The sequence below is a fragment of the Cryptomeria japonica genome, chromosome 3, assembly GCF_030272615.1.
Source record: "Cryptomeria japonica chromosome 3, Sugi_1.0, whole genome shotgun sequence".
Classification (NCBI taxonomy): Eukaryota; Viridiplantae; Streptophyta; class Pinopsida; order Cupressales; family Cupressaceae; genus Cryptomeria; species Cryptomeria japonica.
Genome location: NC_081407.1, coordinates 418,108,362 through 418,252,540, shown reverse-complemented (window position 1 = coordinate 418,252,540; position 144,179 = coordinate 418,108,362). Strand labels below are relative to the sequence as shown.

The window sequence follows — 144,179 nt, the reverse complement described above, 5'->3', positions numbered from 1 at the left end:
AACTTTCCCTTTGTTGGGATGGTTAATGAGATTTCCAATAGCCCTTGGCCCAAAATGGTATCAGGTTGGGCTTCTTGGAACCAGTCTATTTCTTTATCTTGATCTTGAGATTTTGAGACAAGGTTGAAGTTATCTCCTTCCTCTTTATTATCTATGGGATGTTTATCTATTTTCTCTACCTCTGTCTTGTCCTCTTTTTGATCCTCTTGCTGAGTGTTGCCTTTTTCTTTGTGTACAACACCCTGTTCCAACATTTGAATCTTTGGTTCATTACCCACTTCACTAGTGATTTCTTCCTCCACACTTACTATCTGGGATCACTTCTCCTGATTAGGGTCATTGGAATCCCGAACTTTTAGTGGCTTGTCCACTTTTTTCCAAACCTTAGTTTGGGTATGGGGTTTATCCTCTTTAGAGGGACATTTTTTAGCCCAGTGTCCGACTTTTTTACAATGATAACAGGCGAAGGGGATTGTTTCATAAACAATGTTCTGTTTCCACTTCCCCAGTTTTGATTCTAATGACTTCATGTTGTTGCCCCAAAGTGAAACAATACCACCACTAATGATAAAGAGCTCTCGTTAAATGGGCTAATTATGCCATAAGGTGAAGAGCAACATGAAGGGAAAATAAGTGCTAAGGCACAATGTTTTTACCAAGAAATACAAATAGATCTTCTATGAGACAAATGTGTGCAAGATCATATTGTAGTTGAACAAATTTCTTAAATGCATAATATTTTCCAATAGAATGTGAATATAAATCATGAAAAATGAAATATTCAATACCTTTCACTTGCTTAAGATTTTTGTTTTTATTTTGAGGAGGAAAGGAAATGTTCTTGTCATATTTCAACCTCCAATAGATTCTTGTAGCTAATCTATCAGGATGGTAAACATCATCTTCCCATGAAGAAGAAGGCTTGTTAGAAGAAGGAGTTTCATTATCCACAATTCTAATTTTGCCACTTTCTATACCATCTTGAATAGATTTTTGAAAATTAGGGCAATCATCAGCATTATGGTCATGGGTTTGATGAAATGAACAAAAAGGATGCTTTGAGGAAAAAGCATTATTGCGGACTCTCTTGATTTGTTGTTTTTGAAGGTAATCTTTAAAGTTTTTAAGCCTAAGGAATTTGTCCATAGAAAGAGGGGTACCACTTCGTAGGCCTCTTGTAGTAGTTTGTGTAGGAGGGTTTATAGGGGCATGGATTCCATGCTCAAATTTCCTAATTCCTTGTCCTTTAAAACCTTATTTTGTAATTATATGAAAGGCACAACTATAAGAATGTTGCAATTGACTAGATGGAGGAACACGATCATGAATTTATTTGAAATATGATGTGTAAGGTGATAGAAAAGGATTTATAGATGAAGGAGGAGTATCATGTGGAATGAAAATATCTTTGCCTTTATCAAGCTTATCCTTTTTGGAAGATTGGGGAAGCACATATTCATCATCTAAAAGCTCATTTTTAGTGATTTCTATGCGAGGAGAAAGGTCATGAATAAAATGCATGACATCATCCTCCCTACATAGACTTTGATGTTGAAGATAGGTCTTGGGAGAATAAGGAGGATCTAAAGATGTAAGAATGTTGATGTTTTCATATTGTCACCCTTGCTCAAGGGTATGTGTAGAAGAAGAAGATGGATCCATATTAATTTCCAATGCTTGCTCTCTTGTAGAAAGATCATTGGGTAAAGCATTAGATCTTATTTCTTTCACACAAGATACCCTAGGAGAGGTACAAAGATTAGGATCTCTAGGTTTAGGATCTACAAAATCTTTAAGATGATTAACATATAAAATATATGTTGTTAACAACATCGCCATAATGCAACATAAATGATATATGAGAGCTTTGAGATCTAATAATTTGGAAATCCTAACAACACAATATGACCAAGTGCTATGAAGAAAGAGAAGCAACAGGAAATGGAAGAAACTCTTATCCGATACATGATAAATATATGCAAAAATTAATGTAATCACATGTGAAAGAGCAAGTAAATCCAATTTATTAATTGCCATCAAAAGTCTCTTAAGTGAAATCTGAATTTGTTGAAAAAACAGATCTAAAATTAGGACCTTTTTATGAAAATTAATTTTAAGATGTGAATTTGATGACATTTGAATTTGTGTTTAACCTTAGAGAGTGTTAAAATTGAGAAAGTACACTGATTTTCTGGATCTGAACAGAAAAATACAGTCAACTCCATCTCTTGAAATTTTGGGAAAAAAGTCGAGGACCGTGGTGGGAGTGCAAACACGCTCCAACCAACTTTTTTTCAAAAAATTTCAAGGATGATAGAGATTATGATTTTAATGCGGAATCCAAAAAAACAACTGATTTGGAGATGTCTAGATTGGTCAAAATTGTAGTCAAAGGTCGAAAATGAAAATATCTTAAAAATTAGGGTTTTATGATTTAACCACTGAATTTTCAGAATAAAGAGACAGATTTGAATTACAATTTTGAAATAAGAATTAGACCTGAAATAAGCAATTTAAAATTTTACACCTCACAAGCTTAATCTTCTCAAAATGAAAAAATTAACCTCTAAAATTTGCAAATAGATCAAACTTGAGAATGAAAATTTGAAATTCAAATTGCAATTAATCAGATCTAAAAATGAGAAATCAAAATTAATGTGTAAGACGTTGGGTTCACCAAAATGTAAAGTGGAAAATTGGATCCTAGTGACTCCCCACCTAGGAGAGAGAAAGGAAGCCACTAGGATGATTTTCACTTGGGATGAAATTTACATTCAAAAGAGGGGCTTGAATCTGCTAGATCCAAATCTGAGGGAAACAAGGATGTGAATTATGAGTGGATTGCAAGTGATTGAAGTGTGATTTACCCTCTTTTGTAAATGAGAAAGTTGACTTGTTGACTATATGGAAATGAGTGAAATGAGGAGCTACCAGTTCGGGATCGCGTTGTAACTTTGGATCTGAGCTAATTAGACTGATGCGGATTTGCCCTACAAATTTGGAGAAAAGTCATCAAGATCGTGGCGGGAATGTACATGGTCCACCACAAAATCCGTGAAACAAAAAGGGTTCTTCCATCTCTGCAAATGAAGCCCAAACCTGCAATTACAGCTGGAAACCTGCAACCTACACACAGAAAAGAGAGGGGGAATGGTTGTGGATAGGGGTTTGCCTCAGTCAAACCCCAGTTGAGGAATCAACCTTGAAAGAAAGTAATTGCAGATGCTTGAATGTAAACAATGGAAATGTATACCTTGTAGATCTGCAACTTGTTGATGATGATTGCTTTGCTTCTTGAATGTGACCACAAATGTTATATGAAATGGAATGTAACATGATAAAACCCTAACACACACACATGCTTGCAAATGAATGTTGTAATGTTGCTCTCATGGATGAATGAAGAAGACTTCAATGCTTGAATGCTTGATGATGACCTTGAAATATTGTATCTTCTCCTTGTGCCTATTATCCCCTATCATGTGTTTTTCATCTATCCTCCATCCATCCTTGAATGAGGGTATTGAATTCCTTTTTATACATGCCTCAAGGATTAATTTCCAACCATCAAAGGTCGACAAAGAGGAATTGCAAACCCCGAAGACAAATTGTGCATAGGATATTGGGCAAACCTGACATAGGGCCACCTTAATAGGTGGGAACAAGGGCGCCACACCACTGTACTAGGGGGGGCAGGGGCGCCACGCCCCTGTCCTACCTTTTTTGGGGCCCAGACATGGTCTAGAGCAGACATAGGTCATGAAGGAGAAAGAGTGAAGGGTTGGAAATGCAAAAATAGGTCTCGGTTAGGGAGGAGATGTCATCGCCAAGGCGAGGATCTCAAATATGGTTAAAATTCCAGGATGTGCAATTTTATGACACTACACTACCATGCTTGTTCAACATCAACATGCATACTCACTAACCGGTTCCTTCTTCCCAACATTGACATGTAAACCGATTACTCCAACTGGCTTACCTATTGGCTTCACTGTCCACACTACCGATTGATAACACTGACAACATATCAACTATCCTCCCATACCAGTTGTCCTGCTATACGGTAACATGCTATACTGATTGACATCAATGACAACACAATGCCAACAAGAATGACTAGTTGAAAGCAAGTCAACTTGAATCTATAATTAAAACTGAATTGAGAAATATAAAGATCAATCTTATGAACAATTTTGAATCAAACTTAGAACTGATATTTGAATGTTAGATCTAAATTGCTTAAAACAAAGAATCATAATCAAATATATACATTCTTATACCAACTCTTACACATTAAATTATTACAATAAAAATAACCCGTGCAAGATTGTATTGTGCTTATTAGTACTTGTCGTTAAGCAATACTATTGCACTAATTTTTTATTTATTGGTTAACTAGTTATTAAAAATATTTATTTCAACCAATTGCAAGGAAATGTTTTTTCTGTAATAAATTTATTTACTTATTGTAAAGATTAGATGCATATTTTTAACTTTATAATTTACAAAAAATAATTTTCTCCTCAGTGATTGGATAAAGCTTATTTGGCTCTTATAGACCCCTTTTTTTGGAAGCACTTTCTCATCCCTATTTTACTGCATGATGGATTCTCCATTTTGACACTTGCCATTCCTACTTTTTTCCTCGCCACTCCTTATTAGCTTGGTTGCCCAAAAAATTGATGCCGTCAGGGAAAGTCTATGCTAGAAAATCCGTTCATGTCGTTTGTCATCTATCAAATCGTCTCTGTTTTGCCTCGTCACTTCCTCCATTTTTTTGTGGTTGAAAACACATGTACGACATAAAAAGACAGTGTTGAACTTGTTAACTTATCTTTGGGTGATAGACCTAAGGCACATTTACATACACAAATTCACCTCCCATCAAACCCCAATGGAAAATGAATTTAAGTAAAAGTGCGTTTAACATTTCCAAGATTTTCTAAAGAGCTTACTCCATTTTAAAAAATAGTCAAATATTTTTATAAAACATATTATAGTATAATAAATGGTTATTTCTACAAATAATGGTAATAAAGAACAATATTTGATGTTATTTTTTTTTAAATAGAAAATATTTGAAGTAAATTTTGAAGTTGATTTTTATTATAAATGATATTTTAATTTAATATAATTTAAATTATTAAGCATATTAACAAAAATTAAAAAAATTAAATATGCATGTTTATTCAAATTTAATATAAATAAAATATATATATAAGATATATAATTAAAAATCAAGTGATATTAACACCAAAAAGTATATTGTTTAATATATAAGCTTTTTTTTCTTTGCAATCTTACTTTTTGTCATGGGTATTTATTCTTTTGATGTTTAAGATTTATATAATTATCAACAACAAATTCTTAATAATTAATTTATCATTAAAAATAATTTCTAAATTTTAATTTTTTAAAAAGAATTTTTTTATTATAAAAATAAAAATAAAATTAAAGGCAAAGGGCCAAGGCCCATAATATATATTAGATAGAGAAAATATAAGACTACAATAGGAATAATGCAATGTTGAAGGAGAGAAACCAATTCAACAACTGAACCCAAAAATAATTCCACCCTAGAATTCCATTAACTCAATCCCAAACCCAACATTAGCAATTCAAAATTCAACCTTTCCCTTAGATATAGATACATTACAATACTTTAACCCGAAAGGCACGAGAAAATAGAATGCCCCTATATATGTTAGCACTTACAAAATAGAACTCCTACATCCACTAGGAGTGTAGAGCCATGATTACAACAAAAAAGATGGTAGACGAGAAGCACAAAAAGAACCCAACACTAAAGCTGACAAAGTCAAAATGCAAGATGAGGAGGTTGGAACCCGAAACCTCTAGTATGAGGAAACTACTATCACAATTTGATGGCTACATACTGTCACAACATAAATTCGATCAACAGATATACTAAACATCCCCATGGCTGTCAAAAAGAGCTCGTGAATGGCTCGTACCGATTGCAATCTAAGTGAAGAGAATCCTCTAGGCCAGATCCAACTTGAGTAAACCACCGCCAAACAGATGAGAAAAATAGTTCAAATTCGCTTTTGATCCCCATGAATTCTTAATTTTTTTTCCAAGACAACATCCTCACCAACATGTTCTTTTTTGGCATAAAACATGCCTTTGGTTGTCACATTACATGTCTCACCGAAGTCTTAAGTCACATCAAAAACCAATAATTGTCACCAAGATCCCACAGAAGTCTCATCGACATGGTCTTCATCGGTAAAGGAATTCACTTCGGCAAGCCATATGAAATGTCTTGTCGAACAAGAATGTTATACCAAAAGCAACTTATCGCCAAGATGAGCCCCCTATCACATCAAAGCAAGCTAATCGACCAAAGGGCACAATATTAGTAGTCTCCTTGGCAAGTCTTGATGAACCTTGTTGTCACAACGAAATCACAACATGTCACCATGACACATCAAATGTCCCAACAAAATCTTATTATGTTGCAAAGACTTCACAAAAGTCTTGACGATATCGGGGAGAACCATCACATCGAATAACTGCTCATTTTGTCTCGCTAAAATCTGAAGTCATAGTGACAAGAGACACCTATCGAAAAGACTCCCAATTTATCACTATGAAATGAACACTTTTGCCAAGACCCTAGCATTATCCCACCGAAATCAAGCACATCATCAAGACAAAGTGACTTCGTCAACTGGCATGACGGGTCTTGTTGAACTACAAGGTCACGATGAAATGGTCTTTTTGCCAAGATCACACCAAAGAACCACTGAAAGAAACACCTTAATTTATGTGACAAACAAGATCGATGAGACAAAAAAGAGGCAACACAACAAGCGATGCACAATTCAATGATGCCCAAACAGGTCCATAATCTCATCAAACTGAAGTCGAACTCTGAAGTCACCCAAACAAATCCATATACACATCAAGTTGACCAGTTCAATGCCAAAATACAATCCTATGATGCACCAAGGATATGAGAGATAAAGGTGTGGCTTCACAGAAGTCACTTCTCTGGCCAATGTCACCGAGACATAATAGAATCACATTGATCTTCTCACCACAAAATCATATTAGATTTGAAGTGCTACCTCCCAGCAATAGATGCAAAGCCCAATGAACATTTCAACATGGAATTGCAAACACATCTTGCAGAGATAACAAGTGCGCAAATCCTTGGGGCCAAACATTATGAAAATGACCCTACAAAGAAATTCTAGTCACCATAACCACAAAAAGCTAGAGAAACCAAACTTGGAAAAGAAGCAATCCATTCCTCAGATATAAAGGCCTGTGGCACATGTGATTAATTTGCAATAAAACCAATTTTATCATCATTTGTGAGAGACTGCCATGAAGCACTCCAAGGAGGACCATAGAGAACCAAGTGTCCCATAATAGTACATGTGAACATCAAGAAAGACTGCACCGCACCAGAACATCAAACTTCAAAAGGGAGCCAACCAAGCAAAACACATGGGGAAGGTGGGTGGTACATTCAAGTGAGGTAATCTGAAATAGAGAAGATGAAACACTTGCACCTCCTATCCATAAACATGAAAAGACATGATCGCAAAGGACAAAGTGGCCCCTAATCCACAATTAATAAGATACTTGTGAAACATTTTAACATGATATACATATAAAAGGGCAAGGTCGCAAGTACTCCATATTCATCACAATCACTCAACATAATTCACCAAAGCTAGAAACATGTGTGAGATGGATTGATGTAGAGGAATGTGACCACACAAGATGAGGAAAAATATGAAAGACCTCTATACAAACACAAAGTTTGGAGTCGCCAAAGCAAGAGGCCAAGGGAGAATGCCACACTTAAAAAAATTCACACAAGTTAGAAAATAAAATATTGCTCACAACAATCAGAGGAAATGCTATGCATGATTCAGGATTCCAATTTTAATTTAGAGAGACCACTGAAACAAAGAAGGAGAAATCCAGACACTTTGTCAGATGGAAGATGAAACAACTTCAAATGACTCATCCTCTTGATTAGTTTATGAAGCTCAACATTCTATAACACATCCTCAGGTGACAATATTAGATTACCTTCTTGAAGGTTGCATCCAAGATTTGTAAGACAATCAACCACTCTATTAGCCTCTCTGTAGCAATGAGAGATTAGGAAATTTTGAATATTTTTCATTAAAAATATGAATTCTTGGATGGTATAATATGTCCTACATTTTGGAGAGTGATACCCTTTCATTGATGGGATGATATTCATGAAGTCTCCTTCAATAGCCAATTTTTGAATTTTTTCCTCCTTAGCAATTTCGATTCCAAAGAGGAGTGTATGTGCTTCGGCTATGTTATTAGTCCCATCTTGAATTCTAGCTTTACCAGCCTTGATGACATTGCCTTTGTGGTCTCTTAATACACATCCTATACTTGAGATACCAGGAATTCCTTTGGAAGTAGTGTCGACATTCCAATTTGCAAAAATTTGGTTGAGGAGATCTCCATATTATCTCCTTTATATTCAGTTTTTTGAGTGAGTTATGCAAAATATTTCCTTTGAAGGGAAGTTTTATAATTTTCCATTCATTTAGGATGTTATTATTCCAAGACATAAACTGAGAATCAAATCTCTTAATCATCATTGTATGATCATTAACCACTCCTGAGACATTAAATCGATTTTGTAAATTACCTCTTGAAGGTTGCTAGACTCCTTTCTGAATATACGTCTATTTCTTTCCCGCCATATATTTCATATAATAAGAGTTGGGATGACTTACCAGATCGATGAGAAGAAAGAGTCTCCAAATAGTTGTAGTCACAAATAAAAAAATACCCTCAATTTTGATTGTAATGGAGATTCCCATTTTAGTTTGTAAAGGGCCCAATTCCAACAGTCTTGTGTAAAAGGATAGTTGAGAAGGAGATGATCCACTATCTGTATTTTAGAGCTAACCAAGCAAATATTCCTACTTTGTGGAGACCAACCCCTGACCAACAGAAAGAAAAGCCCCTTTATTTTAACATCCAGATTTGTGTTGAGGATAGTTTTGTACCCCTGTTTAACTGTATCGGATATAGTACTGGAGGGTAGCCAAATAAGTTCATCCATAGAGTTATTAAAATGGATATCTCACTTGCACAATTCTTGCATTAAAATCTATTTTTGTGGACAGGGAGTAGCAATATCTAAGAAATCTTTCCATTTTACTAGCCAAGAACCATCTACCCAAGAGCACTGAAATTAGTCTGTGACCAAAATACTCCAAGAGGATTTCAAAGCAACTTTAAAGTCTTCTATACCTTGGAAATGTCCTAGAGGAGGGTGACCATTCCAAGAATCCTTCCAGAATCTTTAAGATTTGCCATCGTGAATCACCCAAGATAGATTTGGTAAGAAAATTTCCCCACATTTCAACATAAACTTCCACATTTGAGAGCCAAAGGGGGGGGGGTCTAAAATGGTGAAGATTCTTTCCGGTTCCTCAGAGTCCAAATACTTGGCTCTAATGATGGAGGCCCAAACCGAATGTGGCTCTTTGTATAGCTTACATGCTAACTTACTAGCCAAGGCTAATTTTCTTTCCTCAAAGTTGTGGATACCTGCACTACCAAAAATCTTAAAAGAACATACCCTATCCCAGGCTACAAGATGAACTTTATTTTTGGCTTTTTTGTTACCATTCCACATTATTTTTTAAAGTAACAATTCTAGATCTTCTTTAATCATCTTCGGCATGGGCAGAACATACATGACATAATTTGGAATTGACTCCAACACTGTTTTGATCAATAGAATTCTACCTGATAATGAGAGGCAAGTGTTTTTCCAAGAAGTTATCCTGCTCTTAATTGAAGATACTATGTCAGACCAAAAGAATCCTTTATTAGTACCTACAAAAAGAGGGATCCTTGGGTACTTACAAGGAAGTGAACTCGATTTGAAGCCAAGTAAAACAGATAATTTATTTGCCAAATTTGAGGAACAATTCATAATGAAGGCCTTTGATTTAGAAGCATTAATTTTCTGCCCAGAGATTGCACAATATAATTCCAAAGTTTTTTTAATATTTTTAGCCTCTCTAGTAGTCGCTTCCCCAAACAACATTATATCATCCGCAAACAGAGTATGAGTTGTCGACATTTGTGTTCGTGGAATCATCACCCCTTTCCAAATATGAAGGGAGTGCAATGTTGAGATTTTCCAGCTTAAGGCTTCAACCATAAGGATGAATAGCGAGGGAGATAGAGGATCTCCTTGACACACACCTTGGGATGAGGCAAAGAAGCTAGCCAGTTGCCCATTCACCATAACAGAGAATTTAGCCCTCGACAGACAAGAGATAATCCATTTACACCAACATTTGGAGAAGCCAAATCTGAGAAGAACTTGGTGCAAGAAGGACCAATTGACCCTATTATAAGCCTCCATCACGTCTAGTTTGATTATCATTGATTACATTCTATGAGAATATAGTGAATGGATCACTTCATGGGCTACTAGAGCACCTTTCATTGTCTCCTTCCCACAGCACAAAACCACCTTGCTGTTGAGAGACACTTTTTGAGATAAGCTTGGCTAGTTTCATGGAGATTGCTTTTGATACAATCTTATAGATGGTATTACATAGAGAAATTGGCATGAAGTCTACAAAAGTGGAAGGATTTGGCACTTTTAGAATTAAAGCAATGAGAGTGGTGTTGAATTGTTTTAACATATTGTCACTTTTCCTAGATTCTTCAACTAGTTTCCAAATGTTTGTACCCATAAAATCCCAACATTTTTGGAAGAAAATAACTGAGAAACCATCCAGTCTTGGAGCCTTATTAAGCTGCATATAAAATACTACACCTCTAATTTCATCAAGAGAAAAAGGTTTCATCAATTCCAAATTATCATGATTACTGACAAATGAAGGGATGTGATTTAATAAGTTTACATGATTGTTATCTACATTGTCATCATAACTAGTGTAGACACCTAAAAGTTGCACAATGAATTAAGTGAATTTTATTCACTTAGTTATCCTTAATTCTTCCAATTAATTAAATTAAGATTTAATTAATATCCCTGTTCTTCTAATTGACCTTTTAATAAAATTAAGATTCGATTAAATCTCCTTCTTCTAGCCTAACCTATTAATTAAACCAAGGTTTGATTAAGTACCCTTAGCCATTTGATTGAATAAATCTTATTTAAAATCCTTTTTCCCCCTTTTGATTAAATTCAAATTTAATTGAAAATTCTCTTTGCAGATAAATAAATCATTATTTATTTGTGAATAGTTCCCCCACTTGCAAAATCCTACAAATGCAAGTTGCATGCCTTTTGGCTAAATTAAATCATTTGAATTTGCTAAAATACCTATTTTCCTCACCCACTTGCAAAATCCTAAATTTTCCATTATTCCCCTAATCATCCTTCTAGAAACCTCATAATCCCATCCTAATCATGTCTAATCTCTTAATCATGTCCTTTCCCTAAATTTGGGGGAGTCACTTCTCCAAATTTGGAAGAAAGTATTCAAAATGCATTTATGACTTTGTCTATTTCAACAAGTTAACTTGTTGAGTTTTCCAAACATGTAAGGCTCTTATATAAACCACTAGTGGTTTTCTTCTTTAGGCAAGTTAGCCTCCAAAGTCTTCAAAGGGAATTTAATGCCTCTTACAAGCCCACACCCCTTAGCCATGATGGTTGTCCCTTTAACCATTTTCCCATGTTACACAAGAGTTTACCTCTTGGGTAATAGAATGCCTCCCTAGTTAATGACATTATCCAATGATGTCACTCCTTGTGGTTATCCCTAATTGCTTTCTTAGCATCTAATGCTTGTTTAGCATCCTCTCAAGCCCTCTCAAGGTGACCTTTGTCAACTTGGGATTTGATTGAATCTCTCCCATGGAATGATAACTTTCAATCCTAGCCCTTGTTGAGATTACTCAATCTCAACCATCCATTTCTCTATTTTGCCTGTAAATAGAGCTCATTTCTTCAATTCAAGGATCCCAATCTTGTGCATCCAAATTATAGTCATTTTGCAAGTTATCAAGGAGCTCATTTGTCATATTCAAACATCTAAGTCTTTTGGCATTAGCATCATAGCATTTAGCTTAATTGCATTATGTTTTAGATCATTTAGCCTAAATTGCATATCAATTACATACTTTTTCATCTTCATCTAGCTTAATTAGCTCATCATAATCTTCAATTTGTAATTAACTCAGCCTCATATCATCTCCACCATCTTGATCATAACTAGCTTTTCATCTTGCATCCTTAACTTTCATTCCTACCATCATCTTAGCATTCACTAGGATCATAGTTGCATTTATTTTGATCCTGGAATCATCATTTAAATCTCATTCTCTAGGTTGACATCAAAGAGATCAAGTGCTCTTCCAAGTGAGGGTCACCTTGAATCTTAAGGATCTTTAGGGATAGAAGAGCATGGAACAATTTTGAGAGTTTTTTTTTCACTAACATGTTTTTGTGATTACTAACTCTAATGTAATGTTTCATGTGTGTGTTGGAGGTGTTTTCTTCCATTTGCAGGATGATCCCACATTTCTAGAACACAACTAGTATTAGAGAATAATCAGGAGAAGAAGTTAACAACCTTAATGCTAATATCTTTGGAGTCAACAAGACTTATACCTGATCCATTATTAATTTGAGCAATACAATTGGAAGTTCTTATCATCAAAGCTGAAGAATGAAAGAACTTAGTATTTCTATCACCTGCTTGCAACCAAGTCTCCCTTGATTTCTATTTCCAATAGATTTCCTCTCTTTGTAGAACCTTTTCTAACTCAAGATTAAGATGTTTCAGCTGAGTATAAGAGTGACAATTAATACCATGAAGCAAGATCTCATTGTTAATATCAAAGATATTTGATTCAAGCTCCCCTTTAGTCTTGAAAATGTTTTTAAAAACTATTGAATTCCATTACTTTAGTTTTGTTTTTAACCAATTTAGATTTTTACGCAACTAAAACATCCTTGATCCATAGAGGAAGGGAGCATTTAACCACCACTCTTGCAGCAGAGGAAGAAAACTAGAGTCTCTGAGCCACATATGTTCAAATTTGAAGGAGTTTGTTGGTTGTTGCCTGATTGGGGAGAAGGGAAGATCTGCACCTATGGAAAAATGATTTGATCCTGTGAGGGATAATATTAGATACTAGTGTAGACACCTAAAAATGGTCAACGCTTGCAGAATCATACTTTAACATTGGCGCATTGCCTCATTTTAGAGTTTTTGCGTCGCATTAACATTTCTCCTATGTTACGCACTTGGTCTTTATCATTTGCGAGCATCGAGTCTTTCTTCTGCATTCTTCATTTGTCTCACTTTCAAATTTGGTCTTGTCGATAACAATCTTTAATCATGATTTTGGTCGATCTTGTCAATCTCTTATCAACTTGTCAATCTCGTCGTTTTACGATCGATTTGTCATTGATCCTTGTCCTCTTCAATCATGTCAATTTGGATCAATTTGTCATTGTTCCTCGGTGCATTTATCAATCAAATCATTTATCAATCCAAAATCATGATCGAATCGATATCAATTATCCTTTGTTAAGACCTAATTGTCGTCTTTGCATTTCTAATTCATCTTCCAAGGTTTTATGATTTATTCATTTAATCTTGTTTGGCATTTTCCCTCTAGGTTAAATAATTTATTTATTTATCCTAAGTCTTCTTGTCACAATTAAATGTTTATTTAATTGGCTAATTAATTCCTCCTATTTTTGTAAATTAATTAATTAATGAGAAATTATTAATTAATTTACCTAATTTGCATCAATTTTCTAATTTCCAAGTCATCATTTCCAACTTAATTTTCTAATTTCTCCTAAATTCCTAAATGTCTATTTCTATTCCAAAATCTTGTCATAAGTCCTTACATAGCAATTTGTCATAAATTTGCCATAACTTGTCATAAAATCCTTGCATAGCAATTTGTCATACACATGTCATAATTTTGCTATTCTTGATTTGAATTTTCATTCGAATCATTTTCATGCTAATCTTGTCTTTTCTCCAATTTATCTATAAATTGGAAAAATAAATCACATTATCTAATAATCACTTTGTCGAATCAATCACGCTTCGAGTATTCTTGAGCAATCGTCTTGTCTACTTGCTTTCATATCATGATCATGCACTAGTAGGTGAGATCCACAACAAAGTTATTTGAAGAAGAAAGAAGGACAATGGAGCCACATGAAGGAGACATTCAAATCTGCATTTGGTTTGCTTAATTTTCAAATCTTGAATGTTTTGTTTTCATGTCTTTTTTGAGTGTGTTAGGATTGATCATTGCATTTGAGCTTTTGTGATTGAGCTATGATTAATTTGATACTTGCTTTGATGATTTCCGATTTCCTAGCTACATTAATTGGTGAACCCGATGTGAACTAACCCCATAACCATGCTTTTGAGTGCTTTTGAGATGATTTGCAGGTCAAAAACCCAAGAAACAGGGTAATGCAGGGCTTTCTGGGAACTTTTGCGCCTGTGTCAAGCATTCTGCGCCTGTGTTAAGCATTCTGCACCTGTGTCAAGGACATTCTGCACCTGTGTCAAGCATTCTGTGCCTGTGTCATGCATTCTGCGCCTGTGTAAAGTCCAAAAACAGAGGTAAAAAAGCAGTGTTTTTACTTGAAAATTGTTTTGTTTTGCATTCTGTTTCTGCCTTTTGGTTTTTTGGTACTGATTCTCTGTACAGAACCTTGACATACACATGGCAAAGACAAACAAATGAAACTACTAACATGGTTTTGTGCAGGTTCGATAGTCAAAGACTAAACATATCAAACTTATGACTTGGGTTTTGCAGGTTGCCTTGGACTACAACTAAACTTTGTGTTTGCAATTAATATTTAGGCACCTAGTGATTTCTAAATAGGATGGAATGAATCTATGCTTGATTTCATTGTTGAGTTTGACATTGGAGTAGGAGAGTATGCTCTCATCCTTCTTAGGGTGATCAGAAATCCAGATCTTCAATACCATGCTCATGTCTTTGATTGTGTGTCACCTTTAGAGGGCTTGCCTTCCCGACCATTTGCTTTTGCAAGCAAGTGATAATCGTGAGAAGGGAATGACCCAAAGCGAGTACGGCTAGAATACCTTGGCATTCTAACTCACTATAAACAAATACCTGATGGGCGAAAGCTTTGAAGGAAGGGTTACGTGGGAATTGCAGTTACTTGGGAAGTGATGACCCTTGAACTCTTTCTCATATCAACATCTAAGTAGGACCTCACGGTCTAAATCGTGTTTGAGCGACTACATTTGTTTGGTATCTTGGTGGGCTTAATGTCTCAATCACGCTTGGGTGACACCAAGGAGTAACACTTAACATAAATCTTTATTAAACACCTTGTATTTAGAGGCCAAAAATCCTTCTAGTTGCTTGAGAAGGACAAGTTCGGATACTTGGAAGAGATACTAAGTTCGCCATGGGGAGATCTCCATGGGGACTGATGCTTGGCTGCCCTGAGAAGTGAGTGTCGTGGAGGGGAGCCCGTGGGGTCAAGCATCTATGTATTCTCCTTGAATCCCATAACAAGTCTACCTCTCAAGTACCCAATGTCCTTGCCTACCATAAGAAATGTGTGAATGAGCATGATTGTATTGATTCTAGGTTGAAATATCTTGTCTTCTTTGCTTGTCAAAAGTTGAATTGCATCTCATTTCAAAAGCAAGACAAATTGACTCAAAACAAGATTAAACATAAGAACATTTCATTCAACAAAGTTCAAAACACCTTCAAACATGGTTGTCAAACATTTTTCAAAATCTTGTCTCAACATTCATGTCACTTAGATTTAGGTTCATCCTAGGTTTGCATTTTGCAAAATCATTGTCAAGTACCAAGGTTAGGTTTCACCTAAGTCATACTCCTTTGTATATCAATAAGGGTCATCCATTTGCATGTGTCCTCTTGCATTAAAGTCATATCATTGTCATACATTCATATTTGCATACCCTAGGTCTCTTCATTAAGTGTAGGTCATTATCATATCATATTAGGGTTATTTGCATAGTAATTGTCCCTTTGCATATAGTGTCAAAAATTAGGTTTTGTCATACTTGAGTAATCCGAATCTTTGATAAACCCCAAGTCATTGTTAGGAGGTCTAGACCTTATCAAACCTTTTTCTCTTCTTGTCATCAATGTCATTTGGCCAAACCTAGCTTAGTATCCAAGCATATAGGGGAGACATTGTCATTTTGTCCTTTTGTCACTTGGTCCTTTTGTCCTTTGAGGCCTAGACATCATTTCAATTTCCTAAGGGTCTCATTTCTTAGAATTGCATTCATGAGTTTGTCAAAATCTTGAAAAGACAACCAAAAACATAGGTTGCATTCTTGCCATAGATTGCATTTTCATCTATTTAGTTTGCATTTAGTTGCATATCATATATTATCCTTGAAAAATCCCAAAAACATTGCATAGTGACATGTCTATTGAAACAAGGTTCCAAGCACCAATGATGCAACAAAGTTTGACGTATCAACCGATGATGTAATCGAATTTTAATCCGAGGCAATTACAATTCTATCCAACCCAACAACAAAGCAACATTGATCAAACTTTTTATGATGAAACAAATCTCCAAATACAAAAACTAGAGGAGAGGCTAGCTCAAGAAAATGAGATATTGGAACAAAGAGTGAAAAACATTGCGAAGAATAGATCACAAATGTCCAAAATGTTTCAAAAATTTCCAGGTCGAAATCCAAATATTGAGCCAATTGATGTAAGATCTCTTATCGAACGATCAGACATACCAGCTCTCCTTTCACAAATAGAGATGATGAAACAATTTCAAGAAAAGAGACAACAACATTATGTGCCTTCACATCAAGAACAAGAAGGTGTTTACTATCAATCAGATTTTCAACCATCACAACCAATTGTTCAACAGTTCAAACATTTCCAACAGACACAACCAATGGTCCAACATATACAACCAACACAACCAATGGTGGAATATCAACTAGTTCAATCAACATATCAATGTCAACAACCACAACCAAACATTCAAAAACAAAGGTTGCAGCACACACCAAGCCAAGTTTTAAACATGTTGGAACAATTGAACCAAGTCCAATATCAAAACATGACATCAAACCAAAAACAAGTTCAAAATACAAATACAACTATGTCAAAACCTAGAAAGAAAGGTGGCTTTATTGCAAGGATCTCAAGGAACCTACCAAGTGAGTTCTTTGAAGAAGATCAAGATAATACACTTATGTCTAGCAATGCCTCATCCCCCCACAAGCAAATTGACTCTCCAGTGGCATCTATCCCTACACCTCTAGAAGTTTCACAAGAACCTTCCATATTGTCCTCATCAAACAATACACCCAAGGATGCAATTATCCAAGGGCTATCCATAATTGATTGCCAAGATAATCCAATTCATGATGCACATCCTTGTCATATTTCAGAAATACAAGACCCAATGCCACCATGCACTTTATTACCATTACCTGTTTTAGAGGACCCCATTCAAAGTCCTTCTTCCTCATGTTCAAGCATTGATTCCTTGCCAGAATCCATCACAAATGTTCAAAATGCATTTCCTTCATGCCAAAACATTGATTCCTTGTCAGAATCCTCCATGCATATCCAAAGTCTAACCCCATGTCAAGAGGATAATTTAGAGCATGAAGAAACGTGCCTTGAAATAGATCAAGATCAAGATCCCGAAACCTTATCATCCCATCCAATTGTTGACCAAGATCTCATCTTCCTAGACACTCACGATGACTCCCCTATTCTTGTCCATCCTATCCAAAGTCCTATTGACACTCCATTCCCTGAGCAAGAACAAGATATCCCAGTCCATCCAATCCCCAACGATCCCCTTCCATTTCATGAAAAAAATGTCCTTTCAAATCCCATTGACATTCCACTTCCTAAGAAAGATCAAGATATCCCTTCCATCCTTTCCAATGATCCCATTAACCAGGATTTTCTGAGAGATTAACACATCCAATTCCACTGACTGAGCGTTGATGCTATAGAGATAAAGGCTAAATTGAAGAGGATTAGTAATGTGATCATCACACACTTTGATTTTTGAGCACGTTTCCCCTTGGCATGCATATGTAAAGTGACCAAGGTTTGAAATGAAACCAACCACAACCGCTAGTTCCAGAATCTTAACCTCTTGATTCCAAGACCCAAATTTGGAAGATACACTCAAATGATGCAGAAAGGGCTTGGACAAATCAATAAGAAGACAAACCCTAGGAGGAGGGAGGTTTGTTCAAATGGAACCAAATCATGTTTTAAGAAGATATCAATCTGATTGGCAACATTTGGATAAGCTCAATATCTCTGTATTCCAAGGGCATGGTAGGAAATTGAACCTAAAAGGGAGCAAATTTTGGCTCAAAATTTTTGGGAGCAAAGTTCGGAACCCAAGCATAGTAAACAAACCCGACCCTTCACCAAAGCAACCCTTATTTTTGTGAGCTTTATCCCTAGAGTCTTTCGAGGCGAACAATACTATAAAATATCCGTTACCATTATGTATATAAAATATTTCTTGTACACCAAACCAGTTCGCCCTAACCCAAGATTGTAAAGTACTAATTTCAAAAGAATGTTTCCAAACCTTACCAATGAGTGCCCTAGCACATAGATCTGATACTTGTGGCTCCAAAGATTCTTCTAGGAGAGATATTTTGTGCATATTGTGTGCATCTTCTTTGCCTGAATTCAAAGTGACCCCCTAAACTGGTATTTGGGAAGGCATTTTCTTATTCCAAACTTTGGAGACTCCCTTTTTCTACTGACCTTTTTAAGCAATCAACAGATCCTTTGGTTTTGAGGAAGCTCCCAGAGGAATATTGTTGGGGAAAGTAGGGAGGAAAAAATCTCTCTTATTGGGCAGAGCCTCCCGATCTTTTTTGTATTTCAATGAAATATTATTAGGAAAGGAAATAAAACCTTTACCCGAAGGAGGACTCACTGTTGCTTTTCTTGAGTGGAAGTGATCCAAGTACCCTGTTTTTTGACTAGCAGTGTCTTGATCATCTGCACAGATGTCAAACACTTCTTGTTTGTCTCTTTTGAATCTTCTCAATCCGCGAAAGGGAATCCAATAGGGCCTAAAGAGCTTGACCTGATCAAGTTTTGGGAGATGCCTGAGAGGTTTTCAAAAAGATTCATCATGCCATTTATTCTGCCATTGATCTCTAAAAGATACTTTGTTGCTTTACCACCGAGAATCCTACCTCTGTGTCAATTTTGCCTTTGTCGATTTGACCACTGTTGATTGCTAAGCTTTACTCTGTCTCCAATGGTGTTTTCAAAAAAATTCCCCGCCCAGGGCCATCCGCCAAACCCCATCCTAGTTTTCAAGTGAGAGTATTAGAAAAATATTATTTACTTACGCAATAAATTATTTTATTGAAAATATTAATTAATATTATATATATTAATATTCAAAAAACAAAATTCTAAATCCTATTCATTTTATTTAGAAAAAAAAATTAAAGACCTTTTAATTTCAATTATATTATATAATGATATATATAATATAATAAAAAATATTTTTTAAATTATTGAAATAACTCATATCACAACATTGATATATAATAATACTAATAATATTTATATACTTCAAATATATTCCATCTTTTCATATTTCTCAATGTTAGTTGCTTGCTTTTTTGGCAGCTTGGTTGATGTGATTCTACCACATTTGTAATAATAAAAATGACCATTCAAAATGACATGATTCACAATGATCATAGCTTTCACACATTTATGGTGACTATCATCTTTCAAATCTTTTATGTTCTAACTTCAATAAAAACAAGAGACCCATAGCGTCAAGTTCTTGCTGAAAGTGTACAGTGGTTAAAATGTGATGTTGATGCAAGTTGTATAATATTAGATTAGGTGGACTTGACAATTAACTACTATTGTGAATATTACGTGCAATTTTTTTTATTTGTGAATATCTATGTGATGTCTTTGTGTTTTTTGTTTTCTTTGGTTTAATGGTGTTTGTGAGTCATAAATACATTTAGATAGCCTCCCATATTAAGATACACACAATCCATGATGCTACGTGACAAGGAATTAATTCGTGTTGTTTGTAGTTTGCTTTAGAGACCCAAATGTCAAAGAAAGTTGGAGCTTGTGAATCCTGGAGGTAGCGTAATGGTTCATGAAAAAAATAAGTGTGAAAGATTCTCAAATGCTTAGAATGTAGCAACAATGAATACAGAAGGACAAAATTAACATATGTATCCGAGGACCCAAAACAAGTAATATTGAAGATATTAAATACAGAGGAAATGTAGGATTGGCCAGAAAAAGAAATGATTAAGGGGGATTTGAAGCATCTTGAAGATGTGATTAGAATCATCAAAGACAAGGGAGAAGCTGATAATGAAATTATTATCAACCGGATTACTAAAACTGAGAAGGCCTTGAAGAAATTTATGGAGCATAGCCTTGAGGTTTTGAAGGTTTCATCTCAAAACATGAACGCTCTGGTTGCTTGTTTGGAGCAGAACAAGCAGAACAAAGAGATGGTGATCATTGATGATGTGTCAGCCACCAATTCCGCTCCTCACTCCTCAAAACGAAGAACAAGGCAAACTACCAGTGATCTGGAGATAGAGACTAAAGACACCCATCAGATGCAGGATAACAAAGACCTGAAAGAAGCTGCCAATGCTATGATGATGCTGGTTAAGGAAGCGGAAGAGTCTAAAAAGTTTTTATCTGACATGTAATCTGGTCTTTTGTTGCCAGTCTCTCGCTAGCTTTTTGCTATTCTTTTCCTTAGCTATTGTTTTCTCTGCTGGTCTTTCGCAGCTTTTCTTACTATGTCCTTTTCTCTCTAGTTTCTTTTATGCTTATCTTCTCGTTATGTAAGCGGGTTTTGGGTCCCTTAAAACCAGATTTTCCTTAATCAAAAACAATTGTCATTGAGTTCAGTTCTCCATTGTGGGCTCTTGTTTCTCATCTATGAGCACTACAAAACCCTTGCCCTGCTAGAAAACAAGAGGTTATCCACCTCCCCGGGGAAGAGAAAGATGGAGGGAGGCAATTCTGGCAAGGAGAATGTGTCTTCTAGCAAAAAAAGAAAGAATGCCCCTGGGATGGAAACAGAGGAAATTGAAAAAGAAGGCAGCGAAATGGAGACGGACGATTCCGATGGTGATGACAGCTGGAAAGATGAGGAGGTGGGTATCGAGGAGGAAAGCAGTGATAATGAGTCTGACAATGAAAGCCCTATCCACAGTGAATGCCCTAGCAAGAACAACCATCCTATGGAGGATGTGGATTACAAGGATAACAAGGAAATAGATGTGAATTCTGAGAGAGAAAGGAACAAGGAACTTGAGAAGAATATGACTAAGGAAAGTTTAAGCGAGGACAAGGAAAACAACAGGTTATTCCTGGATAACCTCAAAAAACTTACCGAGGCAGGACTGGATTATGACAGATGGACCTATGAGCTCTTGAAGAACCTGGAAAAAAAGGGGAAAAATACAGATGAGAAGAAGGAGAATGATGATAGGGAGCAGATAAAATGGAAGCAGGATATAGAGGAGAAGGTTAAATCACTGGAAGAAGGGAGAGAGGCCATGAAAAAATTGATGGGTATTATCCCAAATATCCTGTCATTTGTCACTAAAAATTTGGAGGATATTTCTAAGGTCTTTGATCATACCAGCTCTCCTAAGCCGGTGGTGGAACTTGACATGGATGATGAGACTATCCAGATTGGTAGTGGTGAAGCTACTCCGGTTGGTGGTGCTGCCAAGAGGACTAGGGCGAGTGTTAAGAAAGTTGTGGCTGCTTCTGCTAAGGATCTCCCAAATCTTAGGGACAACATCAAAGAACTGCATGGGATTAGCAACACCCTGGATAATGCCTTGAAAAAAATCAATTAGTTTTTCTTCTTGGGTCTGGCCGGTTTTGCTGGCTTTGTGAGGCTTTAGCTGGTTTTCTTTGGTTTTCTGCTGGCTTTTCGTTGGCTTGTTCCTTTTTCTTTCTTGTTGCTTTTTCTGTTAAATCTTGAATTGTAAAGGGTTTTGGGGCCCCTTCAAAACCTATTTTTACCTTAATAAAAAACAATTGTCATTGAGTTCATGTTAATGTTGAAGTACAAGTAAATTTAAGAAATGTTGCAAAGTACATTATAACTTGATGAAAATATTTGAATCAGAGATCATAGAGCAGGTGTTGGAGCATGAAGGGCTTCTGATGTGTGCATAATTTTTTGTAAATAATGATGGTTGAGTTTCTATTAGCATGAATGGCTTATCAAACTGCAACAACTTACCTACATTAATAGAAATTATTATTATTCAAGATAGATTGTAGGAAACATGCGTACTTTGACTAATTTGTTTTTAAATATATGATGTTGTTTTGAAAGCAATGCAAGAGTACAACAGTGTAAAATGTCAATGCTTACCATTAGTGATTGTAATAACCATGACACTATGCATCTTGCCATATATTGTACTCTTTATGATAACTCCAAAAGAAAAAAAGACAATGAAAATGTAACATTTTATTAAAAATTTGTCAATGCTAAAAAAATGCTCGCTTAACATTCCAACAGCTAAGCATTGGCTTAAACAACGTTGGGGATCCTTAAGTAGTGATTATATGGTTTTGGAAAGGACCTCTAGCATACAAGGATGGAAATGGAATCCTATGGAAGGATTGCCTATTCCAATTGCTGAAATCAAACAACTTCTAGACCTTAATAAGAGAAAGAAATATTAATCCTAAAAGAGAGAAAGATACTCTACTATGGGCTTGTTCGAAAATAGGTCAATATAATGCTAAAGATGGCTACAGGGTTCTAGTTAACTTTGAGAATCAAGAGGAACAAGATATGCCAACTAGGCTCTTTTGGAGCAGTAAGATCATCCCAAAAGCAGGAATATTTGCATGGTTGGCCTTCAAAAAGAGGATTCTTATTACAGAAAGATTTACTAAAATGGGCTATGAAGGGGCCCTCGAGATTCCTTTTATGCAAAGCCCATGCAGAGATAGTTGACCACCTTCTCTCGAATTGCCCCTTTGCCTCAAAATGTTAGTGATGGCTTTGTGCAAAATTGGGGTGGATATCAACCCTTCTTAATGATATAGTCTCTCTTTTTCAATGTTGGCCTCTTCCTTTTAAGGAAAGCACTTTAAGCCAGATTTTGGAAATTTCTCCTTCCTACCTTGTTTGGGAAATTTGGAAAGAAAGGAATTGAAGACTTTTTGACAATAAGGCAAGGAGTTTTGAATCAGTTTTAATCTCAATTGAAACCTCAATTGTTGAGACAGTAAATTGCAAACTAGCTTTCTCGATAGATTCTTCCAAAATCTTTTCTTCTTGGGATGATAGTATAAGAAATAACTGGCAAGGAATCAAGATTCCTCCTTCATTTGGGAAAAAATATAATGCTCGAAAGGAAGCTATATGGTCCCCTCCCAAGCAGGGATGATTCAAACTAAACTTTGATGGAGCCTCCAAAGGTAACCCAGGTCCTTCAGGTATAGGATATGTGGTTAGAGATTATTCTGGGTCAATTATTGGAAAAATCACCAAGCCATTGCTACCGGATACCAATAATATAGCAGAATTCAAAGCTTTGCTTTTAGGCCTACTGGATTTCCTCAAACATGGGTTAAGAAACATCATAGTTGAGGAAGATTTAGAGATAGAAATCAACGCAATAAATTTAAAGATAACCCCAAACTGGCGGTTACAGGCAATTTTGGATAACATAATTGACAATTTGGCTATATTAGAGCAATACGAGGTTAAACATATCTACAGAGAAGTGAATACAGAGGAAGATACTCTCTCAAAATATGTAGCAGAAGGCATTTCTTTTCATTGGTGGGAGCATGGTGACAATTGCCAGGGCTAACCTACAAAGTATTTCCATTATTCACTAAAGAGACTATCAGAGGAAGTGCTTATTTAAATTTGTACCAGATGGCCTTCCATTGCTCTGGCAAGAGCAGGGCAGAAGTTCCCAAGGTCAACCTTCAGAGAATCAATCTATCTTGTCCAACAATGGTTTCTTGCTACTATTCCTCAGGCATCAACTCTTATGTCAAAGTTTGGTGAAATGACTACTTCTTTGAATTCAAGCTTTTTTGCCAACTTTAAGAATTGAAGCTGACACATCATCTCTGATGTCACCTAATCTTGGCCTTTCTATCAGCGAATTCTCTCACTCTCCTCTTGAAAAGACAGCCTGCGGTTCGCTGTCATTCTTAGTATGAGGCATTCTTAGCCGAGAGATATGGCATGATTTGAGACAAATATCCTTCGCCACCTTTGCAGGCGAATTCATTGCAAGGCATTCCTCATTAATGCATGTCGAAGAAAGTGCCTTCTAGTTTTTATTCAGCTTCCTCTACAAGATTATCAACTAGTTTATCTCTCATTCTACATACAAGAAGATCAAGCTGTTAAAAATTCTCAAAGCTATGTTTGGTGAGGAGCCGTTTGGATTCATTATGAGTGTCTATCCTAGACCATTCTCATGTTTTGGTATGAACACCCCCATCTCTCTCTCAACCTCCACCCGTCAAGTATCCTTCAACAAAATCACAAACCTAAGGCTGAAGAGGCTCCTCCTATTCCCCGAGCCAACGGTCATCTTGGCCATTAAGCTCATTCTCGACAGTGGGCATATTAGTAGGGAAGAATACCTCTGAGACAACACCAACATCTCATCTCGATTTGTCACCTCCCTCATGGACCTAAAGCTTGATAAACAAGCAGTCTGGACCCTCACCAAAAGACTATTTCCTAATGACATCTTGCTCGAACTGCAAGAGGTTCTGAATAAGGTGCGACATGATTTAGGGGCTCCTCAGCCGAGCGAGAGAATTCTCTTCAACGTCCCCGACGAGTTGATAAAATTCTACCAATTTCTGCAAGGAACTTGAAAAAAATAGATCTTTTGCAAGCATGGGCCTCAGATTCCTAAAATGGCATTTTCTGGGGGATAATTTGGAAGATTTGGGCAGGGAAGAGGAATTTTTAGAATTCGCTAGACTTAATGGTGTCTTGCCTCCTAAAATAGAAGAAGAAGAAGAGGACCCCCATGCAGTACATAGCATGTGAGGTGGTAGGAGAGGTTTTGGTCGCACTTTTGCCTGTGGAAGGGGTCGTCCTCCGTATAGAGGTTCTAGAAGAGGCCGAGCTTCAATATCGCCATCAATGCCAGAAGAGGAATCTTAACCAGATAGGTGTTTAGTTGGGGTTTTTTCCTTTTGAGGTCGTCTTAGAGCCCTTAGTTGATTTTTTTAAATTCTTTGCTAAAACAAAAACTTTTATAAAATTCTGCTATGCTTTCATTTTCGTAGCTTCAAACTTCAAATTTTATTTTTGAATGCTTTTCGAGGTTTGATAAGGATAAGTGTATGTAAGTAAAACTCTATTTCCACTCTAAGCCCAGAAATTTATGGGGGCTTTGGAGATGCTTTTCCTTTTCTGTGCATACTCGGGGACATAGTTTCATATTCTCTATCTTTAGGCTCTATGTGCTTTTTTGGAAATGTGGGATTTAATGCTGTAAACTTTCATTTGAATCAATATATTAATCTAGCAATGCCTTTTATCGATAAAAATAAATTAAAAATACCTGTCACGTCCTCCAAAAGTCACTAATTTTATGCCATCTAAAAAGTAAACAAATGTGTGATAAGTTCCTCACAAGAATACATTCAAGAGATGACATGTACATAATATGCTCAAAAACTTGCAAGTGTTGGGAGAAAATGTCAAAAAATCAATAAAGTGTGGGAAATGTACAAACCAAGCATTGTCCAAGTCGAGGAATCGTCTTTAGAAATTGAGAGGCACTAGATTGAGATTATGGGAAGAAGGGTGTGTGGTAAAATCTTGGACTTGGTATTGAGGAATGCATTTATGAATCAGGGAATGGAGGAGTGCAATAAGGGAATGGAGGACGAGTGCATCAATGCCTGCGAAAAGGTTCCATAAATTCAGGAGTTCTTCATTTATGTTTCGATCATATAAAGATCAACCTATATTGCAGACTTTAGAAGTGAGTAGTCATTCCAGTGCAAGTAATAAATAATGTTTCTTCGAAAACATTGCAGTTTATTCTACAATTATAAACACATTGAAGATTTTCTATCTAATACCTTTGCTCCATAAATGTTTCTTCACTATCATGGATTGCATCTTCATAATCCCTTCAAGAATTCGAATACCTTGTACAATGGAGCTCTCTTCTACAAGATCTTGAAAATATGTCAAGCCATTTGAAAGATGCAAAGAAAAAAAATATGTCAAGCCAGAATGGATAAAGAGGCAGGCCAAAGTAAATAGAAGGAAACTAATTAGCAACTTGTTGTTTTCATTTGACTACAGCCCAACCTACTAAGTATTCCAATTACAACCCCAAGTAAATATAAAGAAAGTAATTATCAACTTGTTACATACATTCTGGTTGTAACATAGCTTTCTATGTATTTGGATTCTTACTTACAATGGAGCCACAACCTAACCTGCTATATACTTGGGTTCCAACCAAAATAGAAAACTGATCACTAATTTTTTATTTTTTATTTCAAAAACATTTATAGTAGTAACAATGCTAAATTATCAAGATTTCACTGTAGTATGAAAATGAATATTCACTTACATTTTACTAAGATGGCTCCATTCGTAGGAATTAATGAATTCACAATACTGAGAAATTGTGTTTGATTACCCGATAAATAATTTCTTGAAACTTTTCCTGCTTTGGGTATACTATGATAGAGTTGCTTCCTCTCAATTTTTGTTTGCACTATTTTATTGAGTTGCTTGCTTATCTGGATTTCTTTTTTTCATTTTATTTTCCCAGTGAATCATATTGACCAAGCTAATTACATGGAAGATTTTGGACTACCCGCCATGTCGCATCATTAGAGTCCACGTTTTGTGGTAACTTCACAGGAAAAAAAGACACTACATCTGCCACATTTTATTAAAAATCTAACAATGCTAAAAAAATATTAAAGCAAAATATGTATTTGCCTATGAATATTAAAACAATTGGAGGATGGATAAAATACCTGGAACTTGTGTCCAGATGTTGGATAACTTCGAATTCCATTGCTCCCATTTCCCTCACTTAGAATACCAAAGTTGATTAAGTTTGAGCATTAAATTGAATGTTAAATTCAAGTGTTCAATGGAAGAAAGGATAAAATGATTGATAATATTAAAAACCACCAACGAGGTTAGAATAATAGTCGGAGCATATGACAAAGAACAATAGAAGGAATCCTAAATATTGGAAACCTTACCTTTTTATAAAAAACTTATTTTTTATTATTTGCAAGACGCTTTAGAAGAAGTTCTTTTGCTTTTTCTATTAATACAGACTATGGTGTCGAAGATCGACGACACTCTTGGCTACCTAGTGGGGATTGAAGCGGACTTCCTCGAAGGCCTTAAAGGGGATATAACAAACATTTATGCTAAGATTGATCTCATGAAAGGTTTTTACAGTGAATTAGAAATCATTTTGGAACTGGGTAGATGGAAACAGAAAGTGATAAGATTGGGTAACGGAGTTCTTGGTAAATGTTTGCTTAGGAACCAAATAGTTAATAACAGTTCTCTGGCAGCTTCCATGGGAGCCCTCAACCTTCCTCAATAACATTCAGTGCCAATCATTGCCAGCCCAGACATTCAGAAGAGGGCCTTGGATTGGGTAACCATTCTGAACCCAACTATTTTAGTCTCAGCCTAGGCAGTTAAGATGGTTCTTTGGCAGTCCCAAGTCAGAGCTTCAGTTTCTCCTCCTACCTCGACTGTTGATCCAGACTTTCAACTCCTTCACTCTCCTAGTTCAAGTTTGTGTCTGAGAGATAAATCAGTAGGCCTGAACCATTCAACTCCAACTTAGATTCCTCAGGGTTCCCTGTCCTCTCCTTTGAATCGATCCCCTCTCATTTTATCACCGATTGCTAAGCCTCAATCCCAAAAGGCCGTCAGGAGTTTGTTTGGGAAAAAAAAACTCCTTCCTTGAGCAGAGGGGCTTTCAATATATTTTCTCAACCTTCAGCTAAGGCTTCCAAAAGAAAGAGCAACTTTAAGCGTAAGAATCTTAGGGGATCCCTCCAGTCAACAAAACCCAATAAAAACAAAAATGTTCATCTATCAAAAATCTTACAGGAAGAGGAAGTTATTAAAGAAGATCTTAAAGCTGACCTGGAGGAGAATATTGAGTCACACTTATTAGAGGGAGAGATTTCCCCTTCTTCAGATCCTCCCCTTTCCAACCAACATTTTAACCTCTGGGCAGAAATCCCCTTTCCTTTTCTTTTCTCCTCGCCATTAGGGCCTAATAGTCTGGATTTGACTAGTGAACAGAATGCTCAAAATCTTCTGTAGAATCTCATGATAGGAGAGGAAGACCAAGACTCAATATTAGACACTCCTCTCGTAGTTCTTTACTCTCAGATTAAGGAAAAAACAAAACTAGGGCTTCACCAGATTCATGAGGGTCTGGAGAAGCCAGATTTTGGTTCTTCTCCTCCCAAGAAGGGCCGCAAATCATTCATAGAAGCTAGATCCCAGGATGGAGCAACGGAGAATCAATCTAAACTATCGGATCTATGGAAAGTAGGGAAGGGGAACCCCATTCCTGAACAAAAATGAAAATCCTATCATGGAATGTTAGGGGCCTCAATGCCCCTAAGAAACATAGGGTGATCAAAAGAAGGATTCTTTTGGTCAGTGTAGACTTAATCCTATTGCAAGAAACTAAACCGGAGGACAAACAAGCAGTAGCCTTTGGAAGTGGAATTAGCTCTCTGTTCCAAGATTCTCTTCAATTCACAGTAGCCTCAGAAGGAGCTTCTGGAGGATTAATGATAATCTGGAAGCCTTCTCAAATCAAAGCTGAAGGTATTGCATTTAGCAGGAATTGGCTTCTTGCCAAAATCACTCATCTTCAATCAAACACTTCTTTTCTTATTATTAATACCTATGGCCCAGTGTCCCCACACAAAAAGCGACTCACATGGTCTTCTTTAGATGGAGTCTTGTCCACTTTAGCTGAGAAACAAGTCTTCATTAGGGGAGATTTCAATGCTATCAGGAGTGCATTAGATAAAAGGGGAGGAATCACTCGCTTAGGTGGGTCTCAGCAGGACTTCAATGATTGGATTGAAAGGAATGGTCTTTTGGAAATAGATTCAAGAGACACCTTCACATGGACAAACAAAAGAAAAGGATTCAGTAATATAGCAGAAAAAATAGACATATTTTTCTAGCAAGGGGACTTGAGGCTCTTTCCTTTCACTCCCTCCTGTAATGTCCTTCCTTGTTCAGGCTCAGATCATTACCCCATTCTGCTCTCTTTGCAAGGCACCCAGGGATCTTCCAGGACTCCATTTAGGTTCAAAAATATATGGATGAAAGACCAAATTTTTCTTACACTGATAGAAAATTGGTGGAAGGAAGGATCTTTTGAGGGATCAAAACTCTTCTGCTTCATTGCAAAGCTAAAATTAGTTAAGTAGAAACTGCTCCAATGGAATTCTCAGCACTTCAAAACATATTCTCAACAAAAAGATCACTAGAAGAGAGATTAGCAACTCTTAATGACAGGATCATCTCGGTGGTAATGGATCAAGAATCTTTTCAACAGGAAAGGACCCTCCTCTTGGAGTATGAAGACATTCTTTCTAAGGAAGATATCTTCTAGAAGCAAAAGTCTAGAGAGAACTGGCTCAGAACGGGGGATAAAAACACGAAGTTCTTCCATAACGTAACAAAACTTAGAAGAAGCAAGAATTGGATATCAAAACTGAAAATTAAGCATAACCAAATCTCAGAGGATCCAGAGGAAATTAAGAAAGAGATTATCTCCTTTTATTCTAATCTTTTAAACAACAATGAAGGATCTCAAGTGCTGGAACAAAAAAGCTTATGGCAGGGATCCCCAAGATCATATCAGACGAACAAAATCAGATGCTAAATGAGAGAATAAAGTTGGAAGAAGTATTCCAATCTCTAAACCAACTCCCCTTTGGTAAGGCTCTTGGCCCGGATGGCTTTCCTGCGGACTTCTTCAAGAAATGTTGGCATGTCTTAGGTCAGGACTTTTCAGAAGCTCTAGAGTGCTCAAGAATATTAGGTAATTTTCTCAAAGAAGTAAACAACACCTTCATAGCGCTCATTCCAAATAAGGAGAAATCATAAAATCTTGGAGATTAAAGGCCCATTTCCTTATGCAACACAGTCTATAAAATTCTCTCAAAAGTGATGACCAACAAATTGAAGCCTCTCATGGACAACATCATTTTAGAAGAACAGACTGGATTTGTCCTTGGTCGCTCAATCCTTGATGGGGTGATTATAGCACAAGAAGCAATCCACACTCTTCAAAGCACAAACAGGCCAGGCATGATAATAAAATTAGACATAACAAAATCTTATGATAGTGTAGATTGACGCTTTCTCTGTAAAATCATGCAAGCATTTGGCTTTGATAATCAATGGATCAACTGGGCATTTGAATGCATATCAATGATTAAATTTTCAATTTTAATAAATGGAAAGCCAACGAGATTCTTTTCCTCTTCAAGGGGTATCAGACGAGGAGATCCTTTATCTCCTTTCCTCTACATCAGAATGGGGGAGGCCTTGGGAAGGGCAATCAAAGCTAGCTATACTAATAATCTGTTAGAGGGAATCAAAGTAACAAAATATTTTGTAGTCACACACCAGCAGTTTGCAGATGATAACCTTCTCTTGGGGGCAACAAATGTTAAGGAAGCCTCCCATCTTAATCAGATACTAGAAATGTATGGAAGGGCTTCAGGCCAATTTAGAAACAAGGATAAAACTAAAGTATTTTTTCACTACTTCGATCTTATTACAGACCAAAATTCTCAGAATTCTAAACTGCAGAGAAGGATGTCTCCCTTGTATTCACTTGGGCATTCCAATAGACCGAGGTCTAAGGAATTCTAAATTCTGGTATCCTTTAAAATTAAAAGTCGAACAAAATGCAAATTCCTGGAAGGGCAAGTGGCTCTCTTGGGCGGGAAGGCTAGTGATGATCCAAGCCGTGATTTTGACCCTTCCTATTTATCTCTTATCCATATTATCCTTAACATCTAGTGCTAATTCTTTCATAATTAAGAAGATGAGAAATTTCTTCTGGAAAATACTGAGGAGAAGCATAAAATTGTCTTAATAGCTTGGGACAAAATTATCAAGCCCAAATCAATGGGTGGCCTAGGCATCAAAGACCTTAAATTGCAAAACATAGCCCTAGGGGCTAAATTAGTTTGGAAGTTCATAAAAAACCCCAATGCAACATGGGTTAGAATGCTAGCAACAAAGTATCTACTAGACCAGGACCATCTCAACATCCTCAGATCAGGCAATATCCCCAAGGGGTCCAGAACTTGGAATTTTATCGTCTCCTGTAGAAATCTGGTTTCAGATTCGATTTCTTGGGATATTCATGATGGTTCATCTAGCCTATTATGGGAGGACTCTTGGGGTGGCTATCCACATATGGAAAACTCAATTAATATTCTTGTTGCAGAATACTGGTTTAAACAACATTGGGGTTCTCGAGTTAGAGACTACTTGGAAATGGTTGACATGTTGAATTCCCACAGTTGGAGATGGAAATCAATGGAGGGCCTGCCAATTCCAAGGGAAGATCTAGATCAACTCCTAGAACAACTAGAAGCAAGAAATATCAGTCCCAAAAGAGGGGTAGACTCTTTGATCTGGGCGCCATCCAAAACAGGACAATATAATTCAAAAGATGGATATAGAAATCTAGTCACGCTTGCAGACCAGACAAGCATGACATCCCTTTGAAGCTGTTTTGGAGCCCCAAAGCCATCCCAAAAGCGAGCATCTTTGCATGGCTAGCCTTTCAAAAAAAAATTCTAACTGCAGATAAGTTTACAAGAATGGGTTACGAAGGACCATCAAGATGTATTTTGTGTAAAGCTCAATCAGAGATAGTGGATCACCTCCTTTTGAATTTCCCCTTTGCTTCTAAATGCTGGAGATGGCTCTGTGCGAAGTTGGGTTTGTTTATAGCCCTACCGAATGACATCAAGTCTCTATTCCGAAGTTGGCCCCTTCCTCTTAAGGAGAGCTCCCTGAGTCAAATTATGGAAGTGTCCACATCATGCTTAGTCTGGGAAATCTGGAAAGAAATGAATTGTAGGCTATTTGAAGGCAAAGCTAGGAGGAAGGAATCAATTTTAAACTCAATTGAAGTGGCAATAGTGGACTCAGTCAATTGCAGAATAGAGTTTTCTTTGGATCAATCCAAAGTCTTCTCTTCATGGGATGAAAATATTAGGCTAAAGTGGCAAGGAATCATAATTCCTCCATCCTCTGGTCAAAAAATCAATGCTAGAAAAGATGCAACCTGGTCCTCCCAAAGCCTGATAGGGTAAAATTAAACTTTGATGGGACATCCAGAGGCAACCCAGGCCCCTTTGGAATAGGTTACATAATCAGAGATCAATCAGGAGCAATCATACGGAAAATGGCAAAGCCAATTCCACCAAACACCAATAATATAGCAGAATTCACAGCTCTGCAACTTGGTTTGATGGACTGCATCGACCATAGCTTAAGAAATGTTTCAGTGGAAGGAGACTTAGAGATAGCAATAAATGCAATAAGAAAGAAAAAAACTCCAAACTGGAGACTTCAAGCAATTTTAGAGAAAATATTAGAAAATTTGATCAGAATTGAGCATTATGAAGCTAAACATATCTACAGGGAAGCTAATGTAGTGGCAGATGCCTTATCAAAAATAACAGCTCAAGGAACTTTCATTCACTGGTGGGATCAGAGTTATCAACTCAGTGGTAAAGCAGATCAAATCATTCACCAGGTTTCGTCCATTTAGAGTTTTGGGAATGCTCTTTATCATCTTGATTGAGGCGTGCAGATTTTAGTTTTTGTATTGTTTTTTCTTGCACTCCTTTGGCGGGTTTGGGTCAACGACTATTTTTATTTTTGAATTCAAGTCTCCATTTGAACTTGGGGTTTATGGTGGGTCCAATTTATCTTCAACCAACCCTTCGCTTAAACCTATCTAAGCTCTCTTCTATCTGTGCTTCCCGAAGCTCCAGTTGGCTTCCGCCGTCATTTTGTACCCTACGCATGAGCTGTCTGCAGGTTTCTCTTTTTATCTGCGCCTAGGAGATTTGCCTTGCTCAGGACAATTATTCTCTGCCACCTTTGCTGGAGTTATTAATGCTCATCAGTTCCTCATTATTAGGTGTTGAGACGTGCACCCGATTATCTTGCCAAAGCGTTTTCTGCATGCTGCCTTCATTTCTTTCCTGCAAAAATCTTCATAATTCATTCTGGTTTCTTTTCTCTCTTGTCGGTTTTCCTTTGATCAACCATGTCAACTGAGGCACCATTTGGATTCATTATGAGTGTCTACCCAAGGCCCTCCCCATGCTTTGGTGCAGACACTCCAATTTCCCTCAATGCCTCCACTCATCAGGTCTCTTTTAGAAAGATCACAAACTTGAGACTGAAGCGTCTCCTCATTCACGCGGACCCTCTAGTTCTCCTAGCAGTAAAGATGATTATGGGTAGCGCCCATCTGAATAGGGAAGAGTACCTGCGAGACAACACCTGCATCTCTTCTAGATTTGTGGCTTCTCAGTTGGACCAAAAACTACCCAAGCAAGCTATATGGAGCCTCACCAAGGAGCTTTTTCCTGAGGAAATTCTTCAGGAATTCCAAGAAATATTAAATAAGGACCTCCACGACTCTGGGGCACCTTGGCCAAGTGACCGGATTCTCTTCAACACTCATGGATAGCTCATCAAATATTACCCTTTCCTACTGGATTTGAAAGGGAAAGATTTGGACAGCACAAAGTCTTTGTCGGAGTTGGTTTGAGCTACCTCAAATGGCGGTTTCTAGGAGAAAATTCGGAGGTTCAGGGAAAAGAGGAGGACCTCTTCCAATTTGCAAGACTCAATGGAATCCTGCCTATGAAAGCTGCAGATGTAGAGCTCCAAGCTGACCAGAAGTGCAAAGGTGGTTCAAGCAGAGGCCGTCGGGTCACTGGTCATGGCCGGGGTCGTCCAGCAGGCAGAGGCCGAGGAAGAGCAAGAATTGATTTTCCCCAACCCAATCCTCCCATTGCAAGCTAGGCTTTCTTTTTGATGCTGTGAAATTTTTTCTCCTCGAAACTTAATCCAAAATCGTATATAGCTTTTTTTGGTTTCTTATTATGTTTAAACTCTCTGTTGTTTAGGCAGTTGGGAATCTGCCATATAAATGTTCTAGTTCTATTATCTTAAGACTGCATAATTTTGATGGTTTGTTAAAAAAAGTGGATAAATCATAAGGATAATGGTTTCTTGCCTGTTTTGGAAACCATTTTTTGTTGGGATTGCCAAGAATAGTTTTTTTATGCTGTCTCTCAGCTAAGAAGCTACTGTAACTAATTCAAATTAATACAAATCTCAGCTCTGCCTTTACCGATAAAAAAATGGTTCTGAAAAGCAACAACACAAAAATCCATACTAGATACAAATACATGGAATAAGTATTATCTATCGTACACAATAGTTCGAGAATCATATTAACACCAAAACTTCACATAAAGCATCAACAAAAAATTGCAGGTTGAAAAGGCCTAAAATACTTATTTTCAAAATGCACAAAAGTATGTGAGCACAAAATCGTTTGTAGCAAAAGACAGAAAGAGTTAGATGGAAAAAATGCATGTGGTGAAAGGCCATAATTAGTATTCAGAGCCCTACGCAATGATTTAACACAATATTTCATTTTTTTGAAACTCTAAAGAGCTTTAATCAAATAGCAGAAAAGTATGTTAACATAAAATTGCATTGAGAGAAAACATAGAACAGTTAAATTGAAAACATGCATGTTATAAAACCCTGAAATACATATTGAGTATCCTACACTGTTATTTAACACGAAATTGCATTGAAGCATTAAACACAAAATTTGATATCATGAAAGCCAAAATATTTATGGAAGTATTCCAACACCAAATCATACAGAAGAGCATGAACACAAATGTGTAAGAAAGAGTATCAACTTAGGAGTAAATTGCACTAGAAAAATTTCAATATAGAATTGGAGAATATATTAATTTGAAATAGTTAATTTGCCCGAGCTTGTAATAGTTATAGAAATAATGTAGGATGAGTCTTTACAGAAGTAGCATCTAGGGTGACATTTGGCTAAGCATATAGTTTGCACATTTGGCTATGAAAACTTTTTTGAATGAATAAATAATAAAATAAAATAAATAAATTTATATACAATTTACAATTAAAGTAATTTCAATATTTGAAAATTATTTAAATATTTATTATATTTTATATTTTTGTTTACAATAATGAAGATTTTTTTTGGTTTATTTATTCTATAAATCTATAATTAAAATTACATAAATAATTAAGTAAATTATTATTATTTATTTGATTAATTTGTTTAATAAAAAATATATAGTAAATAATTATTCTAATTTATATTGTCATTGATTAATTTTAATACTTCTAATTAAGTAAATTATTATGATTTATTTGACACTTTTGTTTAATAAAAAATAGATAGTAAATATATTTTGATAAATAATTATTTTAATTTATCAATGGTTAAAATTAATAATTAAACGAGTAAATTTAATTATCATTATTTTTTTCATAAAAGAAAAAAAAATCAAATACTGAATTATTGAATTTTTTGGTTTTTTAGGTTTTACATAACCTTTATTCTTGTATTAAATTGATATTTTACAAATTATTGCAATGTTAGATAGACAAGTACTAATGACACTTGTTATTCTTATTATTTGAAAATTGAATAATAGATTAGCGTGGCCCTTAAATGTATCTTTAAAAATGCATCTTGGATTTGCAACAACTTTGTATTCCCGCGTCTTTCAAGAAAAGGAAAACCGAACGCAGAGAGTACGTTCTTAATCTATCTCTCTGTAATCTCGCCAAATCCCAGAGAAAACCGTTTCCTTTGTGCCCTGGAATGAGCAAAGGAGCAGAACTATATGTTTAGCGCTTTTTTACTTGATTTGGAAAATGTGGGTAACGTGCCTATAAGCCTGAGCTAGATGGGGGCGGACACGCCGCAATGCTGGAGGGAGGAGGTCGATTCAAAGCTAAAGAGGCTTCATTCGCTAAAGTTTGGCGCCGAGCGAGCTCTGGAAACAGGGGATGGCCAAACTGCCCTGGGGTTGGCACTACGCTTAATTGGCTTCCTGGAGTCCCAATGCGGTAACACTGATCACACCGACGAAATTTACATCAACCCAATCCGAAAGGATGCCTACGCTAAAGTTCGTGCAGCTCGCCAAATTCTGGAAGCTGACTCTGACAGGTTTCATTCTATTCTATTTAGTTACTCTTGCTACCTTTTAAATCTTTCGATGGGTAAATTGAGGGTCTAATGGCTTATCAGCACACGAGACGCAAACAGAACCTAGTCCCTGAGCACGCTGCATTAATGTCCAGGGGTAAGTGCAGCGGTTCGTCAGAGTATATGAATATTTGAATCCCGAATGTATCATTCTATACTTTTAAATTGAAGCTGCAGAAAAAAATTAGTTAGCAAATCCATGCAAAGGGGGCTTCTAAATTTTCTCTTTAGATGCTGCTCAGAGAATTTAAGAACTGTTTGAATCAAAGTGATCTCATTACAATTGAAAATCACTTAATAAAATGCTCTCTGATAATATTAGGAAAAATTAGGAAAATGATAATGCCAGTAAATGGTTGTACCTTTGCAGATTCTTGAAAAATATGGCCGCACATATTTTTCAGGTGAAAATTTTGAATTCGTTGGAAGTTTGAACCATCGAAGCAAAATCTTAGGGAATTTTTTTGAAAATCGAGATTTAAAGGAGTAGGGATCAGAATTTAAAAAAAAAATTGTAGAAAAAAAACTTCATGTTGTTGAAATTGAAAGGCATTTCAATAGCAATAGAGATATTTAAACACTTTGGTTGTATGATACTTGTGATCTACAATACAATGTCGAGGAAATGTCTATGTAGAACCCATACATTCTAAATGAGGAACTTGTGCAAAACCCATGCTTATATATCAGATTTTTAGAAACTTCTTGATGAAGTTTTGTACAAGTCCTAAAAGAAAATTGTGCAAACTATATGCTTAGCCAATTGTTGTGCATCATATTGTTGGGTTATGCAATTACAAAGATCTCCCTTAATTAAGATCTCACCTTGTAAAACAACCATTATCATGTTGAAAGTTTTTCTGATAAGGAGACTCTATTTTAGAAATATAAAGAATTTTTTTTAAACAAAAACATGTATGGACAAATTAGAAGTACAAACTACAATTTTTTAATGCAATATTACATCTCACTTATTGGAAATCTAACGGTCAATGGTAAAAAACAGACACGAAGATGAAGAACCTAAAAATGAACCCTTAAATTCACGTCGTTATATGTCGATGGCAAAATTCTTGTATAAAAGATGACAAAAAAATGTACAAATTCAAAAACAATAAACAGGCATGTTACTTGTTTGACAGAATACCTCAAACATATCTATTCTCCTAAATTGCAGCTAAGCTGCTGGTTTCGGTTGGGGCTCGAGTTTGTGTTAGAGATACGGGTTCAGCCAAATTTTTTTTTGGGTTTTGGGTTTGTTAGTACAAAAACATATAAAAATTAGAAATATATACATATATGCAATAGTAGTTAAGTTCAAAATACACCACTATGCTAATAGTCAAATAACATAGCAAAATACACCACCATATTAGTAGTCAAAACTCGATTGTCATGATGTATATACCAAACTGATGGGTGCTGATGTGTAAACATGGTAGCCTAGTTGCTGCCTCTTGGGCATGTTATTCACTTTATCTTGTGGAGCCTTGACTTGGAGGTGGAGCATTGATGGGTTTTGCATGGGGAAACTCAAGAAAAAACCATGTTTTGATGGGCCGTACAGTTCCAGGCATGCTGTACAAATCACAAGAAGACCTGTAGGTGATTGTTTAGTGCAGCAAACTGAATGTTTTCAATCTTTTAGTGAGTCTTGATATGAGTTGGAGCTAATATTCGAGGTGCTGGTACAGGTTGAGGCTTTTTAGAGTGTTGTTAATTTGAAAATTAGTTGGGTGAGCTTACTTCCTTTCCTACCTGATACAGAGTGTCCAGACCTGAATTTGGAGGGGTCTATTCAATGCTGGGTGTGTTCAAAAACTTATTGCAGATTTGTAACTCACTATTTGCTGCATATTGGAGACTTTGGGAGACGCACCTTGAAGCATGAATGGCCTAAGGGGGTGCCGTACAATTCATATCATCAACTGAATTTAACTCATTAGACTTTTTGGCAAAAAAAACACTTTACACTTCAATGCCAAATTCTTCCCTTGTTCCTTGAAATTCTCCAAAATTCTGCTCGAGTTCTTCTTGGTTTGTAGGGCCAAACCCACAGGCTGTGAGCGGGACCCCGTCTGAATCCAAAGGGAACCAAACCAGGACCAGGACCTGGGAGTCCCCCTGCAGAACCCAATAACTTAGAATTGCAGTGATTATGGGATATGCAGAAATGCATTTGTTTGAAAGGTTTTGCATACTTCGTGTAGTGATGATCATGGTCATGTTTACAATCATATGAATAAAAAGCAAAAAAATCAATGTAAATCTTTATATCTGATTTCTATTATTATTGATAATATTTTTTACAACATATGTCTTCCACCACAATGCTAAATTTGTCATAGCTTATAATAAAAATTCGCCAGCTTCTAAGAAAATAACTTTTTATTTTATTTTATTTTGGATGTGTAATATTGATTTGATTCCAATCTTAACTCTTACTACAATAAATTATATTTGATTTGATTAAGGGTATGGACAGATATTCATTTCATTTAATTTGAGTATAGCCAATATTAATATTAATGTAAGAAAGTCAAAAAAGATAAAATACTAAACCAATAAATTTTTTTAACATTTAGAACCTAAGTTGCCAGTTTGGGTTCAGGCCTCAGTTTGAGTTCGAGAACCTTTTATGCTGGTATGGCAAAATTTTGAAAAGGGGTTTGGGTTTGTTAGTATAAAAACAATGTAAAAATTATACATAAATACATATATTTATGCAGCCTAGAAGTATGAATTAAGATTAGAATGTCACATAGCATCATATAAACAACAAAACCAACATAAAATTGTAATCATAGCATCATGATCATACCATCATAGCATCATAATCATCAAATTCAATATCATAATGACAAAATAATAATATCGAGTTCAAGTATCATTGTTTCAACAATTGGAACTATAGTTTTATATTTTAAAGTTTAATCATCAAATGGATTCGTTAAATCATTAACATCATCATTCTCATCCTCCTCATCATTGACATTGACATTAGATGAACCAATGCCAATGCCAATGCCACTTGCACTTGCACTATTAGTTTGCTCGCTTTCGGAGTCATCAAATGCAACAAGCTGAGAAGTGGAAGCATCCAAGTCAGTATGCTTTGGCTCTATATCCCACATCTTCGACTCCCCTTGCTTATGGTCATTTTGCTTGTGTGAAAGAAGACGCAAGTTGGAATGCACATATACTAAATTTTCTGCTCTTTTTGATTGCAATCTATTTCACTTTATTGAGTGGATGAAAGAATATGTGCTCAAATTTCTTTCTGATGTAGATGAACTAGCAACCTATGAAGACAAAGTAAACAATTAAAGGTTATAAATTTATAAAATTTAAAATTACTAGCAACTTATGAAGACAAAGTAAACTATAAATAAAACTTATTTGTGATAAAATAAAATTAATTAAACGTACTTGTGATAAAATTTTGACTGTGAGGGGTTGTAGGTTTAGGAAGCATGTGCCATGGAAGTACCACCAACTATGAGCATCCTTCTTGAATCTATGATGAAGATCATCAACACTTAGACCATTTGCATTCGTAAATTCTATGAACTCATTTGTAATCACGTTGCACACGTCATCTTTAGGGTAGAGTCTAAGGAATGCTGCATTGTACCCATTAGACACTAATAAATCTATCCATGGTGCAAGCCTTCCTAGTTGATCAAGAAACTGAATGCTATAGTACTTTGGTGTCAAGACATAGGCAAGAATATGTAAAGGAGTGGTCATTTTATTCCACCTTTCTACAACAATTGTGTGCACTTGTTTGAAGAAAGTCTCCTCGGGGTGTTGCTCTTTGCATTTATGATGAACTTCATCTGCTCAAGTATTGAGTCAATGCCATCATAAATCTCTCCAATGCAAGGCCTATCCATGTTAGTGTAGGGAATCATACTCATAATGGGCTCGATGAAACTAAGGAGATATTTCACAAGATCCCACCATGAGTCATCCAATATCCTTTGCCTAATTCTTGTTGCCCTCTTAGTGCTGCTTTGCTTCCTTATAGCCCTATTTGGCCGATCACCATATTACAAAGTGTCACTTTAACTTTCACAAGTTGTCTCAAGACGATTGTGTTAGATGCAAAACGGGTTTCAACAACTTATAACAGAAATTAAAACCAAAATGATTAAAAAATAAAGATAAACTTTAAAGAAGAATACACATTATAGTTTACACAATCAAATTATGAACATTGAAAATAAAAAAATCAGAAAATGTAAAATTAAATTACTATTTCACTTACCTTCAATAACTCCAAACTCGTAAAAGATCTAAAAATCCCTTGAGACTATTGGTGAATAATATTCTTGATGGATTGATAATCAATCCCTTGAATAGTATTTGAATGTTCTTAGGAATAATTTTGAATGAATTTCTAAAATTATATGTATTGTTGAGTGCATTTTTGGAATTCTACATTGAATTGATGAATTGAATTATTTTATCGATTGTAGATAATCGTACATTGATATTCTAAAATGATTGTTGACTGATTTTTGAATTTTTTCTTTGAATTGATGCCCCTCCAAATGATTTGATTTCCTTTTTTATATCTTCAAATTGGGAGGGAGTCACACCTTTTCGCTATTTGTAGCCTTTGAAAGAGTCACAACTATTCATCCTTGATTGCTGCCTTTGGAAAATAATTATTTATTTTATATTTTGTCAAGTCGTTTATATTTTCCTCCATTCCTTTCCAAGTTGAGGATTGATTCACTCCTTTTATACCTTTAATCCTCCAATATTCACAACTCTTTATTTCATGCCCTTTGACCATTCATTAAACTTAATCAAATTTATATTTTAAAATTATATAATATTTTAGTTTAATTTTTTTTATTTATTATTAAATTCTATTTCAAAAAGGAGACATTACAAAAGCATTGTTTTGCCCTACACAAAGAACGTTTTGCTCTCTTCACTCTCTCTTTTCTCATTTCGGCATTTTGAAAGGCGGCTTTTTTCAAAGGTGATCGATTGAGGAACGCCAAAGGAGGAAAGATAGCTTGCACAAAGGAGATTTAATCATTTAAAGTAAACAATTTATCATATTCTCTAGTCTTTTAACAATTTTTTTCAAGTGTTTGATGAATTTTTTCATTTTTTTAAAAAAGAAATAAGTTTCACTATTTGTTATAATGCTTTTCGATCTTCATTTTTGAACTTTAATTAGTTTGTACATATTATAGGCTTGCATTTTTTTTTTCTAATTTAAAAGTGCATAATTTCTAATAATAGCAAAATTAGATTGCAAGAATGGGAAGTAGTTCAAGTTTAGTGCGTGTGGATGCAAACAAAAATATAAAATTGATAAAGCATATCCTTTATGGAGACATACTACAGTGCTTGAACAACTTTTAGGAGGTGGGGGATACCTTTGGAAGTGTAATGAGTGTAAAACCAACTTTAAGATCTTGTATTATCGAGCAAGACTTCACTTTTGTGGCATTGGTGGGGAAGGTATTAGAGTATGTGAAGGGCCAAATAAGAAGGGGTTGTCAAACAAAAAAATTGCAGTATTTAATAGAGAACAAGAAGAAGCTAATGCTATGGTTGAAAGAGCAAAACTATTCTCTCATCCTTTAACAAAGAAAAAATCATTTACCTATAGATTCTCAACCAATAACAGCCTCCCAACATCCTTTCTTGGAGACAACCTCTATCCAAGTAGAAGATCCCACTCCTTCCTGCAAAAGAGGCCCATTAGACAAGGCATTTTTGCAATCAATAATGCACCTTGTAGAGGAAAAAATTGCATGTTGCATTTATGCCAATGGTCTTCCTTTCAACTTGGTGAAATCACCATATTGGCGAGAAATGGTGGTAGCAATCAATAATGCACCTTTTGGTTTCACAAGTCTTGGGTATGAAAAGGTGCACAACACCTTATTGGCAAGAGAAAAGAATTTTGTAGAGACATCACTCAAACCAATTAGGGATTCTTGGATTGAAATGGGAGTTTCTATTGTTTCTGATGGATGGAAACATAGTTGAACTACTCGCCAAAAGCAAAAACTCGCCAAGGCCCCAAAAAAAATCGTTGAAAACTCGACAACTTAAAAAATTGCTTAAATTTAATTAGAAATGCATTTTTTTTTGCAAAATTCAATGAGGAGATGCATCCAATGAGTCAATAAATGAGTATGCAAATAAAACAAGCCGATTCTGATATATTTGATTGATTTAAATGCAAATTGGGTACAAAATGGCATCCTCTTGTGGAATGTTGATAGCTGATAGACTGAAATAAAATGAAATAGCAAATTGTTCTTGTAAAACTAAAAGTAAATACTACATCAAAACATTTTACATCTTCCTCTTCCCAGCTCTAGTGAAAACCATGGGAGAGAGAGAACTAGAGGGTCTAGTTCTAGGAATTCGATGTGGCTTCTCCCCCTCGCCAAAATTAGGTTGAGGGTAGCACCACTCGTAGGGGTCTGAGGGTGAGAGAGAGAGGGGTAGAGAGATAGGTCTAGATCTTGGGGGAGAGAGGAGAGAGTGAGATAGAGAGTGGTAGAGAGAGGGGATAAAGGAAGAGTGATAGGGAGATAGATAGGTCTAAAATTCGAGGCAGATAAAGTGAGTGAGATAGAGAGAGCGAGAGAATGTTGATAGGAGCCCATTGATTACTGAAATTTGACTGCTTGAAAATTTAAAAGATCTCTTTTTTTAATGCAACCGAGTTTTTGCCGAGTTTTTGCCAAAAACTCGGCGAGTTTCTTCTGCGAGTCAATGGCATAAATACTTGCCGAGCAAATAAACTCCCGAGCTTTTCAAAACTCGTCGAGTACTTTGCGAGCATTCCATCTATGGATGGAAAGATTGCATAAACCATCCTTTGATAAATGTTTTTGTAGGTAGTTGATTGTGAGGGGCAAATCAAAGATGCAAAATTCATTTCTAAAATCCTCATTGAGACGATAGAGAAGGTGGGTTTTGAAAATGTTGTCGAAATCATTACAAACAATGCAAAACATTGCAGGGCTGCAGATGCTTTGGTTGAGGAAAGATATGACCACATTTTTTGGACACCATGCACCGTACACTCCCTTAACTTGGTGATGCGAGCAATTGGCACTCAACTAGAGTGGGTGAAAGATACCAAGATGGTGAGGAGATCCAAATGTTTGTGACAAACCACCATATGTCACAAGGCGTTTTTAAGGCTTTCTCGAGGTTGGAATTGTTGAAGGTAAATTTAATTTATTTATTTAATTTCATTTATGTCATGTTTTATATGTATATAATATTTTTTACATGATCCTAGTTTGTTGGGACTCAATTTGCATCACACAATCATTTTGAGGTGACTCTTGAAGTTGCAAGAGGCATTGGGTGTTGTGGTTATTAGTAACCAATGGAGTGTTTGGAAGCAATCAAATTTAGAGAGGACCCAAAAGGTCATGTTATTGACCCTGAATGACGATTGGTGGGCTCATGTGGAATTTCACTAAGCCTATCACGACTATGATTAGGCTTGTTGATACAGATCAACCATGTTTTGGGGAAATCTATGATGACATGAATTCCATGATAGAAAAAAAAAAGTCATAATAACACAAAAAGAGAATGACACCAAAGAAACATTTTTTAAAAATGTGGAAAAAATCATTCATCATTGTTGGAACAAGATGAACACACCATTGCACCTCCTTGCATATGCATTATCTCCCAAATACTATAGTACTTAGATACTTGCTTTGCCAGGGAGAACTCCACCATATAGAGATAGTGAAGTTGCTAATGGGTACAAGTAGGCATTCTAAAGACTCTTCTTAGATCCGGAAGTGGTGGAACATGTTAGGAAAGAGTTTGGTTTGCTCATCTCAAGATGAGATCATAGTCCTTGTGCTCTTAACGACCAATAGATGCTTGTACATGGTGTTACCTCCAAGGGCAATATTATTTGTTACTCCAACCTCTTGCAATCAAGATTCTATCACAAGTAAGTATTTTTAATTTTTTAACATTTGTATTGTAGACTTTAGTACTTCACATTCTTTAATTTATTTTTTATTTTTATTTTTGAGATGTGTTAGTTTTCTCTCCAATTTCAATAGGTTGCAAGTTCTTTGATTGAACGGAATTGGAGTACATACTCCTTTATTGACTTAGTGAAACATAACTGGTTGGCTGCAAAAAAAGCAAAAGACTTGGTTTATGTTCATTCCAATTTGCGTCTTCTATCGCATAAGCAAGAACACTACAAGGATGGGTCAACAAAGCATTGGAATATAGCCCCCGAGTGTACCAGCTTGGATGCATCTATTCAAGAGCTTGTTAGAGTCGCTATAGATAATGATGAGACACACATGAAGCACCTAGTGGGAGTTGCATTGCAGTTGCTTGTGGTTCAAATGATGTTGAACTTGAAGCAAATGATGATCTTGATCTAGATCCTTGTGATGATTGGTGAAGATTCAATTATTATTTTTGATTGTTAATTTTGTAATTGTAATGATTTTCATTTGAATCGTGGCCCTAGACATTTATGATATATATTGTACGACATAGGGCATAATATTGAAATTCTGAACTATCAATTGGCATTGGCATTTAATATTTATCTTTATCCCTGCCATTTTGGCATTTGGCATTGATCAATGATGAACTATCATACTATCAAATGCATTTAGTTTTACACTTTATATTTCTTTAAATTTTTTGTATATATATACTAAGTCACCAGGTTCGGCCGAATTTCAACCTTGAAGTTCGAAATTTGTGGAACTTAGAACAGTTTATAAAATCCGTCAAAAATTCGTACCAAAAATTAGGGATGACATGTTTGCCGAAAAGTGTTTTTTTCCTTGCGTTTTTTAGGGTTTCATCGAGTTTTGTTAATAAATACGGCGACAAACAAGCAAAGTTTAGGTTGAGGCTCAGTTCGCAATCGCAGACGCATCAGTTCCAGCCGCCCAACTTTCGACCGCCATTGTAGACCAGTTCCAGTCGCTTGACCTTCGACTGCAGACCGCCATTGCAGACCGACGTCGCCGACCGTCAAAGCTTGAGTTGTTGTGGATTGACCTTCGACTGCAGACCGCCATTGCAGACTGACGTTGCTGACCAGATCGCCATTGCAGACTGACGTCGCCGACCGTTGAAGCTCGAGTTGTTGCCTTTGCCTCTGCCGTCAATCCGTCCTCTCTAGTCCCGATCTGCAAAGGTAGGCTTCTCGTGTATTTTTTTAAATTTTTTTTAGGTTTAATAATATATTAATATTATTATACAATATAATATTATAAAATACACATAATACACAATGTTTATTTATAATGTTTATAATGTTGTTTAATATTATATAATTTATATTAATAGTTTTTTATTATATTGTTTAATATTATATTATTTGATTTTAGTTTTTTATTTGTTTGGTAAAGTTAAAAAAAATTAATACATTTTTATATATATTTAAAAAAAAATGGTAGTGTAGTAATTTTATAAAATTTAATAACCAAAATAAAAAACTAGTATTTTTTATTTTTTTGTTAAAAAATGAATATATTAAATTTTTTAATAAATGTTTTATTAAACTTTAGTATTTTTATTTTGAAATTTTGAAATAAATCTAATGTTTATTTTGTTTTTTAATTTAAAACTAAAAATGTATTAAATTTTTGTTTTTATGTTTATTAAACAAGAATAGTATTTATTTTGTTTTTGAAAGGTTCAAGCTGAATTTTATACTCTGTTTTTAAGAGGCCATTTGTGAAATTATTAAAACTTAAAAGTATTTCTATTTTGAAAGGTTGAAATAAATGTAGTGTTTATTTTGTTTTTTAATTTTTCTTTCCAAACATGCAGATTTTCATTTAATGGCTCCTCCTAAATCAATTTGTGAGGCATGGAAGCATGTGACCCGAAATGGAACTCACATCAAATGCAACCTATGTGAGGGAACTATAATTGGAACTTTAACAAAGCTTAGGGACCACTTCCTTGCTAACACAGGGGTTCAAATGCATTTATTTTTCCAATATAGTTCCTCCCGCTTCAAAATTTCCATATACTGGGCTTTGAGTGTTTTCTCCAATTCGAACTCCACATTGGTCATGCCAAATCGCATAACCCGATTGCCAATTTCTTCTAGTTTTTCCTCAATTCTACTTTTCTCTACAAAAACATTTTTGAAGGACACCTTGTTCCAATCTTTAATTTTATTTTTCAGGAACTGAATTCTTTTGACAAATCTAAAGCTAGGGGAGCCAGAGTAGATGTTGCCTTTTTGCCACCAGTTTTTCAGATTGTCAAGGAACTTCTCATCCCGCCACCACATGCTTAAGAGTTTGAAGTAGTTCTTATGTCTGCGAGTATCCTGAGCAATGGATAGTGATAGTGGTAGATGATCCGATCCAATTTGAGGCACAATTTCAGTTTCTAATGAGTAGTTGCCACTTATCCACCATTCGCCAACCAAGAAACGGTCCAGCCTTTCTGATATATTGGCAAAGTTTAGCCTTCTATTAGTCCATGTGAATCTACCATTCTTAGGTATGATATCGACCAACTTGCAGTTAGATACAAATTCTCTAAAATCGTCCATAACTTTCGAAGGTTTCCGAAGACCACCCAACTTCTCATCAATGTCCAAAAGAACATTGAAGTCACCAGCAGCTATGACCTTGCCTTTTTCCAACAGCCTAGCTTGGTTGGAGACCTCATTCCAAACTTTTAGTTTTTCCTCAGTCTTAATAGGTCCATAAATATTAAATAACGGATAGGAGAAATTGGATTGCTTGCAGACAATGATGCACGCCATCCAGTGATCAAACGAAGATATGGGATGCACTTCAATTTTGGAGGGGTTCCACATGATTCCCAAACCCCCAGCCAAATCTCTGGCATCTTGAAAAATGCCTTCCCACTTAAAACAATATTTGATGAACTCAACCGCCTTTTCCTTACTTAGCTTTGTTTCCTTTAGAATATATACTTCTGAATCGAGCTTGGCCAAAGTCCTTTTGACCAAGCGTTTTTTGTCAGGGGCCGAAAGGCCCCTGCTTCTCATCTACTTGTTATAAGTTCATTTAATCAGTTTGCAAGAGATATCGGGGAGATTCTTTTTGTACGGAGTGTCTTCCTTTTAGAGAACAGTATTCCATCTGGCATTTTAGTAGGCAGTTAACTCACATTCAGCTTTTTCCAGCAAAGAAACTATATAAAAAATCTACACAAAGGAACAGAATTTCATTTAGTTTGAGATTAAGGAAATTTAATTATTTGTGTATCTGCTAGAAGTAGATTCTTTAAAGCTTTTTAGGGGCTTCTTATTTTTTTTCTCTGTTTATCTGTTTTTTTTGAATACCATATCACTAACTGACTTTTCATCCATAAAAACCCAGTCGTGCTTTTGAACAGGCAAGGTGCAAGAAAGATTTCATTTTCTCTAATAGAGGGAGCATTGATATAGAAATGATCAAGCAATCAAGATTCTTTAAACCTCTGATTGACAAGGAATCTACACCAAGCAAGGATAAACTGGTATGAAAGAGTTGCTTTCAGAGTGTTGTACCTCAGGAAAATTGAAGCATGATTTGAAATAACAGAATATTATAAGATCAAAAAGAAAACTAATTGAATTGTCTCATCATTTAATCTATCATTTCTATTGCCTATCATGCTATTGCTGTAAAAACTATAATGAATATAAGTATTATTTTCATATTTGTATATGTGTTTGCACATGATTTTATTTATATCTACAGGGTTGTCTCTCTCCAAATAATCCCAACTTGGCTACTTCACATTGTCCCAACTTGCCAAGGAGAAGTCTCTTGCACCAACCAAAAGGTGTGGATTACCAGCCGGCTAAAAGTTCCTCCACTACCCCCAAGCAGTTGACACAGGCTAAGATAACATCTTTGTATGGGATTGAGGTTTCTAAGCCAGCTGAGACTTTGTTAAAGGGAGATGCAGTTTCCACTCAAAGCAACTCTTTCCAGGAGCTTGTCCAGAAGCAAACAACACTTTCAAACCGTTTGAATTGCCAAAAGACTTCAAATGCTACTTCACCTTTGCAAATTGATGATGAAGATACTGCAAATGAAAATATTATTAAAAGAAAACGACGGCATTTGGAGGCATTAAATCAGATGCATGAAAATGGCAGGCCAACATTAAATGGTGAAGGCATTGAGGATGATGTTGCAGCTACTGGATTTGTTACAGCAAGGCTAAAATTGGTATTTTTTAAAAGCTTATGTCTACTTTTATTTTCTGGTTTTAGGTACACTTTTCTAACTATTTGGAATTTTTTTCTAACTTTGCTGTTGATTCTGGTGACTCTTTGCTAATTTTTAAAAAACTTAATGACATTTACATAAGATCAGAGTGTATTGTCCTTGTTAGCACTGAATCAGTCAAAGGGTCTGGAAGGATAGATTCTTTCCAGAGTCTTATAAATCAGTTTTAGAGTTTGGCCTCTGTATCAATCATTTTGCTGACAAATTTTCTGTTTTATAACTGTATGTCTTTTGCTTGATAAAGGGTGCTTTTACAGGGCCATATTGTTCAGGCCAACTATGGCAACTAGAATTATATAACAAGTATTGCAATACTTGGAATAATAATTTTGCAACATACTTGTCCACACTAAATTTTAACAAGCTATGTAAGCACTGACGAAAGATTTTATTCCTAGAACAAGGAGCCTACAAAATTTGAATTCTAAATCTTGAGATAATAGATACACGAATAATTACACCTTGAAATCTATTTTTCATTCCTTAGAAAAACTTACAAGGCAACCCCCACAACCGATATTACTCACAGCTGCACAGAAATTCACTGTACTCGGTATGTTACAATCTGTCTCTTGCTCCTTATCTTTACACTAATTTAGCTAAAATCTAGTATTCCTAAAGATTAGCTTTACTTACAAAAGCATCCTTATCACTTATAAGGATGGGATGGAAGATAGTCTAAATATATATATCTACAATTAATTTAGACTTATTTAGCTAAAGAAAAGACTCTCACTTTAATTACTAAAGTGAAATACAAGATAGACTAATTTCAACCACTTGAAGTTTCCAATACATTCACACAAAACCTGTCCAGAAGTTTCATAGAGCAAAAAACTCAACAAATATAATACTATTTGCTCCTTCAGCATAAAAAGACAAAAGCAAAACTACAGGCTAGGGACCCTACAACCCTTTGAGTGAATTACCCTTGGGCTGGGTCCAATTCCCAATACCATCATCTCTCATGGAACTGTCACCATGGAACCTGCAATTGTCTTGGCACAAGCAAGGGCTATCTTTTGTCCACAGTAAGTTGGAGATGCCAGCCTTGCTGATCTTTTCCTTCCCATCATCATCTATAAGGTTTCAAACAGTTTTAAAATCTATACAATCTCCTCTTCCATAATCTCATACCAATTCTTCAACGCTTGTTAAGATTGTGCTATTGTAGATTGCCGACAGGTCATTTTGGACCTCTCCTGAGGGCTTACTAGAATGCCTTACTTTTTAGTGTGTGTCATTCCATTTTTTTTTCCCTTTATCATAGGTTCCAAAGCAGGGCTTTGGCACAGCACTGGTATGGTGGGGAGCTTGAGATTTCAGAATTTTCCTTCCTGTTTGACCTTCAAATTCTAATTAAACATCTCTATTTTGTTGTAATGCCTTCTCACAGCATTAGCATCAAGTCTCTGTTGCGGAGATTTCAATTCCACTTCCCTTGGCCACTTGGTCATCCTTGGTAATATTTTTCTCCTGCCATTATGGTGAACCATTTCATTGTAATGCCCTCCTGTTGCATCAAGTCTTCCTTGTGGAGATATTCATTTCTGTATTTACTTTGGCCACTCTGTCACCCTTCCTCATCTTCTCTTTTTATGTCATCTCTGCTTCCCCTTGGTAGTGGCAATTGTTAACTATTTTATCCCATCACTTTGCCAGTTTCAAGATCGAATCCTCCACAATCATCAAACTTTTCCTCATCTCACCATCATCAGCTAAGTAGATTTGACCCAGTATTGTTTTGATAATTGACAGCATTCCAAGAGAAGCAGAATGAAAAAAAGCGTAGGACTAAACCATAGTTTGCATACTTGAACTCAGTAGATAAAAAATTTCTGACTTGGTAATTTTAAATATTAAATTTATTTAAAAACACAAATTATAAGCAAAATTCAGTTGCAAAATGTATCAAATTAATCTATAAATGTTGAGGAAATGTTTTCTATTAGATTTGAATACAAATAGAGTACAAAATTGTATCATCATGGACATACAATAGCTAGCTGATAACCATTATGAATTGACGACTTTCTTTGAAAATCATCATCATAAATTGCATTTCTAGGCAAGTTACAAATTACGAGATTTTACAATTTCCTCATTTTCATTTTGGTGAAAAACTAGGGAGGTCTAGTCTTTGCATTTGGTTGCAACTCCTTGCTCGGTTGAGAAGACTGCACCTGTGCCTCCATCTTTTGAAGATTTGGGGTATTCCCATCTCATTCTTCCCACCAAAAATTTGCAATAAGATATTCAGAACTTTGTAAGCAAGCAATATTTTATCAATAATTGTGATTTATAATTATGTTGAGAGGTGTAACTACAGTGGCAACACAGGGTGAGATGTGAGTGTGTTAACAAAAACTATTTAAAAGAAACTATAGAGCCGACATACAAAAATGATAAAAATAAAAATAAAAATCATAAAGTAGCTATTAAGTGAATAAAATTAAATAAAAGGAACTTTAAACTAACTATAAAATAACTCTTAAGTAAATAAAATGACTCTTTTTAACATAAACATCTCATGCAAAAGTAAATCATAATTGAAATTTTTAAATAAATATTAAAAATAGTATTCATAAGGAAAAAAAATAACTGATAAAGTAAAAGTTAAAATAATATTTGTTTTTATGCAATGTTTTTTATATTTATTGTTTTATTATTGAAAAATTAAATAAATCTTTAATAAAATATAAAATAAATAATGTGACAAAAAATCTCATGTAAAATTTAAAATGATAAAAGAAAGAAAAATGTAGATAAAGAAAAATACAATTAATATAGTTCCTCCATAATTATTTTGCTCGGCGTGTTTTATATAGATTTTTTCTAAAGATAGGTATATTAGTATTAAGATATAATTAAAGGCTCCAAACTTTTTTTACTTAGAGTTTGTGTAATGGCCCTTGTTAATAAAATAACCAGATTTGATATTCTTTAAGACTTCTTTATCAAAATCTACAAATAATGGAAACATGCAAATCAGGTAAACGGAGATTTCCACTGAAACATGCTGAACTTGAACAAAAACTTCAGGAAACTGTTATTAAATAATTCTAACAGATCTTCAACATGAAATTACATCATTTTTGCTGTTCAATATGGCAGCCGACAACAATTTTCATCTGCTGCAACTAAAATCAGAACAGAGACCAAATCTGAAGCCGAAACACACATTGGAGCAAGAACAACTACCCAGTAAACTCACTAAACTTCACACCGGAGTTCTCAATGAAAACATACATGGAAAATATACATAAATAGCAGCAAGCCATGGCTTCAAGGATACCAAAACACTCGTGCAATTTTATTTCAAACCTAGAGACAACACCGCTTTTTATGAAACTTCACTCAACACAAACCCTTATCAAATGATTAAATATTAGTTTTAAACATGAAATAACAGCAATATACAACCACCATGCTGTTATCAAACACTACAAAAAACTGAAATACAAACCTATAACTATCTTAACAAAACTATTATCAAACCCTTACAAACTGTTGGAGAAAACTATGAAATCTGGAATCATTCTGCACAATGGCAAACTCTGAATGAGATTGCACCTTGATGACCCTTGGACTCTTGTCCTTAGCTCACCTGGAAACCCTCAAACTCCTGTTCTTGAGCCTCCTCCATAGGTTTATCAGCCTCTGAAGAAAAGCAAGGTGTAACAAATTAACAACAACAAAAGATAAATGAATGAAAATGGAGCCAAAATCACATATAAGTCAAAACTACATTCAAATGCAAGTTTGGGCACCAAAATCCCAAGAAAAGAAACTGTTGTTGACCAAGTTTTCTTCAAGCTCTTCCAGTTTCCATTCAAACCGCCAATTGTCAAAACTTGCCATAAGCTTCCAAAGAGCCATAAAACATGCCAAAAGAAACTTTCCCATTTCCCACACCACAAATTGGAAAGATTATTTTTTTAATTTATTTTTGGTGATAAAATAATATCTTTGTTCAAACTATATCACCAACATTAATGTTATATTATGATCTGTCGAGATAAGTCCTAGTTTGCCATTTTGGGACAACTGACTTACTATTTTTAGAAAGGGGACATGACAGTTCGGATGGATCTCCATCGAATAGCTAGTGTTGAAGAAAAGAGCTTTCCTATAGATTGTTTGTAATTCTACAACTCTAGAATAATGAGCTCCCTCATGTCAGCCTTGGGTGTTGTTGATGTGTTTTTTATGCACAATGCAACACAAAGTAAGATACTAAGTATTCTATCCTCTTTTGAACAAAATCCTCCCAAATGCTAAATTACGTGATCAAATGGGATGACTCCAAGGTTTTGAATGTGAGGTCTTGACGTGCTCTTGGATAGACTCAGTGTGTTTGATGTGATATGGCTGAAATCACAAGGTGGAATTACGTTGAATCTTGAATGCTTGAATGTTTTTGGAACATGGGATTTTACTTAACTTAAAAAAGGAAAAAGGATAAAGGGTTAAGAAAGCTAATCTAAGCCTAGGAATGCAAGAGCAATGGATGATCTTTGATGAAACTCAACTAGACTTTGCTTTGCCATGCAAAGCAACAACTCCGCAAAGTGTATGATGTTCAAATCACTACCAATGACATAGACACCATCAAGACGATGCATATCGATGAAGTAGCAATTGAAGTTAAGCTTGGCTAAGATGGATCTAGTTGACTATGCAAGACATTTTACAATCAGCAAGGTGTTAGTAATATGGATGTACGTATATCGTGCACAAAGTTTTTTCATTCATCTAAACAACATGAAAATTAAATGAGAAGTAGAGACCATGCAAATGTTGAATGAACACATAAAGTTCATCATATCTTCAATGAAATTAATATGCTGCTTACAACAAAGTCCTTGCAACAATCTTTGCCTTCTCCTCCTACTCTATTCTAATTTTTTGCTATCTAACATCTATCTACTATTTACTATTGCTGAACTATTAACCTTTACAAATGAAGAAGTAGAGTCTTATATGGTGCTCTTATTACAATGAATGGCTCATATTGATTCACAATCAATGTCTAAGATTACAAGATGAAAACCCTAATTAGGGTTTGTTACACCCATTACAAAGCATTTAATGCTTGGCCAATGATAAAATTACAATGGGTGAGACACATGTCCTTTATTGAATTATTTGCCAATAGATGATGAGGGTAGGTGCATCGAACTTTGTGCTCTCATGTGGTAGCTATTTCTTTGTTGGATGAGTCAGGTACATTGAACTTGGACGCCTTGTCTTGGAATGATGTGATTGGATAAGTGATGACTGGGCACCACCTTAGCTAGCTCATTGTAACTCATCACAAGTTGTAGGTGATTGAGGCATATCTCTTGATACTAAACATAATCCAAGCACCCATAGTGAAGAATGGGATGATGGTGGGAGATACTCCCAAATTGCATCATCTTTTCGACTTGATCACCTTCGCCCTAGAACTATCTCCCTGGCAATAATTCTTGCATTTCTAGAGGAAATTCGAGATAGTTGAAGATTTTCTTCTTTTGGCACGTGCACCATCATGCTTGCTCTTGTGAATCTTGTGCTTCCTTGAACTTGGAACACTTCTATGTGTTGAAATCTCTCTCTTCATGAAGTAAGGTGACATCCTCATGTTGCATATACCTCCTTAGCTTGAAGTATAATGTTGAAAAAGCGAAGTATATGTGTTGACTTCCTTTGATGCTACGCACTATACTTGCTTTACAGTGTCTTTCTTTGTGATGGAAGTCATCCTATCCGCTGCCTTGCACGAGCTTTGAGACTTGGAGTGTTTCAATATCTTGGACCCTCCATATGTTGAAGCCTCAAATGGTGTGATCATGATGTTGTATGTGAGTTGGTGAGCCTTCATCTTGGAGCTGATTCCTTGCATGTCCTCATCCTCTTCAAGTGATGAAGTTCATTCTTCCTTGCATCCGTAACCTGAAAAGCAAACAAACCTTGGTCAAAATGCAAAAGAGAACCATATCAATCTTAAAATCTGAAATGAATTCCCTTTACATGACACTTGATTTCACATTTCAAAGTTTGTTTTTGTGTCTCAGGCTTGATTTATGTCCGAGACCTCCCTTTTATATGTCCGATTTCTCACTGTTTATGATTTTATGTAGGATCGAGTTTTTGACTAGGCAAAGGAAGTGACTTAAAACAGATTGGACTCTTAGGTAGGCAAAGGAAGTTCGTGATTTTGGGAGGGTAAAGGAAGTTTGTGGTAGGGCAAAGGAAGTGATGTCAAACAGGTTGTGGTTTTAGGAGAGCAATGACAATGCCTTTGTTGTAGATGTGATGGTGATGATGTTGAGTGATTGTCATTGATGTCAACATAATGGTTGTCATTGATGTCTCTGGTGTTCTTGGTATTGATGATCTGGAACATGTGTTCCTAGATTCTTTGGTGCTCCGGAATATGTGTTGGTAGATCAAATATGTTGTTGGTGATTTGGATATTTTTGGTTATCGGATATGGTGTTGATTGATGGTATTCATGTGTATTTTGGTTCAATGATCCAAAATGTTAACTTTACTTGCTCAATCAACTTTGTTTAAGACATCCCATTCGTTGCAAGGGAATTTTACTCTTCTCAATCACACAGTCTCTCACAACTTGATTATCTTTCCAAGCTTAGCCTCAAGGTGATTAGACTTTTGCCAGGTCAATGACACTAAACACAAGATGATCAGGCTTTCAAGGGGTCATTGACAGTGATGTCACTTGCTCAATCTTGGGGAATATTAGCACTCACCTTACCAACTCTAAGGGTCCCTCATCATTATTCATGCTTTTCCATGTTTCAGCCTTCATCTTAATTGACTTGCATCTATCATTTCAACGCTCATGACTAATCTCCACATTTGCACTCATTGTTTCCATCTTGAATGATGATGATCAAATGAAATGATCAATATATCGTTCATTGCTAAGGTTTTGAGAGCCGACTAACTCAGCTACACCCTAAAGAGAAAGAGAACCTGATCACTCTTGACAACCTGAGAACTACACTACCTCAAGTAAAAGGTTAATAGCTAGAGACGCCACAACTAACCTAGAAAGCAGAAAAAAGTGGGGGTCCCCATTTGCAATGGGGCGTTGTGTGTAAATGTCACAATAGGTGTCATCCTCTTAATGCATGTTGAGGGGCCTTCCATAATGTAATGTCCCCACTTTGAAATAAATTTTAATAATAAATGGTAATAATAAAATAAAATTAAAATATAAAATAATATAATTAAATATGATTAATTAAAAATTAATTAAGTTAATGAAAAGTCAAAAGACATGAAAGGAAAAGTTGCGACTCCCTCAACAATGAGATATAAAAGGGAGAAGAGAACCTCATTTGGGAGGGGGAATAATTTGGGAAATGAGAAGTGCAGATCTGATTTAAATAATAAGTGCAGATCTGATTATGAGAGGTTGTGTCCCTTTCAAAGGGCAGAAATAATGAAGAGTTACACTCTTTCAAAGGGTGCTAATGGTGAAAGGGTGTGTCTCTTGCCAAAAGGTATACATGATGAAGAGGTGTGACCTCTCCCTCACATTGAGAGATATAAAGGAAAGGAATCAAAGCATCCAATAACATCACCATGGATTGATAAGATCAGATTTGTTATTAAGTTACAAGTAGTAACATCTTTGTTCTTGGTGGTATGCATGGGGATGAGCTGAGTATGTATGCTTAATATATGAAACCTGCTAATGTTCTTATGCAGAATTAATAGTAATATTAATATGGACTGCAATATGTATGGCAGTCATACTTAATTTCATATATATCCATAATAAATAAGAAATTAGTATGCTTATAGACTTATAGTCTAAATCATGTTATTATTGTCAGTATTTAAGAAGATGGGAATGAGATGTTCCAAAGGGGGGCAGTCTAAATCCAAGCAATAGGTTAAGACCCAAGATATGGTGGGGATCAGTGACCCATAAGCCTTGAGGGTATAGACCCAAGATAGGTAAGGGCTTGGATCTGTAAACTTTGAGTGAACCTATTGTATTTGGTCTCTAAGCGCTTTGGTAACATACATAGACCCTTCTCCCTTAAAACTGAAGTAGTAGCAGGGTTTGATATCTATATTAAAAACTATGAATAATGAAATTAATCATCTAATGAGGAAAATAAATAAGAAATCTGTTAATAACCAATTGAAGAATATCAATCAATTTTAGTATATTGAAATAGATCAAGTAGGGGACATTACACATAACCTCACCATTAGGATTTATGAAGATATTGCAAAAATAAATCTTTTGGTTGAGTTATTACCTCATTGCGTGAATGGGTTGGTGGAGTTGATTGTTCCACCTTCAATTAATGATCTCCCAATTGGGATCAAATTTGTCTCTATCCTCCTATAATAGTTTTGGATGGCCTCTTTGGCTTTATTGATGACCTCATAAATATTCCCCATTAGGTTTTGATTTCCATCCACCAATTTTAAAGTTCTCACCTAGAGCCTTGACATCTACAAGTACAAATAACTTAAACTACAAACTTGCAATGAAAGTACTTTGAAGTTAAAAAATAAAGGATTCAATTTGAAATTCAAATTGAAGTTTTTGGTTACCTTGATGATCTTTGTATCTTTGCAAAAACATTATTAAAAGTTGTCTTTATTGTCCTCTCCACCAACTTTCTTTGAATTTGGTGAGTCTAGCAATGCTTGACTCAAAACATTTGCTTCAATGATGTCAACTGAGTAGCAATGTTTTGCAGTGTTAGGAAGTTAGTTGCAAACCTTTTGAGATTCAGTTGTATGAGCTCTTTCCCCTTGGAGTTATCTCTCATCAAGCTAAGAATTAAAGGGTGATTATAATTGTATTTTGTGATGTCTATTGTATATTCTAAAACCAGTCTCACCCTATCAATTTCACCCATGTCCTCCAAACGAAGGTCAAGGCAACGTGTCACACAAGGGATCCAAAAGAGTGACATATGCCTCTTGTGAAGCAATTTCGCAATCGCCATCGCCATTGCCACGTATGCTATTGCATTGAGTGATAATTTGTATCATATTCTCTATGCTCACCTATAAAACAACTTGCTCCAACATTAGGTTCAATGTTTTTGCATTTTTTACTGTGTTAGAGGCATCAATTGACTTAAAGAAACCCATCTCACCATTTGAAGTTGCCAAAAAATCAATAAGGGTAAAATTCTTTCCACCTCTCCACCCATTTAAAAGAAAAGTGCATCCAAACTTTCATCACTATCTCATTTATTCTTCTAGAATTAACTTTGCATCTTCAACAACATTCTAAACAATTTCCTGCTTTATCTCTTGGGAGGCCTTGTACCCTTCCCTTGCAATTGTTGATATTGTCATCAAATTCTCCTAGTATGGGCTCTTTACCACATTGGAGGGAAGGTTGTAAAATCATAAATTCACACACCTTATTTTCTTCCTTGTTCCACCCTGTACCTCGCAACAAAGGTTGTGCTCTAGGTACGAACGAGTGTTATGTTTGCACTGATGTTACAAGAATTTGTTAGAATGGCCGATTCCTGTCAATTCTCGAGGAGAGGCAACCTGGCAGAGTCCATGAGCCTTGAGACTTGGACTTGCCGAATTTGGCAGAGTCTCGACAAACTCGCTGAGTTTGCTAGAATCGATGATTCTAGTAGATTCCCGAGCCCCAAAGTTTGCATCCCAACAAGATGAAAAAGTCAGAAAAAATTAAAAAAATAATGAGTTAAGTTAAAAGTTAAACAATTGTATTGGTTTACCCAACCCCTAAAAGGCATTCTTATTGTTTTCAAGCACAAGGAGGAGAGAGAAACAAGGCTTTGAGCAAAAATAGTTGCCATTGAAGAAAAAACCAACAGGCTAATTGAAGACGAAATATTGATTGACAAATGAACTTGCTACTTTCCAACATTGTGAGAATAGAATTGATTTTTATATTTTCTCATTTCAAATACATGGTGGGAGATGTTTGGTTCTAAGGTGTCACATCTACAAAGGATTGTAGTTCGTATCTAAAGACAGCCATGTAGTGCTTTAAGATGTGAGCGCAATTGGAGTATGTTTGAGTACATACACTACAAAAAGCGCAACAGGTTGTCAGTGCAAAGGTTGAATGATCTTGTGTATGTTCATTACAACCTTCTCCTTTGTTATAAACAAATCTTGGGCACTGACGCGTCTTCTATCACTTTAGAGGAGGTTGATCCATCGTCAGAGTGGATCACTGAGATTGAAGATCCTGTCTTTAGCGATGATGACTTAGCATGGGTTGATTAGGTGGATTGAGAGGCAAAGGCAATAGCCATGGCAGAGTAGGAGATTAGAGCTCGAGGAGACCCATTGGAGGAGGATGATGATGTGGATGTCACTGAGCTTGAGCCTAAACCTGAGGCTAAGCTTGAGACACAGGCAGATATCATGGCTGCAGCATCTTCCAGGATCTATCTTAGGCACACATGTAGGAGGGCTTAGGTGCCGAATGATATAGGTTCCTTTGAGCAATAGACTTCTAGCTTTTATTTTGATATTTGTTTGGAAATTTTTGATGCCATGGATTTCATATTCCATGACTTTTGTAGATGGTTGACACTATTTATATATCTGTTGGTTAACAGATTTGCCCTTTCTTTAATATATATATATATATATATATATATATATATATACAATATTGATTTGTGCACACTCCTTATGAAAGGAAAGCAAATGAACCAACAGTTGGGTGAACCGAATTAAGGTTCATCCTCTGCATTAGAGGCCAGCTCCTCGTGAGATTTGCAATGAATTTTTATGCAATTAATTTAGAAACGAGTACACTTTTCACCAGAAAGCGAGAAAGGCTTTCACATTCATTTATCAACACAAAAGAATGCTACAAAAGATCTATTTATAAGTGTAACACAGACTCTTACTTCCGCATATATTCATTCAATAGACTCAAAGTAAAGTAAACTCAAAGTAGTGTAAATGTTGATCGATTCTCACTCATGCCTCACATGACAAGGGGGATCAGTGCCATTTAAACAACAATGGAATTTCTTGTAAACAACGAAAATCAATGAATTCACAAACACAGAAAGAACTGGTAATGAAATGACATATTTCGCACATCAACATCTAGCGAATTCAATTCCAGCTGAGCCATGGTTTAGCGCCTACCTCTCCTTGGTAGACCTCATCTAGTGCACATCACTATCCTTGATTCCAGCTAGATAGCGCTAGGGTGGAGTTAAGTTCAAGTTGGCCCTTGAAGGGTTAAAAAAAAATCTTCAAAATCAAATTAAAACGAAAAATGCAAGTCGGCCTATGATGATAAGGATTCAAATTTCAAAAATTTCAAAATATAATGCAAGTCAGCCTAATTGAATAGGTGTAAATTCAAGTGTGAGGAAGCATATAAAGGGGAGGATCAAATTCATTTCAAACCATCAAAACAATTTGTTCTCACAAGCTGATTAAAGAAGCAGAGCGAGTTCTACCAGCAGATTGAAACAATTTTCTAATCAATTACCCTTATTTGGTGGCGAATTTCTTCAACTTATAGAGCGAATTAAGGATCAGACCTAGTGCGAACTTTACAAGCCTGTTTTGATGCGATTTTGGAGGTGTTTTTTCTACCATTGTATCGGATCTTACTTAGAGTGAACTTATGCAGTCTTGGTGCGAATTTAAGCAGACCCAATCCACATTGCAAATCATACCTATGGGGTCAAATTTCCAACCACAAAAAGGAGCCAATCAGCCTGATTTAGTGTGAATTGTTCCAGCTTCATCACCTTGCAGAAGACATTATAAATCAGATTTGATTATAGGATTCATTCCAGCCAAGGGCAAAGTTGGAGCATTTTGTTTGAGGCAAATCTTGTCATAATTTAATCAGATCTACAACTACATTATCACCACCAAGTGAAAAGAGTTTTGAATGGGAAGGAGGTATGCATTTGAGAAGAGTCTTTGAAAGCTGGATTCCCATCAACAAAATCTGAATTCTAATTTGATTTCCCTTCATGTCCTGATTTTGATGTGAGAATGGGGGTTATGCTTTGAGATTTCTATTGATCAATTTGTGAAAAGTCTTCCTTGTGTGTCTCCATGCAAGAGCTCATCAAAGTTTCATGTTCTTACTATAATCACTTTTGGTAAACAAATGCAGTATGACTACAAGGGAGTTCTTTCGGAATCAAAGATCGTCACAAAGTGGAAGAAGGTTGGAGACACCAACCTTGGACACATTGACTTGGAGGAGTTCAAAGAACGAATGTATGGATACAATCCATCTAAGCTAGCCAAGAGGATGGCGAGGAATGGAATTGTGCAAGTTGTTTGCTACCCCCTTGCAATACAATGTGTCGAGTTGATGGTGGAGTGTGCAAGACATTATTATCCCAAGGAAAGACAGGGAATAGGTCCCGGTGGTAGAGTGCTAGCTGATTTGACAAAAGATTCTATTGCAGAGGCTTTCCACTTTCCAAGATACAATTTTATAATCTACAAGACTAAAGAGGAAGCTTTGAGGATATACACCAATGGACCTGAATCTTGTGCAGAGATCATCAACACATGGATGTTGAAGCCAAGGAAGCATTATACCAAGATACCTAAGAAGCTTGTTAGGTCAGATTTTAAAGAAGAGTATGGTGATCTTGTCATCTTGTTGAACTGAGTAATGGGCTCCCCTCAAGCTTCCAACTTTGAGCCTTGGATGTTTTCTTTTATTGAAGAGATAGTGATCGGGGTGAAAATGATCAACTGGGGCAAGACAATCAGTGATAACCTAGATGAATAGTTGAGGAACTTGGAGCGAACCAAATTATTCTACATAAGCTCTTACATAGTTTACATGCTAGCAAGAACTTATAGGTATAGAGAATTGACATGTAGAGGACCAATGGGGAATGGAGAACGACAATTCAAGATGTCTGAATGCTATCCCCAATTGCATCTTCATAATGCCACCCATTTTAGGAGAGTGAATGATGCCTTCTCCATGTAAATTGTCTAAACTTTGCAAGGAGGCACTCATAGGAGATTTCACAAGATGCTAAGGACTTAATAAAGAAGTTTGGTTCGTGGTACATTTAGTTTCCCAATTTCACCTACATCTGAGTTTATGGATTTTTCATCTTCTCCTTATCGTCTTCCAAGGTATCCCACTAACAAGATGATATTGTTAGAAGTTACAAGACAACTCTATGGATATGATAAGATTCAAAAGAACAAGCTCAAGGTCAAGACTTCTTTCCCACTTGCCATTGGGAACTCAATTGAGACATGCCCTTATTTCAGGTAGCTGAGGGATCCGAGGAGGAATTGCAATTTTATTCCCTTATGACTTATGCATCAAGATCAAATTTTGATCCTTATTAGAAGATTAGAACGACATTTGGGAGGAAGTATGGACACAAGGTAGACCTCGAGGACTATTGTGCGAGTGCTATGAACGATTTTGAAATAAGGAAGATGGTGTGTTCAAGGTTTCGGTGCAAATGATTAGAACTTGTCGGTTATTCCCCATTTTGGACTAGGTTGAGGATAATGGGAATTGTGTTCAACGCCATTCTGAAGAAGAAAATAATAAATCCCTTCCAACCCCTAATTAGCTCGAGGTAGAGGTAGCAGATTTGAACATATTGATGAGACCAGTCATGGCACATACACAATGATGAATGGATCAAGAAGTTAATAGGTTGAAAGAAATGAATATCCTTCTAACCTATAACTTGATGGGTGATTTGGAATCAAACTCTTCCGAGGATGAGATTGATGAGGAGCAACATGAAGTCAATATTGAAGAAGAAAGAGATGGACAAGAAAATGAAAGTCATAAGAAGAGGAAGGATATGGTCGAGACTTCGCGAGAAAAGAAAACTAGGAGAAAGGAAGTTTCAAGTGAGGAGCCGTCACAAAAAAGGTAAACGTCAAGAACAACTCACTCATCGGCTCACACTTCTTTTGTACAACAAGTTGCCTCTTTTGTAGGTAAAAATGTAACATCAGTCATGGAGAATGAGTCACTGTTGTGACGTATTCACACATCGCCCCATTGCAGATGGGGACCCCTACTTTTTTCGCTTTGTGGGATTTTGCTTTCTAGGGTTTAGGGTTTTGCCTGTTAGCCTTTGCATGATGAGTGTGGCCAGAGGGATCAATGGATAGCAGGCTCTGCTCGAGCTAAGATGGGTCAGTAGATGGGTTTCTTTCCAGGTCTTCTTTAAGCTTGGTTTTGCTGATGGTGTCCAGTTTGAGTTCGAGGAAGTCAGTGAGTGGTTGAGCAAATTTGGCTAAGACAAGGAAGGAATGAATCAAGGATCTAGCCTAGAACAAAGTCAAGCCAGTTTGAGGGTGAATTGAGCCAAGAATGTAAATTTCGCTCCTAACCCTTCCAAAGGGTCCAGAGCGAAATTCATATTTCCTCTATTTTGCTTCTTAGCTTGACCAAGTTAGGAACTTCTAAGGCATGGTTTGATAGGTTTTGATACATATTTGCCTTGAAGAGGAATTTTTGGACCTCAAGATGATGAAAGCTAGCCTCAAATGAGGATTTCGCTCCTGACCCTTCTAAAGGGTCCAGAGCGAAATCCTCCCTTTTTGCCTTCCTTTGGCCTTAAAACCTAGTCTGACCTTGCCTGGACCCAGTTGAGTGATGGAATATCTTGATAGTGAAAGAAGGAAGTTGATTTGATCAAGTTTGGTGGAGAATGAAGTGAACCTAAGTGAGAAGCTAGCCAAGAGTGGGATTTTCGCTCCTGACCCTTCCAAAGGGTCCAGAGCGAAAATCCCCTTAAACATCAAATTCTCACTTGTCAAGGCCAGGACCATAGCTTCCTTAGGCATAGTAAGGGCAATTTGATACGTTCTAGCCCTAGGGAGTGATTGATGGTGGATGAGATGAAGGATTTTGGTAAAAAATGTGAATTTCGCTCCTGACCCTTCCAGAGGGTTCAGAGCGAAATTCTTGAAAACTCTCATTTTTCCCTTGGCTAAAGTCAGGATCTTGATGGAGATGCGTGAAGAAGGATCTATGTTTGCCTCTCAAAGAGAATTGGAGTTGAAAAGGTCAAGAGTCAAGCCCAAAACATGATTTTCGCTCCTGACCCTTCCAAAGGGTCCAGAGCGAAAATCTTGGTAGCTCTCATTTCCTTCCCAATTTTGGCTAAGTGTTGGTTTCTAGGGCATGTTGGGGGATGAATTGGTATGTTCTTGCCTTGACACGGAGTTGATTGATTTTGAAGAACAAGATTTTGGCCTAAAGGAGAATTTCGCTCCTGACCCTTCCAAAGGGTCCAGAGCGAAATTCATCATAAACCTCATTTGCTACCTTGAATAGGCTTAAAACTTGGTTCCTCAAGTGGAAAACGATCTATATTTGCCTCCAGGAGAAAATTGAAGTTTGAAAAATGAACAATCAAGCCCAAATCAAGATTTTCGCTCCTGACCCTTCCAAAGGGTCCAGAGCGAAAATCCTCCTAGACCTCATTTCCTCCCTAGTTTGACCAAATTTTGAGTTGCAAGGCATCTTGAAGGGAAGTGTGGACATGTTTGGACTTTGGAAATGTTTGAAAGCCTTGAAAAAATGAAGGATTCTAGCCAAGAAGGTGAATTTCTCTCCTGACCCTTCCAAAGGGTCCAAAGCGAAATTCCTTGCAAGCCTATTCTTTTGACCTTGTTTTGGCTTAAGACCTTATCCCTTGGGTGAAGAATGATGTTTAGTTACCTCTTGAGGTGATTTTGAGTTGGAGAAATGAAGAATCAAGCCCAAATCATGATTTTCGCTCCTGACCCTTCCAAAGGGTCCATAGCGAAAATCCTCCTAGACCTCATTTCCTTCCCTATTTGACCAAATTGTGATGTCCAAAGCATGTTGAAAGGGGAAATGGACATGATCTTGCCTTTGAGAGTGTTTGATAGCATTGAGGAATGAGGGTTTTAGCCAAGAAAGGAAATTTCGCTCCTGACCCTTCCAAAGGGTCCAGGGCGAAATTCCTTACAAGCCTACTTTTTGGACCTTTCTTAGGCTTAAAACCTTGTTCCTAGGGCGAAGAGAGATGAGATTTTACCTTGCAATGAAGTTTCAGGTTGAAAGAATGATGATTTTTAGCCTAAATTAAGAAATTCGCTCCTGACCCTTCCAAAGGGTCCAGAGCGAATTTTCTCTAAACCACCTTTTTTCCCAATTTTGTGCCTAGCCTAGTGCTGACTAAGGCGAGTTTTGATGGGAGAGGTCCTTAGGAATGACTTTGACTTATCAATGATTATCAAATTTGAAGGAATTGAGCCAAAAAGTGAATTTCGCTCCTGACCCTACCAAAGGGTCCAGAGCGAAATTCCTTGTAAACCTAGTTTTTTGACCTTGCTTAGGCTTCAATCCTTGTTCCTTGGATGAAAAATGATGAAATGTATCTTGTAGGGAAGAGTGGGATTGAAAAAAATGAAGGATTTTTAGCCAAGAATGTGAATTTCGCTCTTGATCCTTCCAAAGGGTCCAAAGCGAAATTCCTAAAATCACTTATCTTCCTTGCAAATCAAGTCAAGCTTTTGGTTTTTATGGCTTAGGGAAGGATGAAGCAAAGTTTCCTTGACCTTGGAGGTGAGTTGAATGGTAGAATTTGTCCTGAAAAGTGATTTTCGCTCCTGACCCTTCCAAAGGGTCTAGAGCGAAAATCCTAAAAACCATCTTTTCTTCCAAAATTTGAGTAAAGCAAAGCTGGACAAGAGTGAGAGAAGTCATTTGGATTGCCTTAGAAGGACTCTTGATCACCAAGAATGCAAATTTTGAGCCAAATCAGGAATTTCGCTCCTGACCCTCCCAAAGGGTCTAGGGCGAAAATTCTTCAATCACCTTTTTTTTTTTCTTGCGAAATCAAGTCAAACTCGGGTTGGATGAGAGGGGAGAAGTGTTTTCTTGCCTTGTGAGGTGGATTCAAGTTGAAATAATGGAGGAATAAGCTCAAAACAAGATTTTCGCTCCTGACCCTTCCAAAGGGTTCAGAGCGAAATTCTTGGAAACTCATATTTTCTTCTTGGAGATGGTCAAATTCTTGAGTTTTATGGCATGGTTAGATGGACTTTGATGTGTTCTTGCCTTTGAATATTGGATCGAGGTAATGGAGTAGCCAAAACAAGCTCAAAATAGGAAATTCGCTCCTAACCCTTCTAAAGGGTCCAGAGCGAAATTCCTAAGATCCCTTATTTTCCTAGCAAAATCAAGTCAAACTTGCGTTTTTATAGCTTGCATGAGTGTGAGGATTGATGTTCTTGCCCTTTTGAAGCTGGTTGAGGTTGAAAGATGGAAGAATAAGCGTAAAACAAGAATTTCGCTCCTGACCCTTCCAAAGGGTCCAGAGCGAAATTCGAAAATCCATCTATTCCTCTCATATTTATGCCAAGCCAAGCCTAGACAAAGATGGTAGAGGTCCTTGAGATTGCCCTTGAGTGGGTTGTCGTCTCCAAAAATGATGATTTTAGGCTAGAGGAAGAAATTCGCTCCCGACCCTTCCAAAGGGTCCAGGGCGAAATTCATTATAGGTCCCGTCCCTGGCCATGATTCCTAGCGAAATTCTCTTTTCTAGTCATTTTGAGGTCAAACAAAATGTTGCAAGCTTGGGAGAGGGATCTAAGGATGAGATTCCGAGTATAGAAAGTGAGAGAAATGGAGTTGAGTGAGGGAAGGCAAGTATAGAGAGAAATTCGCTCCTGACCCTTCCAAAGGGTCCAGAGCGAAAAACACTAAAACCATCCTTTTCTACAAATTTTGAATAAAGTCAGGCCTAGACTAGGGTGAGAGAAGCTATCTGGAATGCCTTGGAAGGATTTTTTTATCATTAAAAATGCAAACTTTGAGCTGAAATTAGAATTTCGCTCCTGACCCTTCCAAAGGGTCCAGAGTGAAATTCTTCATCTACCTATTTCCTCCTTGTGTCAAGTCAAGACTTGGAGTCCTAAGGTGTAGTTGAGGTTGAAATGATGTTACTTTGCCCTGCAAGATGAATTGAAGTGAAGGAGATGAGGAATTGAACCTAAAGCTTGGATTTCGCTCCTGACCCTTCCAAAGGGTCCAGAGTGAAATTCCCAGTATCACCTAAATTGCTCACAATGACGATCAAGAAATGGATTCCCAGGCCTTGGTGGAGAAAAGACTAGTGTATGCTTGCCTTGCAAGGTATTTTGGAGTAGAGACATGATGGAATTTGTCCAAAAGTGCAAAATTCGCTCCTGACCCTTCCAGAGGGTCCAGGGCGAAATTCTTATAGGGCCTATCCCTGGAAAGACTCTTGAACAAACTTAATTTTGATGTCTTCTTGTTGATGATTTAAGGTATAAAATGCTATGTTGAAATGAATTTATTATGTGTCCTTAATCATCTTTTTGTTTGTCTTGCAGTTAAAAGGGGACCAGGGCAAGACAACGACGACCTTCTCCAGTCCGGCATCAACAAGGATGACCTTCTCCAGCCCAGCATCATCAGGGGCGGCCTTCTCCGATCCAGCATCATCAGGGACGACCTCTTCCAGTCCAGCATTCGAAGGAAAGGTACACCATCCATCCTGCACATCGAAGACAAAGGAAGTTAAAGCAAGGGTTTGTTGAAGAAGCAGACAGTTTCAGAAGAGTTAATTAAAGCTAGCTTCTCAGCAACATCAAATTGAATATCTACCAAGTTGCAAGTGTCAGACAAGGTGGCATCCCAGTCATCACTCCTCCAATCGGATTGGTCCACCTCAGCATGTCTGGATTCAATGTACCTGACTCATGGGAGATGGCACAAACTTCGATGTACCTACCCCGGTTCTCCATTGGTCGAATATTCCAGAGAAGACATGTGTCCAAATAATGCAATTATTTCATTGGCCAAAATTGAGTTGGTTGTAACAAACCCTAATTAGGGTTTTCATTATAAAATCTCGGCCATTGATCTCAAGTTGATCTAGGCCATTGAATTGTATTGAGGGCACTATATAAGCCCTGGCTCCTCATTTGTAAAGGTTAATAGAGAATAGTTAGTCAGTAGTTAGAAGGTGAATAGTTAGAAATAGTGAATAGTCAGTTGATAGAATAGCAATTAGAGTAGAATAGAAAGAGAAGGCAAAGATTGTTGCCAAGATGTTGTTGTAAAAGACTTGTAAAACTTCATTGAAGAAATGGTGAAATCTATGGGTCGATTCAACAATTTGCATGGTCTCTATACTTCTCAGATTTGATTTCATGTTATTAGATGAGTGGAAGAAATGTGTTTGATTGATGGTGAAATTCGTATATCCATACTACTAGCAGTTTGTTGATTACAGACTTGCCTTGTGTAGTCAACTGGAATCATTCAGTTTAAGCTTAACTTCAATTGTCGCTTCTTCACTGATATGCATCAGCCTGATGGTGTCTATGCTTGTAGCGATGATCTGAACATCATAAAGTTTTCCTCCGAAGATCGTACTAACCTTGTGGAGATGGTCCTGGGATGTCAAAACAAGACTTAGTTAGAATTTCATCAAACGTTATTCATTGCTCCTACATTCTTAGCGTCAGAATTAGATCCTTTCCTCGCCCTCATCCTTTTCCTTTTTTTTTTCAAAATCTAGACTAGTGAAATCTTGTGATTCCAGCAAATCAGACGTTCAAGTCATCAAGTCTAAGTCCCCTTGTGATTCCAGCAATATCACATCATACCACAGAGAGCTTATCCACGAGTAGAGAACCTACATACAAGAACCTTGGAGTTGCCTCGACTGATCCTTCGGCGAGATCTTCAGCAGTCGGGAAACTTTGCTCAAGAGAGGATAAGGTACCTTTAGGTATTTTATTCTGTGTTTGGTCGTGTACAAAATACACATCAACAGTCACCAAAGGAGGTAGAGGTTTATCCATGCATTCCAGGAAGTCAAGATGTGAATGAATCCTTAGAATCCATTCAACAATGAGACCGTGAGGAAGATCCTTCTCAAGGTGTGGAAATTCCACTTGATGATCAAGCAACAATGCTAATTGAGGAAATTTCAAAAGATGCGGACATGGCTTTTCTAGATGAAGATGTTAATGATGGAATGATATTGACACTTCAAGAATTTTAGGACAATGAGGAAGTAAATGATGAAATGGGTGAGGATATGGAACAATGTACTGCTCTTCAATGGCTAAGAAACAAATTGTAGAAGAAGGTTGTGGTGAAATCTAATGTGTATAACACTTTGGAGGATTTTCTAAGTAGGATTGGTAAGACTACTGAGAAGAAACCAACAAAGAGATTTTCCAAGATCACAAAAGATAGTTTGGGATCTTGCACAGTGCAAGTTTGGCACAAAATGACATCCCTCAAGAAGAGTATGAGATTACAACTCTTGATTTGGCACCGACAACACAAGACCAAGTAATTGTGGAATTTGATGAGTCCTCGAATGTGATTAAGGCAAGATGGTAGAATGCGGAAGAAAAGAAGAATCAACTCAAGATGTAGGTCCAACAATTAAAGGAATACATAAAACACTTGATGAATCCCATTTGACAACAAGATGAGACATTTGTCCCTACAACAACACTTTCAAGAGAGTCAATTGATGATTTGGAAGGGATGAAAGCTACAACACAAGCAACGAAGAATCGGATTGGAAAGGCATTTGATAAGGCCAATATATTCATTGAGGGGTTGGTATAAGCATATGGTAAAGTTAAATTCATTCGGGACAGGATTCAGACTATGCTTGCATCATGTGTTGAGTTCCAGCTTGTCAAGGAGCAAACTATTCCCCGTTTGCATGTGTTGATGGATCTCCCTAAGGAAGCTTTGGTGGATGGGTGTGTAATGGAAGTAATTCAAGCTTGTGACTTTCACAGGTGGTACTATGCATTGATGGCAAGAATGGAAATTCTTTAGAAGGCAAAGGATGATTGTAATCAGCTAAGTGCCATGATCAAGGTAATTCGTGATAAAATTTTCATTGTAGCGGAGATTGTGCTTGGAAGGGAAGTGATTGATGAGAAGGATATGGAAGTGAATCAGTTGAAAGATAAGATGAAAGCTATCTTCTTCAAGGCAACTAGTTCTATTTTAGAAGATCATTTCGAGGATGCTTACTCATTCATGGTAATTATGAATGGTGTTCATGATCAAGGATTAGAATGGGAAAAGACATTCGCCACATGTACAACTGACTTGGCATTGATGGAGTATAAGGTAAAAGCTGAGCCAAGTGCACCAATGGAGGAGCTTGATAGCATCATGACTAAACTCATTGTATTTGCCATCAAGGAAAAGGATAAGGGGAACATTTTTCTAGATGATAGTTTGTTACAAACCTAGGTGGCATGGAATTTTCCTATTTGCTTTTTCTCCTCGCATTTGGTGCCAAGGAGGGTATTTATTTTCTATTGTTGACATTTAATAGAAGTTTGGTGATTAGGTAGTTAGTTATAACTAACTCTAATTAGGGTTGTTTTGAATTATTTGGCCATTGATGTCAAATCAACCTTGGGCCATCATTTGTATAAGAGCTCTATATAAGGTTTGCTCATTTCATTTGTAGCAAGATACTTTTGTGAAATTATTGCCGAGATATTGCGAAAATAAATACAAACTCATTGAAGCTTGGTGAGCCTATGTGTTGTTTTGGTATTTAGCATGGTTTCCTATTTCTCAAGTTAGATTAAGAGTTGTTTACATCAAGTTACTTAGTTGAATGGAAGATATTGTTGTTGATTCACAGTGAAGCCTACATATTCATACCATTTGGTATTTGTTGATTGCAATTGTAGTGTATTGTTAGATTGAACTCCATTAAAGCTTAACTTCAATTGCTTTATGTTCATTGATTCACATTGTCTTTGGTGTTAATGTGTGTGGGTGATTTGAAAATCATTTATATTTCCTTAGAAGATTGCATCATCTTTGTGTAGCTGTTTCTAATGGCGAAGCAAAGTTTGATTTGGTTTCACAAAGTCATCAATAGTTTTTTACATTGTTATAGATAGATTAGATTCCTAAACTAAATCCTTTTTGCGTTTTATTTCAAAGAACTTTCATAAATTTAGTTAGAGTGCCTTATTGCAAAATCATAAGTCATTTTAAGGGAAAGGAATTAATAGAATCCTAGAACGATTGTGTAAGCTCCTTCGTGTGAACCTGCATATCACATTCATACCCTGAGTCTATCCACAATTTAAAGTCAATCATTCGCATTGTAAACCTTGGGGTCACCTTGTTTGATCACAAAGCTTGGCATTCAAGGTTTCCTTGTTCAAGAGAGGATAGAATACTTAGTATTTTATTCTATGTTCGAGGTGTCCTAAAACACACATCAACACATGGTCACTGACTTGGTGAGATTCTCTTAATAGTCAAGTTAAAATCTGATGATTACGGCATCACCTTCCAAATGACTCATAAGTGAGAATTAATTTCCATTGGATAAATTTATGGCACTTTATTAGTGACTGTTGGTGTATAATATTCTATTTCTTATGCAGTTTAAATAATATTTCATGTTGTTTGTGTAATTATTTGGTTGTCTTTTGCTTTTGTAAGCTGTGGTAGTGCCAAAGGTTGAACAAAGACTTGCACCATAGCATCTGAGATGCGTAGGCCTTAGGTGCTTACCAAGGCTTGCATGAAGTTCAAGCCAAAACACTTCCAATAGACTTGTGCATGAAGAACAATCTGCACAGGATGCACACAAACAAGAACCTGCAGAAGACACAACCATGATGTGCAAAGTGGAAGACTTGCATGGGTCCACTGACTGTCTAAACACACAACACAATAAGAAACTTTAAATTAAAAATGGTGTGCAAACCAAATTTAACAAGGAAATGTTTTGAGTTGCATAACCCCTACGGTGCTCTTACATCACATGATGGCCATGAATCCTTGAGGAAGCCCTTGGATTCTTGTTAAGGCTATAAAGGTTAAACACATACCACAATAAGAAACATTAAATTAAAAAAAGGTGTACAAACCAAATTTAACAAGCAAATGTTTTGAGTTGCGGTGCTCTTACATCACATGATGGCCATGAACCTTTGAGGAAGCCCTTGGATTCTTGCTAAGGCTATAAAGGCTGAGCATCAAATGTGGAACAGCACTGCTTAAAGGAAAAATTCTCATTTAGAGTGTACCACCAGAAGCTGACGAACATAACTACCATTTAATACCTCTCTTCTCCAAGATCCAATGTGAGGAAGATTGCTGTTCAAGGAACCACAAGCAAGGGACTCATCATAATAAATGATGAGGACATCCTGCTACTTTCTTATGTCCAATCTAAACCTTCCCATAATTGTACTCCTATACAGGTTCTTTTCTTTCACTTTCAATGCACCCATCCAAGCTTCCTCTCCTCTGGCGAACCAAAATTAAACCAACAAGAGTAAATACCCTTGAAGAGCTATATGCTAATTAATTTGGATTTGTTTCCTTGCAAATGTCTAAAGCACCACCTGAACCCCATTTTCTATCCGTCAACATTACTTCTGCTTCCATCGGTCATCTCATTTAGGAACAACCTCAATTTGCCAATCCTCATTTTGCTGCCATTTAACTTGTGTTTAGGAAAATACCAGTATAGTGCATGCTAGGAGTTCCTACTCATTTCAACCTCAACATAGTTGCTCTAATGCCCCTAAAGGAAGCATCTTAGAGCTAGAACAATCCTAAACTAGCAATGATAGTGATATAGTTATTATACTCACAATTTTAGAGGGGAGAATAGCTGGTTTACCCAAGGAGATGAAGGAAAATGCGCTTAATGCCTCTATCACTATGCTACAAAATTTGATCATGTACCTGTTGTAAGGAACAGACTTCTAGTGGCTTGCAACTAATACCAACAACATAATATCCCATTAATGGAAGTTGTCATTTACAAGGACTTGATAAAATGTTGGTATGCTGTGCTCATACAGGGGCAAAGATATTACCCAATACAGTTTTCTGTCTCCTACAGCGGCTTTAGACACCAATTGAGTCAATCTGACAACTAAAATTGGACTGCTATTGATATCATAATTCTTATTGTAATTTTTTTCTCTGGTATTAGCTTTTCTGGGTACTAGAACTATCTTCTGTTTGGAAAAGGATGTTAATTTTGAACAATTAATGATGTTCTCCTGTTGATTCTCACAGCTCTGAGTATCCCTGCAACATTCTCTCTTGCAACCTTTAGCTGCTTGTCAGATGCTCAATTTTGTTATCTTCAACTTGATCGATATAATTTGCTTATTTAAAAGTGATGTTAAGTTCTATAGATAATTTTTCTCTAAAATGTTGTTTTTGATGGAGGCCCACTTCTAGTCTGGACTTCCATTGCATTGTTAATAGGTTTATGAGCACAATCTTAAATTCTCATGAACATTATTGGTGAAGCTTTAGTACATTTTTTTTCCTCTAATTATTATCAAAGAATATCTTTAACTAAAATTGATCTATGTCTACTGAATTTGAAGGTCTAATATGTTTATTTTGTTTACACAGGCTATGGATAACATGCAAAAAAGGGGTGCTTCTTGTTCTCCAAATAGTTCTTTTTCAGCAACAGTCAATCCAGGAAATCCCAATAATTGCAATGGTGGAAGTTCTTTGCGGACCAATGTTCCTAAGACATTGGGAGTTCCTCGTAGAGGTGTGCGAAACAACTTTATTCCTCCTGTGCGTTACAATGCTGCTGCCGGTGGGGCCAATGTTACATCACGATCTCCAGTCAATGGTGATAATGGATTAGAAGAATCAACCAAAAAATGGTTTGCTGAAAACTCATCCATGATAAAATATTTTTTCGAAATGCGGGTTGGACCTATAGACATGCAATGTTGAAATTTTACATGTATTATTACTCATTCTGCACAACACATTGAATATTATGTTGTGCTTATTTTCTTTACTGCTGGGTAAAAAAATTATTCATCTAGTGTTGCTTGGCTATATTGTCATTCAAAATATATAATTGCATACTTTTTGGTTAAGTTTGATTATTTGCTTGTTTGTTTGGTTTTTCGAGTACCCATTGAATGGTGATACATATAATAAATGAATTTTGGTAGATGATATTACAAGGTAAATATGCCATTGATGGACAAGTATTGGTGTAAATTGTATACTGAAGATGTTGAGAGCAACAAAGAATGGGGAGGGCCTTTAAGATCTCAACCAATGGTTGAGGAGTGTAGGGTCTAGAGTTTGTGTTCATGGGGTAACACTATTAGCACTTATGCATTGTAATTGACACAAACCAAACACAAAGATCTTACACATTTTAATGATTGTCTTCCTTGAATACTTGCTCAGAATAACAAACACAATAGCAAAGGTTTGCAGGTTCGTTCAAAAAAAAATTGGGGCTTGGGTTTGTCCATATAAAAACATATAAATATTACATAAGTAAAGTTTTCTTTAATAAATATAATAAAGTTAAATATATATATATATATATATATATACAGATATACATATACATATACATATACATATACAGATATACATATACATATACATACATACATACATATATACATATACATATACATATACATATACAGATACAGATACATATATACATATACATACATACATACATATATATATATATATATATATAAATATACATATACAGATATACATATACATATACATACATACATACATACATACATACATACATACATACATATATATATATATATATATATATATATATATATATATATATATATATATATATATATATATATATATATATATATATATATAACTTTTATTGATATTTATAATCATATTAATATATTTAAAATATTAGTTAACATTGATTAATAATAAATTCAATTAATATTCCTCATATTCTTGGCCTAGCTCATTTTATTAAAGTTATTAGTGATTCTTTAGCATTATTATCAAACTTACTATATAGCTAGCAATGTTCTCGACATTCTAGATGCAATGGGGCACGTTACTTAGAAGAAAACAATTAGACATAAAACCCAAAATTTGTTTCAACCTTGTTAGTTCAAGCACAACATGGGAAGGGCACATGATTCATGTTATTAGAACCAGAGATTTTTTAAAATTTTAAACAAGATTTGTATAGGCTTTGGAAAGGCCTTCCGAGTTTCTTGCTAAGTTTGTTTTGGGTCGTCCAAGACTGTCATGTCCCCAATTTTTGCTGTTAGTAACAACATTTCTAGCAGGGTTGATCTATTATTTGGTTCCCGTAGGCCAGCAGAGCATGGAGGGAACCAACTCAGGGGCTTAGAGAGTCATGCATGAGCTTTTCAGGCATTTTGGAGCAGTTGATGGTAGTTTCCTAAAATTTAGGAAGTATCACTAGTTTTTAGGGATTGATTGGGAGTGGTCTATAGACCATCTGAAGACCTCTGGGAACATTTTGGAGACTTTGAGTGCATCTCCTATTTTATAGGAGGCCCTCCTATTTTTTAGGAGGAACTCCCAGTTCACTGCCAGACCTTCCAAAGGTGCACACAACAGAGGAGGACCATTGGGATTCAGTTTCAGGTTAACAGGTCCAGTCTCCTACTTTTTAGGAGCATCCCTAGATTTTAGGGGAAAACTACTAGTTGGCTTATGTGGCTTAGGCATTATCCACAAGCAGGTGGTTTCAATCAGTTTTTGGTTCTGAGTTTATTTGAGCACTTGATGAATAAAATAGGGAATATTAAAATATTTCCTAAGCTGATTAAATAATAAAAAAGTGATTATATTAATCACTTATCTTATTATATTATTAAATAAAAACCATAACACCTTTCCTAGGCATGGCAACTTGGAGGAGTTGGTTTAAGTGATTTTGGCCCCATTCAATGAATAATTGATCCCTCTAGCCAATCGAACCTTTAAAGGGATTGTCTTGCAAATAAAATAGAGTTATTTTATTAATAAAAAGGGCAAATGAAACCCTAATTCGAAATTAGGGTTTGGGCTGAAAATAAAAGGTGTTTGGGAGCTCAATTTGCACATCTATGATTGGAAAATTATTATTTTTGAGAACCATTTGGTATTTGCAAGTCTGCAACGTCTATTGCAGGTGTCTGAACTGAATTTGGAGACAGAAAACTTCAGATTTGGGTGAGAGGACGAAATCCCTCTCATATTTAAGTAACCGATTTTGCCTGGAATGTTCATATTTTGCCAATAAGGGCCAAAAACCAGTATTTGTTAGCAGGTTACAGTCTGATAATCAGATCTGAGCACTTTGGTTGACACTTTCAGCAAGTTATTGTTTATTCATGCCAGCCGTACCTCTCCTAGGTCAGCCGTACCATCCCAATCAGCCTGTGGGATGCAAATAAATTAATAAAGGGAATTTAGCAGCAGCTATTGGTTGGAAAATCATTGTTGGGAGGTTACTAGGGCAGATCAATGATCTTTTATGTGAATTCAAGGCACATTTGAATGATATCAGCAAGTTAGAGGGGAAAATAGGGTCAATTTGGTGATCTCTCCTGGCAAGATTTCAGAATAAGCTTCAAAATTGCCAACCATCCATTCAATTGTTTTTTATAATTATTGTTTAGAAGAATTAAACTCATTGGAGCTGTTGGTGCACTTTGGAAGCTTTTGTAGCAGTATTTTCCTTCAATAAAGTCAATAAAGAAACCCTCCAAGCAAGGCGTTGGACCCCTGGCAGGCCAATTTGGCATGTTAGTGTTGAAATTCAATTATTCTTTGCATTTGTTAATTGCTGTTAGTAAATCAGACTGTCTGAAATTTAGTTTCAGTAGTTGTCATTTGTCATTGCTTGCATTTCTACATTGCATCATACTTTTTATCATCTAAAAACCCCCAAAAATGCATCACACTCAAACTTCCTCAAGAAAACTCCCAGCTTCAATTCGCTGGTCAAAGATTGATTTTGAAACAATACAAATCAGAATTGTGCCATTCCTAGTTGGGATCTTTCAAAGCCAAACCAATAGTTGTTTGCAGACACCATGTTAGAATCCCTTGTGAATTAATCTCGAATCCAAACCAAGTACAAACCGGACCTGAATTTGGGCATGGCAGGGGGTGAACCGCTAACATAGTATTTTGATGTTGGCAAAATTATGGCTCATTTGGAACAGCATGTGTACTAGCACAAAATGTAAGAAGTTTCAAAACTTTGTAGAGAGTTCATAGTATGTCGCACAAACAAGAGTAAGGCTAGGAAAGAAGGGTTAAATATGCCTATCCTTGTGCTTACCAGATCATGGAGATCATCTCTATAGATTTTGTAGGGTTTTAATTATATACAAGTATGGAGACGACTACATGTATGTTGTGGTAGATATATTTGAGGGAGTTTGTATTTTAGTTCCAAGTAAGAAGGCAGCGAAAAGGCACCAAGTAGTTGGATTATTTGAATGTTTAGGTGCACTTGGTTTGTCTCCCTTTGTATTAGGCATAGATCTAAATTTTTGGGCAAGTTTTTTACCGTCTTGTTGTGCAAAATGGATACCAAGCTCAAAAGAAGCACAACCTTACATCCTCAAATAGATGGGAAAAAAATGGTTGTAAATAGAACTTTGTTTCAGCTAATAAGTGACTTTGACATCAAGCATCCAAGGACATGGGATGAATCTTTAGCATACATTCAACATTCATATAGTAAAGCCACTAATAAGTCACTTTTTGAAGTACATTTAGGTTATTTCCCTAGTAACTCACTTGATGTTTGCTTTGAGACAGCAAAGAGAAGGGGAAGAACTAGACATTGTGGTGACAAGAGTAGCAATATGATTGATAGGACTAAACAAATCCATCTCAAAATGTAGATATAATTGGAGAAGTTTAGAGAAAATTATAAGGTTATGATTATCACTGTTAAGAACACATTCAAGGTGGGAGAGAGGTTTTAGCTTTAACAAGCAAAGAGAGTCTCAAACAACAAGTTAGGGCGTGCAAACCTCTAAGAAATGGGTCATTTCTATGTTGAAGCAGGCTTGAGGGAATGCTTTTAGTCTTGAACTAGTTTCTTTCATGGGGATGTACTTCGAAGTCAATTGTGAAAACTTACACCTTTTTGATGGACAATTACTATCCTCTATCAAAGACCTAATCTTGGATAGTCAAGGACAATTGAAGGAGGTTGTGGTATTGTAGAAGACATTCCAAGAGACAAGAAAGTGACCAAAATGGTCTTGGAATATCAATATTAAGTTTAAAACAGGACAAGACTTAATCAAACAACTAGCTATCAAACAGAACATATCATAAAAACGGAGAAGTTTTTTCACTGACAAAATCCTTGATACTATATGGTAACAATTTCACTTTTGTCATGTCAATGTGGTTTCATAGGTGCATGACATTTTTTGTTCATTTTATGGCATTTGTGATTTGTCATGGCAAATTTGCTGTAATGTTCCTGATTTTGAGCCAAGGATATAAGCAAGGTTAATCAAGGGAATAAGATGATAATTAAATATGAAGGGCAAAAAGCTATAGTATCAATACATTCATAATTAATTATTATATCATGAGGCCACTTTAATTGATGACGCTGGGGTGACTTAATTTTACTAGGCGAGTGCATGACTAGGCGAATTAAATATCCATAAGCCTAAGTTCAAAGTTAATGCCAAGTTACTTAGGCAATTTATCCATTTTAAGCCTAAGTTAAATATTAATATGTCTTGGACGGCTTTTTAAAGGAAGACGATTTAATTATTTTATGCCCACATGAAATCATTAACGAAGGCTGAATTATTTAATTGAAGTGGCTCGCACTATGTCAATTAATAAAAAATTAATTTGGGCGTGCTTGAAAAAATAATATCTTTAAAAATGTGCAAGTAGTGGAGGGGAAAAAAGTCGATTTATAAAAGGAAAATAGGGAGCTTTGGGGCATTCATTCGTTCACGATAATTTTTTCATTTTATCGAAGTTTCCTCTCTAATTGAGCGATGAGTTCTGTAGTACAAACCCTAGGACGAGACCCCTAGCGGCTGGATGAATTGGACAAAATCCCAAGTCATCAGTTGATGAATCCATTTCCAGTTGTGGCGAATTTAAGCATTCAAATTGCTGGTTCATATTGTTGTCAGGTTTGGCGTGACTTGTAGGAGACCATTGGCCTACACAAGAAATCGTGATGCCTTATTAATTTTTTTTTTCCATTCAGTAGTGCGATATCAAGGCATAAGTTGTTGTAGGACTTCATTGAGAGCAGCCACGATTCGGTCCAGTGTGGAAGGCTTCAGCAATAACAGACATCTCCAAGGTTCTTCTGGCAGTGTCTCACTTCACAAGGGTCCATTCCCAATATGTGCTGAAAGTATTATTCTAGCTGGGCGAAACATTTATATATTTATTGCTTTAATCAATTCTGCTTGGACTCATGCTAATTGACCTGAAGGCCCTTTGACTTGGGTATGTTGCAAGATATGGGTATGTGTAATGAACCTATTGTCATAGTTTGAAATGTACGTTTTGGTTTCTAAGGGAGTAAATTAATGTTGTGTCAGATTCAGTGATTTGATAACGTATATTACGAGTGTGTAATCTTGATTAGCTTCAGCAAATAAAGAAAATATATGTTACGATCTTCATTATAGATTAGTCAATTTCCTTGTTCACCTGGAGAATATTATCTTTAGTTCTTTCAGTATTTAAGATTATTCATTGCTTGCTCAAGTACCTTCATGATAAAAAATAAACCACAAACAAACATTCCAAACAAACCGTAAACTTCATCTTAATTCAAAGAGGAGACCGCTACATTTGCCCCACAGAAGTAGTGGTTTTGCTTCTTAAACACATAAGGAGCATGTCATCAATTGTAAATATAGAATTATGAGAGAAGGTTTAGAAGTTCAGTTGGTTTTAAGACCAAGAACTAGTTTGATGTAGAGGGGAATGAGTATGACAGCAGGAAGATTATAGCACATTTTTTATTAAGAGCTCCTTGCAACTATATTTTGTCAAGGGAAGGAGAAGAGTTTGATTTATTGCCATTTCAAAGCGATTTCCCCGACATTGAGCTTTCCAAGTTATAAGACTTGCCTTAGTCTTGTTTGTGTTTATGTTTTTTGTCATTTCAGGTTTGTTTCCAACAACTAAATAATACTAATTCCTGTACTTTACACATTCAGTCCTCTGTCAATTTGATGTTGATTGCAGTGGAACATCACATCCTTTTGTAAATTTCTTTTGAGAGTTGAATCTTAGGGAAATTATAAATCAAAAGAGGGCTCAAATCCAATACTTTCCTCCACCAAGGGGGCTTAACAAATTGCTTTAATGTTCTTAACACCAACACAGTTGTAAGTTCAGATGGCTTCACATTTCCTTTGGAAGAGACAATTAGGCTGCCTCCAACAACCTCTTTTTCTAGGTTCTCTGCTTCACTCATTGTGTGGATATCATCATTCGTTGCACTCTTTTGAGTTGTTGCAGCTTTCACATTGGTTGATCTGAAAAATGGGTCAGAAGTTGAGTAAAGTCACATTGGGAGACCATGTCAAAGTAGAACATAGCTCAAAAGGCATAAAACAAGTTTTAGACATTTGAAGTTGGAACTGGGCCAGAGAAGCAGTAGATTCAAGTTTGAGGAAAAAGATGGTTTTGTTAGTGGTGATTTTGTAATCATTTGGTTGGTTTTCTTCAAAAAGCAGTGGAAGTGAATTGAATTCCAAGCGCACAAGTAGACTGAATTTAGGACAGAATTGAGAAAAAGTGCTAGAGAGCTGTTGCAATGATCTTAGTGACTGGACATTGTAGTTTCAGGCTGCTTGTGTGCCCAATAGGCCTAAGATTGTAGTTGTCATTGGATACTGTGGACAAGGGGGTTATTTGCCTACCTTTTGGTGGAGTTTTAGCATGGGAATTGGGTACTCCATGTAAATTTCTAGTTTCTTCAATTGGTCTGTTGTTTGGTCTCGTTTTCTTTTCAAGTACAGTTTTATTTTGCTCCCTAAAAATGTAGTTCATAATTCCTTCACATGTAATCCCAAGGTTGGTGACTATTGTATGGATCATTGGTATGGCATTGTGGGTCAGAAATTTCCTGACTCTGGCTGGTCATAGTCATACTTTTGGTCTTGTTGCTGTTGATATCTTACTTCAGACTGTTTATGTTCCCAATGACAGACTGTGTGTTGGTATGGTTCTTTTTCCTTGCGGAAGTATTTTATCAACATTTAATGGCAGGTCAAATGTTGGGCAGGTTGGGAAATATTTGATCCACATGCATGTTCCATATCAGACTACCCTTGGTAGTCTTGGATAACCTTGATTTCTTGGCCTTTTTGTTCTGGTCTTGATGCTTCAAACTCTTTGCCCATAAAATTATCTTGTGCCTAAACACAAGATAAGTATTGTGAATCTGAAGAAAATTCGTTAGTTTGACAATGACTGATGACTACCTCTTGTATTGGACACAATTAGTTATCTCAATTCTCAACTAACCTACCAAAAATATGATATGGTTGTAAAAAGTGTAAAAGATATAGTTGTTACACATACTCTGTAATCATTATTTATTCCCTTGCTCGAGCCTACAAAAGTAATAAAATACAATAATTCTTAAGTAGGTCAAGCACATAATTAGTAAATGGGCAAAGGGCAACGGTTTCAATCAAGAAAATGCAAGCATGATGCAAACCATGTGAGAAGATGGAGAAGAAGCAAGCAAAGCAAAAAGTTATTGACAAAGGATTTATATAGATGGAGTATTGAGGATCAGATTGGAGACACCAAGAGGTGTAAGAGGAAACACATACACAAATTGATGGTTCTCAGAGGAGTGTAGGCCTAGTTGGAGCTATCCCAAACATTAAATTATTACTTTGTATTGTTTTAGGAAGCGGTCTATCTTAAATTTCAAGATTCCTTTTTCAATCTTATTGTTGAGATCTTTGCATATAGGAGCTAGATCTCAGCAGTTGAGCCTACTTTCTAGATGGCATCAACAACTTATATGGAGATACTTCTGTCTAGTTGCATTAGTAATTATATTGTTTTCAATGCGTTCTTTCTATTCAAGTACATTTTGATTTACCATTCAAATTCCTTTGAGATACTGGGAAGGCTTTCATATGCATGATTTTAACAAAATAACCATCTCTAATGGTTTTAGTATCAAGCATGCTAATTGCTATATCTTTGCTGTCATATGTTTTCAGTTTAGAAATGCTTGTTGGTCCTGATGGTGAGCTCCCTGATAAGTTGCGGAACTTGGAACCACGTCTGATAGAGCATGTCAGCAACGAGATAATGGACCAGGATCCCAATGTTCGGTGGGATGATATTGGTAACTTGCATTTGGCTGGATGTATTGGTGATAATGTTGTTCATTTTTATTTCTATGTACCCATAACTTTAATATTTACTTTTTGAAATATATATTGAAGCTGGGCTAGAGCATGCCAAAAAGTGTGTGACGGAAATGGTCATATGGCCTCTTTTGCGACCTGACATCTTTCAAGGTTGTCGCTCTCCGGGCAAAGGGCTCCTCTTATTTGGCCCCCCTGTAAGTCTGATTTATTTGCTGTCATTTACATATTGGCGATTCATGCTTATTCACAATAAAACAAATTTAATATGCTCTTAGGGTACTGGGAAAACCATGATTGGAAAAGCTATTGCAGGAGAAGCTAAAGCTACTTTCTTTTACATTTCTGCCAGTTCATTGACGAGTAAGTGGGTAAGTTTCTAATAAAATCATGCTTTCAAGTTCTTCTATTGTTTTGATTCTTGAATGCAGAAAGCCTTGTATTTTCCAGGGAAGCACTTCTGTTGAACTGAAGTCTTACATAATCAAGATAACTTCAATAAATTATAACAAATGGTTTTTGTTAGAAAGAATGACACACATAAGGATTCCATGTGCAGATGCATCTCTTCTTTGAAAGAAAAGAAAACGGCATTCTATGTTTTTGATCTGGGCATCAGAAATTAATTTCTCCTTTGCTGCAGGCAAAAGCATTAAGGGAGGATTCCTGTTTTGTAGTACCGTTCTTTAATAATTGCACTTCTTTTACAGTGAAAAATAAAAAAGTTTAAAGTTCGGTTGAATTGGCACAGGTTTTGGTAATTGTGGATTCTGGACATTTTTAGTTAGTGGAGGCTATGAAATTCTATTTTGCCTCTTATTTTGTTTGCAATCTTGAATGCAATTGAAGTTGAACAATTGTCATATCTTATGTAAAAGAATGTCTGAGATATGAAATATATCTGAATAAAGGTAAGATGCTTTTATTGGAAATCTTTATATCAATATCTTAATGAGTTTTTCCAATCATCTTGGTGGTTTTGTTGCCAGAAAAAGTATTTTTTTATTTATAGTTTCAAAAGGGTTAAAAATTAAAATATGCGCTTACATTTGAAAACAAGCAGAAATCCTTGGTTGTTTGACATGTTGCTACTGCTTATACATCAGATCTGTTGATTCTGCACATTGACATTTGTATGCTACCTTTTCCTTTTGTTATACCACAGCTTTCCTTTAAATATTCGTTTTTAAGAGGTATTATTGTAGTGTATCCAAATTATTTGATGATTTATCGGGATTTGATTGTACAATTTTGAGTCAATCTTCATTGACCCATTTTTTATGAGTAGTGGTTCACAAGAACCCATCTCTCTGGATCTTGAATGGTCCACTTAGCACTCATTGCATCTACGTGATGCTCATAGGGGTGAAGCACTGGTGCTTTTGTGAGGTCACGCATCCTTATGCTACTCGCTCAAGCACACTTAACCATGGAGTTTTCCCCACAATCAAGTCACTAAACTTGCTACCCCTGGTAGCATTTACAAAACCTTCAGCAAATGTTGTGCTTACCAAACCATTCAATATAAAACTCCTAAGTTTTTTTTAATTCTTGTTGTTAATGGCCATGGGCATGCAGATAGGTGAAGGTGAGAAACTGGTGAGGGCGTTGTTTGGAGTTGCTAGCTGCCGACAACCTGCAGTAATATTTGTTGATGAAATAGATTCTCTTCTCTCTCAAGTAAATATGTCATATATGAATTGTTTTCCAATTCATATGTTAATCAGTAGAAACACTTAGTAACCATTACATTTTAATCTAAGAGAAATACTCACTTTTGATCCATAATCGTGGGTGACAGCGTAAGTCAGAAGGGGAACATGAGTCTAGCAGAAGACTGAAGACACAGTTCCTTATAGAGATGGAAGGATTTGATAGTGGAAACGAGCAACTTCTACTAATTGGTAATCCTTTTAACCAATTATATATGTTTAAAAAACAATAGTAGGAAATAATTTCATATGCATTTTATTGGTCCAATTGATATATATTTTAATACACTTTGCCAGAGTCTACAATAGCTGAGCAAAAAATGATAGCAAATCAGAGCTTTCTTATTCTTAGTTGTTCCTTTGGTGTTCTTTGCTTTTGAAGTAAAACGATTGTTTATAAATTCTGAATGTTTGCACTTTTATGTACAATGGTTTGGGAGTAAGAATAAAGTTTTTAAATTCTGAATGCTCAAGTTTTGAAGTGCAATTCAGCGAGAACACACTACCCTCTACTATTCTGTTCGCACATCCCAAGTCATACCTATGAAGGATTCAGCTCCACACCGTGCTCAGGTTTGTTTGTAACATACATAAAAAACTCAAGCATATAACAGCTAGTTTATGAACATTAAATAACAAGAAAGCAAGTAACGGCTAGTTTAACCCTTTTTTTTTAAGAAAATAATGAACATGAAAAGCTGATGCCATTATCATATGCATTTTTTTATAATCAAAACAAAAGTACAGTGCAGGAAGAAAAATATTCTTCATTGAACAAAATAAGCATTAGTTCTTTGGAAACATGAACAGAAAATACGTTTGCAACTAATTTCTATATAAAGGAAAAGATGAAGGGTTTAGAATGTACTTTTCATTTATTATCTAGGAAACTTGCTCATCTTTAAATTCTATCTGAATCATGGAGGGGAAAAAGATATCACCAGGGCGTTTATCCACCCATCCTTAGATCGTTTTCGATCCCCCTTGCTCACTTTAAACTGAAGTGGTGTTGTGACCATTTCACACATCGCCCCATCGCAAATGGGGACCCCCTCTTTTCGCTTGTTTTCGTTCGTTTTTGCTTTTGTTTTTAGGATTTTGTTAGTCAGTTAGTTGTCTGGATTCAGGGTCAAGCCTTAGGGTTTTTATTTTTGTCTTTTCAGGCCAAAATCCAGTCGTTTTTGAGGGCTTTTTGAGCTTCCTTTTCTAGGATGCAAATTTTGAATGCAATGAATTCGCCAGAATGGTCTAATTTTCAATTGGAATGTTGATGCAGAGCTTAAATTTGTCTAAGTGTTGAGAGCCAAGTGTGAATTTTTGTCCGATTGAATATTTTGACTAAATTTTGACCTTTTTGATTTTTGATCCTGGGCATTGGAAATGATTTGTTTTTGCCTTGTGAAGTGTTAAAATGTGAAAAATCATGTTATTTTGGCCTGTAGGAGCAAAATCGCTCCTGTCCCTCAGTGAAGGACGGGAGCTCGTTTTCAAATATCTCATTATTCCTGCAGGGTCCAGACAAGTTTCGAGTTGGAAGTGATGGAGAACAACGAGATCTTTCCATTGAATATAAATTGAAGATTTTCATGAGCACAGAAATGCCTCCAAGAGGAAAATCGCTCCTGTCCCTCAGTGAAGGACCGGAGCTACAAATCAAATTTTGCCTTGTCCTTGCGAGATTTCGACGACTCGATGATTTGAAGACGTCCAAAGGGAGATGCTTTACCAAATGAATATAATTTGAGATGCAAAAATGGAGGAGAATGGTCCACAATGCAAAGTTCGCTCCTGTCCCTCTCCCAGGGACCAGAGCGATGTCCTTCATTAGGCAAAATCCAGGCAAAAACCAAGGCAAGTTTACGTTCAAAAGCAAGAGAAAGCATGAGATGAACTCATTGAATACAAATTGAAGATTTTAAAACGTCCACAGGGGTCCCAAAAGGCCTAGTTCGCTCCTGTCCCTCAGGAAGGGACCAGAGCGATTTTTGGTATAAATGATTTTCTGGCTAAGTTACAAGCAATGTTAAGGCATGGACGAATGGAGTGGAGTATGACGAGTCCGTTGAATATAAATTTGGAACCTGACAAAGTGAAATAAGAGCCACAAAAGGAGGATCGCTCCTGTCCCTCAGGAAGGGACCAGGGCGATATAGTGAATATATTGCTTTTCACTCAAGTTTGAAGCCGATCCAAGTCAAGACAAGGTGGCAAAGGACATTTCAAGGCGTCTTCATCAAGCACAGGCACTCGAAGGTCGTTATAATGGAGAGATTTGCACTCTAAGACCTAGATCGCTCCTGTCCCTCAGGAAGGGACCAGGGCGATGTTGGATATATTGGCCACTTCATGCAAGTTTTACGTAAGGACAAGATTTTGCAGGGTCTTAGAAGGTCCATGGTGCCTTTTGAAGATGGTATATAGAGATTTTGAACGTAAAATGATCATCATTTTGAACATGGAGACCATATCGCTCCTGTCCCTCTCCAAGGGACCAGGGCGATTTGCTTTGGACTCTTTATTTTGCTTCAAGTTCAAACTAAGTTAAGACTTCACAAGGTTATACAAGGTCCAAGGCGTTCTTTGAAGATAACATGCAAGTGTTTTGAACGTCCAAACATTGTCAAACATGCTAAAGGACTCACATCGCTCCTGTCCTTTGGACAAGGACCAAGGCGATCTCATCAAAGGCACTCATGTTCCTTCAAAACGAGGCAAGGCGAGGATAAGCAAGGCAAGGGACGGCGTTTGGAAGACATCACAACAAGGATCGAAGTTAGAAGTTGCCAAGGTCAAGGAGAAAACATGGATCGTCCCTCTCCAAGGGACAAGGGCGATGATCCCTTTAAACGTCCAAACACGTCATGAAAACGAATGGAACGAGCGTAGAAGGAACGAGCAAGGATGTTATTCACTCTACAATGAAAGATCAAAGGTCGAAGATGCATAGTGAGCGTGAAAATATGGAGATCGCTCCTGTCCCTCTCCAAGGGACCAGGGCGATAAACATCCAAAAGGCACCCATGAACGCATGCAAGATGATCTAATTCGGAGGACCCATTAAAATGATCGATATTGAACGTGGAGATGAAGGAGTTGAACGTAAAAAATGCAAAAATCACGACCAAATCATGGATCGCTCCTGTCCCTCTCCAAGGGACCAGGGCGATGAGGTACGTCCCTTTCATTTTCATAATTTTGGCGCCAAATAGACAATTCGAATTTCCTTAAATGCTAAAATCGATAAAAAATTGAAAATCCTATTTAATTTGGCATTTAATACGGCGTTGAACATTTATTAATTATTTTGCCTTTATTAGAATCGAAATTTGCAAATTAAAAAACGTAAGGCATTTAACAATTAATTAATTAATTAATAAAAATCGCATGGAGCGCTCATTTAAGGGAGGTCGGCCTTGTTATTTCATTTAAAATCATTAAAAAATTGTTTTATATCCTCAAGTCGGCCTAAGGGATGAATGCAATGCAAGCGCTATATATGGAGGGTGAGAACTATTATTGTCATATCATTATTTTTATCCTTCATGCGAATTAAGGAGAAGCGAAGATAGTGCGAAGTATTTCATGTGTGGTGCGAATTTAATCCAAAGGTGGCGCTAGTCTATCAAAGGGTGGTGCGATATTTTGAAGACTTCATTGGAGCGAATTTGCCAAGGATCGAAGACCACGTCAAAGGGGCGAGACTTGGAAGATTTGTTTGGGCGAACTTGAAGGTCCATTTGAGCGAATTGTCAGAGGTGCAATTGAGGATTGCGTTTAATCCAAGGGTGGCGAAGTGGATTTTCTTGAGGAGATAACATTGAAGACTATTTATACCTCAATTTTGCCTAGGCGATCTTTTCCTTTTTGCATTCTAGAGTTAGCTCTCTATTGAGGTATGGCGATTTGATTTTATTGTTTTATTCATTCATCGTCATATTTTAAGTTTTGGAATTTTGAATTTTTGAATTCCTAAGCTCAATCATTGCTTTTTAGGAAATGATAACTCTAGAGACTTATCATGACGTTTCCTAAAAAAAAAAATTCTCTCTCTAATCAACGTTATTCATTGCAAAATCTAGTCCTTATATTGAAATGTTGTGTAGGTATGGCGACCCCGAAGGCGGGAGCATCCACGAGCCGCTCAGCTCTCATGAAAGAAGATCAGAAGACCGAAGAGGTGGAGACCAAGATCGTGTCGAAGTGGAGCAACATTGGAGATACAAACTTGGGGAACTTTAGCACGAAGAAGTTTCGAGAGGTCCCCTACATTGGCAAGCCATCACCCGTCGCCCGGAGAATAATAGAGAGTGGCATCATTAAGGCGGCCGGTTTTCCTCCAGCTATTCAGTGCCACGAATTGATGATCGAGTGTGCCCGTCACTATAATCCACAGTCCAGGACAATTGTGTCCAATGAGGGAAACACTTTGGCGTACCTTTCAGAGGAAGCTATAAGTGAAGCTTTCCATCTTCCAGAGCACAGGGACATGATATATAAGAGCATTGAAGGAGCCAGATCAGTGTACGATGATGATCCAGATGCTTGCCTAAGCATAATCAACAAGAACTGGCTACTCAAGAGTCGTCCCCGTCTAAGCAAGGTACCGAACACACCGCACCCGATTGATTTCCAGGAGGAGTACAGAGATTTGATTACTATGCTCAACCGAGTTACAGGAGCACCTCATGCCTTCTATCTTGAGAAGTGGATGTTTTACTTCATCCAGGTGATTGTTCAAGGAAAGGGTACGATACATTGGGCTAGGATAATTAGCCATTGCTTAGACGTACAGTTGAGGAGACTCAGGGCTACTAAGTCCTTCCACATGAGTTCATACGTCATCTATGCTTTGATCAGGAGTGTTGAGTACGCAGGACTACCTCACAGAGGAATGATTGGAAGAGGACCCGGCGAGGTCAGAGCTTGTGATTCCTATGCCTACTTGCATCATCCGCCAAGGAAAAACTACAAGTTAGTTAATGATACCTTCACGATGAACATCACAAGGACGTTGCAAGGAGGGATTCACAACAGGTTATCTCAGGATGCCCAGGAATTCATCAAGAGGTACGGTGCTTGGTTCATTCAGTTTCCCAAGTTCACTTACATTAGAGTGCATGGATGTCCTTTACCTCCATACATGTTGCCGAGGTATCCGACAGACAGAATTGTGTTACTTGAGGTAACAAGGCAGTTGGCAGCGTATGTGAAGGCATTCAGACACAGACATCAGAATGGAGTTCAGGTACCTATTATTTTGGGTAATTCAGTTGAGGTATGTCCTAATGTCTTAGCCATGGATGACGCAGAGAAGGAGTTAGCCTTGTATTCTTTTTCATCTTTTGCTTGGAGAAATAGTTTTGATCCACATGGACATTTAGAGGAGACAGTCGGTAGAAGATTTAAACATGAGCACCAAATTGAAGATTTTATGATGAACCTCCTAGATGATCTCGAAGTGAAACGAAAGATACATTCTAGATTGCCTTTGGATTTCATCAGGAAATGCAGGATTTACAGAGTGGCCGACCAAGCTCAGGACAATGGCAGGCACATCCAGTCTTCCTATGATAGGGAAAGCAAAACAATAAGGTTGGATTGGAATGAGCCCGAGGCCGTGGATTTAGATGCTTTGATGGCACCAGTTTTGTCTTGTACTCGCAGATGGGTAGACGTTCAGCATCAGAAGTTGAGAGAACAAGGCATAGCTATGTCTTTTACTTTGGAAGAGAAACTAGCCGAAGGTGGAGCAAGCGTGAGTGAAGGCAATCCTAATCCTAGGAATTCAGGTGAAGGTAACCTTCGATGTGCCAGTGAGGGCAATCTCCATTCGAGAGGTTCGAAGAGAATGGAAAGATCAGAAAAGAAAGAGCCTTCCAAGAAAAAGCAAGGTGCCAACAAAGATCAAACACCAGGTACTTCTTCCATACCAGAGGATAGAACAATTCGAGTGGAAGAGTCCATGGAGTCGATGGTACAGAATGACAGGCAGGAGGAAGGACAGGCACAGCATGTTTCATCAGATGGATCTCTCCAAGACTATGATTTAGAAGAAGATAATGAAATAACATCTCCTCCCAGACAAGAAGAAATAGTACATAAAGAAATTCAAGTTCAAGAGACAAGATCGAATATCCCAGATTGGTTGGAAAGATTGACTAAGGTGATCGTAGTTGAGGACGAGGACAGTGCAATTGATTTAGAGAGCCTTGTTGGACGTTCACATGTGATAACAGAGAAGAAGAAGGCTACAAAGATGTCCAAGATGATTCGAGATGAGACTGGATCTAGGAAATTGCAGGTAGCTACACCAGCAGCAGACAAATATGAGGGTGAGATCCTAGCAGAGGATTATGATATACAGACTTTTGAGTTAGGACCATCCACAGCAGAGCAGACTTTAGATGATGCCACCGACACATTTGAGGCATTGAAGGACAAGCTTAGAGAAGAAGTGGAAAAGAATAGAAAGCTTGAGAGAGAGGTCGGTGCATGGAGGACATATTTCAGTCACATCAACGAGCCTTTGGGACGTCAGGATCCAGTTAGATCACCAGTGCAGGCATTGCCCCTTCAATCGATCAATGAAGCAGAAAGATTCAGGAACCTGGTCCAGCGTACATGTAGTTGGATGGATAGATCTCATACAGTGGCCATAGAGTTTGTTACAAGGATGACGAAGATCATTCATCAGGCTATCAAAGTTCTTGAGATTATCCACAGATTGATGGCAATAGTAGCTGCATTTGCCCATACCAAGGACGTTGTCATCCCTGTCTTGAAAGTGATAAGACATACATCCAGAAGAATTTTAGCGCAGGAGAGGATCTTGGAAGGTGATTCTCACAGTTTGTTCCAGTGGTCAACCTTACTCCATATAAAGAGTGTTCTCTTCGAGGACATCAGTGTTAGATGTGGTCAAGTTGAGGAGGTGATCAATCCAATCCAGGACAGAGTATTTGAGGTACTTCGTACCATTCTTGGCAGAAGGATCGAGGTCGAGACAGATGTGGATATGCAGGAATTTGAGGATAGAATCAAGATCATCTTTTGCAAGGACGCAGATGTTACAGATGAGCAGTATGATCAGATGTATGCCACCATGCTCCTGATTGATAGAACGAAGGAACTTGAATCTACTTGGGACGCAGCTCTTCTAGATGCATTCGATCAGGTCATCCACTTGGAAGAGAGTATCAAGAATCTTCCCGAGATTCCAATCACAGAAATCGAAGGAATCGTGACAAAATTCATTGCATATGCTAAGAAAGAGAATTGGAAAGGGAATAAGATTCTAGATGAAAGGTTGTTACAGATGACATGACACCTTATTTCTCATTGGTTGATACCTCCTAGGTTTTTGTACCGAATTTAATATTTGGCTATGCATTTAATATTGTTCAGTAAAAAGGAGGTCATTTGTAACAAACCCTAATTAGGGTTTAGGTGTCATGATCTTGTCCGTTGATTTACTTTCAATCTGGACCTTTCTTTGTAACTGGGGATGCTATATATACCCCCATTTTTCATTTCATTGAGTAATAGTAATAGTTGATGTAATAGAGAAGAGAGATTAAAGCTAGAAGCAATTTTATTTTGTAGCAAGATTGAGTCTTGAAGAGAGAACTTCAAGCAATTGTTGTACATGATGACTTGGAAATCAATAAAATATTGAAGTTATGGTGTTTTGTTGCAAATTTCTTGAGTTATCTTCATGGTTGTTTGATACACTTGAATCGTGCTCAATCGAGGTAGTTTGTTAATTTGAAAGACTAAGTGTGAGATTTGATATTTGGTAGGATTCGCAATCCAAACCACTAGCTTCTTGCTGATTGTAGGAACGCCTTGCGTGGTCGACTGGAGAACACTTTGAGTCCTTAATCTTCAATTATCATTGTGTCTTGGATATGTACCTTCGTAGTAGTGTCCTTGATCTTTGATGCATTGAACATCATTATATTACCTTAGAAGATCGCACTAATTTCAATTGAGTTGTTATCTTATGGCAAAATTGAAGTTGGTTGAGTCTTGCCAAATCTCGTCCATGCTAAGTCATTCATAGGGTTAGGCTAGATTAGACCTCTTAAACCCTATCCTTTTGCTTTTTTTTTGAAAGTTCCTTTAGTTTAGTAAAATCTTCGAGCTTTAGAATGCGTAAGACCCCTTGGAGGAAACAGCAAATCACATCATACCACTAAAAAAGCTTGTCCACACGTGGAGACCCCACTAAAAGAGCCTTGGAGTCTACCTAACTGATCCTTTACGCGAATCTTCAGCAGTTAGAGACTATTTTCTCAAGAGAGGATAAGATGCCTTTAGGTATTTTATTCTGTGTATGATTGTGTATAAAATACACGTCAACAAGTGGCCCGGCCCTCCGCAAGGGTTAAGGAGAATGGTTACGTCAAGTCATGCTGGAACTGGTGTAAAACTCTATAGTCGTAATCAATTACACCCTATAGCTGCCTGCTAACTGGTATAATTTCCTGACTAGGACTGTATCCGGATTCTTAGAATTGACAAGCACTACATGCAGCTAGTGCAGCTTGGCCAAGGATTTGTCTACATGTTTTTATGAGACTCAGTTCCACCCTATCTGACTTGCACTCTTGATTAATTAGCAAAAATAAGAAAACAGGAAATTCGCCATAATTTTTCTTACGGCACTTGTGAGGTTAATACTTTTATCTCACACTTACAGGTTAATCTTCTTCTGACTGGGTGTAAGCCCTTATTTTAAATTTACCATTCATTAATTATATTCTCATTAATTTCTTGTTGAGGTAGAGGTCCCTACAGAACAGTAAATGAATATATATAAAGAATGCCAATACTTGTATTTACAAAAGACTCCTTTAGGAACAACAACGCAGAAAATAGGAAGGAAAGAACAAATGGAGAAGCTTTTGTTGAGTTACTAAAGAAAATTATCTAGCTAGATTTCTCTGAGGATACAACACTTAAAACTAAAGATGTCTTCGTAGTCTTAAGCTAATGCTTCATTGCAACATTATATATGCTCTCTATTGAAAAAGAAAGATATCAGAGAGTCCACATGCCTGGAATATGAAAAGGATTGAAACAACAAGAGTATTGAACAGCGTGACTAACAGAGAAGTCCTGGCAACTACGGTGGCTGGATGCACTTCCTTCCACTCCATCCCGTTAGTTCTCCCGTCCATCGAAAAATGAAAAGAGTTGCCGAAGAAGAAGAGAATAATGAAAAAGACCAGAATCGTTCCACTCCCTATATGCTCCGCCACCCTAATGTTTTACAGGGAAGTTCACTATGATTTCGCCATCCCCCGTCGTGGCTCTAGGAGGTGGAATAATGTCCAATGAGAAAATTAAATTTCAAAAAGCCTCATAGCACCATATAATAATCTATTCGAAAATATAAATATATCCTGATAAGGAGTAAGAAGATAAAATATTTAATAAAATTGGATTTTAAAAGAACGTAAAAGGGTCCAAGAGAAATTAAAAAGACTAAGTCGTAGAATATATATTTTTTTATAATAACATTAAATTAACTAATAAAGGTATTAAATATTTCTCTTTCTTTTAAAACAATTAAAATTTAATAACAATATACCTTTATTAGATTTATTTTACAATTGATCAAAGTATATATTTTTTAACATAAATATATACGGAGTCAATTTTCTCAAGTCGAAAACATGTCTAATAAAGGTATTAATTAAGACAATATTAGAAGATACAAAATAATGATTTCGCAACGCAAGAACAATGGTTCGACAAACGAGCCAGAGCAAGTCGGAGACACTAATGGACATAATTCCCATGGTCCTAATAGGGAAACTAGGTTGACAAGGTCACACTAGCTGACATTAGGTAGTACATACCAGTCTTATATTCCATACAATCATTGACCATAACCATTTTGCTTCCCTCTTTCTTGGTGATATCTCTTTCCCCTTCTTCTTGGAGGCCAAGTCATTCTTGCATCCACTTGTCCAAACTAGAGTAGTTAGTCCAACATCTCGACAATTCAACCTTAATGTTTATATTCGTTAAATCAAAAGATGAGTTATAACATTACTTTACGTAAATGAAACATCACAACATATCATATATTTATAATATTCAAAAATAAGAAATAAAGCAATTTCAACTAGGGCATCATTTAGGCTAAACCACTCTTTCTAGCATTCAATACTATTTAGGGCATCATTGTTAAACCGAATACCACTGTTAGCAAAACCAAAATCTTGTAGGGCATCAAAATCATTGTTTTCAGTAACCAGTATCCATCTAAGGCATCAACACAACTAAGTATCAAAATAAAAGTATATAGGAGGGGATGTGACATTTTTCCATCCTTGATTTAGAGCAACCACTAGCCAAATCACTTCTTCTGGAACTAGAGAGCATAGAATGGGAATAGCCAATTGAATATATTTAATTCTATTGCAAGGTCAATTCCATGTACAATAATCTAGATAATTTTGTGTCCATTCCATTCTCTTGAGACTCCCAGATAAACAAAGGGAGGGTTTTTGATTGAACATTTTGAGCTGGGAATTTGAGCATATACTAAGAGACAAACAAAGCTTACTCATGAAGGAAACAATGAACAAACAGATCCTTGTCGCATTTCAATCACTAGATATTATAAATGTAGAACATAATGAACACTCAGACCCTCCTCAAGGAAGCTGACTGGCCTTTTATACTCCATCTCATCTAGCAGCACATGAATGGTGGAGAAGGCATCTCTATACAACTTTATAAGACTCATCAATGACCACTAGAGGTGAAGGGGAAAAGCTTTTAGGCAAGGCCATGCCAACCTCTACAAGAAATCACTGGAAAAATAAGGTCAATGCTCCAGTCGAATACTGGGAAGAGAAGAGGAAAAATCAACTCCTTCCTGAGGAAGAACTGATTGAGAAGTCAAATGCCTTAGGAGATTTAATACCAATCACTTTTGAACATAGCTAATCCAATGTGGACATGTCTCTTCTTGAAGTGCTGCCTAGCGCAATACCTGTTCTCTGAAACTTGAGCACTCCTAATTCACTGCAAGTTCTATAATGATGGTACAATGGTGCAGGAGCACCGACTTGACATCATTTTGGTTTGAGTGTGTTGTAGGAGTTTTAGGGTCTTGGTTTATTTTTGGTGTGAATAAAGGTCCATGGTGACCGTTTTGTATTTCCTAATTATATGTTTCTTGAAGGGTCGATTTTGTGTCAAAGATAATAAAATGAGAAAGATGCTTGAACGGTGGTTACTGGAACGTCATGGTATGACTATTGGTGTCTAGATTTCTGATGTTATATATGCCTCGACAAACTATGAGGTAGGGTGGTTGTTGAATGTTAGGTTGTTGAAGGTAGACTAAAGAAAGAAGGAATAAAGACTTTACATTTTATGTTGCTCATTACGGGTGTTTTCTGAATTTTCTTTCTATTCTTGTTTGCTCGACCTGTAGGGTCTCGTTTAGTAGGAATATTTCATGTTCTGTTAATGATGTTATGAATTGATCTGTTCTGCATTTGTCTGAAGTTCGGGTGGTAAGGAAGATAAGAGTCCCTTTCATTTCTGCGACAGGAAGTGTTGAATCCAAGTGGTTTGTCGGGTTGAGAGTCCAGGATGTGAATGATCACCATTTCACCTTGCTATAAGATAAGACCAGGTGGAATGGGAAATGTTAGGGTAGTTTTAATGGTAGAGTTAGGTTCTGCAGTAGAGGGTGGAGAGGGGAATGTCTCTCTTCAAAACTGAACCTAGCATCTTCATGTGCTAGGTAAGGAAGATTACTGTTGTCTGTTAGACAAAAGACCCTATGAGAAAGGATAGGGAAAAGGTGATTGAATGATAATTCCACCCTCTATTACATCAAGTGGTGTCAGAGCACGACTGTAGATCAAGAGGAAGAAGTGAATGAAACTAGGTGCAAGTAAGTTGAAGTCCAAGATGCCTCCGAAAGGTTATTCTGCAGCAAGGGAGATTCGGGATTTGAAAGATCAGCTGCTCTTGAAGGAAAAACTTTTCAAAGAATCTCAAGAAGCAACCTTGGCTCGGTTAATAGCTTTGGAGAAGAATCAAAGAAAAGGAATGGTCAGTGGAGACCAAAGTGATGAGGAGGAGAAAGGGGGTGAAGGTGCCAGAGCCACCAATGGACCTGTTGTGACCTATTCACACATCGCCCCATTGCAAATGGGGACCCCTACTTTTTGCTTTCTAGAGTTAGTCTTCTTGGCGTAGTCGTTTAGGTCTTTGCTATTAATCTTTGCATTGAAGAGTTTCCAAAAGGCTCATTAGGATAGGATGGTCTTCTTGAGTTAAGTGGGTCAGTAGGTGGTCCAGGTCAGGGTCTCTTTTGAAATCCTCCTCTTGATCACTCCATGGGCTTGTCTTAGGTTTAAGTCTTGATTGGAGATAAGGTCATTGCATCATGCCAAGAGTCTAGGTGTAAATCTTAGCATAGGCCTTGCTTTTGAAACCTGTGAGATTGAGTTAAGAGTAAGTCAAGGATATGAATAAAGATGAGAGTTGTTAGAATAAGTGTCGTCAAGAGCCTCCTTAAGGGTTTTGAGTTGGTCAGGTTGATGGATGGTGAAGCAAAAATCAAGTGCGATCACGAAGGATAAGTGAAGACTTCTTGCCTTAGTTTGATGAAGTTCTTTTACTTTTAGGATTTGATTGGTATGTAATTGACCTATTATCCTTAGAAAATGCCTAATGATCAAGTCTAAACTTGAAAGTTTGACAAAATGTGAAGAATTTGAGCTATCAAGCCAAATTCGCTCTTGACCCTTCCAAAGGTACATGAGCAAATTTTTTCAAATGAGAGAATTCTTCCTTTAATTTGGATGGACCCCTCCATTTCAAGGCCTTGTTTGATGTGAATTCACCTACCTATCCCTTTGGAGGAGTGTAATTATGAGTATTAGACTTGGAGACTTGTCAAAGAGTTGAGAATTTGAACAACATTGTCAAATTCGCTCCTGTCCCTTCCAAGGGTACATGAGCAAATTTCTCTAGATCTCCTCTCTTAGTCCTAACTTGGATCATAATCTTTGCTCCACGCCTTAATTGAAGAAGAAATGATCTATCCGTGCCTTTGAAGGAAGTTGCAACAAGATTGAATGAAGAAATGTGAGGAATTTGAGCCATAAAGCCAAATTCGCTCTTGTCCGTTCCAAGGGTATAGGAGCGAATTCTCTTGAAGCCTCCATTTTGCCCCTAATTTGCATCAAACTTATGCTCCAAAGCATTGATTGAGGTGGAAATAACTTAGATATACCCTTAGACAAGCATTTGAATGGATTGTGATTACAAAATGTTAAGAATTTGAGCAATTAAGACAAATTCGCTCCTGTCCCTTCCAAAGGTACAAGAGCGAATTTCACTGGGGGGGCATGTACCTTCCAAGGGTACACAAGCGAACTTGTCAAGAGCTGCTCTTTGATGCCAAATTTTAAGCAAGCAAAGCTTAAGGTGACTTCTAAGCATGGCTCAAGGTGATAACAAGGTGAAAGTGAGTGTTTTGATCAATGTCTAAGCTTCATGCCTCAAGTTCACTCCTGTCTCTTCCAAAGGTACAGGAGCGAAATTCTTAAGACCTTGAATCTTGCCTTAGCCCTTGAGCAAGAGAAGATTTCGCTCCTGACCCTTCCAAAGGTACAAGAGCAAAATTCTTGAAAGGGCTTCATTTTTCACCTAAGGCGTTGAATGGATCTCATCCTAAGCAAAATTGAAGACAAATTAGCAAGATCATGGTGAGAAATGAATGGGAAAGTCAAGTTTAAGGTGATTTGAAAGGAAATGAAGATTGAATTGAGCCAAGGAAGAAATTCGCTCATGTACTTTCCAAAGGTACCAAAGCGAATTTTCTGAGAGACTATATACCTTGTCAAGGCACCCAAAGCAATGCCTACTCTTAAGCCTTTTGGTGGTTAAAATGATGATACCTTCACATCTGAGGGATCTAATCTAAGGTTATAATGACAAAAGGAGGGAAATAAGTAGATTGAACAAGGACAATAAACATGCTCTTTCCTCTTAACTTCAAGCTAAATTGATTTAAGTATCTTCTTGTTGATGATGTGAAATGAGAAATTCCATATTAGAATGAATATATTATGTGCACCTAACGCTATCTTTTGTTTGTTTGCAGGTCAACAAGATCTAGGTGGAGGGAGATTAGGCCAGTTGGAGGAGATCCTCTTCAAGTTTCATTATCATCATGGATACTTCAAATGCAGGGAAGAGACTCAAAGCGCTACTAAGATTGAAAGACTTCAAGTGCTCAATAGCTACAAGCAATAGGACGAGATATCCTCAAGGTCTTCATCCTATCACATAGAGAAATCACAAGATATCAGAAGAAAGATCATGCAAGCACTTCAAGGCGAGATGAGCTACCAAAGGAGGAGTAACTTGACCGTGACTTCCTATCACCATTATGTAAGGTCAAGAGGAAGCTTCATCAAACACAAAGGTATTTAGGAGGGAAGAATCTCAAGTATCCTCACCACACCTTGAAGGCATGATGAGATCAAAGGAATGTTAAGGAGAAGACATTCAATCACTCCAAGAAACACAAGGATGGAAGAAAGACTTAGCCACATCAGTACTTCCCATCACCACTACTTTAAGCGAGCTAGATAATGTTGAGTATCAAGAGATATCTCTCAACATCCCTTCGTGGTGACAAGTCAACTCTACAAGTGCAAGTTGAAGCAGCGTCCTAGTCATCATCCCAGTCACCACTCACCAATTAGGGAAGGTCTACCTCTGCATGTCTTGATTAAATGTACCTGACTCATGAGGGATGGCACAAACTCCGATGTACCTACCTCTGACATCTATCGGTCCAAATTCATGGAATGTAATTTTCTCATTGGCTAAGGAGAGTTTGTTGTAACAAGCCCTAATTAGGGTTTTCATTGTAAAATCTTGGCCATTGATCTCAAATTAATCTGAGTCGTTGAAATGTAAAGAGCTCTCTCTATAAAGCTCTGGCTCTTCATTTGTAAAGGATAATAGCTAATAGCAGTAGTTAATAGTCAATAGATAGTCTAAAGAGAATAGAATAGAAGCTAGAATAAAGTAGGAGGAGAAGGCAAAAATTGCTGCCTAAGTTGTAAATAAACTCTATTTTCATTGAAGTTATGGTGAAGTGAGTTGTTTCTTTACAATGTGCATGGTTTCTTGTTGGATCCTTATGTTAGATGATAAATAAATTAGATTGAATGGAAGAAGTCATTGAATGTATTCATGTGGACTCCGCTTAGTCCATACCACTAGCCTCTTGCTGCTTGTAAGTGCGCCTTGTGTGGTCAACTGGAATGATATAAGATTAACTTCGAATCGTTCTACACTCATTGTTTATGCATTAACTTGAATGGTGATCAATGTTTGATGGTATTGATTCGAGCATCTTTGAAACGTCCTTAGAAGATTGCATTGAGCTTGTGTCAAATTGTTCAAGTTGATGGTAAGACCTCGCCCAGTAGGACTCCACCTAGTCGTTCATCTATTTTCTTACATTCTAGGTCCTAGAATAGACTCTCTCAACCCCTTATCTTTTGCCATTTTTTCAATTCAAGTTAGTTTAGGACAAAGAGCATCGCTTGATTGAAATATCAGATGATCAAGTTCCAACAAATCAAGCATTTAGCCATTCGAATGTAAGTCCCCTTGTGATTCCAGCATAATCACATCAAACCAACTAAGTTTATCCACACGTAGAGACCTACATTCATGAACCTTGGAATCTTTCTTGGATGAACTTTAAGCAAATCTTCAGCATCCAAAAGATTTTGTTCAAGAGAGGATAAGATACTTATGGTATTTTATTCTGTGTTCGCATGTGTGTAAAAAATTGAGAATTGAGAATGGCAAGGATGCTCAAGGCTGTGAAAGGGGATAGTGTTTCCATGGCGAAGGTTGAAGTGCCCATGTATGGAGGAAAATGAGATAGTGAAGAGCTCCTAGCATGGATAGGTGCACTTGACAACTTCTTTGAATTCGGGGAGGTAGAGGATACCAAGAAAGTAAGGTATGCCAAAACAAAGTTGAAAGGTCCAACACTCACTTGGTGGAATTTTGTTCAAGAAGAGAGGGTGAAAGGAGGTAAAACAAAGATAGTGTCATGGGACAAAATGGTCTCAAAACTCAAGGTTTAGTTCCTACCAGTTGATTATGCGGTGCAAACATTTAGGAAACTTCAAAATCTGAAGCATAAGGATATGGATGTTATGTCCTATATTGAAGAATTCCACAAACTAACTTTGAGATCCGGACACCATGAAGATGAGGTGGAAAAGATTGCAAGGTATCTAAATGGGCTGAGATTCAACATACAGGATGAATTGAGCTTGGCCACCCCAAGGACTATGGAAGAATGCTATCAACTTGCTTGTAAGGATGAAGAAAAGATTAAAAGAAAGCAAGAACAACAAGGAAGAGGTAGAGGCAGAGGAAATCATAGTGGAAGAAGACCACAAAAGGATCCAGGTGAGTAGAATGCAAACCAAGAGTCTAATGGTGATTCAAGAGGAAGTTTTAGAGTTATGCGACCGAGAGGCAGAGGAAGATTCAATGGACCAGGAAGGGGTTCTAATACTTCCTCAGGAAAGTGCTATAACTGCAATCAAATTGGACATCCAACATGTAAGTGTCTTGATAAAGCTAGTACTATTTCTTATAATGGAGAGAAGAGGAATCAATAAGTGTGGGAGGAGGATGAAGGGAGTGTGAACTCTCCTTCTGTTCATGTCACTCCGGAGATAGGAGAATCTCTGATGATTAAAAGAACTCTAATAAAAGTACCAACCATCAAGGAGCCTCCCCAAAGGAAAGCTTTGTTCCGAACAGCCTGCAAATCTCAAGGCAAGGTATGCAAAGTTATAGTTGATTCAGGTTCAACAGATAATATAGTGTCTTTAGAAATGGTAGAAAAACTTAAGCTGAAGCGAATCCCTCATCAAAATCCTTATAAGATATCATGGCTTAATAAGGGACAACAGGTACTTGTGAATGAGTAGGCATGGGTAGAGTTTAATACGGGTCCTTACAAGGATAAAGTTCTTTGTGATATTGTTCCAATGGATGTGTGCCACCTTCTTCTTGGAAGGCCTTGGCAATTTGACAGGAGAGCCCAACATGATGGGCATAAAAACACTTATGTTATTGAGAAGGATGGAGTGTCTTATACCCTTGAACCACTGCAAGAAGATATGGGTACAACTCATGAGGGACCTAGTGTCTTGATAGTGGAGGAGTTTTTGAAGGATCTTGAGGAGGAAGGTTGTGGATATGCCATTGTAGCTAAGCCAATCTGCAATACTGCAGCTAGTGACAAGGAAGAAGTCCCAAATGAAGTGTAGGGTCTACTTGACAAGTATGGGAATATAGTAGTGGAGGAGTTGCAAAGGAAGGTCGCTCCAAAACCCAAGCAAAGGAAGTTCGCTCCAAAACCTAAGCAATGGAAGAGATTCGCTCCAAGAATGAGACCAAGGAAGAAGATTTCACTCCTAGGAAGGAGCAATGGAAGTGGAGCACACTCACCATCCTTGGCCTTTCTATCAACCTCCTCATCAATTCATCCTTTCAATTAGATCCATTGCATCCATTTCAGACCTTTAAAATGAAAGAGGAGTCATGCTCGGGGTCACAGTAGCAAAGGAAGTCAAATTCACTCCTAAGGAGCAAAGGAAGTGAAATTAACTCCTAAGAGGGAGCAATGGGAATTTTCTCATACTTAGTCAAATTTTGCATTAGGCCAGGCTAAAGATCAAACTCGTTGCTCAACCAAGGCTTCACATTGCAATTCGTGATGATCAAGGGTATCTTGGACCTCCTACATGGCAAGGGAAGGAAATTCGCTCCTATGAGGGAGCAATAGAAGTGGATTTCGCTCCTAGGAGGGAGCAAAGGAAATTTTCGTCTACTTAACCATATTTCGCCCCTTCAACTTGCCTCTTAATGAAGTATGATCATATCACATGGATGACTAAGGAAACTTTGCATAATTGATGAGACTTGATCCCAGGTATGCATCCATCAAACCTCCTTGCTTGTCATGCTCAAATCGACACTTGACTTTACACCCTATTCCATGGAAGAGCAAAGGAAATTTTCCCATACTTAGTCAGATTTTGCTCCTGCAATTGACCTTCCTTGCCTACTATGCTCAAATTGACATCACTTGTCCTCTTTCCAACCTAAGGAGGGAGAAATGACTCTAGCATTGCCTAGCCACCTGAGAAAGTGTACTTCTTCAAACGAAAGGCTAATAGCAAAAGACCTCACTACTACAAACAACTAAGCTAAGACAACTAACCTAGAAAGCAAAAAAGTGGGGGTCTCCATTTGCAATGGGGTGATGTGTGAAAACGTCACAATAAGGCCCCACAAAACATTAGAGGGAGATCGAAAGTTTCAAAGGCATGAATTAACATTTTTCTGATCATTCTAAGTAGCGAATGAAGGATGTGAGTTTCTGATCGCAATGAATGAGCTAGGAATGATTCAATTTTGAAAATAAAAAATTTGGCGAAGGCATGAGAAAAAGTTGAGGTGTTTGAAGCCTACTCAATGAAAGTCACCAAATGGATATGAGGAGCGAGAAACAATGGTGAACTTGACGAAGCAAAGGACATGTATTCAATGATGTTTTAGCATACACGATGCAAGTCATTCAATGAATGCAGTTAACAAAGAATGAAGAGGCGTACAAGGCATAAGCATTTAATGATGCCACCTTAAGACTTGAGTTTCCACAATGCAATCTATATACTACATTCAATGTGAATTTTAAAGTTCAAGAACGAATTCAAGTAATGAATGCAAGGCATTTGATGAGAGTTGTTGCACAGGTGGAAGACATTTAATGTTGATACTTGCAATGTCATGAAGGTCACGATTTTATAAAATGGTGTTCTTGTTCAGCTGTGTCACATTGAATGATCATGCTCAGATCGTTCTACTTTTTTTAATTGCAAGGACATAAAATGAAGCTTGCCAACAATTTGTGATTAGGTATCAACCTTCTTAGTGATTATAAACCTGGATTAATCATTTCATTTGATCAATTCAAAAATTGGCATTGCCATCATATCAGCAATTCATTTTCAATGTGATTATCAGCAATTCAATTTCATCAGCGAATTGGTTTAAGTGACAGCAATTTATGTGATATTGGATCCATGCAATTTTGATTAGAATTGTGATGAATTCATGAAGATCAATTCTGATTTTAGGATCAGCGATTTGTTTTTGGTTACTATCCAGCCCCAAGGTTGAACCACATGGTCATAGCGACTGTTGAAGGCCAGGGATTTCATCTAAGGAGCAGTTAGAGATCATCATCAAGGAAAACGAGTTTATATTTCACCTAGAGCGATTGCATTTCGATGCACAACAAAAATCAATTGAAACTTTCAACAAATTTGCTCCCAAAAGTTGGTCGGGTTCTTGAGGGAGATCAAGAAGTTTGAATTTTGCCAATAATATGAAAATCGGGTTTCTTTCTCCATATTACAAGTTTAAAAATAACTTTGTCTCCATTCTAGAGCAAATCGGGTTTTAGGAACTCATTTACAAGTTTAAAATGTTTACTTTTTCATGCACAAGGCAAAATTGGGTTTTTGAGAGAAATTTACAAGTTAAAATAACTTGTAAAAAGAACTTGTAATGGGGAAATAAAACTCCTTTTACAAGTGACTTGAAAATAAAACATGTAATAGGGAAATAAAATCCCTATTACAAGTAAAATCACTTAAATAGGAACTTTATAAAAGAATTACAGGTGACTTTTAACTTTATAATCTAAAATTAACTTGTAACTTATCCAAAAAGTTTCTATTATGACTTAAAAAGCCAAAAAGCATCAAGGGGGAAATAAAAAGTAAGTTACAAGTTCTAATTTCATAAAGTGCACTTGTAATTAACTTAAAATTTCCCTACAAAAGACTAAAACAAAGGAAAACATTAAAACTTGCAACTTGAGGAAAATTTCCCACCTACAGTTAGGGAGAAAAACCCGAAATTGAAAGAAAAACATAGCAAACGAAACCAAAATGCGATGAAATTTGACACATAGTTTGTGGATGGACTGAGGATTGGTCCAGTCAAAGGGTAAAGTGAAATTATGCCTCGGAAAGCGTGCCATAGAGTAAAATTTTCATTTTTTGACAAATTTTATGTAATGGTCCATTTTTAAAACAAGAAATGAGGACAACATTTTGATAATATGGTCATATGACGTGAACTCGTTTGATGTATGTTCCTTTTTTATGCAATATAATAGGTAATTATGCTATGAGGAATATCCATGGTAATGTTGCATGTAGATTTTCAATGTTACTCTAATAGGGATAAATAGGCCTATGTTTGTGCACGTTAACATTTCATGCAGACTAAAGAAGAATGTTGAACTAGTCCAGGATGCTTGGCAATAAAGATCATGGAGCTGCTTGCCGGTAAAAAAGATAGCAAGGATTGTCATTGAAAGAGTCAACTAACGGTTGCAGATGGTTCATTATGACTTATCTTAAGACTTTATGATTTCCTTCGCTGGAGGAGTAAATTTAGGAGAAAGGTTACGCTAGATTCTCTCTCTGTTGTTCCAACAAACTTTGATTGATTCTCAATGCTTGTAACTTCACCTTCTTTTTCTCCTTGTTCAATAAAAACATCCTCCTTGAACTATGGGAGTGATATGCTAGGTAGTTAGGAATTTCATGCTTTAAATAATCTCCCACCTTCTCTTATACGGTGGTTGGAGAAAAAGAATAGTTTCAGCATTTGTAATGCAGTTCTAGTTTAGTTGAGAGACAGACTTCCAGCAATATGATGTTATGTTATCAAGTACTTTTGGATTAATAAAGATGATACTTTAAGTTCTAGGCATTTGATTTAGTTGTTTGGATGCTTACTAAGGGGGCCCATTTAGTGATTATTCCCTTGATTTCTTGTATCAGTTACTTTTTCATTTTGTACTTAGCATTATCTTGATCATGAACTGTTCCTACAGCCACTGGAATATCTTCTGTGACTGTTTCTGCAGCCACTGCAAACTGAGTAGAACCCTGTTTGTTGATCATGGATAAAGTCTTGTCTTTCCTAGTTGTTGCTTAGAAGATAATTAGTTTTCCTTTCAAACATTTCAGTTATTTGCTTTCAGCATTTTCTTTCAACAACATTTCATTTCCAGCATTAGGAAAGGTGATTGTTTTAGTCTTTCTAGTGCATATACTTTGCAGACCCATTTCAAGTATACGCCCCGAGTTGATAACTAAATGAACCTTCATGATGAAAGATAACTACTTAGTTGGATGTCCAATCCCTAAGGTATGACTTCAAGGTCTAGTTGTTGAACTAGTGAGAAGATTAGTTACTTAGTATTTGGGAGTCTTTATTCAAGAGATGATAGAATATTTAGTATTTTATTGTGTTGCATAGTGCGTAAAAACACCATCAACAAAATTGGCGGGACAAAGGGAAAAGTCAGTCCTCTTAGCAGAAAGGCCCAGGTCAATCCTAGGACAACTCCAAGAAGAAGAACATTCAGTGCAACTATTGCCACAAATATGGTCACATGAAGAAAGACTATCGACAACGCTTGGCTTCTAAACAGAAGAAGCAGGGAGGGTCTCAACCGAAGGCTAATGTTGTAAAGCACATTGAGTAAAAGGAATCTACCTTTTACACCTTTATGGCCAAAAGACTTACAGATCATGTTAAGTCCTCTGCCTGCTACATTGATTCAGGCGCTTCTTGACACTTCACTCATTAGAGGGACTGGTTCACAAAATACAGCCTTTCACCGATTTAGTGATCTTTGGAGGAAGGGAAGAGTATACTGTTGTTGGCAAGGGCAATGTGCAGATTCAATTTGGTGGGAGGAATATAATTTTTCTCAATGTATACTATGTTCCCAACATGAAACTTAACCTTCTTCCTATCAATCAGATTATGAGACACTCTCCTCGGTTGGATGTGGTATTCAATTTGCATAAATGCAATATTGTTGATTAGGAGACTCACACTACAGTTGTTGTGGGTATTGAGGATCATGGTCAATATAGACTTGTTGACAATGGTGATTCTCAGGAACATGCCATGGCTGCCAAAAGTTCTTCCATCAGCAATCTCTGGCATCAGCGGTATGGGCATTTGAACATACGCTACCTCTCTCAGCTAGTTCAGGAGGGTCTAGTTGTTGGCTTACTTGAAATTCAAACTTGGAATCATGGAGTTTGCGGCTTGTCATGCTAGAAAGCAACATCAGACTCCATTTTCGGATGGTGTACATGGCAAGCTTCCAAGGTATTACAAATGGTTCATGCTGATATTTGTGGACCGATGAACACTCCCTTAGTTACTAGGTCCAAGTATTTTTTGTTATTTGTTGAAGAATTTAGCTGCAAAATGTGGGTATATTTTCTTAAACAAAAATTAGAGGTGTTTAACTTGTTTTAAATGTTTAAGGCCTTAGTAGAAAAAGAGTCTGGTCAACAAATAATAACTCTTAGGTCAGACAACGGGGGGAAATTTTGTTCCTCCGATTTCTCCAACTTCTGTGCACTTCATGGCATCAAGCATCAACTTACCACACCTTGCACCCCTCAGCAAAATGGTGTTGTTGAGCGAAGAAACCGCACAATAACTGAGATGGCTCGCGGTCTATGTTGGAACATAGATTCCAATTTTTTTGAGCAGAAGCAATCTCCATTGCTGTCTATCTTTTGAACCAATCTCCCACACATGCCATTAAGAAGAAGAGCCCAAAGGAAGCTTGGTCTAGCGGGAAGCCCAAAATTAGTCACTTGAAAGTCTTTGGCTCTACAACTTATGTTTGGATTCCAGATGCCAAGTGCACAAAATTGGATTCCAAGAGCCAAAAACTCATGTGTACAGGATACAGTGAAAACCACAAAGCATATCAGCTGATTGATGTAGACATGGATCATCTCATATTGAGTCGTGATGTTGTTTTTGATGAAGAACGAGGGACATTTCAGCTCTCTTCTCCTATTTTGTGCCCTAAGGATCAACCTCTAAAGGCTAAGTATTTAGGTGTTCGTCTTCCCTTAGGTACACCTGATGGGAGGGATTCAGCAAACTATCAACCTCTAAAGGCTAAGTATTTGGGTGTTCGTCTTCCCTTAGGTACACCTGATGGGAGGGATTCAACAAACTTTGACTCTGAAGTTGTGGAGTTGTTGTGACCATTTCACACATCGCCCCATCGCAAATGGGGACCCCCTCTTTTTGCTCGCCTTTTGCTTCGTTTTTTAGGATTTTGTTAGTCAGTTAGTTGTCTAGATTTAGGGTCAAGCCTTAGGGTTTTTATTTTTGTCTTTTCAGGCCAAAATCCAGTCGTTTTTGAGAGCTTTTGAGCTTCCTTTTCTAGGATGCAAATTTTGAATGCAATGAATTCGCTAGAATGGTCTAATGTTCATTTGGAATGTTGATGCAGAGCTTAAATTTGTCTAAGTGTTGAGAGTGAAGTGTGAATTTTTGTCCGATTGAATATTTTGACTAAATTTTGACTTTTTTGATTTTTGGTCCTGGGCATTGGAAATGATTTGTTTTTGCCTTGTGAAGTGTTAAAATGTGAAAAATCATGTTATTTTGACCTGTAGGAGCAAAATCGCTCCTGTCCCTCAGTGAAGGACGGGAGCTCATTTTCAAATATCTCACTATTCCTGCAGAGTCAAGACGAATTTCAAATTGGAAGTGATGGAGAACGACGAGATCTTTCCATTGAATATAAATTGAAGATTTTCATGAGCACCGAAACGCCTCTAGGAGAAAAATCGCTCCTGTCCCTCAGTGAAGGACCGGAGCTACAAATCAAATTTTGCCTTGTCCTGGCGAGATTTCGTTGACTTGATGATTTGAAGAGGTCCAAAGGAAGATGCTTTACCAAATGAATATAATTTGAAGTGCTAACACAAAGGAGAATGGTCCAGAATGCAAAGTTCGCTCCTGTCCCTCTCCAAGGGACCAGGGCGAAGTACCTTATAGCTCCTGTCCCTCTCCCAAGGACCAGAGCGATGTCCTTCATGGGGCAAAATCCAGGCAAAAATCAAGACAAGTTTACGTCCAAAGGCAAGGAAGAGCGTGAGATGAACTCATTGAATACAAATTGAAGATTTTTAAACGTCCACAAGGGTCCCAAAATGCCCAGTTCGCTCCTGTCCCTCAGGAAGGGACCAGAGCGATTTTTGTTATAATTGATTTTCTTGCCAAGTTGCAAACGATATCAAGGCATGGATGAATGGAGTGGAGCATGACGAATCCGTTGAATATAAATTTGGAACCTGACAAAATGAAATGAAGGCCACAAGAGATGGATCGCTCCTGTCCCTCTCCAAGGGACCAGGGCGATACAATGGTTATATTGCCTTTTACTTAAGTTTGAAATCGATCTAAGTCAAGACGAACGGTGGCAAGAACATCTTAAGGCATCTTCATCGAGCACAAGCACTTAAAGGTCATCACAATGAAGAAATTTGCACCCTAAGACCTAGTTCGCTCCTGTCCCTCAGGAAGGGACCAGGGCGATGCTGGATATATTGGCCATTTCATGCAAGATTTACGTAAGATCAAGGGTTTGCAAGGTCTTAGAAGGTCCATGGCATGATTAGAGGGTGATACAAAAGGATTTTGAACGTAAAATGATCATCAAATTAAACATAGAGACCATATCGCTCCTGTCCCTCTCCAAGGGACCAGGGCGATTTGCTTTGGATTCTTCGTTTTGCTCCAAGTTCATGCCAAGTCAAAGCTTCGCAAGGTTATGCAAGGTCCAAGGCATTCTTTGAAGAGGACGTGCAAGTGTTTTGAACGTCCAAACGTTGCTAATCAAGTTAAAGAGCTCATATCGCTCCTGTCCTTTGGACAAGGACCAAAGCGATCCCATCAAAAGCACTCATAATCCTTCACAGTCAAGGCAAGGCGAGGATGAACAAGGTAAAGGACGGCGTTTGGAAGACATCACAACGAAGATTGAAGTTTAAAGTTGCCAAGATTAAGGAGAAAGACATGGATCGCTCCTGTCCCTCTCCAAGGGACAAGGGCGATGATCCCTCTAAATGTCCAAACACCATATGCAAACAAATGGAACGAGCATAGAAGGAACGAACAAAGATGTTATTCGCTCTACAATGAAGGATCGAAGATCAAAAATGCGAGGTCTACGTGAAAACATGGAGATCGCTCCGGTCCTTTGGACAAGGACCAGGGCGATGAACACCCAAAGGCACTTATGCGCACATGCAAGGCAATCAAATTCGAAGGACCCATCAAAATGATCGATATTGAACGTGGAAGGGAAGGAGATGAACGTTGAAAACATGACAAAATCATGGATCGCTCCTGTCCCTCTCCAAGGGACCAGGGCGATGAGGTACGTCCCTTTCGTTTTCATAATTTTGGCGCCAAATAAACATTTCAAATTTCCCTTAAATGCTAAGTTCGATAAAATCGAAAATCCTATTTAAATTAGCATTTAATATGGCGTTGATCATTTATTAATTATTTTGCCTTTATTAAAAAAATCGAAATTTATAAATTAAAACGAAAGGCATTTAATTAATCATTAATTAATTAATAAAAAATCGAATTGGAGCGCTCATATATGGAGGTCGGCCTTGTTATTTAATTAAAAAATCATTTAAAAATCATTTGAAATTGTTATATTTTACCAAGTCGGCCTTAGTAAATGGAGAGATGCAAGCGCTATATATAGGGGGGTGAAAACTATTATTTTCACATCATTATTTTATCCTTCTACATGCGAATTGAGGAAAGCGAAGATAGTGCGAAGTGTGTTTGAAGAAGTGCGAATTCCATCCAAGGTGGCGTAAGCAATCAAAGGTGGTGCGATACTTAAAGACCTTCATTTGAGCGAATTTGCTAAGAGTTGAAGACCACGTTAAAGGTGAATTTGAAGATCACATTGAAGACAAAGGTGGCGAAATTAATATCTTGAGGAGATAACGTTGAAGATCATCTATACCTCAATTTTGCCTAGGCGATCTTTTGTCTTTTTGCATTCTAGAGCTAGCTCTCTATTGAGGTATGGCGATTTGATTTCATTGTTTTATTTGTTCTTCGTCATATTTTAAGTTTTGAAATTTTGAATTTTGAATTTCAGTAAGCTCAGTCGTTTTTAGGAAATGATAACTCTAAAGTCTTATCATGAGGTTTCCTAAAAACTTTATCTCTCTAATCAACGTTATTCATTGCAAAATATGGTTCTCATAATGAAATGGTGTGTAGGTATGGCGACCCCGAAGGCGGGAGCATCCACCAGCCGCTCGGCTCTTATGAAAGAAGATCAGAAGACCGAAGAAGTGGAGACCAAGATCGTGTCGAAGTGGAGCAACATTGGAGATACAAACTTGGGGAACTTTAGCACGAAGAAGTTTCGAGAGGTCCCTTACATTGGCAAGCCATCACCTGTCGCCCGGAGAATAATAGAGAGTGGCATCATCAAGGCGGCCGGTTTTTCTCCAGCTATTCAGTGCCACGAGTTGATGATCGAGTGTGCCCGTCACTACAATCCACAGTCCAGGACAATTGTGTCCAATGAGGGAAACACTTTGGCGTACCTTTCAGAGGAAGCTATAAGTGAAGCTTTCCATCTTCCAGAGCACAGGGACATGATATATAAGAGCATTGAAGGAGCCAGATCAGTTTACGATGATGATCCAGATGCTTGCCTAAGCATAATCAACAAGAACTGGCTACTCAAGAGTCGTCCCCGTCTAAGCAAGGTACCGAACACACCGCATCGGATTGATTTCCAGGAGGAGTACAGAGATTTGATTACTATGCTCAACAGAGTTACAGGGGCCCCTCATGCCTTCTATTTTGAGAAGTGGATGTTTTACTTCATCCAGGTGATTGTTCAAGGAAAGGGTACAATACATTGGGCTAGGATAATTAGCCATTGCTTAGACGTACAGTTGAGGAGACTCAGGGCTACTAAGTCCTTCCACATGAGTTCATACGTCATCTATGCTTTGATCAGGAGTGTTGAGTACGCAGGACTACCTCACAGAGGAGTGATTGGAAGAGGACCCGGTGAGGTCAGAGCTTGTGAATCCTATGCCTACTTGCATCATCCGCCAGGGAAAAACTATAAGTTAGTCAATGATACCTTCACGATGAACATCACGAGGATGTTGCAAGGAGGGATTCACAATAGATTATCTCAGGACGCCCAGGAATTCATCAAGAGGTACGGTGCTTGGTTCATTCAGTTTCCCAAGTTTGCTTACATTAGAGTGCATGGATGTCCTTTACCACCATACATGTTGCCGAGATATCCGACAGACAGAATTGTGTTACTTGAAGTAACAAGGCAGTTGGCAGCATATGTGAAGGCATTCAGACACAGACATCAGAATGGAGTCCAAGTACCTATTATTTTGGGTAATTCAGTTGAGGTATGTCCTAATGTCTTAGCCATGGATGACGCAGAGAAGGAGTTAGCCTTGTATTCTTTTTCATCTTTTGCTTGGAGAGAGAGTTTTGATCCACATGGACATTTAGAGGAGACGGTCGGTAGAAGATTTAGACATGAGCATCAAATTGAAGATTTTATGATGAACCTCCTAGATGATCTTGAAGTGAAACGAAAGATACATTCTAGATTGCCTTTGGATTTCATCAGGAAATGCAGGATTTACAGAGTGGCCGACCAAGCTCAGGACAATGGCAGGCATATCCAGTCTTCCTATGATAGAGAAAGCAAAACAATAAGGTTGGATTGGAATGAGCCCGAGGTCGTGGATTTAGATGCTTTGATGGCACCAGTTTTGTCTTGTACTCGCAGATGGGTAGACGTTCAGCATCAGAAGTTGAGAGAACAAGGCATAGCTATGTCTTTTACTTTGGAAGAGAAACCAGCCGAAGGTGGAGCTAGTGTGAGTGAAGGCAATCCTAATCCTAGAAATTCAGGTGAAGGTAACCTTCGATGTGCTAGTGAAGGCAATCTCCATCCGAGAGGTTCGAAGAGAAAGGAAAGGTCAGAAAAGAAAGAGTCTTTCAAGAAAAAGCAAGGTGCCAACAAAGATCAAACACCAGGTACTTCTTCTAGACCAGAGAAGAGAACAACTCAAGTGGAAGAGTCCATGGAGTCTATGGTACAGAATGACAGGCAGGAGGAAGGACAGGCACAACATGTTTCATCAGATGGATCTCTCCAAGACTATGATTTAGATGAAGATAATGAAATGACATCTCCTCCCAGAGAAGAAGAAATAGTACATAAAGAAATTCAAGTTCAAGAAACAAGATCGAATATTCCAGATTGGTTGAAGGAAAGATTAACCAAGGTGATCGTAGTAGAGGACGAGGACAGTGCAATTGATTTAGAGAGCCTTGTTGGACGTTCACATGTGATAACAGAGAAGAAGAAGGCTACAAAGATGTCCAAGATGATTTGAGATGAGACTGGATCCAGAAAACTGCAGATAGCTACACCGGCAGCAGACAAATATGAGGGTGAGATCCTAGCAGAGGATTATGATATACAGACTATTGAGTTAGGACCATCCACAGCAGAGCAGACAATGGATGATGCTACCGACACATTTGAGGCATTGAAGGACAAGCTTAGAGAAGAAGTGGAAAAGAATAGAAAGCTTGAGAGAGAGGTCGGTGCATGGAGGACATATTTCAGTCACATCAATGAACCTTTGGGACGTCAGGATCCAGTTAGATCACCAGTGCAGGCATTGCCCCTTCAATCGATCAATGAAGCAGAAAGATTCAGGAACCTGGTCCAGCGTACATGTAGTTGGATGGATAGATCTCATACAGTGGCCATAGAGTTTGTTACAAGGATGACGAAGATCATTCATCAGGCTATCCAAGTTCTTGAGATAATCCACAGATTGATGGTAACAGTAGCTGCATTTGCCCATACCAAGGACGTTATCATCCCTGTCTTGAAAGTAATAAGACATACATCCAGAAGAATTTTAGCGCAGGAGAGGATCTTCGAGGGTGATTCTCACAGTTTATTTCAGTGGTCAACCTTACTCCATATAAAGAGTGTTCTCTTCGAGGACATCAGTGTTAGATGTGGCCAACTTGAGGAAGTGATCAATCCGATCCAGGACAGAGTATTTGAGGTACTTCGTACCATTCTTGGCAGAGAGATCGAGGTCGAGACAGATGTGGATATGCAAGAATTTGAGGATAGAATCAAGATCATCTTTCGCAAGGACGCAGATGTTACAGATGAGCAGTATGATCAGATGTTTGCCACCATGCTCCTGATTGATAGAACGAAGGAACTTGAACCTACTTGGGACGCAGCTCTTCTAGATGCATTCGATCAGGTCATCCACTTAGAAGAGAGTATCAAGAATCTTCCCGAGATTCCAATCACAGAAATCGAAGGAATCGTGACAAAATTCATTGCATATGCTAAGAAAGAAAATTGGAAAGGGAATAAGATTCTAGATGAAAGGTTGTTACAGATGACATGACATCTTATTTCTCATTAGTTGATACCTCCTAGGTTTTTGTGCCGAATTTAATATTTGGCTATGTATTTAATATTGTTCAGTAAAAAGGAGGTCATTTGTAACAAACCCTAATTAGGGTTTAGGTGTCATAATCTTGTCCGTTGATTTACTTTTAATCTGGACCTTTCATTGTAACTGGGGATGCTATTTATACCCCCATTTTTCATTTCATTTGGTAATAGTTAATAGTATAATAGAGGAGATAATAGAGTAATAGTAATATAATAGTCAATAGTTGATGTAAGAGAGATTAGAGTTAGAAGCAATTTTATTTTATAGCAAGATTGAGTCTTGAAGAGAGAAATTCAAGCAATTGTTGTACATGATGACTTGGAAATCAATAAAATATTGAAGTTATGGTGTTTTGTTGCAAATTTCTTGAGTTATCTTCATGGTTGTTTGATACACTTGAATCGTGCTCAATCGAAGTAGTTTGTTAATTTGAAAGACTAAGTGTGAGATTTGATATTTGGTAGGATTCGTAATCCAAACCACTAGCTTCTTGCTGATTGTAGGAACGCCTTGTGTGGTCGACTGGAGAACACTTTGAGTCCTTAATCTTCGATTATCATTGTGTCTTGGATATGTACCTTCGTAGTAGTGTCCTTGATCTTTGATGTATTGAGTATCATTTTATTACCTTAGAAGATCGCACTAATTTCAATTAAGTTGTTATCTTATGGCAAAATTGAAATTGGTTGAATCTTGCCAAGTCTCGTCCATACTAAGTCATTCATAGGGTTAGGCTAGATTAGACCTCTTTAAACCCTATCTTTTGCTATTTTTTGAAAGTTCCTTTTAGTTTAGTAAAATCTTCGAGCTTTAGAATACGTAAGACCCCTTGGAGGAAACAGCAAATCACATCATACCACTAAAAAGCTTGTCCACACGTAGAGACCCTACTAAAAGAACCTTGGAGTCCACCTAACTGATCCTTTTTGCAGATCTTCAGCAGTTAGAGACTATTTTCTCAAGAGAGGATAAGATGCCTATTGGTATTTTATTCTGTGTATGATTGTGTATAAAATACACGTCAACAGGAGTCTCCCAGGCATGTTATTGCACCACTCGACTTTCCTCAAGAAAATGTTGATCTTCATCTCGATGAACTTGTTCCAGCCATCCTAGGTCCAGTTGCTCCTCTTGAATCAGATGTTGGTACTTCTACTCTCCAGCCTAAATGGTGTGCCAAGACCACAGGTGATCTTCATGATGAAGAGCTCATTGAGGGTAGATCATCTAGAAACAAGAGCAAGAGCATATAGTAAATTTTTCTCTTATGGCCAACATTCACAATGTTTATGAGCCTCAAACATATACAGAGGATAAAGGTATACATGAGTGGGAACAAACTATGGAAGCTGAACACCACAGTCTTATGAAGAACAACACTTGGGTCCTATCTGATCTTCCACCCACGAAGAAGCCCATTGGTATAAAGTTAAGTATAAGGCTAATGGAACTCCGTATAAGTACAAGGCCCAACTAGTTGCTAGAGGCTTCTCACAAGAAAGAGGGCATTGAATATGAGGAGTCTTTTGCTCCTACAACCAAAATGAGTACAATTCGGCTCGTCCTTGCCATGATAGCCTAACTTGGTTGGAAAGTCCATCAAATGGACGTCAAGAGTGCATTCCTCAATGGTGAGTTGCAAGAAGAAATCTATATGATGCAGCCTCTTGGTTTCAAGGTTGCCGGTAAAGAACACTAGGTATGCAGACTGGTGAAAGCACTCTATGGCCTGAAATAAGCTCCTCTGGCTTTCAGAGGTGTCCTTCCGATTCCAATCTATATATCAAAACTATTGGTGGTGATATTCTTCTACTTGTCATCTATGTTAATGATTTGATTATTACTGGTAGTTCGACACTTTTGATCGAGTAGATCAAACAAAATTTGTGCTAGTCATTTGACATGACAGTATTTTTATCTCTTAGTCGAAGTATGCCAGGAGTCTACTGGATATGTTTTGGATGCACAATTGTAAACCTGCATCTACACCTATGGAGAAAGAGCTGAAGTTTGTGAAATCAGATTCACCTGTGGTGGATGAATCAACGTTCAGGCAACTAGTGGGCAGCCTCATCTACCTCACCGCCACTAGACCTAACCTCAGATATGTTGTGGGCTACATCTCTCGCTTCATGATAGCCCCTAAAGCTGAACATTGGGTTGTAGCGAAGCGTATGCTGAGATATGTGAAGGGCACCTCTGACTTTGGCATTTTGTATGGCAGAAGCAAATATCCTAGACTCATTGGTTTCACAAACTCAGATTGGGTAGGTTCTGTTGATGAGAGGAAGTCTACATCTGTGTATGTCTTCAGTCTGGGAACAGGTGCAGTCACATGGAGTAGCAAGAAGCAGCAAGCGGTAGCTCTTTCCTCGACCGAAGCAGAATATCGGGGAACTATTAAAGCAGCTTGTGAGGCAGTTTGGCTTTGAAAGATGTTTTTTGACATGCAAATGTCTCAAGCAAGTCCTTCACCACTCTTCTGTGACGATCAAGGGGTGCTTAAACTTGTAAAAAATCTAGTCTTCCATGAACGAACCAAGCATGTTGAGCTTCATTGTCATTTCATTTGACAACTTGTTGAAGATGGATCTGTTCAGTTGCAGTATGTTCCAATTGAGGATCAGACTGCAGACATTCTCACAAAGTCTCCTAGTCCAGACAAGTTTGTAAAATTTAGGGGGCAATTTGGTGTAGTTGACAAATTGACCATTAAGGGAGGGTATTAGATTAATATTTGCATATCTTATTATGAATGGTCAATAATGTATTTCTAGTTAAATTAGATTCTTTCTAATTTAGTCTTCTATTATCGATTGTTTCTTTAGGAAACATTGTCAATGTAATTGCCTATATGTACATTCTCATTTGTTAAATAAAATTAAGCAATTACCATTGTAACACAAGGTGGGCTGTAATATGCCCTAAAGAGAAGTGTCTTGCAAGATTTCTTTCTTCACACAATCAGCTAATGAATCTGGGCTTGAAGAATGCGACTTTACTTGGTGCAATCAAGACAATATGTAGTTGAAAATTACATTGATTTCTCTTATAGATACTAATATGGTGTCTAAGAGCCAGAACACTGTTGAAAAGCATTTTGACTTCATATTGTCGTTTCATTGACTGTCGACCTAAAAATCATTAGCAATTCTAGACTAAGGGAAGTTTCAGTTTCTGCACCTCCCAGTTCCACCTTTGCTCTTGACAGTGTTTCCATTGATGAGAGGTATGTGAATGTTTGCCTTTGTATCACTAATGCTATTGTCTTGATCTCATATTCAATCCTTGGCTGATCATGTTGGGCCTTTGACCAATGTGGAATCCAACTCAACTTGGTGTACCTAACTGCCAGCAATCTTGTTCTGGCTCCATTGTCAATGCCCACGTGGAATATTCTTGCCTTCCACCCATCCTGGGTCTGGTAAGGACAAATACCTCCATAAATATACTTTTTATTCCTTGCTCATTACTATCCTCTTTTGTATCAATGAAAACAGTCACAAAGCTGTGAAGTCTCTCAAGACTTGCCAACCAAATATCTCTCCCATGTAAGCGCTGCCTGATAGATGTTCATGGCAAATCAGATGGTCATATAATTGTGCTTAGCATATGGTTTTGGCTTTTGCTGTCACAACAAAGGATAAGACTTCTCCTTACAATGCAATGGAATGTGCATTTAAAAGTAGCAGTAAGGGCTTGATATGATCTAACCTAGATTGCCTTTATCTGATATCCTTTCACCCTCTTCTGCCACATTTATCATTTAATTCATAAAGCATTCTTGTTTGCTTTAGCTATGGATGTGGCTGCCAGTTGGGAATGATTTGAATGACATTTGGTTTTCACAAACCAAGTCATAAATTCCCTAGATCGGTATTTGTGGATCTATCTTGTTGAGGTTAATTGGCTGGCGTTTCTTGAAAGTACCTGATTTTTTACAAAAATCAGATTTGGTAATTGAAAGTGAAATAAAAAGAATGATTATAATTTATAATTACAGGTATGAGTATTTCTAATCTCTAAACTCAAGCTTTCTTTTGCTTTAGGAGGTTGTGGTGAGTGAATACTAAGTCATTCATCCATTCTTGTGTCAAAAGGGCTGCAAGTACAGTCACACGTGAATGAACTACATGGTTAGCTCAAAATGTATGTGTTCAAAAGCACTTCAAGTATAGTCACACGTGAATGAACTAAATGGTTAGCTCAAAATGTGTATTGACATCTAGAGAAGATTTGTAGCTTCTTGGCCACAAAAATTCCACCATTACGCTTAAAAACACATTATTTCAAGATGATATCATGTAAAGTTTATTGAAAATTTAACACCTTTAATGTGTATGTCTATAATGTAGAGGTTGTCAAAAGTTTATGGAGTCTACTCGGTATTGTTGTGACGTATTCACACATCACCCCATTGCAAATGGGGACCCCTACTTTTTTTTGCTTTCTGGGGTTTTTTTTTAGGTCTTTTAGGGTTTTGTCTGTTAGCCTTTGCATTTTGAGTGTTGCCAGGGGGATCACTAGGATGGCAAGCTCTGTTTGAGCGAAGGGGAGTCAGCAGGTGCTCTAGGTTAGGGTTTCTTTGAAAGCCTCCCTTAGGCCTAGTTTTGCTCTTGTTGCTAATAGTGTCTTGTTTGAGTTTCAGGAGGTCAATGAAGCTTGGTGAGTGAATATCATCTTTGAAGATCTGAGTTAGGTCAAGTTGGTGAGTGATGAAGTCTGGATTGTCATCTTGATCTTCAAATGTCCTGAAATTTGGCTAAGTCTGGAATGTCATCCTGATCCTGAAATTTGACTAAGTCTGGAAAATTGAAGAATCCTCCAAAAACTAGATTTTACATTATAACTCTTGAAGGTCCGGAACCACTCTCAAAGATCCTGACAGTATATATGAAATATAACTTAAACCTTATATCTTTCTTCTTTCTTATACTTAAATGTTATATTCCATATATGAATCCTGACGGAGAGTCCAAAATGTCAAATTTCGCTCTTGACCCTTCCAAAGGGTCCAAATCGAATTTCAATTTCGCTCTTGACCCTTCCAAAGGGTCCAGAGCAAAATTCTCCATAAGACATTCTACTTTGACCCAAACTTAGAACTTACTCATTCCCAGGCATTATTGAGGGCAAAACACTTGTTTGAATGAAGAAATGTGAGAAATGAAGTCAAGATTTGAGCCTAAATGTGAATTTCGCTCTTGACCCTTCCAAACGGTCCAGAGCGAAATTCTTAGAAGAGACCTTTTTTCCTCTTTGTTTGCACGCAAACCTTGTTCCTTGGGCGTAGTTGGAAGGAGAATGATGTGTCTTTGCCTTTTGAGGTGATAGAATGTGAAAGAATGAAGGATTTTTGACCAAAACAAGAATTTCGCTCTTGACCCTTCCAAAGGGTCTAGAGCGAAATTCTTAGAAGAGACCTTTTTTCCTCTTTGTTTGCATGCAAACCTTGTTCCTTGGGCGTAGTTGGAAGAAGAATGATGTGTCTTTGCCTTTTGAGGTGATAGAATGTGAAAGAATGAAGGATTTTTGACCAAAACAAGAATTTCGCTCCTGACCCTTCCAAAGGGTCCAGAGCGAAATTCATTTTTTCTCCATTTTGCTCTTTAACTTGACCTAGTTTGGAGCTTCTAAGGAATGATTTGAAGGCCTTGGATGCATATTTACCTTGGAGAGAAGGTTTGAAGCAATAAAATGATGGAAATCAACCTGGAAGGGGAATTTCGCTCCTGACCCTTCCAAAGGGTCTAGAGCGAAATCCTCATTTGACCCCCCTATTTTGCCCAAGGCATTGAAAAGCGAAGTTTTCAAGCTAGTTTGATGGTGGATTGCCTTGATTGTGGTGAGAAGAAACTGGTTAAATCAAGTTTGAAGTGAGTTAAGGAGGAAAGAGGTGTGAAATCAACCTAAAACTTGAATTTAGCTCCTGACCCTTCCAAAGGGTCCAGAGCGAAATTCTTAGAAGACACCCACTTCTTCCTTGACTAGACCAAGATCTTAGTTTCTAAGGCATATTGAGAAGGTTTTGACATGTTATTGCCTTAGGAAGTGAATGAAAGCATCAAAATGTGAAGATTTTGTCCAAGATCTAGAATTTCACTCCTGACCCTTCCAAAGGGTCCAGGGCGAAATTCTTGCAATCACCTATTTTTCCCTTAGAGGAGTTCAAGTCCTTGGTCTTTATGGGGTGGATGGAAGTGAGATAACATGTCTTTGCCTTTTGAGGTGGTTTGGAGTTGGAGAAATGAAGAATCAAGCCTAGAACATGATTTTCGCTCCTGACCCTTCCAAAGGGTCCAGAGCGAAAATCTCCATGGACCTCATTTTCTTCCTTGTTTGGCCAAGTTCTTAGTGTCCAAGGCATGTTGTGAAGGTTTTGATATGTTCTTGCCTAAGGGAGTGATGGGATGTAAAAATGTGAAGGATTTTGTCCTAAAACTAGAATTTCGCTCTTGACCCTTCCAAAGGGTCCAAAGCGAAATTCATGAAAAACCTCTTTTGCTTCCATGTTTAGGCCCCAAACCTTGTTCCTTGGGCGAAGAGTGGTGTATTTTTACCTTGCAAAGAAGATTGGAGTTGAAAAGATGAAGAGTCAAGCCTAGAGTTGAAATTTCGCTCCTGACCCTTCCAAAGGGTCCAGAGTGAAATTTCACAAAACCACTCTTTTCTCTCAATTTTGTGCCAAGTCAAGTGTGGACTAAGATGAATTAGGATTGGAGATGTCTTTGGGCATAACTTTGGGTCGCTAAAAATCAACAAATGTGAAGGAATTAAGCAAAAACAAGGATTTCGCTCTTGACCCTTCCAAAGGGTCCAGAGCGAAAATCCTAAAACCTATTCTATCCTTCAAAATTTGTGTCAAGTCAAGCCTAGGCCAAGGTGAGAGAAGTTGGGAGATGCCCCTAGGATTGTCTTGGAATGGGTTTTGGCCATCAAAGATGAAGATTTTAGGCTAGGACAAGGATTTCGCTCCTAACCCTTCCAGAGGGTCCAGGGCGAAATCCTAAATAGGTCTTGTCCCTGGCCATGGTTTTTAGCGAAATTCTCCTTTTTAGCCATTTTGAGGCCAAGTAAATGTTGTTATGTTGAGAGATAGATCCAAAGGTGAGAATCAAGTAAGAACAAAGTGAGAGGAATGGAGTTGAGTGAGGGAAAACAAGCAAAACATGAATTTCGCTCCTGACCCTTCCAGAGGGTCCAGAGCGAAATTCTTGAAATCCACCATTTTCTCCTTGGGCGAAGCCAAAACATTGATTCTTGTGGCATGGTTGAAGGTGGAGTGAGGTATTCTTGCCTTGCAAGATGATTTGAGGTAAAGAGAGTGTAAGATCAAGCCTAAAACTAGAAATTCGCTCCTGACCCTTCCAAAGGGTGTAGGGCAAAATTCACAAAAATGTCCTTTTTCTTCCAAATTTGTGCTAGGCCAAGATCGTGATCAAGGTAGATTGGGCTTAAAGATTGCCACAAGCATGCTTTAGAGGGGATTGTGAGTGAAAGAAGTAAGTATTTTGAGCTAAGGGAAGAAATTCGCTCTTGACCCTTCCTAAGGGTCCAGGGCGAAATTCTCAGTTTTACCTAACTTGCTCATGATGAAGGTCAAGACATGGATTCCTAGACTTTGGACAAGAGAAAGATAGCATATGCTTGTCTTGGAGGCATTTTGAACCAATAAAATGATGGAATTTGAGCTTAAACAAGAATTTCGCTCCTGACCCTTCCAGAGGGTCCAGAGCTAAAATCCCAATTAGGTCTTGTCCTTGTCCTTGGCCAGGGTCCAGGACGAAATTTTATGGGGCCTGTCCCTGGGAAGGATTTCAAGCGAACTTCATTTTGATAACTCTTATTGATGATTTAAGGTAGAAAATGTTATGTGAAATGAATTTATTATGTATCCTTAATCATCTTTTGGCTTATTTTGCAGATAAAAGAAGACCAGGCCAGATCAAGGACGACCTCTTCCAGTCCATCGTCATCAAGGACGTTCCACATGCAAAAAGGGAGGACTCAAGGTGCTTTGAAGCGTTGGAAGACTAGGGGTGTTCAAGTTAGCCTCAAAACCTCATTCTACCACAAGATGACAAAGAAAGGCTTTGCCAGCACTTCAGGGCGAGATATGCTACTGGAGAAGGAAGACTTGACAATAAGGAAGCCTGGTTAAGCAAAGGAAGTACATCATTCATCATATCAAAGACAGAGGAGGATCAACCAAGTCACAAGTGTTAGACAAGGTGGCATCCCAGTCATCATTCCTCCGGTCGGATTGGTCCACCTTAGCGTGTCCAGATTCAATGTACTTGACTCATCGGGGACGACACAAACTTCGAGGCACCTACCCTTGCTTCCTATTGGTCCTCACTCTTGGAATGTAATTTTCTCATTGGCTAAGGAAGTTTGTTGTAACAAACCCTAATTAGGGTTTCTATCCTGTAATCCTAGCCATTGATTCTAAATCAATCAGAGCCGTTTCTTTGTAAAGGGTTCTCTATATAAAGCCTTGGCTCGTCATTTGTAAAGGTTAATAGTTAATAGTTGGTTAATAGATAATTGTCAAAGATTGATTAATAGAGAATAGATAGTAGAATAGCAAATAGAGTAGCAATTAGAGTAGATTAGGAGGACCAGGCAAGAAATTGTTGCCATTGATTGTAAATAAACTCCATTTTCATTGAAGTTATGGTGAAGTGTGTTGTTTCTTTGCAATATGCATGGTCTCTTGTTGAATCTTCATTTTAGATGATAGATAATTAGATTGAATGAAAGAAGTTATTGAATGCACTCACATGGAATCCACCTAGTCCAAACCACTAGCCTTTTGCTGACTGTAAGTGCGCCTTGCGTGGTCAACTGGCACAGAATGAACTTAATCTCAAGTCGTTACACGTCTATTGTTCATGCATTAATTTGAATGATGATCAGTATTTGATGGTATCCGATTTGAATATATTTGAAGCATCCCTCAGAAGATCGCACTAAGTTGGTGTCGGATTGTTCAAGCCTGATGGTGAGACCCAGCCCAGTAGGACTCCACCTAGTCGTTCATCCATCTTCTTGCATTCTAGGACTTAGAGTAGACTCTCTAAACTCTGTACCTTTTGCCATTTCTTTATCTTCCAACCAGTAGATAGGACTTGAGTTCCAGTAAATCAGACATTCAAGTCGTTGAAAGTAAGTCCCCTTGTGATTCTAGCAAAATCACATCATACCACGAAGAGCTTATCCACACGTAGAGACCCTACATACAAGAACCTTGGAGTTGCCTCGATTGATCCTTCGGCGAGATCTTCTGCAGTCGGGAAACTTTGTTCAAGAGAGGATAAAATACCTTGGTATTTTATTCTGTGTTTGCATGTGCATAAAAACACATCAACAGGTATGAAGGTCTTCTTGCCTTGCATAGTGGCCATACCTGAGAGAAAAACCCTTGCTTGCTTGTATTTAGCAACATGGAAGGGGATTGCATCTATTGTTCTTATCTCCTATTGATTATGACCCACAGTGTCATGTACATGTCATTGTTATTTTCCATCAGTGTTCCACAGCTGTTGGGGACAGGGAGACAGGGGGACGCGGGGATAGGCTTCGGGGACGAGGGGACAAAGGGAAAAAGTTTCGGGGACAGGTTTCAGGGACGGGGGGACTTGGGTCTGGAGGGGGGAAATGCGTTTCCGTGGAACACTGTTTTCCATCTAACTCTCATCACCTCCTTGGTCCTATCCATGGTCTCATACCAATAGTCAATTGAGGGTTTCTCCTCATTGACCAGTTTGAAAATTTATATTTGAAGCTCTAAAATTTGACCACTTATCTTGCTACATCCAGAAAACTTGCAAAAAAAATCTACTTTGCCACTAATCTGCCATAAATTGATTGGTGAAGCCATACTCTATGCACTGATTTGAAACAAACAGTTGCGTCAAGTTCATTTTTTGTTGCCAAAGAGTGCAATGCAAGTGTACAGAAAATCTTGTCACCTCAGGTCGAACTAGCTCCTTGTCTTCTATGGAGGGGTGCATCATACATAATACCTTCATGTGGTTGTAAATCAACTTGGTAATAGTGTGAGCCTTTTGCAATGCCTTTTTAATCCATTCAAGTTATCTCATGTTGTCTAGGGTTAGATCAAGGCAATGTGGTATGCATGGGCTAAAAAACAGAGCGAGACTTGTGCTAGATGTGGTTAATATAACATCGAATGATCATCACATCATCACTTAGCTAGTATCTGTGAACTTATATATGGCCTCCACTAACAAGTTATGGTCACATGTATAGTATCATCACCCACTAAAAGTACACAAGCAATTGTGAACTCGAGTATTTTTTTGGTACCCTTTTGACAAGCTACAATGCATAATGATGAAACCTGAGAATTGCCCAATCAATTTCAAAAGACTGTTTTTAGTGTGCAAATAAAAAGTTAAAATTTTTTCAAAAGATATGGTTGTTTTTTCAGTCACAAAAGCCTGTCCAAAGTATTTTGGAAAAGGTATTTGGTTATGGCATCGAAAATTGAAATGTTTGGAGTATTTTGACCTGTTATTCACAGTTGCATCCTAATTTTTCAAGAGTAATTTTAGCATAGTTTCTCTACATTTTAATGTATATTTTATAGCAGCAATCTTTTTATCAGAAAAAAACATCACTTTCACCAATTGATATAATTTTTGTGCTTTATCATTTCTGGTTTATGATCTTTTTGTCTAATATAATAATATCATCAGGGGCAACAAACAGGCCGCAGGAGCTTGATGAAGCTGCCAGAAGGCGTCTAACAAAGCGTCTATATATACCACTGCCTTCTACAGGTACAGGCTACAGAAGTAATTGTTTTGTCATAGGTTTCCTGTAAACTTGGAAGACAATCTTGTTCACAGTCAGTTGTCCATTTCATGAGTTAAATTTCTGCTCCATGTTATTGCAGAAGCCAGATCATGGATAATAAGGAATGTATTGGACAAGGATGGCTTGTTTAATCTTTCAGATGAAGAATTGAATTCTGTTTGCAAAATTACGGATGGCAAGTGTTTAATTTTGCTTAGCTTTTGAATACTGATACCCTTTGGTAGTTATGTCTCTTGTGGAACTATTTTTTCTTGCATTGTACTTTTTGCAACACTTTGCTGTTTTGCTGATGGAAATACTGACGTGCCAGGTTATTCTGGATCTGACATGAAAAATCTTGTAAAGGATGCTTCAATGGGACCACTTAGAGAAGCCTTACGCAAAGGGATTGACATCGCAAATTTAAGGAAGGAGGATATGAGGCCAGTCACATTACAGGTTGGAAAGATAAACAAATGTATTTGAATAATATATTAATATGTTCTATCACACGTAGTGGACAGCAGTGGCTATTATGTTACATTGAACTATTTGTAGTAATGGAGTTGTTTTATTTTATCACAATCTGCCATTTTGTAATAAATGTGTTGTTCCCTGTGCAGGATTTTCAGAAAGCTCTGCAAGAAGTAAGGCCTTCTGTTTCCCAAAATGAACTTGGAATCTATGAGGAATGGAATCAACAATTTGGCAGCTTATCACTGTAGTTGTTTGATGAGAAATGTCCTGAAAGTAATGATCTTTGCCTATTCTAATGTGATGAAGTATTTTACTTCCATCTTTTTTAAGCAATCTTGGTCAAGTTCAAACACACAACAGAAGGGATTGCAGTTATAAAACATGCCATCTTTGTTCAGCCTCAGTACATTTTAGTGGTGGTCTTAATGCAAAATTCTCAGGAATCTGAAACTGTCTTCAGCGGTGACAAGTGAGTGTATTTCAGTCCTAAAGTTACTGTATTCATTATGCTGACCAATTTGTAGCACGGCAATTTGTTGATTACCAATGCAACATTTTCTTCAAAGCTTATTATAAGGATTGTCCTGTTGTACTAAGAAAAGGAATGGGCCTGTCATCTAAAATTACCAAATATATTGTCAAACACAGTTTCCCAATGGACTATGGCCAAGTAAATTTGTTTTGGGTATCTTCATCATTTTTATACACAATAAAATCATCAAACATTGTTGACAATTTGCTATGAACTTCACTTCTGCATTGTGACAAACTTCATTTCAGTTTTTGATGTCCTTGGATCTGAAATACTTAGATAGTAGTAACCTCAGCCTAATTCAAAGTATCTTAAGCTGCGATTATTGATGGATCCAATTTTTTTTATTTACATAGAAGCATTGTTTTGATATAATGATAGGTTGAATAGAGATTATTGAAGCTATAAAAAACGTATCTGAATCTAAGAAATATTGATTATTAATGTACATTATTATATTGATTTTTTTATGATTATTTAAATTAAGATTGTTGGTCTTGATTTTTGTATAAGTCCACAATTTTTTTACGTTTACAGCCCATGCACAATAATTACCACCATAGGTCACATCGAATGTGATATTTTTATAATATATTGAATATTTAATTTTCAAAATTCTAGACTATTAAGAGGCCCTATATGAGTGGTATTTATGAATTTTTCATAAACATGTATGAATTATTGACTTTAAAGGGTTATACTCTTTTAATTACCTATATGGGATAAGCCATATTTAAAATCTATAAATACTTCTAAAATGGTGCATTTTGGAGCCTAATTGGATGATGACAAGCTGGATGGGTGTATAGAAGGATGTGATTAGTTCATAAGAGTTTAGGTTGAGGAACTTGAGAGTGTCATAAATGTGATCTAAGGTAAGTTCAATGTATTATAAGTCTAAGATCCATCAAGAGAAATGACCAAGTTATGACCACCATAATGCATAATTTAGTATTTGATTGTAAATTGAACATGCCAAATCTCTCATATGAATAGATAAACCATTTTTAACATATATGAAGGCGATTCATTACAAGTTTATTTTTGAAATCCCACCTTTTCATATCTTCATATGAAGTGAAATGTATAGAAATGTGTTTAACATTGTGGATTTGACAACAATTTTTGGGTTATATATTATTATAAGAAACTATTAGTGTAACATTCATACTTCACCTTAAATATGTTTTAATTTCAATTTTGTTATAGCCCTATGTTTTTCCAAATGTTAAGAATATTTAATTATTCCCACCAAAGTAGCCAATAATAAGTGATGGTAGGAGTGATTGACACGTTTGCCCCTAACAAAAAAAAAAGAACACATTTACAAATTTTTAGGATGAATTCAATATTTTGATGGTTTGTGTTTCTTGATATTTTTTACCTACTAGATATTTGCCCTTACCCCAATCAATAGTGACACTTCGCTAGTTATCTCTATCCACAAGCCATCACTTACTTTAAGTGCCACTACTTGTACACCATCAATGACATTGCCCATAAGCGACCTAGTAGCCACCAAGGGTAAAGCACCCACTCTCAATTGACCTTTCTAAAATTGATAATTAACTTTAGAGGTTGCTCTCTCCCTCACCCAACATCTTTTTTTAATCATTTTTTTAAATGGGCAGTTCCTTATGTACTTCATGGTAGTGTAAATAATTTCTACTCACAATTCCTAAGTTTTTTTTTTATAAATTTCATTTTTTCATATTTTTTTGCTACATAGTTTCTATTTTGAGATTTTTAGAGGGACATAATATGTTTAAATAGACTCTTTATTGGTACCATTTTTTGAAAGATCATTTTTTTGTTTACTTCATAGTGGTGTTGTTCCTTTTCTTCCATTCTATTTGAGAACTATACTTTCAACATTATGTTATTTTCCTAGACACTTTGAAAATCTAAAAAATAAAATAGGCATTATAGTCACTCTAATTTATAAAGTTACACATTCTATTTTTTAAAGACATATTAATTAATCTATTTTGAGAAGAGTGCTAATGCAAACACACTCAATTATAAAGGGTTATTTCATGTATGTATCTATGAGGCTTTACATGAGTATTTTACAATCAATGAACTAATGTAAAGTTATAAATCTTATTTTTTTTAAGTGTAAACACTTTTGACCCAAATCTACGAACTGGTGAGGTCACAAACAATGGACCTCATCTTGAATATAAATATTTAACAGTAACATCCCCGTGGTGTTTAAACTTTGATAGAAAGAACAACAACAAAACAACTTAACAATCACACTATTTCAACACTGAAAAGGTTTTAAATCTTGTTTGTTTATCATGGTGCATGGAATTAAAATTTAAAACATAAAATAAAAACTTAAAACACAAATATGCCAGATGCTAGTTTCAAATTTAACTGGAAATCTTAGACCGCTTGCATATTAAAGCAATTTGCTCAAGACTCGAATAATGTGAATGCACAACCCAACTAAATAACATCAATAATTTTATACTGATAAAAATGACAATAATTTTGCATAAAAGATGGATTATGAAAATGGTGAATGATAGGATGATTCATAAATTTTCAAAAGATTGGATGAATGGTAAAGATTTGATCAAATATCAAGAGTTAACAATGATAAATTAGTAAACTAAAATTAGGAAGGGAAACTTTTATTTCAAATTTGTGAGAAGATAATTATGAATTATTTAATTGATCAATGGACAATTAGATAAGAAAGTTACTAATTTCAAGAATGAGTTAATTTGTGAGAAGATAAATGTGAATTTTTTAATTTAATAAAATGGATATTAAGATTGTCTTAATTTAAAAAATATATTATTTAATAAAATGATTACTAATAATCAATAATTAATGGTGGATGATCATTAATAATAATACATAATCAATGCTGGACAATAATGTAATAAAAGAGGAATTATTTAAGTGTCTACACGTCTTTTACACTCTTTCCCAGTTTCCATTTCAGTATCCTATAGAATGTTTATCCTCGTTTATTCTCTACAAAGATCATGGCATCTTTAATTTATCGTGTCAATTTGTCTCTCCTCAAAATAATTATTCTCTAAAGATTTATAAATCATGTAGGGTCAAATGTGGTTAATATTAAAATAAAAATCGTGATGAACATGATTTATTTAAAAAATAGATTAAAGAACCGAAGTAGCTTATTCACTAAAATCATTTTAGTTTTCCAAATTCTTTTGAACAATATTCACCTAGACCAATTCAAACAAGTTCAATGTTTTTCATCAAGGTTTCCAATGATTTGATTCAACAAGTTCATATTTATCTTCCTTGTCAACCTCATTGAGATGTATAATTATCTAGCATACATCATTTGTTTGTAGAATCTATGCTTAGGGTCTTGATGACACCATAGCAAATATTTGTCCTATCTTTAATGATGGATCAAATGAAGTTACATCTTATAATATGGATGTTATGTGGGTGCATTTTGAAGATCTTATTCTTAATTTTTTATATCATGCTTCTATCTCGACACGTCCCGTAATTGTTCACAAGTCCATTAATCTACTTCCACCATTGACACATTTTTTGATAGTACCCATTAGTTCATAAATCATACATTTATTAAGTACCATTCATACATGGTTACTATACCTAAATCTTGCATGGAACCTAATCCTACTGATTAGTTCAAATCACATTTTAGCATTGGTATTGAGTCACATGAGTAGCTTCTAGAGATGTTCATCTTGATTATTTTATTCACTCCACCTCGAGTGAGAATTCAATAATTTTATAACTCAAACTTTCTTTATTCTATAATAAATATGTATAATTTATAGCAAATTGACCTAATAGAAGACTCTTCATTTTATACTATAGCCATGTACATTCTCTCTCTTCCATGTGGAGGTACTCATGGGCCTTTACTTGCATGAATTTTAAGACACTATTGTCTCTTTCTTCTCATTTGGAGGGAGCCTTTTCTTATAGGTTTTAACCTTCTCTTATTTTTGGGGGAACATATTGTACATAGCAACCTAATTTTGCTACATATTTGTTGGGTTGCATTTCTCATTTCTCCTAGTTTGAACTCAAGGGGGTGTTGATGTAATATTCATACTTCATCTTGGATATGTTTATCCTAACTATGATTAGGAATATTTAAGTATCCTCACCTAGGTAGCCAATAATGGCATGCGTGTACACTACCTTGAGGTAGTTAAGTGCTACCATATCATCATTAATACTTGTTTGACAAAAAATAGTTGTCACCTCTATTTATTCAAGGGAGTTTATGTCAGTTATATTGAGTTAATTGATCCATTGGTCGACATTTAAAATTTTGACCCAATTTCTTTTAAGGCAATGATCCCAAATATTTATTGCTATATTTGGTAATTAAATAAGGAAGTAATAATACATAACAAGACATACCAGACACAAGAGTAAAATATATCTTTATTCGCACATGAAATTATCACAAAGAAGAAGACCAGAGATGGTTGGCCAAGGATAACAATTGACCCGACTCTATCCTACTACCTTGCTTGGCGATACACAACATATTTAAAGAACCCAAAGGTTGCTAAGAGGAACACAACCATCAACCAATCAACACATTAACTACCTGATAGTGACAACAAACTTAATTTGGACAATTAATAAGTTGCTGGATAACCAATATTATCAAATATAACAATAAGCATTTTATGCCAACTATAGTATGTGTATATATTATTGATTTTATCTTCATTAAAATAATATCTCTTAATTACATCTCAAAATCCTCATTGTTTCCATACCTTTTCTAACTTAATTTTCTTTATTTACCTAGATCCAAACTCACATAGTCGAATTCTAGTCAAGTCATATAGAAACTGGCATGATCACAAGTACTCTTCTTTTTGTATACCATTCTAAGGATATAATAATTGTCATTAATCTTACATGTTTCACAATATCCTTAATCCATATTGCATAACTTTTCTTAGTTTTATTGTAAAACATGAATTTCAAGGGTGGGATGTCAAGAAAAAAGAAATGCAGGTTTCAAAGTTTAAAATCAATCCTTTGTTCAGTTATGCGCAAGGTAGAAGGATAGATTAGGCAGTGATAATAATGACATAGCAAATAAAGATGAGGATTTTTCAACAAAAACTTTCCCTTTGTTAGTTTATCACAGTGACAAAAATTAGTTTAGTGAGGTTCATGTCCAATTTTATCAATCTTAAATGTATACATTTGGAGATGGGCTAGGTACATATAGTCTTACAAAAATAAATTTTGATTTATTAGGTGTGCCAATTTTTTATGGTGGTATGATTGGTCTTTCTGTATACTAATCTAGGTTTCAAATATCATAGGATTCCCTTCGAATTAATCATGGGTTAGAGTCAAGTGGTTCTTTTTAGTCTACAAATGATCATGAAACATATGATCTCCCCCTAAAGGTATCCATTTTTTCTTGGTAGAGGATCCTTCATTATTGTAAGTCCCAAAGGAGTGTATGTTTAAGTTTTCTTTATAGTAGGTAGCTAATGTCCAATTAGTTAATTCGAGGCATATTTTTTTATTATCTCAATTTCTCTAAGTGAAAGAATTCATTTCCTCACTTAAGATTGAGCTTCCTTCCCTTTTAGTTCTTTTGAAAGGATTTTTTTCTTTCTTATTAAGCCGAGAGTTGTATTACACTCACCAACGGATGTAAAATCTTTCGTGAATAAAAACAAAAAAACCTCCGTAAATAAAAACAAAAGTAATTTAATTTGACGTGCATTTGGTAGTCAAGGTTTGTGGCTAGGATGTGATGGAAAATGTTGGTTTCTACCAACACTGTGTGTTGGAGTGTAGATTTGTTGGGTTTTGGCCTTCTCTCCCTAACCTCCATTGTTGGGTGAGTGATTCTTGGAAGCCCTTGGTTGCTGGTAGCATTGAGCTTTACCCTTGTGCTAAAGGTTTTTTCATTGCTTCCTTTGCTTCTTCGCATGATCGTGACTTGGTGTTGGACAAATTGTGGGATTGGGGAGTTAACTCTCTCTATCAAACCCTTGACAACTTCTTTTAACCCTCTTACTGAACCACTCAATGTACGTCCAAATTGGGTTTGTCTTCCTAATCTTCCCCTTCATTTCTGGGAGCATTCTTGTTACGAGGTCATTGGTAACTCTACAGGTTGATTCTTGAAGGTTGATGATTCCACTTCTACCATGGCTCATTCTACGTTTGCCTGCATTTTAATTGACATTGACATCTCTATGCCCCTCCCTGGGGATGTGGTTCTTATGGTTGGGGATAGGCCATGGACTCAATCATTGGATTATGAGGGCCTCCCCTTCACTTTCAGAGATGCTTCTCAACAGGTCATTTAGCTTCAAATTGTTCTCTCCCATGCCACAAAGGTGCTGCTACTTGGTGGAAAGATGCTATCGTTGATCACTTGACTATCAAGGCTTCTCATTTTGATGATTCTGATGACTCCTCATAGGAGGATGATGATTCACTCGATGCTTATTTTGCTATTGATGTGGCCTCCTCTAGCTCTGAGGCTCCTGCACCTGTTGCTCCTAATCTGTAGCATTGGTATGCTCTTGGTGAGTCTACTCCTGATGTTGTTCTACAACAACAATTTTCTCCTGTTGCAGACAAAAACTTTGCAACATAAGGGTAAGTCCTTCCCCCCTCCCCCCAAATTCCTTCATGTCAAGTTTTGGGTGTCTCTCCCCACTCTTGAGTCGGGTTTTTGAGTTGTTGATGGTTTTGCAGGATTTTAATAGTGGTCTTTTGACTTGTTGTTAAAGGACTATCCGGCCTAGGATTGTTAAGGGTTAGCAACCTTATTTTGTTGCCTTTCTTTTTTGCCTCCAATGAGTTGTTTGTATATAGGGCCAACACCCTTGTTTTGCTGCTTATTTTCATCAAAAAAAAATTCAATTAAAAAAAAAGGTATTTAATGATCTTTATTATTATTATTAGATTTTATAATTTTTAAATGCAATTTTTTTTTGTTTTCAAAGAAAAAAAGCATTTAATTTTGTTTATTATTATTAGATTATATAATTTCTAAATACATTTTTTTTGTTTTCAAAGAAAAAAGAAAACATTTCCTTTATTATTATTATCAAATTTTATAAGTTTTAAATACAAAGTCTTTTATTTTTCGAAGGAGAAAAAAATATTTCTAATTTACTTTATTATTATTAACTATGATATATTAAAGGGCATAAGAATGATATGAATAAATATATCCTTCCAAAAAATACTATTTTTTAAAAATATTAAATAATAAAATGTCATGATAAGGATATCCTTCCTAAAATTTGACTTAATTAAAGTAAGTTTCTAAATTCATATTTAAAAAATATTTGTGATAATTTTTTTAATATTTTAAAAATGAAACTATTTATCTTATCTTTAAAAAAATTAAATTAATATTTTTTTATCATAATATTATAAAATAATATATACTGATATTATAAATTATAATATGGTATTATTTAAGGAAAATTGTGGGAAATTGAATTATTATAATATTTTATATTATTAATTTTTCATCAATGCAAAACCACGACATAAAGAATGGGTAGTTTTCAAGTTTCTAATTTTTCTAGCTTTAAAAGATAAGTTTCTATTTAATGCACATGTTAGATAATTCCTAAACTTGTTTCTTTTAAAATGCAACGTGAGGGTTTATTGCCTTAGGAAGAACATAGGATGATCATTGTCTATGAAGTTTCGTTTTAAAAAAATGGCAGATCAATTGGTAAAGTGGGGTTCTGAGCATAATTTAATAACATAGGAAGAGTATTATTTTTCTATTTTGTTTATTATTTTCTTTTATTTTCATGCCTTATGGGTGGGGATGAGAAAAAGGGAAATGACATTTGAGAGGCCCAATAGAGCTCTGACCATCACCAATGTATTTATATAAATACTGCTATTTTTTTTGTAATTATAAGTTAAAAGTTTGATGAAAATGAGTTGGATTCACCTTCTAAAAAGTGATAGGAATATTAAGAAGACAATTTCTATCCTTCAATCTTTTATTATCTTTCAAAATTACATTTCTGAAGACTACTGCAATTCAAAAGTTTTTACCTTAGGCCCTGCAGTATCATATTCAAATGATTTGGTCTAGAAAGGCTTCATCTGAACACCATGTGATTCAACCAAACACTGGTATTAGCAAGGATATTTTGGAACCTGGCCCCTTATTGAAGTATTCTCCTTTTGGGACCATTTGATAAGAGGCAAAGGTGATTTGACAACTTTGTTCTTTTCATACATGGGATCTAGGATGTCTCCATCCTCCTTAAGATCCTTAGGAACCTCAACAAGATCGAAATTCTCAATTTTCTCTACCGCTAGATGACGGTAGTCAAGTCTCCAGACCTCTCCTTCAATTCGACAATCAATCCATACATCTTCAATTCGGTGGACATGGGTGTAACTTTTCCTGATTTTAATCTTCATGCTCCTGTAGTCAAAATACTTCCTAGCCTTGAATAATTTCATGATCACTCTCCTCATTTCCTCCTCTATGGCACGAGCCTTGTAGATAGAGTTGATGGAGTACCCCCCTATGGTAATGGAGAACTTGAGACCTGTCTTATGAGATCTAGATTGATGCTCATGGATTGATATCATCTAGCGGGTCGTCCCCATAAGGATGATTTTGTTTGATGGATGCCTTAGAAGCATGAAGGAATCTCCATCAAAGCATCCAATCTTGATATATGTAAACATAGAAAATTGTAAGAAAATACAACCGTATTCAGTTACTAGTTTCTAGGCCTCATCTGACACCCTCTTGTTCTGAAGATCCTTAGCAAATAAACACATGTAGTGGGCGAAGAAAGCGTCATTGACTCTCCTGAAATGATGTAAACTCTCCTTGAGAGTTAACTAGGTGAAGTACTTATAAACAAGAACTTGTCTCCTATCACCTGTGGTAGATAAACTTGGAAAGTGCCTCATTGAGGCGGCTACATAGACAATATATGAAGTCATGTAGAATTTCAAGGTGGTAGGTACCTTGGTCAACTGTTGACACAAAGCATCTACAATCTGCTTGCCCCAATATATCTTCTTCTTATTTTGCTTGATAATGTGAATGTACTAATACATCCACTTGTAGTAAGTGTTGGAAGTTTGGAGGGATTTTACCCTGCTGAGAAGAGTAATGAGATCATTGACCTCCTCAATGAAATCACTACGAGGAAGAGTCTCAGGCCACCTTGCAATTGTAGGCCTACGAGTCTTTAACCAATTTTCATTGATATTTCTCCTACACTTGTTTGAATTATTGTCATAATAAGTCACAACTGATTGCATATCAATATTAGCATATTGATCTATGGGTGGACACTTTAAAATTGTGTCAAAGAAGTCCTCATCAAGCTTGATGAGAGTCTTTTTCCCTTCTGCATCCTTCACTGATCTAGTGGTAGGATCATATCTGTTAGCTAGGGCTAACACAAATTCCAGATTGTGTGCTCACATGGGAAAGGTTGCCACTAGATGAATTCCACTATTGATGGTGGGCTCCATTTTATAGGACACTGACGACTCTTTGACTCTTTTCAAGAATTATTCAAGGTCTACATGACCAATCTTTGTATCTTTGATATTGTCAATATTTTATGATATAGAAAAAGGTGGAAAGACTGGATGAAGCTCTTGCTTCTTGCACTTCATTATTCTTTTTCTTGGTGATGACTCTAACATTTGAAAAAACAATTTGCATTGCAACATCAAAAAGTTCATCACCATATTGAGTCAATTAGCCTCCTTAAGAATTCTATTTGATATAACAAAACATTCGATCAATCACAAATTGTTTAAAACTCACCAATTTATGAGTGTGTGAATCAGGTGCAAATCAGACTTATAGGTCCAATTTGCATCTAATATAAGTGAAAAATCAACAAGAGGTGCATATCAGACCTGTAGGTCTGATTTGCACTTAAGAGAAAAGCAAATATCAAACTAGGTGTATATCGGGGATATCCTTGATATATAGTAAGGGAAGATCAAGAAATACCAAGAGGTTCATATTGAGTATGCAACCCCGATATACACTTGGGAAAACACACAATATGAAGGCACATATCAAGGTTATACCTGATATACACTGCATACTATAAAAACAAAAACATTGACAAAGTGTGTATCATGTTTCTATCCCCGATATGCACTGCCCAAAAGATGAATTTGCATAAGGTGTGGATCGGGGTTGTATCCCTGATTTACACCTTGAGGGATTGATTTGATGTAAGTTCGGGACATAACCCTGACCCACACTTATTGAGTGTGTTGGGTGAATATTTTGTCACTAGCATACCAATGACAAAATATATGTTTCACACACAACTATGGTAAGACAAAGTCTTTCCTCTCATCAAGGGGAGGCTCCCTATTGGAATTTTGGTTATTACAACAACTTATGCAAAACAAAATTTGTGTGTAAGCTTAGGGCATGTAATTCTCTTTTTTTTCAAAATTAATGTATTCTCCCTTCACTGGGTGATATTTATTACAACTAAATAAACTTAACCACTAAATTAAACTTCTTGACAAAGATACAAAGATACTCAATATTTAGACAACCTTGTAAGCCCAACTGCAGATCAGGTTTTAAAACCTGACCTGTAGGAGACTTTCATGTGCAAGTCGGGTTTTAAAACTCGACCTGTAGCCTTGACCTACCCAAGTGCAGATCAGGTTTTAAAACTTGATTTGTAGTTTTTTCTGTCTTTTTGTCTAAGTGTAATTTTGATCTTGCAGACATCATTCTGGGTCTTTGAAGCTGACAATCTAGTGGTGAATATTGAGTTACATGATGAAAATGTTTCAGATATTGGTGGATGACTGATCCTTTTCCAAGTAAATCCAGAGGGATGAAAATGAAGAATAAAGTGTCCTTATTGACACTATCTTTTCATGTAGTTGCATTCTTAGTTATTGCAAATTTTCTTGTAGTTGCATTTTTATTTTATGCAGTAGTTGTAGTCAAGTGGGACTGTGCAGTTGAATTAGAAATTGTGCCCACCTTTTTCTCAACTTCTTTTCCTATATAAGGAGGAATATTTATCTTTTTTATGCTTAGCAAAACTCTGCCAAATTTTTATCTCAATTAAGACTTTGTGCTTTTGATGTAAAAGTTGATTCAAGGAAATAAAGATAGCAATCCGCTAGTTTCCAGACTTTGTGTTGGACTGAATATTGTGATTGTGATTGGAATCATTCTTATGTTTAGTTCTCATAATCATTCCTTATGATCTTGAATCTTTTGGTGAAATTGTGAAAGTTTATGAAAGAGCTTTCTAATTGTGGAAATAGACTTTGTGCTATCTACATATTTTGGGAATCTTCTGATAATTAAGCAATTGCATAGGAAGATTTGTATTGCTGCAAATTACTTGTAGTTTTAGGAATCTTTGATCACATCTTGGAGACTTTGAGCTACAAGTTGAGATTTAAGTTGAAATAGTGGTGATTTAAGTAGTTGTACTTACATAAGACTTTGGGCTTACAAGGTTGTCTAAATATTGAGTATCTTTGTATCTTTGTCAAGAAGTTTAATTTAGTGGTTAAGTTTATTTAGTTGTAAGAAATATCACCAAGTGAAGGGAGAATACATTAATTCTGAAAAAAGAGAATTACATGCCCTAAGCTTACACCCAAATTTTTGTTTTGCATAAGTTGTTGTAATACCCAAAATTCCAATAGGGAACCTCCCCTTGATGAGAGGAAAAACTTTGTCTTATCATAGCAATGTGTAAAACATATATTTTGTCATTGGTATGCTAGTGACAAAATATTCACCCAACAGAGGGACACTGAGCAAAAACTCAGGCAAACAAAAAGAAGTATAAGGTGTTGGTCAGGGATATAACCTCGACCACCACCAAAGAAAGAGCTTGAAAAATAAAAGGTGGTGGCAGGATTGTATCCCCACGACACACCATGGAGAAAATCTCTGGTGTATGACGAGTATACAACCTCACCACACACCGTGGAGAAGAGATCTAGTGTATGATGGGGATGCAACCTCACCACACACTGTGGGGCAGAGATCTAGTGTATGATGGGGATACAACCCCACCACACACCGTAGATGGCATGGTTTAGAAAAATGACGTGATTCGGATTTGAATCCAACACACATTGAAGCCAAGGCTTCTGTGTGTGTGTCGGGTTTCAAATTCGGCCTCACACCAATGACTTAGGGTTTGACAAAAAACTATAAAACAAGATTTTAACATTAACAATGTGCATTGAAGTTAAAAACTTTGATGTATACTATTAACATTAAAATTCGACAAAGATATATCACGAGGGAAAAACAAAGATACATACCCAGGTATGATTAAGCCAACTTCACACTAAAAACTTTGGCACCTAATGAATCTCCACACAAACAATAAAAGAAATAAGGGCATAAATCGATAATAAAGAGATTAGAAACTTGAATGCAATCTAACTCTTCAAAGCATTAATTACCAATATGTGCCTCATAATGGTGTGAATCAGACTTATAAGTCTGATTTACTCTATTATGCCCTAAATGGTGTAAATCAGGCTTATAAGTTTGATCAACATCCAAAAGACAAGAAAGGTGTAAAATTGGATTTAAAACCCAACTTGACACATAGTGACTCAAAATGGTGCAAAATCGGGTTTAAAATTTGATTTTAGACCTAGACAAGAAAATTATCTTTTAAAGTTAAAATTTGAATTTTTAACTAATAGGATGAAATTTCAAAATCAAATACTAAGTATTTGAGGACAAATGAGGCAACAAAAATGCCTCAAAAACTTGACTTAGAGAAAAGAGGAAAAATTTAGGAAAAGTTGTAGGGGTTATCTTGTTTTCCTCTTGAAACAAAAACAAGGATAACATATTTGTTGCCTTTCCATTCAATTCTCAATTATGTTGCAAATGTGAAGTTGCTTGATGTAATAGTATGGTTGTCATCGATGTCAACACGTAATGATTCTGTATGTTAGTATTTGGTTTGTGCTTCCCATTTTTAATATGTTGCGAATATGTCCATGATGTGTTGGCATGTTGTTGGGTATTGCTTTGAGATGCTACTCTCATGATTTGATGGTTTGGAAGTTTTTTCCCTAAGTTTATGCAGTGATGACGATGATTGTCTGGCAGTGTTTACAAAGCTCCACATTGCTCTACATTTTTGGTTCTCCTTTTGCCTTTTTGGATTTATGCTAGTCATGTATATATCTTTGTTATTCTGATTCAACACATGTTGATGTGCTCCAAAAATGTGTTTTTGGCTATGTTCTTTCCTGGTTCAGTTGATCTCGGATGCTCTATCTTTTGTTTTGGTGATTGTGGTGTTTGGATAATGTGTTGTTGCATTGTGTTGTGGTCCACTTCTCATTCCTTTCCACCACAAGAATGCTTAGTGAAGAATTATTTGAATTGTGTTTTATTATCTCCTTGTCCGACTTGAAAATTCTACTTCGGAGATCAGTATATATAAAGAATGGTTGTAATGAAACAAATATATAGAAGTAAAAATAGAAGGATTGATAGAAGCAAGTTGATTGTAAAAGGAAGATCTATCTTTGTTGATGCGAAGTGGTTGATCAATATGGTTGTATGCTGATGATGTATGGTACCGGTGGCAGTGAGCCTAAGGTTTCTTTCAACATTGCAGGTATGTGGCACTTGTGCCCTTGTGGTGGATTATTTCTTTCTTCCTCCAGGAAGAGAGCCCTCCTTTTTTTGGCGGTTTTAGCCAGGCAGTGATCCCACCTGCAGTGAGCCATCTTTGTAAAAATATGTTGCCATGATTGGCATAACTAATGCGGACGAAGAATGATGATTGAACCAGTAAAGGACTGTTTGTGATGACATTGTGATGAAGAGATTGAGATTGCATGATTGGATGAATTTGATCAGTTATTTGTGTTGTCATTAATGGCAACTGATGTTTAATATATTGTATTTTGTCATCTTAGTCTTTTTGGTCTACTGGAAAGAGCTTACCGATAAAGAAATAGGAAACTGGGAATTGGGGCCTTAACCGGTAAACAAGGAAATGTTTTGATTAGATCTGCCGATTGGTGATGATTGAAGTGTTGTGGTTTGGAATGTGAGTTTGTATTATTGTAATATGTATCTGATCGGAACTGTATCATGTTTTGGTTATCAGAAGTCATGTTTATGATTTTTGTTGTATTTTTGCTAGGGATTAAGAAGGGTTTAAGGACCTGTAAACAATTCTCTTAACTGGTAATGATTTTGAGTTTGGTGGTGGATCACATTATGTTTATAAGTTGGTGATGACATGGTTAAAACTGTATGAACTGTTTGAATGATGTTTTGGCGCATTTGAAGAGCGAATTTCTGGGGAATGTGTGAAGTGCTTAGCGAAATGAGCTAAGGGCTTGAAAGAGTATCTGATCTAGAGCGGTGATCATTCAATGACTGTAATTGATTGTTATGATCCATTTGATGATCTGTAATGAGTTGTAAAGATCCGTGATGATCTATATTGTAAGTCTTAGGATTTTATAACTAACTAAGTTGTAAAGGTTATTTAGGTTGGTACAGTTGATGTTTGTTGTGTCGGTGGTTTTTGAGAAGAGTGTGAAGCCGAACCAGCATGTAGCAGATTTGGAGAATAATTGGATCTGATCAAGCAAGTAGTTAAGTGTTATACCCAGATCATTCATTGTTGTTCACTAATAGTTGCATCAGTCAAAATCCCTTAAACAAGTAGGTCCTAACATGCCTTACATTGTAAACCCTTAACCGGGTAGCTCAACATCTGAGGGTTAAATCCTCTTGCGAGGTTGATCCTAACAGGTCAAATCTCCTAACAGGGCTCATCATCTAAATCCCTTAATCGGGTGACTCCTAATAGGGTCTACTCCTAATCGAGCATCTTTGTAAGCTCCTAACAGGGTGCATTCCGAAAGAGTGCACAATTTTTGTGGGTACCAATTCCCATCGTGGTTTTTCCCTATTTAGGTTTCCACATGAAAAACATGGTGTTCATGTGGTGAATGTTTCTGATGTGTTGATTTAATTTACTTTTAGTTTATGCATTTTAATGAACACTTAATGAGAAATTTTATTAAATCAGTTTAACAGTTGGTTATCAGTGATTACCAATAATGGTAAAGAGTTTATTACTAGTTTACGATTGATTTGCTGAAGTTTTGTAAGTTCAAGTTTTAAGTTTGAAATTTTTATTAATACTGATTCACCCCCCCTCTCAGTATTAACCAGATCCTCTAAGATTAACAATTGGTATCAGAGCGTTGGTCCTCTGTGTACAGAAAGATTAACAACGTGAGGGAAAGATCTTGAGGAAAGATGATGAAGAAGGAGGGTCCCAAGCTTACCAAGGACAACTACCAGATATGGAAAGACTGGATGAAGATATACATTAAAGGATTGGGTGCTCAGTATTGGAATAATGTGGTAAATAAGTATGTTTCTCCTACTACCAGCCCCTTGACATTGGATGATCTTAAAGAACAACAAGAAAACATTCAAGCCTTGGAAGCAAATGTAAGTACTTTATCTGATTCTGAGAGTATAGATGTTCATAGATTAGAAACTGCATTTGAGGTATGGGAAAAATTATAATTGATTTATGGAGGAGATGAACATGTACAAAGAACAAAAGAAGAAAGTTTAAGAGGCAAATTTGATGACATGAAAATGGTTGATGGTGAGAACATTGCACAATATGGTCAAAAGATTAAAGAAGTTGTAGGTGGTATTAAGAGTGCTGGAGGTAAGATTGATGATGATAATGTTGTTAGTAAAATGCTTAGAAATATCCTACCACAATATGATATTAGAGTTTCTACAATTCAAGAACTAAGATCTATTTCTAAAGATAAAGTCACTGTTGATTCTCTTATTGGAAAGTTGACTGCATTTGAGTTAAGTGTCTTTGATAATAGTGTTTCAAAACCGTCTGAATCTTCTTTTAAAGCTTCTGTAACCGGTACATCTGTGAAGAAAGGAAAGGATATTTGTCATAATCATGACTGCAGGTCTTGTCATAATCATGACTGCAGGTCTAGTCATGGCGGTAGCAGAGGTGAGGATGATATGAAGATCATGTGATGGAACTTGAGGCACTATTGGCTAAAAGATTTCCTAGAAGCACTGGTAAGTACAAAGGCAAACTTCCTCTGAAGTGTTTTTCCTACAATAAGATTGGACACATTGCTGCAAATTGTCCTAACGGTGATAAAAAGGAAAAGTTCAGGAAATTTAAAGGAAAAAGATAGAAACATTGCTATGTTGCAGTTGATGAAGGAGTAACTGATGAAGAATCAAAAGAAGATGACAATGAGGAGATAGGGTTTGTTGTTGTGAAGGGAGATCTGACTGATGAAAAGGCATTGGTATCACACATGAATAGAAGTGATGAATGGATAATAGATAGTGGTTGCTCACACCACATGATCGGTGATAGAAACAAGTTCTTATCTCTTGAAGAATTTGATGGTGGTGTGGTAAGGTTTGGTAACAACTCACCCTGCATGGTTAAAGGTAAATGAACTATTTCATTGAATGGAAAAAGTAATAGAGATGATGTCTTTTGGGTTGATGGATTAAAACATAACCTTTTGAGTGTTGGTCAATTAAATGATAAGGGATATCTTCTAGAATTCAAAAGTTGAGTGTGCATGATTCTTGGAAGTAATGGAGAATCGATTGCTACTAGAAAGCAGACAAGAGGTAATCTTTTTCATCTGAATACTAATGTGAATAGTTGTTTGGTGGCAAAGATGGAAGATATTTGGTTATGGTACAAGAGGTTTTGTCATGTGAATTTTGACAATTTGATAAAGGTTAGTAAAACAAGTATTGTGAGAGGTTTGCCCCAGCTTGTTAAATCGGATAATGTGTTATGTAAGGACTGTCAGATGAGTAAAGATGACTTTTGTATCTTGTAAGAGTAAGTCTTTCTCTTTAGAAAATATTCTAGATTTGGTTCATACTGATATTTGGGGTCCTATGAGGACTAATATCTATTTTGGTGATAGATATTTCATGATTTTCACTGATGTTTTTTCCAAGATGATGTGGTTAACTTTTCTAAGAGAAACGTCTGAGGCATTCAGTAAATTCAAAACTTTCAAAGCTTTAGTTGAGAAAGAAACTGGGAAGAATTTGAAATGTTTGAGATCTGACCGGGGAGGAGAATTTACTTATGATGATTTTGCGAAGTTTTGTGATGAACAAGGAATCAAGAGGAAGATGTCAGCTCCTAGAACTCCACAACAGAATGGGATAGCAGAGAGAAAGAATAGAAAAATTGTTGAAGCTGCTAGAACCATGTTGATTCAAGGTGAAGTACCAAAAATATTTTGGAGAGAAGTATTTAGCACTGTTGTTTACACTTTGAACCAAGTACTTGTCAATAGAGGTAACAACAAAACACCTTATGAATTATGGCATGGCAAGACTCCTAATGTAAGTTGCTTTAAAAATTTTGGTAGTAAATATTTTATTAAACGTGATGATTTCACTGTAAAGTTTGATGCAAAGTGTGATGAAGGTATTTTTCTTGGTTACTCTACAAAGAGTAAGACTTTCAAATGTTATAGCAAGAGAACAAAAAGGATCATTGAGAGTGCAAATGTGAAGGTGGATGAACTCTCTGATAAATCTAATAAGACCAGCAAATTTGAACCTAAGAAAGATGAAGATAAACTTGTGTTTATTGAACCAAAAGTGCAAAAGAATGATGAGCAGGAAAATACAAAAATAGGTTCTCAACCGGTAAATGAAGAAAGCGATGAAGAACATGAAGAATAAGGCACAACACCGGAGCCGGTAATACCAAGATATGTTAGACTGAATCATTCAGAAGACCAAATTATTGGAGATAAAAATTGCCATGTACAAACAAGAAGGAAAATAAGAGAAAACTCTTGTCCGATTTCAACTATTGAGCCTAAAATAGTAAGAGAGGCATTGAAGGATGATGATTGGATTAATGTTATGAATGAGGAATTGGATCAGATAGAGAATAACAAGACATGAACACTTATTCCCAGACTAGAAGACAAGAATGTGATTGGCACTAAATGGGTCTTTGGAAACAAGGTGAATGAAGAAGGCAAGGTTGTGAGGAATAAAGGAAGGCTGGTATGCAAAGGCTATGCACAAGAAGAAGGATAAGATTATGGAGAAACCTTTGCACCAGTGACAAGATTGGAAGGAGTAAGAATGTTACTTCCTTATGCTGCATTTAAAGGCTTTAAGGTCTACCAGATGGATGTTAAATCTACTTTTCTTAAAGGCATCCTTGAGGAAGAAGTGTACATAGAACAACTGAATGGATTTTCTTTGTCTGAGGATAAAGATATGGTTTGCAAGTTACATAAGGCATTGTATGGATTGAAGCAGGAACCAAGAGCATGGTATGAAAGATTGCATGCACACCTAATCAAGAGAGGATTCCAACGTACCAGTGAGGACAATAACATGTATCTTAAGACTGCTAGAGACAAAGTGTTGATAGCTGAAGTATTTGTAGAAGATATAATTTTTGGAGGTGATGATGATTTATGTATGGAATTTGTTGAGGAGATGAAGAAAGAATTTGAGATGTCTCTTATTGGTGAGATTAAGTTTTTCATTGTGTTGTAGGTCCAACAATTGGATTGTGGAATATTTATCTGTTAGAGTAAGTATGTAAAGGAAGTGTTGAAAATATTTGGCATGGAGGATTGTAAACCAGTTGGTACTCCAATGGTGATAGGTTGTAAATTGTCTAAATAGGGCGATTCATCCTCTGTTGATGAAAAATAATACAGGTCCATGATTGGTAAGTTGCATTATGTTGTTCACAGTAGGCCTAATATTGCTAATGTTTATGGTTTGGTTGCTAGATTTTAGAAGGATCCCAAGGAGACTCACTTGGTAGCGGTGAAAAGGATATTCTAGTACTTGAAAGGCACAGTAGATTATGGCTTATGGCATTCTTATAAAAATTATTTTTCTTTGGAACTGTTTACTGATGCAGATTGGGCAGGCAATGTTGATGACCAGAAAAGCATTACCGGTGGAGATTTTCTTCTTGGAGGTAGATTGGTTGCTTGGACATGTAAAAAGAAAACATGTGTATCACAGTCAACAATAGAGACAGAGT

At 36.8% G+C, this 144,179-nt stretch overlaps 1 protein-coding gene across 1 annotated transcript; it reads left to right on the top strand.

Annotated features, from left to right (window-relative positions):
* The first annotated feature begins 35,931 nt into the window (after positions 1-35,931).
* LOC131070461 (ATPase family AAA domain-containing protein FIGL1) lies at positions 35,932-125,261 on the top strand. Its single transcript, XM_058006023.2, has 13 exons — positions 35,932-36,422; positions 47,834-47,972; positions 48,197-48,673; positions 73,176-73,441; positions 81,815-81,942; positions 82,043-82,161; positions 82,243-82,335; positions 83,543-83,644; positions 83,766-83,868; positions 123,950-124,033; positions 124,150-124,245; positions 124,381-124,508; positions 124,673-125,261. The coding sequence occupies exons 1-13, from the start codon at positions 36,157-36,159 to the stop codon at positions 124,772-124,774; spliced, it is 2,103 nt and encodes a 700-aa protein (XP_057862006.2). The 5' UTR covers positions 35,932-36,156; the 3' UTR covers positions 124,775-125,261.
* The last annotated feature ends 18,918 nt before the right edge of the window (positions 125,262-144,179 follow it).

Excerpts from the sequence above, each read along its gene's own strand:
- LOC131070461 (XM_058006023.2), top strand. The coding sequence starts at position 36,157 with ATGGGGGCGGACACGCCGCAATGCTGGAGGGAGGAGGTCGATTCAAAG. Across the intron at positions 48,674-73,175 it reads TTACAGCAAGGCTAAAATTG|GCTATGGATAACATGCAAAA; the intron begins GTATTTTTTAAA and ends TTGTTTACACAG. Across the intron at positions 83,869-123,949 it reads CGAGCAACTTCTACTAATTG|GGGCAACAAACAGGCCGCAG; the intron begins GTAATCCTTTTA and ends TAATATCATCAG.